This window comes from Castor canadensis, chromosome 8, assembly GCF_047511655.1.
Source record: "Castor canadensis chromosome 8, mCasCan1.hap1v2, whole genome shotgun sequence".
NCBI classification, from domain to species: domain Eukaryota; kingdom Metazoa; phylum Chordata; class Mammalia; order Rodentia; family Castoridae; genus Castor; species Castor canadensis.
Genome location: NC_133393.1, coordinates 141,314,077 through 141,458,255, shown reverse-complemented (window position 1 = coordinate 141,458,255; position 144,179 = coordinate 141,314,077). Strand labels below are relative to the sequence as shown.

General features: G+C 40.3%; 2 protein-coding genes across 15 annotated transcripts; one reads left to right on the top strand and one right to left on the bottom strand.

The window, feature by feature from the left end:
- Window positions 1-29,259: 29,259 nt before the first annotated feature.
- Window positions 29,260-79,997, top strand: Appl2 (adaptor protein, phosphotyrosine interacting with PH domain and leucine zipper 2). Of its 8 annotated transcripts, XM_074084289.1 has the most exons (24): window positions 29,263-29,492; window positions 36,962-37,060; window positions 48,012-48,071; window positions 48,701-48,772; window positions 53,103-53,190; window positions 56,132-56,173; window positions 56,309-56,367; window positions 56,974-57,126; window positions 57,269-57,415; window positions 61,117-61,199; window positions 64,571-64,729; window positions 66,197-66,385; window positions 67,667-67,709; window positions 67,799-67,855; window positions 67,935-68,023; window positions 72,132-72,290; window positions 72,439-72,491; window positions 73,879-74,053; window positions 76,132-76,168; window positions 76,379-76,519; window positions 77,275-77,322; window positions 78,138-78,188; window positions 78,885-78,999; window positions 79,098-79,997. In XM_074084289.1, exons 1-24 carry the CDS (start codon window positions 29,439-29,441, stop codon window positions 79,193-79,195), a joined length of 2,271 nt encoding a protein of 756 aa, XP_073940390.1. In that variant the 5' UTR covers window positions 29,263-29,438; the 3' UTR covers window positions 79,196-79,997. The 8 variants fall into 8 exon arrangements, with proteins under 8 accessions (XP_073940385.1, XP_073940390.1, XP_073940384.1 ...); XM_074084284.1 differs by lacking the exon at window positions 36,962-37,060 and having other exon boundaries at window positions 29,260-29,492; XM_074084283.1 differs by lacking the exon at window positions 78,138-78,188.
- Window positions 79,998-83,066: 3,069 nt separating this feature from the next.
- On the bottom strand, window positions 83,067-140,121 carry Washc4 (WASH complex subunit 4). 7 transcript variants are annotated; one of them, XM_020162372.2, is made up of 33 exons: window positions 139,964-140,121; window positions 136,857-136,996; window positions 134,308-134,361; window positions 134,151-134,216; window positions 133,386-133,431; window positions 132,864-132,931; window positions 128,595-128,677; window positions 126,866-126,908; window positions 126,329-126,432; window positions 125,617-125,737; window positions 124,214-124,337; window positions 123,992-124,119; window positions 122,962-123,122; window positions 120,116-120,242; window positions 116,486-116,611; window positions 113,903-114,010; window positions 113,300-113,446; window positions 113,093-113,172; window positions 109,594-109,699; window positions 108,907-109,023; window positions 106,796-106,964; window positions 106,244-106,398; window positions 104,362-104,436; window positions 103,963-104,067; window positions 100,718-100,852; window positions 98,681-98,789; window positions 94,097-94,163; window positions 93,574-93,660; window positions 90,405-90,552; window positions 88,666-88,762; window positions 87,862-88,058; window positions 87,470-87,569; window positions 83,067-85,292 (listed from the first exon to the last, which is right to left on the bottom strand). In XM_020162372.2, the coding sequence occupies exons 1-33, from the start codon at window positions 140,022-140,024 to the stop codon at window positions 85,240-85,242; spliced, it is 3,507 nt and encodes a 1,168-aa protein (XP_020017961.1). In that variant the 5' UTR covers window positions 140,025-140,121; the 3' UTR covers window positions 83,067-85,239. The 7 variants fall into 7 exon arrangements, with proteins under 7 accessions (XP_020017961.1, XP_073940381.1, XP_073940382.1 ...); XM_074084280.1 differs by lacking the exon at window positions 134,308-134,361; XM_074084281.1 differs by lacking the exons at window positions 128,595-128,677; window positions 139,964-140,121 and having other exon boundaries at window positions 136,857-136,873.
- Between the last annotated feature and the right edge of the window lie 4,058 nt (window positions 140,122-144,179).

Here is a 144,179-nt window from a genome sequence, read left to right as displayed (position 1 = left end):
AAAATAAGTAGATCCCCCCTCTAGACTTTAGGGAAATCTATAGTTCCCTAAATTTGCTTGTAAAAATGGCAAAATATTTATTCAAATGCTACATATGTTTGTAAAGAGGTCTTATTAACTCTCATCAAATTCCCAAGTGCATCAAAGTGTGTCCATGACACACACAAGTTTGGCTCACTGATCAGAGTGGTCCACTTCCATAGGTGGGATGTGACCACAGCAGCCCTGAGGCAGGGCAGGTGTGTTGCATGGTGGTGTAAGAAAAATGATCTTTTCTATCAAAAGATCATTTTACCCTCTTATGTTACTTAAAAATTCCTCAGTTTGCCATCTTAGGTGACTTGCATGACTTTAGGTGACTTGCATGTCTAAAGGATCCTTGCTTCTTCTTCCAGATTCCTGTATGACTCCATTGCCCCCCAAACTGAATGCCCTAACCCATCCCCCAAGCCTTTTAGCCAATCAGGAACGACTGTGACCTTTGACCTAGGCAAATCCCAGGTGAGGAGCAGGTACAACTGCACCCTCTTGATCAAGAGAAACTTGCTTGTCAAGATTTTCTGTCTCTGTGTGTCTGTTTTCGGCACCGGAGAGATATTAAGTTCACCAGTGGGAATCATTCTTTCAGTTGCAGGAGAAACTTCACTAGTGCTGAAAGAAAATTTCAGGCAGTGGGCAGAGATGAGAACATGGTCCAGACTCCAGAAAGAGGCTGGCAGGTTCCAACCACACAAATCATGATCAAGCTCTGCCAGTCAGGCCAGACACACAGTGTAGATGGGAGTGCAATGCTAGACTTGCTAGTTCCAGAAGTATCCAGTCACTCAGACTCAATGAATACTCATCTTCAGAAGCAACAGAAATTCCCATGTGCTCTGCTTGGACACGGGACAGTTCACATACAATCATGAGCTCAGCTCCTACATCAATATTCATCCTGCCTGATTCAATCACATTAACTTATTCAACATGCTTTCACTGATGAATAGATAGGGAACAAACATTTTATTGATATGCTCTGGCAGAGCTGTTAGATATTGCAGTAATAAAATAAAATTCCGAAAAATGGTCAAAGACATGTGTTCTACCTTAAACTGATGACACTGTGGGTTGGTATTTTTAATCTCTTCTGGGAATCATGCAGCGCCAGCTAAAAAGGAATTTCAAGGTATTACAGAATGTTTTTCTCTTCATCTATAATTCCTTGTACAGCAAGTGCTAGATTAGTACTTGGCCCATTATCATTTGGCCCTTGTTACTTCAGCATGTCCCCGATTTAAAATGGTACAATGTTTTAGCCTTGTTTTTGTAAAGACCCATTCCTGATCCAAGTACAATGAAACCACATAGAACCAATAGGAACACATTGGTCTCCACAAGAGAAGAGGAAGGAAATGACCTTGAATTAGGAAAAAAGCATCTGAAACAACTGTCCTTGGGCTGCTGCCACTCCCCGTTTGTTTTTCCCCTCATACCCATCAGAAGATTGTGAAGGTTCCCTTTTATTTTACAATACCAGCAGCCTCATACTACATTTTCAGAGCCTTGTCACTTTATTTTTCTTTGCTCCACACAGGCAATAAATTCAGCATTTTCTGAGCACCTATTGCATGCAAGACATAGCAGAGATGGTACAGATGAATAATAAAAACACATCTTCACCCTGGCAGAGCTGGAGTGTGTAGGGGAGGTAGAGTGACAAAGATTCACTCCAGAGTTGGGGGTGAATTCTTGTGAATTCTTGTAGGGAGGCTCCACGTAGAAGGGATTGGTGGGAGAGAAGTGGCCATGTAAAATTGCCAGTGGTTCTGTAATTAGAAACATAAGTCATCCTGGTGCAAATCATCCCTGTCCTGGGGAGAATGATGCCAGTGGCTCTGCTTAGTGGTTTAATGAAAGGCACGTGGAACCTGTTGTCCCGAGGGACTGTGTAACAGGACTCTGGGCTGACAAAGTCCACCCTTTGGAGGATCAAGGGTATGAAAACTAGTTCAATACTTTTTATTCTGGGGGGGGGATGCCTCTGGGGTTTGAACTCAGGGCCTCAGGCTTGGTAGGCAGGTGCTCTACCACTTGAGCCACTCTGCCAGCCCTCAATTCAAGAATACTTTTTAAAATAGGGTTTAATCATGACTCTGATACAAATATGGAAGATGAACATTTGGCAAAGATTTTACTTTAATTTATGAGAGAACCAGTAAAATGTTGCAATCAGCTCAAAGGAGAATTCATAAAGCCACTTTCTTACGTGCTTAATCATGATGCTGAAATGAGTTTACAAATAGATGCAAAACTGGCGTTTTTTTTTCCAGTGAGGAGGAGGGATCGAGTGTCCTTACAGCCAACATAATTTGCATTGACATTCCGATCAATTGTCTACAAATCACAAAGTTCTAAAATCAGTCTAAGACAATGAAAGGCACAGAGGCCTACAGAACCAGATAGCTCAGGAACATTTGCTGCCTAACATCTGTGTTTCCACAGATACCCAGTATCCTTTGTTTCACTTTAAAGTCTTAGAAAAATTTTCCATACAAACCTCTTTGGTACACTGACATTGCCCTCATTGCATCCTGCTGAGAGAGAAAGTCCAAAAGTAAGTTCCCATAGAGGAACTTGCTACCAGGGAGGGGGGCATAAGCTCAACCCCAGCATCCAGAGGACTGGTCCTGGCAAGTGCCCAGCAGTTCCTCTGCTCCCACATCAGTGACACGGCAGAAGTGTGCAGGCGGGTGACAAGAGTATGTGACTGTAATCCCAGGATCCACAGTGTTGGAGGCCAAGCAAAGGAGTTGTGCAGTCCCGGCCAGCAGGGTGCCACTACAGCATGGACTCAGACCAGAGGCTGTACTCCATGGGTGTTCCCTGGGGGTTACGACCAGCTGAAAACTGAATCCTTACATGGCTGGTTAGCTTTTCTAGCTCTCCAGCTTTCTGGAGTTTTTGGAAGTAGTCCCTGGAGTCTGAGTTTTCAGAGAAGGTAGGAGTCTGGGAAGAAGCTTTGACATTGAAAGAGCAGGTAGACAATTGCAGTTGGCAATTTAGACAAAAGTTTGAAGAGAGTGGTCATTCAAGAAGCCACGTTGTGAATGGCTGAGGAATGAGTGGGGGGTTGAAAAATGAAGGAAGGAAATAATAACAGCAAAACAATAATAACAATAATACAGCAGATAACCTTCCCTCTACTTAAAGCATTGGGACTGGTATTGTCTGGTTCATTGAAAAATTTAACGACAGCATGGAATCATAAAAAAACTTCACAAAGAACATTTAGCATTATTTGAACTTAAAAACACAATTGTATGAGCAGTCACCAATTAATAATAGCCAAAGCCTTTTATTTGAATATCAGTCTATGATTAGAGTTCTGTATCATATTTCTTGAATAAGACATTCATGAACCATTTTGTGTGCAAAATCCTTCTGGAGTTGCTACCATTTTCCCCAATCTTCTACACTAGTTCTGTTGATATGTAATTTTGTAGCAATCATACAGAAACAACTCCTTTTTCACACTTGTAGGTCATTGGTTTAGTATTATTTAGTTATGTGATCCTAATAGCAGGCACAGCAGGAATAAATGGGCTTGGGGCTAATTGCAGTTCAAAAGGTAGAAACAAGGCACAGATACTCAGCTCACCATAGGCAAGACACAGGTGTCTGTAATTAGCTCATTTCCTGTTGCTATAATGAAATACTTGAGACTGGGTACTTATAAAGAAAAAAAACTTATTTAGCTCAAGCTTTGAAGACTGGAAGTCCAAAAGCATGGCACTGGCTCTGGTGACGGATCCCTTGGCCGAAAAGCCTCATGGGGCGGGGGGGGGGGACCGACATCATAGTAGAGAGGGAGAGATCACATCACAGGACAGGAAGCTAGAGAGAGATCAGGGCATGGCTAGGCTTGTTCTTTTACAAAAACCCTCTTCTGAGAATTAACTAAAGGAATCCCATGAGACTATGTTAATCTCTTCCAAGGGCACACCTCTAATTAGCTAAGGACCTCCCAACCAGGCCCCTCCTCTTAAAGGTCCCATCACCTCTCAACACCAGTACACTGAGGACCAAGTTTGTAACACATGAACTCTTGGGGGTTCAGTCAGACCATATCAAACCATAGTGGTGTCTGAATCTTTTAAGAGGGACTGGGGAGGGGGAGTAATCAGATGGACGGGTGATATAGGAAGTAGTTCAGAGCTTCTTGCCACAGACAACACTGTTTGCATTCTTATCTGGGCTAATCAGCCAGGCATTACTTCAGCCTTATCTCATTCCATCTTCTCAGCAGCCATCCAAGTAAACACTCTTATTATCTTCATTTCAGAAATAAGAAAATAGAAGCTGAAAGAGGTTAAAGTCATTCCTCCAGGGACACACCAAGTAAATAGCAATAACAAAATTTAAACACAGAATGTCTTATTCCAAAGTTGGTGTTTTTAAGTCCTATACAAAATTTCTTTTGAGAATTTTGGGAGTGGATACTAGTAGAGGTGAGATTTATATCTATATACATACATGCATGCAAACGTATCTGTGTGTGCGTGTGTGGGCACCCATGCAATTCCCCTTCATTCCTTCATTATCCTTCTGACTCACTACAAATGACTAGTTCATTCCCAGTCTAGAAATACATCTCCCATTTAAGCCTAAAGGAAGACATTCATGCACAAAACACAAGCATTTTAGCCAGAGAACTCCTTTTCAAATGAAATCTTAGCTAGAATTATAGAATTGTAGCTGTTTAGTGAATGTGGTGGTGCATGCCTGTAATCTCAGCTACTTGGGAGGTGGAAGGAGGAAGATCTTGGTCTGTGGCTGACCCTGGCAATGTGTGAGACTCTATATAATAAATAAATAAATGAACTAAAAGCCCAGTGCCAGTGGCTCAAGCCTGTAATTCTAGATACTTGAGAGTCAGGGATCAGGAGGATCATGATTCAAAACCAGCCCCAGGCAAGTCATTTGTGAGACCCTATCTTGAAAAAACTCAACAGAAAAAGGGCTGGTGGAGTGGCTCAAGTGGTAGGGTACCTGCGTAGCAAGCATAGGGCGCTGAGTTCAAACTTCAGTTCCACCAATAAAAATATATTATATTTGCTTAGTTTGAAGGTGGTGCAGGGAGGACCTGAGGAGCACAGAGTGACAATTCCTGCCAGAACAACACTTATCTGACAAGTCCTCAGATTTATAGCATATGATGATCTTGACAAAGCAGAGAAAAGAATTTTGGCAAACCTAGAGATTTTTGAAAACTCTGTCAAATGTTGTCACATAGCATGAGATTCCATCAAAGTGACAGTTTGCGCATCCTGCCAACTTTGCTAATTCCTTAAAACAATCATAACACTCATTACTCTGAATGAAAAAAATGTAGCAGGATGGTTTAGCTTCCTCACTCTCAACAATTACAGGGCATATAAAATAGAAGGCACATTTGGAACCAATTTAACTAGGGCAACAGTTTCAAAATGACTTTATCAGAAAATAGAGAAGGGAGGGCATTTAGAGAGCTCAGGTCTGGCTTTCAACCCACTACAGAAGCAGCAGTAACTCAGATGTTTAAGACTAGACTATTTTAAGCAGTAAATCAACAAAATTACCACCATCACCACCACCATCATATTTTTATTGTTATAACCAGCAGCAAATCTGCTTTGAGCACTGAGCCCGTGTTAGACACTGCACAAAGTGTGCTATGTTCATCAATTCATTTCATCACCACTGTGGCCCAGTGAAGAAGAGGCTGATGGTATCTCTAAGAGATGAAGTGACCTGCTCAAGGTCACACAGCAGGTAAGTGGTAAAGCTGGGCCCAGACCTCAAGTAGATCTGTCTCCAATGTTTTTCAGTCGCCACTGAGGCTTGTGAGTGAACTCTGAAATGTGAGGACTCCTCATGACCCCAGCTGAGACTTCCATGCACCCTGGAGTTTGGCCTCCCATCCTCTTGCTAAATGGAAGAGAACGTGTGTGGAACTTGTACAAGTCTGGAATTCATAACACCTTATTATGTAGTTCAAGGACCTTGAGCGGAGTCTGTCCTTCCTTCTCTCAGTCCTTCTGAGTAAGGAGAGAAGAAAAGACAGGCACAGAAGAGTGAGTGACTTTCCAGGGTCACACAGGGAATCTCACTATAGCAAATGTCTCTGAGATAAACCAGACGGTTCCCTGCTAGGATGGCCCAGTGGCTCCACCAGTAAAGGCTGGGTCCTGATCCTACTTCAACTCTGTAATGAGAGAAGGAGAACTTCAAAAACATGATGCAAATGGCTAACATTGGTTGAGGTTTTACTATGTGCTTTCTGTGAATTATATCATTCATAACCTCACCAAAACAGGTACTTTCAGAAGTAGGAACCATTATTACACCCGTGCTAAAAAAGAAAAAAAATGGAGGCTCAGCATGGGTAAGAAACTTGCTGAAGATAACACAGCTAGCTAGAGGCAGAATCAGGATTTGAATCTTGTTTGTCTTATTATTAATTCATGCTCTTAACCAGTCTCAAATCAGCCATGTCCTGTGTACAAAAGGACGATGTTCCAATTTGTTTGCTTAGAACTGAAGCGTGTTTTCTCTTAGAAACAATTTCTAATTGGTAGGGCTCCCAGATCAACCCCCAAAGGCCCATTGATGCCTTTGTGTTGCTGAAATTCCACCCATTTGCAGGAAAAAATAATAGGAACAAGATGTTTCAATGATAGTAATGAAAGTAAATACAAAAATAAGTACAATGGATAAAGAACATTTTTAAACCCTAAATATATAGGCTGTCAATTTCAGCACCAAACAAGATAAAGATAAAATATAAAAGATAAAAATGTATATATATATCTAGGTTGAAGGACTCCAAGTTTCCTAGAAGAGCTAAGGAAGGTAAATTTCTCCTACCCACTTTTTTTTTACAGGTAATTACTGCTGGCCATTTGTTATGAATTTCCACTTCTTGATCCAACAGCAGCACGAATCATACACTCATCAAAAAAGATAAAAGCTGTTTTGTTTTGTTTTTCAGTTTTGTATGGAAGAAGAGTGATGTGATACAAAAGAAAATGCAGGAAATGTGGAACCTAACAGACAGGAATTAAAAGTCAAAGCTATGATAAATAGAGAAGCAATTAAGCTAAGTCCACGTTAGCAGGGAGTAAATGAGTAGAAGTGGAAAGTTTATGGGGGTGGAGGTCATTTCTCTCAACATAACAGGGTGTGTGACCTGAGTATCACACTGAGGAGAAGAGGCTGAGCTGACTCTGGTTATTCTATGTTGTATAGAAGAGCCATGTTAAGGCTGTGCCTGTCCTTGACTCATTCCATTTTATAAAGCAATAGCTTTGACCTAAGCTACTCCATTTTGAGTATAAAGACCCAAACAGAGTAACTCTAGATCTTGTTTATACAAGTAACCAACAGCACAAACTGATAAATAACTTACTTGTGCCAGTGGCTCACATCTGTAATCCTAGCTACTTGAGAGGCTGAGACTGGGAGGATTGCAGTTTGAAGTCAGTCTAGAAAATAGTTTGGGAGACTCCATCTCCAAAATAACAAGAGCAAAATGGACTGGGGATATGGCTCAAGCAATAGAGCCCCTGCATTCCAAGAATGAAGCCTTGAGTTCAAACCCCAGTCCTACCAAAAAAAATTACATCTGTAAATAAATAAAATAATATCAGAAACACCAGACACATGCTGCAACCTCTTTAACCCTGTCTTTGTTATCCTATAACCTATATATACATCATTGTGATCTGAGACTTAATATTAGTAATTACGATTGGAATAAAAGAACCTGTGTTGCCAATGGCTCGTGGCTATCAAGTGAACTCAGTAGTACTTGGCAAATTAAAGCCAACAAAATTGGCATAGCTTGTGGATTTATTGCTATTCAATAAATTTTGGCATTGCAGAAAGACACAAGCCTGTTCATCAGTGTTTGTAACATGGCTCACTTATGGCACACATGTAGCAATTTGTGGACTTGAGAGTGACTAAGTAAAAAGGGCTAAAATAAAGATAAGTTAAAATGTATCATGAAAGGACTGCCATGTAGCTCTGTGGGAGAGAACTTCACCAATGATGTGTGAGGCCCTGGGTTCCATCCCTAGCACCAGAAAAAAAATGTATCATGGGAAACAAAAAATTAAATCTGGCCTGCTGTAGCAGTGCATGCCTATAATCCCAGCCAACTGGGAGGCATACATCAGTTTGAGACCAGCCTAAGCTAAAGATTAGTGAGACTCCCCCCACCATCTCAACCAACAAGCCAGGAGTGGTGGTATAAGCCTGTGGTCCCACCTCTGGTGGGAGGATTGTGGTTTGAGGCCAGCCCCAGGGAAAAAGCATGAGACCCTACTTGAAAAATAACTAAAACCAAAAAGGGTTGGAGGTTTGGTCAATGGTACTACACATGCCTAGCAACTGCAAGGCCAGGAGGTCAAGCCTACTAAAACCAATCAATCAATCAAGCTAAGTTAAGAGAAAGCAGCATGTATAAAATCAACTCTGGTTCTAGACTTAAAAAAACATTACTTTATGAACAAAATAAGAATAGTAATGAAGGCCAGAGAGGCCCACTGCTACCTTTCCAAGACAGTCCTAGCTGCCTCAGGCCACAGGAGTATAGGGTAGAAGGAGACTGAAAAAATGAGACAGTATATTTTCTGGTTCTGGCTCAGTGTGATCTTACCTCAATCCAGAAAGCAAAATCTTGGTCTTTTGTTTAAAAATACACAGAAGATATTATTACAAATACTGTCTCAAGAATAATTACCAGGAAATGACAAAATTTTGAAGACTCAACAACTGCCCATTTAATTGAGTATCTTACATTCTTTTAATGTGTACTCTTGCCAAGTGGGCCTTCAAGAATGTCAGCTGGGAGAATGAGTGGCTTTAAATCCAAGTAAAGTCATCAATCGTGACCATCAAAACCATCAAATGTACCTATGTTGAGTCCTTTTGTTCATACAAAACAAAATGTTTTTAAATGTGGTAGGCCTTTTCTCAGCATGCCAATACTGTATAATAAAAAATAAAGAAAACTGTAGAATTTCAATGTCTTTTGTATGAAAAGTAATTTTAAAAAGGTATTTTATTTCCCATTTTGAAAAAGAAGCTCACAAGTAAACCAACAGCTTACGTTTGATTCCTTTTAAGGGTTTTGCAAGACAATGAAGATTTTCTCTTCTGACAATATTTTTCTTTCTGCAAAAGAGCTATTGTATGGGGGAAGATTTATTATTTTAGCACCTGCCTGACCCATGGCCACAAAAATGAGAAGAGAACAAGGTGCATCCTTTCCAGTGTCTTGAGGTAAACGGTTGCCTTGGAAACCTGCTACACTTCCCGTTCCCTCTTCTCAGTGGTTGGGGAGGATGGTCACCCTCCCACTAGTTGAAAATCTTGACTTGTGTCTTGCTTACAGGATTGACCACAGGCCAGGACAGAGCCAGGAAGAATCTGCCAGGCCACCACTGTTCTCTTGTGGGTTACTTCTTTAAAAGTTGCTTAAAGCTCTGGCATCACAAGCTAGATGTCATCTCAATAATGGGCCAATGGTGTGACATCCATATGGGTTGTTATCTCTCTGCATGGCCTTGCTAAAACTATGTTCAGTAAGAGGGCAGTCTGCTGGCCTCATGATTCCAAGAATTTCCTCTCTCTCTCTCTCTCTCTCTCTCTCTCTCTCTCTCTGTGTGTGTGTGTGTGTGTGTGTGTACAGGGCCATAGACTCACAGTATGTGTGGCAGAGACACATAGGAAGGTTCAACAGGTGAGTAAGATGATGCAGTTTACAGTTTTTAAAGTTTCCATTCCCTTGTTTCACTGCTTAGCAGAAGGTGTCACCAATTGGTCAGTAGAGACCTTTCCAGCCATGTTGGCTTATGTAGTGATTCTTCACAGACAGGGACCTGTCACTTTGTTCTTTGGATTCCCAGGAGGGTAGGAGACCTATCTATGCTTGCTCTCAGAGCCTTGGAGAACCCAGAGTGGATGGCAACATTGTCAGTCAGCTGTGGACCAGGTTGGATTCTGTCTGACCTGTGTACCCATCAGTGTGTGAAGGGGTTCCTGGCACTCAGCAGAGCCCCAAAGAGATCCCTGTGCCCCAGGAACATCGCCTCTAAGGCATCTGCATGAGGACAAAGCCTCCACATACAGAAGGCATCTCCAGGAAGATGTTAAGTCTGCATGAAGTGGTTACAGCAATCACAGAGTGTTGGGAACCATGAGCCACAATCTGACAAGGTCGTTGTGGCTTAGCAGGATCCTGACAAGGTCAGGGACTGCAGGTGCACCACATCTCTCACTGGAGTTCTGAGGGAACATGGAGTGGCTCCCTTTGTCTGGAGAAAAGAAACATTAACCTGAAGGTATTTGTTTATGAAAGGTCAGGAACAGGGCACATGCCCTTGGCAACCAGGCCCAGGTTTTGTGTATGTGAAACTAGGTGAACTAGGTGAAAACAGGAGGTTCCAGGTTTCATTTATGAAACCTAGGAGATTGGAGCAAGAACATTGTTTTCAGGTGGAGGGCATTGTTTCCCAGGCATAGAAACTTCCTTGCATTGTATAACTTCCTACTTTGCACTGCTTATAAGCCTGATGCAAAAATAAAAAATTTGCCAGTTTGGTCATCAGCCTGCTGGCCCTCTTGATATGTGTCTTGTCTGTTCATTCCTTCCCTGAGCTCTTTTGGGTCAAGGACCTCTGTGATCCCGGCAAGTGGTGCCTGAACAGGGATCCAGACAGAGGCCTAAGGTAAGGAAGGCTCCGGAGGTGCACGCATATGTTTTAGTTCAGTTTCAGGCTACAGAGCAACATCGAGAGAAATGGGGCAACAAGAAAGTGGAGAGTGGGCTCTCTTTACAGAAATTTTGTGTTCAATGTTGAGTGGTTGAGGATGTAAAGTGTCTAAAAGTCAGCTTGAAAGTTCTTTGTCTTATGTCCAAGAGTGCACTCAAAATTAATATAATAGTTTTGTGTTTCATTGTGTAAGTTTTTTATATGTCTGTGATATGAAGACAAAAAATCTAATAGCTATTATAACAGTCTTATTAACAACTGAGACTGACTCAAAACACTATTCCTAAAATTGACTCTTACTTCAGCTATCAGTCCACCCAAAATGAGTCCTAAAATAACAGAATGGGACACTTCTCAATCTACTTCTAAAAGTTTTTTAAAAATAAATCAATGTACTTATCAATGTACTTGTGGCCACTTAGTTAATTTTTACATGTTCTTAAGCTCTTGAATCTATGTACGCTTAAATTGACACTTATGGCATGCCTAATTTAAAACTTTTTTACATATGCATATATTTAAACATCTTTAGGATGATTCTTAGTATAGAATTAATGTAAAGAAATACAAGACTTCTGTTCTCTTCTCTCCTCCACCTCTTTTGCTGTTACTTTTAAGAAAAACCAGTTTTTTAAAGGTTATGTCATCAGGTCTAACTAAATTATAGGCATTATTTTATGGACAGTACCTTAGTCTGTTTCATTTTGTCATAAGTAATTTACATTCAATTCCCTTATAATTAGATCTATTAACAAATGGTGTCTTTACAGGTTACTTATTGTATAAAAACAAGTTAAAATTGCCTTTCTATATGGGTCTAAATAATAAAAATAGGGCTAATTGGAAAAATAATTTTATTTAAATTTAAATTTAAAATTCTTATGAAAGTTACAGCCCTCATCTTTGTGGACAAGCCCTAGCCAGAGACTTCTTAGATTGGCACTACCCAGAGGCCACTCTTCTTCATGACGTACTTCTGTGCAGAGCCACAGAGCCCCTCATCTGCAGGGCGACTGAGTCTCTTTTATAATTTCTGGCCTCCCGGGGATACAGAATCTCTAAGAAAAAAGCTCAACTCCACAGGTCACTTACCTAGGTGTGGTCTTAAAGGAACAGGCTCACTCCCTGAGTTGTGAGCAAATCCACCCAATCCTCCATTTCCCACTCCCCCATACCATAAAGCAGCTTAGAGCTTTCTTGGGAGTTACAGGATTGTACAGAATTTAGATCCCTAGATATGCAGCCCTTGCCAGACCATTTTTTTATGCTCCTGCTAATACTCCTATTTGGCCCTTGTATAATAAATGCTCTCTCCAGATTCATATCTCAACAGGTCCAATGGATCAAATTCCAGCTCTTAGTCAAGGAGTACTCACCTCTGCCTACACATGAGCCCTCCATCCCCTTCTGCCAGGGGCCCCTGGAGACTACATGGGTCAACCCCTGAGACAAGTACTCCCTCCTTTATCCCCCCATCACATCACTCCACTGTCAGCATGAAGCAGCTAGATGAGTCATCGCCCCTCTCCCCAACAGCAATTGGGTGCTTGTCTCAGAGCAGGGATTTCTTGGGCCTGGAGACCTAAGGCTGATGAATGGGTAGCCCATCCCCCCTGGAGAGCCATATCATTCCTGCATCCTGAGGAGCTATAGGCCTGCATTCCTGCACCCTGAGAGGGAGTTATAAACTGAATTTCTGCATCCTAAAGAAAGATACAGGGTCTGATCTGCCACAGGGCTGATGAGCAAAATGCTCTGTAGATTGTTTCCCTTCCCCCAATAAAGGTTCAAACCAAACCAGTTCACCTGAGAAAGCCCACAAATCCACAGCCAGTGAGTAAAACCCACCTAACTCAGAGCTGGGACATCCATAAAAACCCCAGCCTTCACCTGAGCAGGCAGCTACCTACCAATTTCCAGGCTCCACTGCTCTTTTCTAGCTGTAGACTTTCCTTTCTCTCTTATAAGTCCTACTTCATATATATAAAAGAGGGGAAAAAATAGGCATCATTAAGGTGTCATGCATCTTTCCAATGGATATGTGTTACCTCTAAACCTTACAATGATTCTCATTGGGATTGGGAGCACATGAAACATCATCTACAGGGAGTTTGGTCCCATACAGGTTTAAGCATAGACTTGATGGCTTTGCATAAAGAAATCTTGGATATCCAAAATAGCAAATTGTCCATTATCTGCCCAGGGGAAGTAGCAAATAGAGTACTAAATGCATTACAAGGATTTAATCCCTTTAACATTTTCAGACACTCTTTCTCAATATTGATGGGGACCATTATTCTCTTGCTCATTGTGTTCTATTTGTTCCCAGTCTTCTAAAGATTTGGAATGTCCCAGATCTTCCAGCTCAGAGTGGAGCTCCACCATGTCCACTTAAAATACAAGAAAGGGGGAGATGTTGGGAGCCATGAGCTGCAATCTGACAAGGTCGTTGTGGCTTAGCAGGATCCTGACAAGGTCAGGGACTGCAGGTGCACCACATCTCTCACTGGAGTTCTGAGGGAACATGGAGTGGCTCCCTTTGTCTGGAGAAAAGAAACATTAACCTGAAGGTATTTGTTTATGAAAGGTCAGGAACAGGGCACATGCCCTTGGCAACCAGGCCCGGGTTTTGTGTATGTGAAACCAGGTGAAAACAGGAGGTTCCAGGTTTCATTTATGAAACCTAGGAGATTGGAGCAAGAACATTGTTTTCAGGTGGAGGGCATTGTTTCCCAGGCATAGAAACTTCCTTGCATTGTATAACTTCCTACTTTGTACTGCTTATAAGCCTGATGCAAAAATAAAAAATTTGCCAGTTTGGTCATCAGCCTGCTGGCCCTCTTGATATGTGTCTTGTCTGTTCATTCCTTCCCTGAGCTCTTTTGGGTCAAGGACCTCTGCGATCCTGGCAATGGAGATTTCAGAGATGAATGTCAGGTGCTCAGCAAAATTTATTAAATGAACAAATGACAAATTACCCAGCTCCCCGTCCCCCACACACTTCACACCTGAGAGAACCAAAGCTTGGGAGGCTCCAGAGTTTGCCTTAAGTCACAAATTTAGAACATGCAATGCTGAATGTCAAACAAGAGCCATCAGCTTCCATAAGTGGACTCTCCACTTCAGAACACATCATCCTCAAGAACACTCACACCTGGGAGCATGGTGCTTCCCCAGCAAGTTCAAATCCAGTACTATCAAGCAGACAAAAAACCCAAAAGCTTTCAGGAATCATTTGCAACAAACACACATATCTTGTTGGGCAATTTGATGCAATAATGATGATAGCACTCTGCAGCCACTATGTGCTAGGTGATCTGTAGACCCTCTCAACCACCTCATGAGCTAGGTGTTCTCATTATCTGCATTTTGCAGTGAGACCACACAGTCACAGAGTAGGTGAGTAACTTAATCAAAGCCATACAGCTAGAAAGAAGCATTGGCAGTATTCAAACCCAGGATCTTCATGTTTCATGCAAGGCAGCCCCTCATACTACCTGAGTCAGCCATCTTACAACCTCTTATACCAGAAAGCAAGGCAGGGCTCAAGAGAAGAACCTCCCAGATTGATGGGGTCTTCAAAATCAAAACCAAAAGTTTCCAGGGTACAAAATCAAAAAAGAGAGAGAGAGAGAGAGAGACAGAAACTGTATCTGACTTCTGAAATGAGAGCTCTTCACTCAAAAATACAAAAGTGAGAGGAAATTAAACCAAAAGTAAAAAGATGGAGAAAAAGCATTAAGCCATCTAGAACCCAATCCCACTGGGCAACAAGAAGTTTTACAAGTCAAAGATATTTATTGCCTGTGGAACTTTTATGGCCTCTCCCTGCAATAATGAAGAGATATTGTTTCAAAATGAACCACTCAAGTTCATTAGCATTTTAAAAAGAGAAAACCTCTCCACGGTGTTGCAAAGCCACTTAAGTGTGACTTTTGCATAATTTTATTTTACAGTTGTGAGTAGCACGCTTTAAAGAATGGACCTTGCTTCTTTCCCATGCCCAGAGTGCATCCACTCCATCACAACGCTCCATCACAACCTCAGGAGGGGAATATCACAAACTCAGCAGTGCTTCAGTGGTTGACTGGCTAGGTTTTAGCATACTGAAGTTACTCTGTGTTCTTATAGAAAGGAATGTCTTCACATTACGTTGAATCTAGTGTTGACATGTTTTTGTAATTTTGCTGTCAGTGCCATTTAAACTGTCATCTAGGAGCCAGGTACAATGGTGCGCACCCGTAATCCCAGATACTCAGTAGGAGGATTGTGGTCAGAGAGGCCAGCCTGTGAATAGTTAGCACAAGACCCTATTTGAAAAACAAAGTAAATGCAAAGGGCTGTGGCTAAAGAGAAAGAGCACCTCCTAGCATGCATAAGACCCTGAGTTCAAACCTCTGTACCACCAGCCCCCCCCCTCGTTCCCTCTCCCCAAAAAAACCAGTTGTCTAGCAGCACAATGAAAGCCTAATCAACACACTAGTGACTCAACTCTTCCATTTTCTCAGGCAGTACACGTGAACTTAGATTAGAAGGTATGTACGCTGCTGCAAGGTAGAAAACAAAGTAATTTTATACTTTTCGTGCTGCCGTGTAGAACATGACCGCGTGTGCCCATGAAAAAGAGCTGGGTAGCTAAGGAAACCAACCTCTCCCACCAGGGAGAATGTCTGAGTTCCTTCCACAATGACAGCGTGGGATTTTGAAACCACTTTACTCTCATTCCCTGCTGTGACAATGACCTAGGTGGGGTCAGTTTTACTGCCATCAGTAATGCTTTTCTCCAGGAGGAGCCTGGTTACTGTCAATGAGGGTTTTTTTTTAATCATTTGAGGACAAACGTTATATCACGCATATTCGGCTAATTGCACAGTCCGATATTTTTAATTTGTTTCTAAAAGAGACCCCCCACACACATTATGCTAGATTTGTTCTTCAGCACAAGAAAGTACCCAGTATTTCAGAGGAAAAACTTGAACTTGGTGTAACTCTAGCCACATTGCATCTTCGAAACTAAGGGAAAAGCTTAGTGTTGTATTCTTTTTTTCCGGGATGCTTGGGTGCACAGAAGTGGGGGGAGCAAAGGACTTTCCCTCTCCACTTCTCCCCAGTTCTTTGCCTGAACCCACTCAATAGAGTCAAGAGTCTCTTGCCAATAGCTGGGAATCCCCAGCAATGGATTCTTGGCTTGTATCTGTTCTTCATCCACCAAAGATCCCCTGTACAACAGAAGTTGTTCTTCAGCCAAGATGCCCCACAATTGACGAATGGATTAAGAAAATGTGGTATCTATACACAATGGAATTTTATGCAGCCATGAAGAAGAACAAAATGTTATCATTCGCTGGTAAATGGATGGAATTGGAGAACATCATTCTGAGTGAGGTTAGCCTGGCCCAAAAGACCAAAAATCGTATGTTCTCACTCACATGTGGACATTAGATCAAGGGCAAACACAACAAGGGGATTGGACTTTGAGCACAGGATAAAAGCGAGAGCACACAAGGGAGGGGTGAGGATAGGTAAGACACCTAAAAAATTAGCTAGCATTTGTTGCCCTTAACGCAGAGAAACTAAAGCAGATACCTTAAAAGCAACTGAGGCCAATAGGAAAAGGGGATCAGGAACTAGAGAAAAGGTGAGATCAAAAAGAATTAATCTAGAAGGTAACACCCACGCACAGGAAATCAATGTGAGTCAATGCCCTGTATAGCTATCCTTAACCAGCAAAAACCCTTGTTCCTTCCTATTATTGCTTATACTCTCTCTACAACAAAATTAGAAATAAGGGCAAAATAGTTTCTGCCGGGTATTGAGGGGGTGGGGGGGAGAGGGAGGGGGCGGAGTGGGTGGTAAGGGAGGGGGTGGGGGCAGGGGGGAGAAATGACCCAAGCCTTGTATGCACGTATGAATAAAAAAAAAAAAGTTGTTCTGGCTGGGCATGGTAAAGCATGACTGTAATCCCAATGACTCAGGAAGCAGAGATGGTAGAATTGCAGTCGGAGGCCAGACCCAGGCAAAAACATAAGACCCTATCTCAAAAACTAAAGCAAAAGAGGTTGGCAAAGTGGCTCGGGTGGGAGAGTATTTGCCTAGTAAACACAAGGCCTTGAGTTAAATTCCAGTATGGCCCGCTCCATCCCCCCAAAATAACACCAAAAATAAAAAGTTGTTCTCCACGAGGCCTTCAGACACCATCCCCTGTGGACCATCCCTGCACGCACGCCCAGGAGCGCTTGGGACCCTCTTCACGGCACACAAAGCACCATTTCCGTTTGGAGAGGGACTGGTAGTTATTTGTCTTTGTGTGTCCAATATCTACATCTGCTGATGGTGTCAGGATGCTGAGGGTAGTGCCAGACCCTACTGTTACTGATTAAAAGGAAGATAAGCAGGCACAGTGCTGCATGCCTGTAATCCCAGCTCCTGGGGAGGTGGAGGCAGGAGGATTGAAAGTTCAAGACCAGCATGGGCAAAAGGTAATGTGAGACTTTGTCTCAAAAACAAAATTAAAGAAAAACAAAAGGGCTGGGGTGTAGCTCTAGCTCAAGTGTTGCACACAGTCTTGGGTTCAATTCTCAGAATCATAAAAATAAAAAAATTAAAAAGAATAGAACGAGGTTTCAGGAACCGCACTGGCTTTCCCTGACTGCAATCATTTCATGAGAAGATGTAGATGGATTTGTATGGCAACATTCATTTTTCCTTTCCTCTACTTAATAAAACTTATGGTTTGGGCTGGGCATGTGGCAATGTAGAATAAAGATCAAATTCCACTGGGCATAGCTGGCTTGCTCTGTAATCCTAGCTACTCGGGAGGCTGAGATCAGGAGGATCAAGAATTAAGGCCAGCCCAGGCAAAATAGTTCACAAGACCCTAGCTCCAAAATAACCAGAGCAAAATGGACTGGAGGTGTGGTGCCTCAGGTTCCTGCTTTGCAGCCCTGAGTTCAAACCCCTCAGTTCCAACAAAAGAAAGAAAGATAGCTAGAAAGAAAGAAAGAAAGATAGAAAAAAATCAAATTCCTTTGCCTTCTTTGCAGCTATGTGACTTAGTTCTGGCCAATGGGATATAACTGGGTATTGTGTGGCTTAGTGGTAAAGTACTTTCCTAGTATGTGTAAGATCATGGAAAAAAGAAGGAAGGAAGGAAGGTGGGGAGAGGGAGGGAGGAAGGAAGAAGACTTCAGTGAGCTGACAAATAGCATTTACTATCTCTTCTTGGCTTCTTTATACTTTTGACTGCCTGGAGTATAGATCCAATGGCTGGAGCTCAGCAGCCCTCTTTGGCCTGCAGAAGCTAAATATGGTGGAGCATCATGATAAAGTAGAAATCCCTGAAGATGTCATGGAGAAAAGTTACCATGTCAACCCTAAACTCCCAATTCTGGAGTTGGGGTGGGGAACTTTGTTACTCACAGCTCAACCAAATCCTAATACTGTATTGGGCTTTTCTGCATCCCAGTGAAAGTGTTTTGTAATATTTTGTACATAAAGAAAAAAAAAAACCCTTCCCTCAAAGGTTCAGATGAGTCATATTTGGAATCTATAATCTAGAAAATTAAATATGTTAATATTGCCTGTCCTCCTCCCCTTTTGCCGTACTGTATGCTGATATGAAACAATCCTTCCCATGCATTTAATTTAATTCTTATTTTTTAATTAAGCATGTGTCATCCTCACTTTATTTTTTTTTGGTGGTACTGGAATTTGAACTCAGGGCCTTATGCTTGCTATGCAGGCACTCTAGCACTTGAGCCATGACCCCAGCCCTGTTTTGCTGTAGTTATTTTCCAAGTAGGGTCTCATAGTTTTGCCTGGGCTGGCCTCAGACCACAATCCTCCTACCCATGGCCTCCACGTAGCTGGGATGATAGGAGCACACCACCACGCTTGGCTTATTGGTTGACATGAGGTCTTGATAACTTTTCCCCTAGGCTGGCCTGGAACCTCAATCCTCCAGAGCTTTCCCTGCCAACTAGCTAGGATTATGGGTGTGAGCCACCACACCAACCCTTCATCATCACTTAAAAAACCACTTTTATTAGTATATGAAAGCTATACAGGGGGTGTTACTGTGACATTTCCACATATGCATATATTGTACCTGGGTTTGGTTCATTCCCGTCATTATTCTCCCTCCTACCCCATTCCTCTTCTTAAGGTGACTTTGACAGATCTCCACATTCCATATTCATAAATGTATAGAAAGTACATCAGCCATATTCACCTTCCTTTACCCTCTTCATTGACCCTCCTGCGCTCCTCCTGTCCTTCACTGTCGTCTTTGCTGTTGACACGCTAAACACACAGCCGGTGATGATCAATTGGTCCAAGGTTGACTCCTTTCCTAGCCCCTGGGGAGGAGCACAGGGAAGCCTTCCTCTCCTGCCACAGAGCTTTACTTGCAGATCCCCTGAGAACTGATGCTGTGGCCAGGTCCCTGGCACGGTGACACTGAGCCCCCCTGAAGAGGGTACTCTGACGGGCTGACCTCTCTGTAAAAAGCCAGTGGCTGAAGAAACTCACTTCTTGAGTTGGCTTGGGGAGAAGAGTAGGTGAGGAGTGAGGGTGGGGTTGAAAGGAGTCTCCTAGCCCAAGCAGAGCTGGGTAGGTTGCCCGCAGCCAAAATGACCTTGGCCTTGACTTTGGAGTCGGTCACAATGACACAGGCACACAGAAATCATACAGCCAGTGTCAGATTTGAAGAATGGAGAGTGAAACACCCAAAATTCATATTTAACATGACAGGCATTTGTGAAAATGATCTCTGCATTCCACTCTGATCTTAAAGATGACCTTCCAGTCACACAGAGGAGCAATGAATTCCGTCGTCTATGGCACACACACTCATCCATTCAACATCAGTGTGGAGACGCACAGTAAACAGATGGCGGCCTGCCCAGCACACGGACACCGACCTGCAAACCTGAAGTGAGCCACAGGGAGGGACGCAGAGGGCTGCGTGGAGCTCAGATGAGAAGCATCCCACTTTGGGGTCAGGGACAATTTCCAAGGTGATGTGTCAGGGGTTTGAGGGATGACTGTGACATTTCTCAAAGCAGACAAAAGGGAAGTAGTTCATGCCAGTTAACAGAAAAGAAAAAAAAGCCCTTTGTACTGGTCTCAACGGAGCTCCAGAGTTGACACTAGCCACATGGGAGTCTCAACTCAGGCGCATAAAAACAGCCTTGACACATCAAGAATAGAACTAGTTCTGTCTGTCTAATCTGTTTAATAAGGCCAAGAAAAACAAAGACATTTTTCCTCCCAAGATTTTCTGACCTTCCTCAAAAACGTTTTTGAATAACAAATTGACAATTGAACCATAAGGGAAAATACCCTATTCCTAAAAACACTAGCTCAAAGAAATCTGTTCACAAGAAAGTCCTCCATGACACATTTTAATTGTTCCCTGGCACAGCAGGGCCAGGACATGTCTTTCTAACTATCAGACATGGATTCAGTAATCTAGTATCCCAGGAAGCAAGATCTGGTAGGCTCACATTTTGGGAGTACAGAGGCCATGCAGGGTGATGGGCAAAACATATTGCATTAGAGCCCAAATATCTGGTTCAAACCCCAATTCCACCTCCACAGTATCTATGTGAGCCTCTGTTTCATAATGTACATGATAATAACAACAACACATATCTTGCAGAGCTGTTGACATCAATTATTTGGTATAGAGCATGTACCAGAACAATTAAAATAGACTAGGCCTTTACTTATGGCCATTATCACTATAGGTGATTGCTGCCTGGTCTGCTCCTCGTAGCCCAAGCATCCCAAAGTGCTGTGTTTGATGGCACAGTTGGTATGGAACAATTTTCAAGGAGAGATGGACAAGCCCATCAGCCTTATTTAAGTTTCAGTGACCTTTCTTTTGAGTAGAGTGACCCAATATGCTATGACTAAGGACCGAGTCCTCCAGTAGACGTCTGTGTCATGATTTCACAGCACTTCACACAGGAACAGGAAGTCCAGGAAGACCTGCTCGTGGATTGGGAATGAGACCCAGTGACCCCCTCTGGTTGCCAGTCTGTCCAAGATCACTGGAATCATTACAAGAGCTACATCCAGTGAGTGGTCGAGGCGGTGGACATGATCACTTCTGCCTTTCACATACCCTGAAGGGATCCAAATCATTCAACAGTGCCCAGCACTTAACAAAGGGCCTAGTGCACTAGCTACCACCTGTAAACCCAGCTACCAGGAGGGCAGATGGGAGGATCATAATTCAAGAGCAGCCTGGGCAAAGTTTACAAGGAGACCCTGTCTCAAAAATAAGTTAGGTGAGGGGATCCATGTCTATAATCTCTGCTACATAGAAGTCATAGGTAGTGGGGTCACGGTCCAAGGCTGGCCCTGGGCAAAATGTATGAGACCCTCTCTGAAAAAGAACAAAAGCAATAAGGGGTGGAGGTGTGGCTCAAACTGAAGAGTACCTGTCTAGCAAGCCCAAGGCCCTGAGTTCAGATCCCAGTACCCTCTCATGATTAATTAGGACCCTTATACAACTTCTTCACTTAGAACACTTCTACAACTCTATCCTTGAGAGCATAAGTAGTTTCTAAAATGACTTTGCTTCTCTCAGCCACGTTAAACTTGAAAACATGGCATCCCAGCTGAGAGAACCTTGGGAAGAGTATGCCAGGTGTGAGCAAGGGTGCTTTCTCTTTAAAGGAGCCTTGGCCATAGGCTTCACTATTGAAGGGCCCTGTAAAGACGAGAGGGCAGAGGGTTGATGGGGTGAGGGTGGAGAAGGAAGTGACACGTCACCAAAACCCCAAGCATTGAACAACAATTCTCTTTTCTCCAGGTAGCCTGAGCTAAGCTCTGTCACCAACTGCATTCCAACCTGTAGTTAAGACGACAAGGAGAAATGGCAGGTGTGACAAGGAAATAAACCTAAGTTTGTGAGCGAATTGGTCAGGTGAGGAGAAGAGATCCAATGGGGCAGTCTTAGGGAATCCGTCTGGGAGAGTGCAGTGACAAGTCCTGGGGCAGCAGCTGGTGCAGGGGCCGAGGGGCTGACACCATGGCATTCCATGAGGTCTCTGCAGTGGTTGCAGCATCAAGCTTCAATCTCCTGCCACCTGAGAATGGAGCAGAGAAAGACAACCCCGAGCAGAAGGTGGAAACCAAGTCTTAAAATATGCATGACTCGATTCAGTTACCTGTGGAAGGCACAGTGAGAAGCAAAGTGACATTTACGGAGAAGCAGCTAGAAAGCAAGTTCCTACCAGGAAGGGACCCTGGCTGTCTTGCTGTCCACTGTGTTCCAGCTCCTGACATCAGTCGTGGCCTGCAGTAGACACTTGGGAAACAGTCACTGGAGGAAAGCCCTGGCATGGCACAGGTCTCATTCCAAGGTGGCCACTAGGTCACCGTCTTGGAAAGACTCAGTGAATGAGTACCTACTGTGTGCTGGTGCTTGTGGCTGCATACCACTGCTGAGTACTTCATTGAGCAAGCTGTCATTTACCAGGCTGGACCCTAGGAATTCAGAAAGAACGGAAACATTCCCTGTCTTCCAGGAACTTATGTTTATGAGGGACAGACAACAAGCAATGGCGATGCAATGTGTGATGGTCACGGGGTGCATTGGAGGGCAGGAAACACAGGGGAGAAGTGTCACAGTCTTTGTGAGACAGTGAAGGCAGGCTTGAAGAAGGAGGCAGCCCTCCAACAACAGAGACTGGGAATGAACAGAGAACAGGGTGAGGGAGAAATGCAAACAGCTCATGTTTGCCAGAACAAAAACTTCCATAGGGCAAAGAAGGTTGGAGAATGGATGGAGAAAAGAAAGAAGCTGGGTGTGGTGGTGCATGCCTGTAATCCCTATGCTACTTGAAAGGTGGAGGTAGGAGGATCAAGGTTCAAGCCAGCTCAGGCAAAAGTTAGTGAGACCCTATCTTAAAAACAAGCTAGGCTGGGCACCTGTGGCTCACACATGTAATCCTAGCTACTCAGGAAGGCAGAGATCAAGAGGACTACACTTCGAAGCCAGCCCAGGCAAATAGTTCAAGAAACCCTATCTCAAAAATACCTGACACAAAAAAAAGGGCTGGTGGAATGGCTCAAATGGTAGGGCACCTGAGTTCAACCCACAGCAATGCCAAAAAAAAAAAAAAAGTTGCTGGCAGCAGAGGGTCCAGTTGCTAATTTTGCAGAAGTTCAAAGGCACTGACCTTGTGATTGAAACATTATTTTCCTGAACTTTGTCTTGTTTTATGAGTTCAAATGGAAAGTAAAGTTTTACTTCCCAGCAAGAGTCCCAAGAAGGTGATAAAAACGGAGCCAGAGGCCTCGGGACTTGAGAACGAGGTTCCCTAAACTTTTCCCAGTCTCGCTTCTTTTTTACTACTTTTACCATCTTTATCATTTACCTTTTTCCTTCCATTTCATTAAATATATTCTAAAGAGAATCTCTCCTGACTGACACACTGGCCCCAAATGTTATTCCCTCCTTTTTTTTCCCCAATAAGTGAACTCTTAGTTTTTTATATTAATTTTAGGGGTTTTTTAAGCTATAATTCACTTCTCATAAAATTAACCTCTTTGAAGTGTACAATTCTTTGATTGTCAGTTGACTCACAGGTTGAGAAACCTCACCAATATTTAATTCCAGAACATGTCATTACCCCCAAAAGAAACCCAGCTCCCTCTGCCCCATTCAGCTCCCCACAAGGACCTTTTTCCTTCCCAGTCCTGTGTCTTTGCTTCTTCTGGACGCAGCTGGAGTCATACTCTGTGCACACTCCTGGGTCTGACTTTCTCTCAGCAAGGTTCCATCCACACTGTGGCACATGGAAGTGGTTGTTCCTGCCAGTGTCAAGCCGTATACCGATGTCTGGGTATACCATAATATCCTATCTCGCTTATGTATGGACATTGATGGACATTTAGGGTGTTGTTTTGGCTATTATGAATAATGCTGCTACAAACATTCAAATTTTTGTGCGGATGGATGTTTTCAATTCTCTTGGGTCTACACTGGAAGGGATTTGTTGAATCACATGCTAACTTATGTTTAACTTTTTGAGGAGCTGACAAACTATTTTCTACAGTTAGTTGCACTGTTTTATAATCTTGCCAGCAATTGGGACAATACTCGAGTTCACTCAAATACACTGGGTACACTGAGCCTGGAAAAAGACCATCTTTCCAGCCTTCCTTGTAGCTGTGTGGTCATATGACAAAGCTCTGGGTTATGGGATGGGATGTAAGCAGAAGGACTATGTGTGATTTCTCGTGGAAATGCATTCTTTTGCTTTCTCCCATCTGCTAGTTGGAATGTCAGCTTAATGACTGGAAGGCCAGCAGCCATCTTGAGCCATGGAGTGACTAAGGGAAGGGAAGCTGGAGCACAGGATAGAAGGAATCTGTGAGGAACACAGGAGAGGGCCAAGGTGGACGTAGACTGATCACCTCTGGACTTATTTTTTGGCAGTGCTGGGGATAGAGCTCTACCACTTGAGCCACACCCCAGCCTTTTTACTTTTGTTTTGTTTTTGAGATAGGGTCTCACAAACTTTGACCTGGCTGGCCTTGAGATCCTCCTGTCTCTGTCTGCTGAGTAGCAGAGGTCACAGGTATAACCACAACCATGCTGGGTACCTCTCAACTTAAACATGTAATGCTAAAGAAATAAAGCATTTTATTAGCAGTGGTTCCCACCTGTAATCCCAGCTATTTAGGAGGCAGAGACCAGGAGGATCATGGCTCAAGACCAACCTGTACAAAAAGTTAGTAAATCCCATCTCAGCGCAAAAGCTGGGCATGGTAGCTTTTGCCTGTCATCCCAGCTATGAGGGGAACTTAAGTAGAAGGATCTCAGTCCAGGCCGGCTTGTGAATAAACACGAGACCCTATTTGAAAGACAACTAAAGCCAAAAGGGCTTGGGGGCATGGCTCAAGAAGTGGAGCACCTGCCTAGCAAGCCAGAGGGCCCGAGTTCAAACCCTGGTGGTTTAGTCACATAAAGACCTTAAAATTTAGGGACTCACAGTTGAGTCCAGGAAGATGGTCACAAAAGTAAGACACTAGTGCTAATAAAAGCATGCATAAGTCCTGTAGGCCAGTGGAGGAAAGACTATGTTCAGGCAACTTAGAGAGGTGTTTCTTATCCTTCCGGGTTTCTAAACTCCCAAGAGATATTCATGTTTGGGACCTGGGATTAAGAAATCTGCATTCCCAAGAAATCTCAGGAATTCCCAATATCACAAGCTATTCTTTATATGCTTCTCATATCATATGCATTTTATGAAATAGTTTAATAAATGAGAACTAAGTGGAGCAATAGTTATAGATGACAGTTCCCTTTGTGACCCTAGGAACCCTGGTTCCTGCCAGTGGCCATCACTGGATGGCGTGTGAATGGTGTGGCTTTACTTCCTCCTGGCAGGACACCTGTATCACTATGCTATCCTCTTGTTGACCTTGCCACTGTAAGCACTCATTTTCCTATGAAAATTTGTTACTTCTTGGAACATTGCTCAAAAACCCTAATAGTCACTGTACTTGCTGTGGTAATGGCTTGTCATTAGCAGCAGACAGGGTCACAAATGCACGTGGCAACAGCTCCCAGCAGGACCTACTGATGGGACGGTGACTGCCTTCCTTCCACACGCTCAGTTCTGCTTCTCAGAAGGATATGATGACCTTGGCCCGAGATTCCTCTACCAGGCACCCCGAGGATCCTGCCCATGGTCCCCATGAGAACACTCACGTCCTCCTTGCCTGCTGTCCTTGGATCAGAAGCTCCTTGGCAGGCAGGAGGCCTTTGTCTCTTTCACAGCATTAAACATCCAGGGCCCAGCTCCATGCTTGGACAAGGTGCATGCTGCATGAACGTGTGTTGAATTGAGTTTCCTTGTTCACAGGAGGGAATTTAAGCAGAGCTTCAGAAGATGTAAGTAAGAGGCTCCTGGGGATGGACCTCAATGAGGAGTCTGCAAAGGTACTGAGAAGGGAAACGGTGCATTTTCAAGGATCATGATGAACTTTGGGCTGCAGGTGGGCAGAAGGTCATGGTAGGCAGGGCATGGTGATACATGTCTATAATCCCAGCACCTGGGAGGCTGTGGTAGGAGGTTCACCAGTTCAAAGCCAGCCTGGGCTACATGTCCAGGTCCTGTTTCAAAACAAATAAAAAGGTCATAGCGAAGATGACAGCAACAACATTCATCAGGGATTGGATCACACAGGGGGACGTGTGCCCTGCTGAGCAAGACAGACTTCATGTTGTAGGAATCCCGGACCACTGGAGGAAACTGTGAGGGGGGACAGACCACCTCGTGTGAATTCCCCATCTGAACTGAGTAAGGTCTCAGTTTCCCTGTCTTTAAACTAGAGATTATAACAGCAAATAACTAATGAGATTCTGAGTGAAATTTTAGGAGACAACAGTCTTGGTTCATTCCAGCTTCCATAACAGAACACTGTAGACCTGGGAATTTATTGACAATAGAAATTTTAGAATTTCTCTCTCACAGCACTGGTGGCTGGGAAGCCCAAGATCCAGGCTGTAGCAGATTTTGTTTTTCTGCTCCATAGATGGCGCCTTCTGCCTATGAACTCACATGGAAGAAAGGCAAAGGGACAAGCAGGCTCCTTCAAGTCCTTTCATAGAGACACTAGCCCCATTCCTGAGAGCTCTGCCCTCACCTTAGGAGGTGACCTTATTACTCCCTAATGACCCCACCTCTTCATATTGCTGCATTGAGGATTAAATTCCAAGGAGTGAATTTTGGAGGAACAGACATCCAAATAGTAGCGTTGACGCAGGTGAAATAATGCCTATGGTGACAGCTCAATAAGCATCTCTTTGTTATTATGCCATTATTATCACCCAAGGGTTTTTTTTTATTCATATGTGCATACAAGGCTTGGGTCATTTCTCCCCCTTGCCTGCACCACCCAAGGGTTTTTAACAGCAGAGTGGCAAGCCCATATTTGCATGCTGGGTGACAGTCACAAGATGAACACTCAAAAATGGAGAAAGTCTCCCCCTCCTTGTCCCCGCTTTCACTGACCTCTACAGTGGTGTCTCAGACACCAACCCTTCTCAGAGACTGCAGCGAAGCAAATCAAAGGAAAATACAGTTGGTGAAAACACAGCCTGAGTCACAGGATCTTAGGAGAGGGACAGGAACAATCATTTACGTGACTGCTATTTGAAAAACATTTATTGTGCATTGAACCCAATGTGTAAGCCTGGGAGAGAGGAGAGGAGGGCATGGTCAAACAGATGTGACTTCCAATGGAGCAGTCTTCCTTCTTTTGAGTGTGCTCCTGACACCTGGCTCTGTCACATCATTTGTTGGTGCCTCAGCTGCAGCATCTGTAAAGTGGGAACACTAATCCTTATGCCTCACCTGCCTGTGCCCCAAGATGGCTGACTATCTTATCCCTTCTCCTCTGTCCTCAGATGTCGTTACTTAGAGCTGATGGCCTGGCTTCCTATCTTACTGGGAAAAATAAAAGCCACCAGAAAAGAATTCATCCTCCTTCATTTAATCTAACAAACTATTGTCACATGCATCACTGAGAATGTACTGTCCCTGCTTCTAAGGCCATCCCCTCACTGGAGACTTGGGTCTGACTCCCTTTTGTCTACTCAAGGACTTTTTGGTTTTGCAATTGCCACTTCCCTCTCCCTCATGGTCAATTCTCCCCCACTCTGCTGGCTCATTCTCACTAGTATACAAAGAATCTAAGAAAAAATGGTCTCCTGACCCTGGGGCCTCCCAGGTTCTGTCATTGCAGAATGACAAGGTCCAGATTCATACAGGATGCACAGAGTGGCGCCTCTGGGGACAGCTTGTGATGGGTGTTCTCATTCTCACGTCACAGAGAAGTAAAACAAGGCTCAGAAGGGTTAAACAATACACTCGAAGGCTGCAGTGCCTCCGAGCTCAAAACAAGCAAGCAGTCCAGAAATTTCAGCATCTCTTCACTTACTTCTCTTTCACTCATTCCCTTGACTGAGAAACTTCTTCAAAGAATTGGTTTATTTGTCTTCCCTCCACTGCTCTTGGACAAACACTATTTTGCTTTCCAGTGAAATTGTTCTTGTCCAAGTTCACCAGTGACCTTCCTATTAGCAAAGCCAAAGTCTAATCCCCAGTCCTTATTCTTACTTGGTCTCTTAGGTGCTTTGACATTGTGGAACGATTCTCTCTCAGACACTTTACCCAATTGGCTTTTAGGATAACATTGCTTCTAACTTGCCTATTTACAAGGCTTCTAGGATGGTGCATTAGTGTATTGAGTTTCTTCCTGCCTCAGTGGCTGTAGGAGCTTGTGCATATGGTTCAGTCTTCTAAACTCTCCTCTTTCCTGTCTGGATACAGTCTCTAAGAAATCTCATCTGATGGTTTAAATGCCATATGCATGCCGGTGAACTCCTAGATTTATACCTTCAGCCCTCTCCTTCAAACTCCAGAATGGTATCCAACTACCCATGCAGCACCTCCACGGAAGTCTGAAAGGCATCTGGATGCACTGCCAAACAGAAGGTTGCTGCGACCACCACCCAGATCTTCCCTGGGGTTTCCCAGCTCAGTAAGTCACAGGGCCATTTCCCATCTGCTCTCTCTATTTCTCTCATACCTTACATCCAGCAGCCTGTCAGATCTACTTTTAGAACAGATTTCAGCTACTTCTCATCACTTCTACACTATCCTAGACCTTGACCCAGACCTCACAATCTTGCTTGAATGATTGCCATAGCTTCCTTAATTCAAAACGATGTCACGTTCCCTGTACCAGTATTCCCTCACCCCTTTCCTTTTTTCTCTTCTTCACCTATTTGGTATATCCTAACAAAATCATTTCATTCTCTGGGGTCCATTTTCTCATTTTTCAATGACCACCTGGACTAGATTATCTACCTCTCCAATTCTGAAATTATTACAAAATTCTCCAAAATGACGACATATAACAAACCAGGAAGATAAGACCTAATGATATGGCCAAATCAAAGAGCTGTGCTTTCCAAAACGGTTGTTTCTGAATATCACAGGTGATTCATAGGTATCCACTTTTTTCCTTGACGTAGGTGACCCCTTTGCCCTCAGAGCTGTTTTAGCAAAATTGGTGTGACAAGTGAAGGGTTGTCCTTTGCAACTGAAAAGGGAGCAAGTGACAGCAGCAAAATCTGTTCACTCTTATCTCCTTCCTCTCAAAGGTTTTCTGCATAATTGCAAGTAGATAAAACCTTATCTTTCCACCTTCGAGTTCCCCTTCTGAGGCTTTATATATGCATTGCTGATACAGGCATTGGGAAAACTGACCTTAACCGCGGAACCTAACACTCTGAGTCCGCGCAGCAGCGGGGCTGGCCTGTGGGGGTCCAGGAGTGGGAGCGGGCGGAAGCGTGGCCGCCACACTTCCGGTGGCCGGCCAGGAGCTCGCCACACTTCCTGTTGATCTGGCTTGGCCGGGGGCAGGGCAGGGCTGGGAGTAGGAGGGACCCGCGGGCAGGCGGCGGCCACTGGCGGGGCGTGTGCTCGTGCGGCTGCAGTGGGCGCGGAGCGTCGGCTGAGTCGCCTGAGCTCGGAGCGCCCTCGACTGTGGTGCCTCCCGCCCCACGTCCTTCCGTCACCCTCGGCCCCGCCGCGTCGCACCATGCCTGCCGTGGACAAGCTCCTGCTGGAGGAAGCGTTGCAGGACAGCCCCCAGGTACCTCCTGGGCTCGGGCCCCAGACCTGGGGTTGAGCCCCGGGACCCAGGCGCGAGTGCCCAGCGCCCCTTGGGAGGGGGCGGACCGGACCCCGCGTCCCCAGCCGGAGTCAGCGTGTCAACCTCCTCTCCCCCCGCCCACTGCCCCGGACAGATACCTTAACCCTTTTGTGCCTTTGTGTTGTCCTCTGTCAAGTCGGGGTGATAACAACTGTGCGCGCCTCTTAGGGTCGTTAGGAGAATTAAAGAAGTATTAGCAGACGAGATCAGGTAGAGTCAGGCGTCGGTTGCTTTATTACTCCTGCTCCCGGTGTGAGGAGACCTGGTGGACCTGAGGGTCAGAATGGAAAGCGGAGAGCCTGGGTCCTTTTCCCGCAGCCCGGGCCTCTCTTTGGCACTGTTTTCCATTTGTAAAGAGAAAATTGCAACACCTGCCCCACTTGTGATACGGGGAACTTCATTAGCACCCTGGAGAGGTAGGTTAATTTGGGGTGAAAGCCGGTGTGTGAATCTAGCAGAGGAGTACAGAATGACGTTAGTTCATCATTCAGCACATTTTCCCCAGGGGATCTTGGGTTCTCTTTTGCTTAATATACTCGCCCCTCTCACCTCTTTTCTTGGTTCTGTACTCCTGGCTTATTTAAATAAGTGTCCTTATTCCCTAGAGTCTCAACTCTTGGTAAATTAGAGTAAGATTAAGCTGTTTCACAGTTTTCCCCCTCTTTTGGGGTCCCCTTTTTTCCTTTGAATGAATTCCACTTCCCAGGATGATTCTTCCATAGACTTAACCACTCGGCATGTTCCCTTTCAGGATAAGTCAGAAGGGTTCTGTGTGCCTTGTGTCCTGTCTTGTGCTTCTTTCTTTTTCTTTCTTTCCTTTTTTTTTTTTCCTGGGAGGAGGGGGAGACTGGGGTTTGAACTCAGGGTTTTGAGCTTGCAAAGCAGGTGCTCTACCCCTTGAGCCACACTTCCAGCCCATTTTGTGCTGATTATTTTGGAGGTAGGGTCTCTGGAACTATTTGCTGGGTCTGGCCTCCAACCATGATCCTCCCAATCTCAGCCTCTTAAGTAGTAGGATTACAGGTGTGAGCCACTAGCACCCAGTTTGTGCTCATTTCTTTGTGATCCATGTTTAAGCAAGGAACTGTGAGCAAGCTAGGGTTTTTATTTATTTTTTTGCAAACTGGCCTCCACCTAACTAACTTTTCAAAGGTCTCTTTATATGGCTCTAGACTTCTGGTGTTTTAATCAGGCCAAAGTTTGTGGTAGAAGTGATTTCACTCATCCTCACATCTGTTGTGTGGGATCTGAACATATTGTGAAATCCGTAACACTCATTAGTGACCAGGATTTCCATATGCTCTGTAGTTGGGGTACAGAGGTACAAAATACATTGCTTTCCTAGCCTAACCTGGTAATGTGCGAGCCAGGTGAAGAGGTTGTACTGACTCTCCGTGTTGTCCTCACTGAAGGTTTTGCATCTCACATAGATGAATAGACTCTATTCTGAGTGGCCTAAAGGATTTGTTCAGTGACAAGGGACGAGTAAGGAGACCAGCAAATGAATTAGGAGACCTCGGGTGCAGTTCTGGCTCTAACACTAACTTATCATGTGATTTGGGCAAGTCACTTAATCCCCATCCTGTGGCTGGCTCAGTTTTCTCATCTGCGGAATCTCTACAGAATGAGAGCCATGGAGCAGATTATCTTCAAGGTGCTTCAGGGAAGCTTTAAATTGAGCTTGTGCATGGAAAAAGTTTAGCGGCATTGTCATTCCTATTTAATGTTCCTTTTAACGGCAGACATTTATTTGTCATTTGTTGAGACTTGGCTGTCCCCTCCAGGGGTTCTCTATGTGGTTGCTGTACAGATTAGAAGCTGGCTTCAAGAAGGTCTTTAATAATCGGCAGAGCATGTTTCTCATTGCCTCCTGCAACTTTACTGCAAGCAGACCCATAGGTTTGGACCTGGAGTGAACCTAATCCGGTTCTTCCCTTGTATGTGAAAAAATAAAAACATTAGTAAATGCCTGCTTACATCATGCATTTTATGTGCCAGGCAGTGTTCTAAATGCTTTACATGTATTAAGTCACTTAATGTTCCCAAAAGTCTTGTAAGGTAGGTCCTTTATTAAAATGACCAAGGGGGAGAGAAGCTGAATGACTTGCCCACGATTATACACTCTAAGGTGACAGAGTCAGGATTGGATCCTAGGCAACATGTATGTAAGGGGGATAATTGCTTAAGTTAGCACAGTAGCCTAGCACCTGATTTTTCTGTCATTGGTGACCAAAATGTTTCAATAGAAGGAAAAGATCCTATGAAACGGTCTGTTTGTTTTCTCTAGTTTTATGTAAAAGAGCTATCAGAGTTGCTTAAGTAACCTGGTTGCACAGGACTAATTAAATGGACACAAAAGCTTTTGTATTTGAACTTGAGCGACCCAAGAAGAGCTGAATGGAAGTTGACCTTGAGCACAGCTATACACTTCCTCCCTTTAGTGTGCAGTGCTGCACGTCATTGTAGGACTTGCCTATGTGCGTGCACGTGTATGTTTTCTTCTTATCTCTGATACATGAGAAGCAGAGTGTTTTAGGGGTGTAGAGATTCCCGCCCCCCCTCCCCACTGTTCGTGAACCTCTGCCCCTGGGCCCTGCTAGCTAGCTGCTGGGAATGTGACCAGAAACAAGATAAGCGGGTTTGCCCTTGACTGGCTCAGTCTGTTCCAGGGACAGGTAAGTAATGTAGCCATCCAGTGCAGTGTGAAGACCCCTAGGGTAGATAGGGACACAAATTCAGCTTTGAGCTCCAGCCACGCATCCTCCTTAGGGGCCTGTTCTCTTATCCTGTATGTTGTACACTTTTGAGATGAAGATGAAGCACTGTTGTTTGCTTTTTTGGGGTGTTTTGTTTTTTTCTTTGTTTCTTTCACAGTTAGCATAACGGGACCGGAGAAATGAAAAACTTAGTTCTGAGATGGAGCAGTGAGTGGCCCAGCTGGGAATAGCCCTCTTCAACCAAATCAGGCCTTCCTTTATGCAAGTGAGATGCCTCAAAACAATCTGGGAACCAGGTGCCAGTGACTCATGCCTGTAATCCTAGCTACTCAGGAGGAAGAGATAAGGAGGATCACGGTTCAAAGCCATCCTGGGCAAATAGTTCGTGAGACCCTATCTCAAAAAAAACCCTTCACAAGAAAAGGGCTGGCAAAATGTAGGCCCTGAGTTCGAGCCTCAGTACCACAAAAAAAAAAACATAACCTGGGTGGTTTTGTGTGACTTCATTGTGGAGGGGTTTTGTCCCATAGCTCTGTTTGTTTATAACACATTTTTCCTTTCACTTGACTTGGTTCTGCTAAATCATTTCTCTTCCTCTACCAAATTATGGGTTAAGAACTTCTTCTAATCTTAACTTAAAAATAATCAATGCTATTACTAGTTGGACCACTGCACAATGACATGCTATGGAGAGTGTGTAAGACTATTGATTGGGTAACCCCAGTTTGTTTAAGGTGAAAGAGTGACATGGAGTTGAGGCTCTATCCATAGAGTGCTTAGTGTTTTTTCTCTGGCCATGGATGGTCCTATGAGTGTGGGGTAGTAGAGAAATCATGGGATTCAAATCCTGAATTTGCCACTGTTACCTTTGACAGGTTATTTAACCTCTCTGAGCTTGTGTTTGGACGTGTGTGAGATGAGAATAAAAGTAGTTACTCAATTGAGTTGTTATGAAGAATAAATAACATATGTATAATAGCTCCATGCCTGCATGCCATAGTAACTCCATAAATGAGTGCTGCAGATGTTACACACCAGTGTCTTTTCTTTGTAGAATTTTGAGCAACTGGTGTGCTTTTATCTCCTTCCTTCTTTATGTCTTGGAATACTCTATTGGGGAAGTAGTATCAAAATTGTATGTTTTAAACTTATGTTTTAAGACAAAAAAGAAAGAAAGAAAGAACCCAAAACTCTCATGGTGTTCTCTGGCAGATGTCATAGATGAGAGGATGACAGTAGGATGATCAGAGAATCCACCTCCACTCAGCACTTGTCCTGGGCCTGCACCACAGAGCATGCTGGCTACTGAGACCCACCCTGCTAGTGAGGAGGCAGCCCCTGCAGTGGACCTGTGTTTACATCCTGGCCCTGCTGCTCCCCAGCAGTGGGAGGTGAAACAAGTATCTTACCTTTAGTGAGCCTCATAGCTGTAAAATGTGGTTAATGTAACTAGTATCTGCTTACAAAATTGTTAGATTAGATGAAGTGACAAATGTTTAGTGTCTAGCACAGTGTCTGGCACGTGAAGGTACAGGAGTGGTAGTTTACTTCCTTCTGCCACCTTTATGGAGGGCTTTTCATCCTACCACTCCCCTTCCAGTCTATTTTATTTGTAACAGTACTAAAAGCAATGAATAGGGTTCAGCAAATGGACATCAACATTATTTTAAAAATGAAGTAACTGTAATCCAGTTGTATCACTTCTCCTGCCCTGAAGCATGTTAATTATAAGAAAGATATTAAAATCATCATAAATGTTGATAGGATCCTTCTGCATTGAGCACCAGGAACACAGAAAGGTTCTCCACTGTCGATGATATTTCTAGGTAAGAGTGTGGTGTAGTGTTGAAATGGGGTCATATCCATAAGCACTTGCTGCCCTGTACATAAGAAGCAATCAAAGTTTATTATAATCTTCACAATCCACATCATTCCATCGCTGTGTGTTAGACATTGATAGGCACTTCACATGCATTCATTATCTCATTAACTCAGCAAATTAGTGTCAGAGCCCAAATGTGGACTCAGGACTGACTTGATCACCAGGTAACCCCGGATCCCTTGGCACTCTAAACCCCTGAAGAATGTGAAGTTGCTTCTCATCACCCTTGACTCTCAGTTCCAAGCACAGCATTTCAGCAGAGACTGCCTGAGGCCAGGGATGCAGGCACAGATGAACAGCTGTTGAAGGCCAGGCTACCTAGTGTGTGTTCTGAGAATTTAAAAAATTTTTTTAGTGGTTTTGGGGCTTGAACTCGGGGCTTGGTGCTTGCAAGGCAGGTGTTCTACGACTTGAGCCGTACCTTCAGTCCAGTTTTTAGCTCTGGTTATTTTGGAAGTGGGGTCTCATGAACTAGTTTCTCGGTCTGGCCTTGAACTGCAGTCTTCTGAATCTCAGCCTCCCAGGCAGCTAAGATTACAGGCATGACCCACTAGTGCCCAGCTCTGAGAACATTTTTAAACAGTAGTTTGTTTTTCTCATAAAAAGTATACTTTAAAGAGATGTCATATAGAATTCTAAATCAGCATTTTTACCTACTGGTTGTCATCCACTAGTGGATTATGAAATCCAGTGGTCACAATCATGGCTTTTGTATACAACTGGAGTAGAATAGAATAGGAAAAAGTGTGTATGCATTCTATTGATAAATATTGTTTGGCAAAAATTTTGTACAGGTTCTGGTGCAAAATGTATGTTATACTGTGGAGTTTAATTTTAGAAAGTTTGAAGAAGTAACACAAACTATACACTGTATGAGCTCTGTGGTCTTTTGTGCTCACTGAGAGCTGTTTAAAAATGGTTTTGTCATTGCCTTGAGGTTCTCCCTTGCTGAGGGTTAGTACCGAAGAGAGTCCATGGGTGATGGAGCGTGTGTTCTTAGCCTGGAAGACGCAGGCAAAGCAGGGTAACCACATGCTGCTGTGATGTGCGTGAGTTTGCAGAGCAAAGTCCAGGGTAGAGCTGATGGTAAGGGCTATGATCACAACGCCTATGTTTCTGCTCCAGTTTACTGGGGGTACTTGGGGCCCAGGGATGCTGGATGCAGCTGCAGATCAGGCCCTGAGGGGCAGGAGGCAGCATAACAGGGACTCTAGTCCCTGGGGTGGGGCAGCGCTATGGTGGCTCAGGCCCTATCAGGTGGGGCGCAATAGCAGTAAGGCCCTGGGATTGGCAGGATCCAGTGGCAACTCTTTTCTAACCTCTTAGCTAGAAAAAAATTTAAATTCATTTTCAGGAAATAATGAGCTATAATGAATTGCTCTTTGTAAAGCATTTTAGTGTGACCTCATTAAGGATACTTCTGTAATTTATGCTTCATCCCTTGCCTGATGGGTTATTTTCTGAACCAGAGATCCCATTATTGCTAATGTAGTATTTAAAATTCCCACTGTCCAGGCACTTTCATGAAAGTCCCACAAGTAGATGTATTGCTCATGTGACTCCTTGACCTTGCCACATATTCATACACTATGCAGGATATCAATACGCCTTTAGTGCTTAGTGTGTGTCTGGTGCTATACACAGAAATGACAGGAAATACTTCCAGTGAATGCTATTGCTCAGCTGTTCTCAGAGCACCAAGTTGGCTATCTTCCTGAGAGAAGTGAGCTGACATTCTGGTTGCTGTTTGAGTTTTGTGTCCAGAACTTCTACCAGTGGGCGGTGGGATATGTGTGTGAAGTTCTTGGGCACAAGTTGGTTGGATAAAATATGACCCAGAAACCCCATAAAAATTGACTATACTATGTTAAAAGGAAAGGATGACACATTCTGCATGACTGCCATGATTACAGAGAAGCAGGCAGCTGATCAGAACAGAATGATTGCATGCCAGCAGTGCTAGTAACCACACCCAGTGCACAGACCTGTCTGGCCTTGGATTCCCTTTATAGATTTGAAAGCAGAGGCCAGCCTTTTGAACAATTTTTTTTTTTTTTTTACTGGATGGCCTTTACTGGTACAAAGGTTGTTGAAGTCAGGGCATATGATGGCCGTTCAGTTCTTAATCTTTTTTTTTTTCCTCTCCATGCTGGTGATCAAACATGCTCTACCACTGGGTCACATCGCCAGCCCCAGTCTTTTGGGGGGGCATTTGAACTCAGAGCCTCATACTTCTCATGCTAGCTAGGTAGATGGTCAACTGCTTAAGCCATGTCTCCAGCCCTTTAAAGCTATTTTTTTTTCCTGGGGTTTGAACTTGGGGCCTTGCACTTGCTAGGCAGGTAATCTATCACTTGAGCCACCTGCCACCCAGCTCCATTCTTTTTTTTGGCACTGGGGCTTGAACTCAGAATCTACACCTTAAGCCACTCCACCAGCCCTTTTTTGTGATGGATGATAGATTTTTTTTTTTTAAAGATAGGGTGTTGCGAACTATTTGCCAAGGCTGGCTTTGAAACTACTGAGTAGCTAGGATTACAGGTATGAGCCACCGACGGCTGGCTCCCATTCTTAATCTTTTAAAAATTGACTTTTCTTCTCTGACCCTGATCCATTACACTCATCTTGCCCCTGCACTGTAGTGAAAGGGAGTTCTCAGTTCCAGTTCCAGTTCCAGGAATCACCGCATACTGGTATCATAGACGAAAGAGTAAACCTGAGAACCTCCAAGCCCCTTCCCTTTCCATTCCAGTTTGTGTGTGTGACTTCAACACCAAGGATTAGGACTAACCCCTTTTCTTTTCCTGCAGACCCGCTCCTTACTGAGTGTGTTTGAGGAGGATGCTGGCACTCTCACGGACTACACCAATCAGCTGCTGCAGGCCATGCAGCGTGTGTATGGAGCACAGGTACACCACTGCCCCTGCTCTCAGAGAATGGGAGACTGGAGTCAGGAGAAACCTCACTTAAAAATTTGAAATAAAATCAGAATTGTCTTTATCACTTCCCTTCTCCTCAAAAACTAAGGATAATTTTTGTTGTTTTGCAAAGAGTAATTTTCCTATAACGAGAACCAGTAGAGAGGGACCACATAGCTGCTTTTATTTTTTATTTTTTAATTCAACCTCAAAGGGAAACATTAGAGTCTCCTCTTTCCACTGTGAGTGGATTTAGTATCTTTTTTGGGGGGGGGGGTTCAGGGGTACAGGGGTTTGAACTCAGGGCCTTCACCTTGGGGCACTCCACCAGCCCAGTTTTTTGTGATGGGTTTTTCGAGATAGGGTCTGTTAAACTATTTGCCCAGGTTGGCTTTGAACTGCAATCCTCCTGATCGCTGCCTCCTGAGTAGCTAGGATTACAGGAGTGAGCCACCAGTGCCCGGCAGATTAGTGTCTTGAGAACTGCTCTTTGTCTTTGACATAAATGGGCAGTCTTGGATGTCAGTGTGGGAGGGTACAGATGTTTTTTCAAGGGCTTCCTGTGAAAAGACTGAGTCACAGTTCTGGAACTGTGGAGTGGCTTCTTTGTTTGAGGAACAAATATCTCCAGCTTGCAAACCCTTGGAAAATAAATTGCTGAGTAGCAAAGGCAAAGCTTTTTAAGACCAAGAAGTGCCATGTCTGTCATTTTCAAAGGGAATATTTATGAGTCACTTAAAAATAATTATGTTACACACCAAAATATTATGGTACTAATATTGATAATTTTCACTATTGATTCCTTGCCAACTTTAACCTTTATGTGTTAGTTTCTTGTTCTCATTGATTTCTAAAGATTTAAGTACCATATTTAGTAGTACATAGTGCTCACTAATTATGTAGAGTCATTATCACAGAACTCTAATACTGATTATTGCTCACTGTCTTGTTAGTCAGCCATTCATCCATGGGAAGAAGTCTCAGTCCTTGCCATTGGGGAGCTTGCAGTTAGGGTTGGGAAACAGATGATTACCAGCAAGTGCTGGAGGAGGAGGGTCTCCTCACCCAGGGGAATTGCATTTGTGTGTTAGTCAGTTTTCTGTCACTGAGGCAAAATACCTTAGAAAATCAACTTAAAAGGAAGAATGGTTTATTTTGCTCACAGTTTCAGTTTTCAGTCCATGGTCACTTGACCATTGCCTTGGACCTGTGGTAAGACAGTATATTGTGGTAGTGAGGAGTGTGTTGTAGAGGACGGTGCCCACTTCTTGGTGGCCAGGAAAAAAAAGAGAGAGAGAAAGGGATAAGAGTCCCAATAACCCCCTTAAGCATGCCCCCAATGACCTAACTTCCTTCTACCAGGCTCCACTTCTTCAAGGTTCCATTACCTCCCAGTAGTGCAACTGGTGACTAGGCCTTTAGCATGTGGGCCTTTGGGGGCCATTTCAGATTCAAACCACAGTAACTGGACACCCAGAAAGAGGGTGGTTGTGAGTACTTCATTGCTTCTAGGCAGTTTCAGGGCCTTCTGGACAGGTTATTTCATTTAGATTCCCTAGCTACCTGTGAGGTGGGCGTTGTTGTTATTCTCACGACATTGATCAGGAGACTAAGGTCTTGGATAGTGAGTAACTTGCCCAGATCTACCCAGCTAATGCACGAGAGCAAGTGGGTTGAAGCTGCAGCTCAAACTCTTCACTTTACCCGTGGGGTGGAGGCCCACGGATAAACTAGGGTAAACTAGGGAAGAGGCAACAGAAATGGAATGAAGTGAATGGGTGTCGGAGGAATTGAGGCAGAGTGGCTATGGACTGGGTATGAAACAGTCAAGTGAGTGAAGGGTGAATCAAGAACAGTGGGAGAGAATGGGCAATGGGAACAGAGGCATGATTGGGTAGGAGAAATAACTCCTTACATTTTGCATCACAGTAGGAAAACTGTTTGAAAACAATTAATTTAATATTTCAAAATAGCTAGTAGAGAAATTTTTGCATGCTCCCAACACAAAGTAATGATAAATGTCTGAAGTGATGAGTATTTATGAGGTGATGAGATCAAGGCCACTTACCTTGATCTGATCATTATACATTATACACATGTATTGAAATGTCACAGTGTTCCCCATAAATGTGTGCTATGTGTCAATTAAAAATAAAAACAGTTTTAAAGGGGAAGAGTGACACCTAGGCCTTTGACTTGAACAACTGGGCGGGTAGATGATAGAACATGGGAAGAGGAGCAGGGCATGTGTGCCCATGTAAGTGTGCACAAGCATATGGATGTATGTATTTGGCAGGATTGCCCTACATAATTCATTCGCTCTCTCTCTGGTGACATTGAGGATTGAACTCAGGGCCTTGGTTTCTTAGGCAGGCGCTCTACCACTCGAGCCACATCTCAAGTCCTTTTGTTTTTTTAGTTTTTCAGATGGGGTCTTGTGTTATTGCCCAGGTGACCTTGGACCGTAGTACTCCTCCCCCCTCCTCCCGAGTAACGGGGATTATAGGCATGCACCCCATGCATAATACTGGTCATAATTCTCTCTTGAAACCAAGTTTCAAGGTGTCCATAGGTCATCAAAGTGAGGAGAGCGCTCCTGTTGAAAGTTGATCGAAGAGTTCAGGGGTAGAGATCTAAACAAACTGCAGTGTTGTGCCAGTGTGACTTACTAATTAGAAGCAGTTTTAATTTCCAAAAGAATTGTATGTTCATTTGTGATTTTGCTTGCAGGTTTATTAAGATGTTCAGAATTTGGGAACATGAGTACTTTATCAGTTTTCAGTTTGAAGCTCTGATTATTTGTATTGTATGCTTTTGTATTTTTTTCCTAAAAATTCCAAATTTAAGAAAATAGACACTTTTGACTGGATGTGTATATGAATTTGCTTGCTTCTCTGTAATTTCATAGTTGTCATTAAGTGATTTGGCTTCTATTTTGAAAGCTTGAAAACCCCAAGACTTAAAGGACTGTGTGTCTGTTACTCCCTAGAGTTTCTGTTTTGCTTCCCTGTCTGTCAGAACCATTTAGTTGAAACACTCTCTTACACATTTTTTTTCCTTTGAGCCGATAAAATACATTTTGCCAAACTTAAGTAGGTCTTGCATTACAGGAGGCTGGGACCCGGCTTTAATTCACAGCACATGATCACCACGTGGATTCTTCTCTGGCCAGAAACTTCCTGCCTGGTGTTTGGCAGCAGAGGCTGTGAAACCGTTGGTCAGTGTGGTGCTGTGCGCTCAGCGACAGTCTGACAGTGCGTGACTTGCCGCATCCAGAGTGGTAGGGGCAGGGCCAGCTGGGCTTTGGGTCTATTTGAAAGCTTGCAGGTTGTGTTGTAATTCTTTTTAATTTAAAAAAGGCAATTTTTCTGAATCTTCTTTGACCCATTTGCTTTGATATATGTATATTTTTAAGATAGTAATGCTTCTTGCTGTTTTCATCCAACTCTTTTCCCTGAGTTGTGTTTTCTTGGTTTTATATCATGTTATTCCTTAAATACCTTATGCTTAGACATTCTAAATTACAGTTTTATAAGTTCATTTTAAAAAACAGGCACTTAAGCCGTTTGTGGTGGTACATGCCTGTAATCCCAGAACTCATGAGACTGAGGCAGGAGGATCAGTATAGTCTGGGCTACATAGTGAGTTCAAAGCCAACTGGGGCTACACAGTGAGACCCTGTCTCAATAAACAAAACAAAATAAAACAACAACAAAAAGCAGACACTTAGCAAGGCTTAATTTTTCATTATTATATTTTAAGAACCAGGTTTATGCTACAGAGAAATGTTTAGCAAAGGTATTTTAGTCAGGCTACATGGTGGATTTCTGGATTGTGATATTGTTGATGTCCTTCTGCCCTTAATTTTAGAAAGGAAAATCGAGAAAAATGGGATAATGTTCTGAGAGCAGTTTTCCTTATTGTGGTTGGTTCCAGGGGAATTTTAAGTTTGTTTATTTGGCCTAAGCTCTGGAGTGAAGCTGCTGGCTGTCAGTGATTTTCAGCATGGTCAGCAGCAGTCACTGGAGCCACATCTCCTCTCAGCTGTTACATATGCCTTTGCACACGGTGGGAACGAAGTCCTCCACTGTGGATCATTTGAAGGATGGAAGCTGTGGACATTTCAGTGCATTAACAAAGCAGAGACTGGTCACCTAGAAAGTGCCACTGTTTTTCAAATTACTGGCTAAATGAGTTTAAAACTTCACTGGTGTCTGAATAGGCAGACATAAGCAGTTCAGTTTGCACAAATTCTGCATTCAGTGCATTTGATACAATACTTGTTTTGAGTCTGCATATCTGCCATAATTTTGATTTTTCCTAAAAAGGTTTAACCTGTTTTTAATCTTTTAAAATAGATTTATTAGGCCTTTACAATGAAATTTGCTTCATACCTCTTCTCCTCACAGCTGTTGAGCTAAGAGATCAGGGCCAAGTGGATGAGGTTTCTGACCATGGGCAGGAAGGGTGGCTGCCCCTGGAGGAATAAAACCTAGCAATTCTTGTAACCTGTCTTTCCTCTCCAATGGATGACAAGCCTCTGGGGTTGTTGTCTTTCATCTGGATGGAATGTTTTGTTTTGTTTTGCTTTTTTTTTTTTTTTTTTGATGGTACTAGGGTTTGAACTCAGGGCTTCCCGCTTGCTAGGCAGGTGCTCTTCTGCTTGAACCATAGCTACACCCCTTTTTGCTCCAGTTATTTTGAAAATAGGGTCTTGCTTTTTGCCCAGGCCAACCCGGACTGTGATCCTTTTATTTCACACTTCCTGTGGTCACTGGGATGACAGATAGGTGTCACCACACCCAGCTTTTTCCCCATTGGGATGGTATCTCACAATTTTTTTTTTTTTTTTTTTTGGCCAAGCTAGCCTGGAACCAGGATCCTCCTGATCTCAGCCTCAGAAGTAGCTTGGATTACAGGCACGAGCCACCAGTGCCCAGCTAAGGTGGAATTTGTGAAGTGAGAACTGTGGTTAAGACTTGTTCACTTCCCTGAGGAAAGCAGTTTACTCCAGCATGGTCACACCTCTACAGCCCGTCTTAACCAAGCCTGATGGAGTACAGAGCTACTGAACCCATGGCTGATCTTAAAGTCAAGGTCCTAAAAGCCCAAATTGGAGGTGGAAATAGTGTATTCCAAAATTGGGGCAAAGACAGTGGGGAGAACTAATAATTCCAAGGGACAATATGCAGAAATTTGGTATAATAAAGTAAAAATTATTTCCTTAAATGATATATGCACACATGTGTGCATGTGTGTGTTGTATAATACATATATTTTATATATCTAATACATATGTAGTACATAAATCAAGCTAAACAAGTTAATGCATCTGCTGGGAAACAAAATGAGAATAGTGGCATCCAGGGAGCAAGCTTGTGAGAGGAGCTGGAGAAGCCTCCGGGAGGCAGATGGAGTTGTAATGAGAACAGAGCCGTCATCTATTAGACACAGGGGAGTGACACACACTAAGTAGGCATCCTAGCGTCAGGCATCCACTTGTGCTATCTCATTTAGCTTTCAGAACAGAGGCGTGGGATTATTATAGTTTGTGTTTTCAGATGAGGAAATGAAGATGCAGGGAGCTTGTGGAGCTTGCCTAAAGCCATGCAGCTGATGAGCACCAGAACCAGTGCTTGAATTCAGGTCTTTGACTGCAAAGCCTGTCCTCACTCTAGAGCATGATGCTGTGCCCTGTCACACACTGGTCTCCAAATGGCAGCAGAGACTAGGGAGGCAGGAGCTTTCAGAGGTTCTTGTCAGTATAGAAGAACAAGCCCTGTGTTTCAGCCTAACAGCTGAGGAGCTGCTAGAGGTGGGATCCAGTTCCTGTTCCTGTCCCTGTGTAACTTGTTTCCTTAATGCTTTTCCAAATTGTTTTAATCAGTGCATTTTAGCAGCTCTGACAAACAGTCAAACTGAGGTTTATTTATGTGCTGGAGACTGAGAGGAAATATATAGCTTAAGGTCTGAGGGAATGGGACCTGAGTGGTCTTTGGAAACAACTTTACAGTCCTGTCTTCCTGTGCTTGGCTGACCTGTGGTCTACAGCTTCCCTTTGTACTGGCTCTGAAGACCTTTATAATGGTGAGACTGTTCTGGGCAAGGGTCACTCTTTTAGCTACAGGGTTGAGGATATAACCTTGGTATGAATTCCAGTCTTGACTTGGCCACTTGCTGTGTGACCTTGGGCAACTCAAGTCACTCCATTGCCTGAGTGCTCTTATCCACTAAACCAGACCGTGCAATACCCACCCCATAGGGACGCAGTGAGGGTTAGTAGAGCTAATGCCTGGGAAGTGCTCAGATCATTCCCTGGCGCAGTGTTAAGAGACATTTTGCTAAGTCCTGTAGTAGTAACTGGTCTCCAGGCCACATGCCTCAGGGCCAGCCTAGTGCATAGCCACTTTTCTACCCTTGGTTCCTGCGCAGCACGGTCTGCTCACAGAGCCCCCTTGACACCATCCTCCTTTAGTGGCCATGACAGGCCCTCTCCTGGCTCTCCTCCTAGCTTATGCTCATTGTTCTTGGTTGTTCTCCTCTGTTGCCCTTATGCTGTCTGCCCCTGATTCCTGCCCAAATTCCTATGGAAATCCTTCTCCAGTTGGTTTCTATTTGACCCTAGGCAAGATGGCTTTAGTGGCAGCCTGGCTGTTCCTGAATCTGATTCTAGGGGTCTCTTTCTGAACTGTTCATCTTTATTCCAAATGACTTTTGCCTATTGTCACAGTAGGTTGTTCTGTTACAGGTCTGTCTTTGGGAAGATACCTACCCCTTCAATTCTCCCTCCATGCTGCAGGTACATTGGTCCTGTCAAAGCATCTCCCTTCTCCTCCCTTTCATAAGATGCTTCTGTGGCAAAGGGTAAAACCCCTCAGCAGGTGTGTGTCTGCTGTTCAGAATGTGCCAGGCCTCCATCTGCACTGGGCTCTGTTAGGACTCCCCATTAGCCCCTTGTCCTGGTGCATGCCCTTCCTGGCCTTGGAGTCTGACTTTTAGTCTGAGGAGACCTCTGACAGAGAGTCCATAAAGGTACAAGGAATCCCATCAGGACACTGTAAGTACTCTGACCCAGCGTGCACAAGGCATGGGGCACAGAGGGGAAGGGTACTTTGGCCAGATAGGAAGAGGAGGAGGGAGTGAACAAAAGCTGTCAGAGTAACTGCCGCTGCCTCCTAAAACCACCCAGTGACCACCCCCTCCCCCATCTGCCTCAGGGCCCCTGTGAGTGGCACTCTTGAGCCCCAACTCTGGAGTTCAAACCAGGACGAAGGTGACTTTCAGTTACTTGGCTTTAGGCCACATCTCTGGCCACATACTTGGTACAGACTGTAGCAGATGGTGACACTGTGACTTTGACTCCCAGTGAATTTCCTCCACCCTATTCCCAACCTCTCCATTCATGACCAGCATGAATAGCACTGCCCTGGCAACAGTCACGGAAGACCCTTTAACTTAGGAGTGCTGTCAGCAAGCCCTATCTCAGCTTGTCTTATGGGTTTGCTTTTTATTTTTATTTTTTTATTTTTTTATTTTTTTGCATTGCTTGGGCTCAAACCCAAGGCCTTGCACATGTAGGCAAGTACTCTTACTACTGAGCCACCCCCATCTCAGCTCCAGTTTACCTTGTTCAAGGATTCTTATGGTGGCCCAACAGCTGTTCCAGGGTCTGAAAAGTGTTATGGAGCTGGAGGTGTAGCTCAGTGGTAGTGTCTGCTTAGTACGTATGAGACCATGGTTCTTTCCCCAGCATTGCAAAACAAAACCAAAAGCTTGTTACTCTATTTAAGATTCTAAATGTTAGGCCACCTCTTTTTCTGGGCTGCAGTGTGAGATTATGCTCATATCTATAGGTCCTCCAAGGCCTGCCCACCTGAGTACTAACTGGGTAATATTTTGGACTTTAGATTGCAATAGCACAGTGTTAGGAACTTGGGCTGTAGATTGAGAGTCTGATGGACCGGCTTTGGGTCTTTGCCTTGGCAGTTACTACTAGTGTGACTTTTAGTAAGTTGCATGTTTGTCCTTTCTAAACCTCAGCATAAGAACAGTACCTACCTCCCAGGTTCATTGTAAGGAGTAAATGTGATAATGTGGGAAAAACACTTCACGACAATGTCAGGTCCTCAGAAAAGACTCAGAGGTTAGTATCATTGGCTACTAGTTGACATTGTTACTAATTCTCACTCTTCCTGAGCTCCTGTTTTGTAAGCATTGTTGAGATACTCTTGCACCCTCTCTCCCAAGGTGTGGGTTCATGAGCTGGTATGGTAAGGCATTTCATGAAACCTTTGTGCATTGTGGATTGAGCACGTGTAAGATTAAAGTTGAGAAGACCTCACATAATAGGCTTTGTTCTGGGTTATTCGTAAGTGTGGTTAGTTCTCAGAGAACTCATACTGGTCAGGCAGCTCCTTAGTTATTTGGCTTTTGCAGCCTAAAATGTCACATGTATGAAACACACAGCTTTTCCACAAGGTATATTTAGTAGTGACCTGCAGGGCCAGTTGTACACACCCATTGTGAAGCAGCTGCTGTGTGTTGTATGTTGTGCCCCGTCCTCCCTCCCGGCTGCAGTGGAGTTGTGTGGGTGGCACATGAGGGCCACACCCTCAGTGCTGGGTGTGGTCTGATGCCAGCAGCTCCCAGAGAGGCTTTTCCATTCTATTCAGATCACTTGCCAGTAAGCAGGAGAGAATTTGGGTCCTGTAGTCCCTGCTTAGTTTGAAGGCCTGGAAGGTGGCTGTCATATTTGTTGACTGGTCTGTGAAGGATGCATATATGGCAGGGCAATATTTTAGAGTTGGTTAAAACAAAGAAAACAATATATTGGAAGAGTAGAAAGTGTTCCTGGGACCTGAACTATTGCAGCTTAATGGAAAGCCTCCCAAGGAGAGTGCAGCAAGAGAGAGGGCTTTTAAGTCATTTAGGACCTAAAGGTGGATCAGCAATCTACCACCCTTGGGCTGGCCTCTTATTTTATAAATAAAGTTCTATTGGGAAAAAGCCATACCCATTCATTTCTGATGTGGTTATGGCTTCTTTTGGGCTTGCAGAAGCAGAACCGAGTAGGTGTAACAGAGGCCATAAGGTTCACAAGCCAAAACTGTTTACTGTCTGGCCCTTTACAGAAATCACGTGGACCCCAGTGTAAAGCATAGGTCTTGTCCTCTCTTACATTTTAGGAGGACTTAGGATCTGATAAAGTCGAGTCTGAGAATTAGAGGAGGAGCAAGGGACTTTCTGATACAGCAGGATGGGGTGAGAGCTTTGGTCTGGGCACACTGACCTGGAAAACACACTGCTAAAGGTGACCAGTGGGAAGTGCTTCCCTGGCCAGTTGCTTCTCCCTCCAGTCTGTGTTTTATTGCCCCAGTTGTGATGCTTCCCTGGACAGGTAGGAATTATGTTTCCCTCACACTGTGACTGCAGGTATTGTTTTAAGTTGGACTTTAAATGACTCTTCCAACCTACATACATTCATCCATCAAACTTGTTGAGTGCCTATTCCTGTGTAAGTGAAGGTCAGAGTGGATGTGGACTTGTCCACTTGCTGCCTCCCTAGCTGTGGGCTGCCAGCTCTGGGCAGGTCTGAAGGGGGACACACCAGTAGGATGCCAGAGCCAGAGACCTACATTTGACCTTCTGAGGAGAGGGAGAGAGCCACATTTCATGTTTGGTTCATGCTGCTCCCCAGAGCAGGGAATAGCTTGCCAGTTGTCTGCAGAAAAGGCCCCAAAGTGGGATTTGGCTCAGAGTCCTGCCACAAAAAGTGAAACAAGCTCCTGTAGAGCTCAGGGCATCTTTAAATGAACAGCAGCCCCCCAACCCCCCCCCCCCAAAAGTAAGTAAATACCAAGGCCACAAGGGCTGGCCAGGCCTCCCCTCACCATGCTAGTCAGACCATACTCTGGCCATCTTAGGAGGAAGCCCTGCATCCAAAGAACTGCTTGAATGAGCTTGAGAAACAGGAGATTGTTCTTAGGCTGTTGCATCACACTGGGAGGAAACAGCTGTGTGGGCAGAGAGGAATAAACACGAGGAGAGGAAGACAGGCAGCACCACAGCCCTTGAAGGGCAGTGTTTTCCTCAGGATTTCTGGGACTTGGGTTCCTCTGTGTTTCTGTCACATCTGGCAGAACTGGCCTGGCACTGTAGGTCAGTAGCACCTGATGGGTCCTAGTGCTGCTTTGCTCCCACGCACCTCCAGGAAGGTCTACACCTGGCCCTGCCTGTGGGGCTTGCCTCCCCCTGCTTCTGTGCTCCACACCCCTTACTGTGGGCCTGGCTGTGCTTTGTACTCTTCTGACAGACTGTACTCTGCTTCTGTGTGTTGGTCCCTCCTCTGCAAAGCTTCTTCTCTGCCAGTTGCTAGGCTTTGCACAGGGTCTGCTCAGACATCTCCTTAGATACTCGCTAGCACCTCCTGGATGCTCCATGCCTCCCAGGGCATGCAGGAAGTTTCCTTTGCAGTTCTCGGCCTGCATGTCACCACTTTTTTGATGTCTCCTTCCCCAGTAAATCCATGAGGACAGGGACTGTGTCTTTGCTGAATGTTTGGCACACAGTAATTGCTTACTACATTTGTTTACAGATTGAATGTTCAGAAGGAAAAGTAATTTGTAAAGGTTTTTTGCTTTGTTTTGTTTTTAACAGCAAGCTTTAACCTTTTGATTTGTCTTAGTCTTATTTTCATTTGTTTTTGGGTTTTTTTGATACAGGTTCTCACCATATAGCCCAGACTGGCCCCATGATCCTCCTTTGTCAGTCTCTGGAGTGCTGGGATTACAGCCATGTACTACCATGCTGGCATTGGTCTTATTTTCTGAATGTCTTCAGAAAGTATTTCATCACTTCATAGGCATACATTATTTTTTAAGGAACGCTTTGAGATGGCCCCTCTGTATTGGCAAATCTACTTGCTTTTCTCTTTTCTCTACAGAATGAAATGTGCCTGGCCACCCAACAGCTTTCCAAGCAACTGCTGGCATATGAAAAACAGGTAACTTGACAGTTATGTAACACACAGTGCTGTGCTCAGGACTCTTTGAGTAGAAGCTCAGTGGCTACTTTTAAAGGAGTTCTCCAAAGGCATCCTTTAGGGAGCTTCCTTCCCTCCCTCCCTTCCTCCCTCTTTCCCTCCTTGCCTCTCTTCCTTCTACCCTCTCTCTTTCCTTTCTTTCTTCTTCCTTTCCTTCCTTCTTTCCTTCCCTCCACCCCCCTTTTTTCTGTTTTTTTTCTTTCACCTTGTCCTTTTCTTTCCTTCCCTCTGATAAATTCTAACTGGTGATTATCCCACCGTCCTTATGGAGGTGTTCTAAGGAGCCTGCAGAACTAATCAACTGCCCTTAAAGGTTCCGAGTCTCCAGGGAGGACAAGTGAATCAATACTACTTGTTCCAGGAAATAAGCCCTCAAATAAAGATATCATTGTGTACAAACAGAAGGGCCTGGAAGGACTTGCCAGCTGGAGGGGCAGTTGAGTACAGACCAGGCAGGACTTGAGAGAGCTCCAGTTTTCCTGGTGGGTTAGACACTTTGACAGGGATATGGTGGTGAGGTTGTGTGGGTGATCACTAGTGCTGATTTCCACCTTTAGTTAACACCTGGTTCTTTTATTTTTTGGTCTTAGAATTTTGCTCTTGGCAAAGGTGATGAAGAAGTAATTTCTACGCTCCACTATTTTTCTAAAGTGGTGGATGAGGTAAGATAGCAACATGGGAAATTTTTACCGATTCTTTTTGAGGTTTCTTTCATCCTTATTTTAGTCCACTCTCCACTTTAAAATATCTGCTTAAATATTTGAGAAGATAGCTCAACTTGATGATCTTCCAGGTTCGTCCATGATGGAGGTTGCACACGATTGTTTGTCGATGGTCGGGAAGGAAAGGCATTGATATGCATGAACAGTATTTCAAAAGGATGGCTAAAAACTTGGTTCCTAAGGAGGGCAGATGTAACAGGTTACCATAAATAGGGACTTCAAATCAAAGGAATTTATTCTCTTACCTTCTGGAGGCCAAGGGCCTACAGGGTCATGCTCCCCTCCCCCAAGGGCTCAGCAGGGGTTCTTCCTTGCCTCTTCCACCTTTGGGTGGCTTTCTGCCTTAGCTCTTGGCTGCATCACTCCAGTCTCTGACTTCACATGGCCTCCCTGCCACCCATGGTTTTCCTCTTTGTATCTTCTCGTAAGGACAGGGCCCACCTGAAAAATTCAGGATGATCTCACTTTATGACCCTTCATTCCATAGTTGGACATGCTTTTTGGGAGGTTCACAGTTCACCTGTTACAAAGGGTTTCATACAGTTGTTCTTGTAGCTATACTTGGAATATTTGCAAAAACCCGTATTGTTGTAGGAAATATACAATCCAATTGTAAAACTCCTAAGAGCTCAAGTACTACTACTGATGGTGGAGCAGAACTCTCATACAATTAGGTAGGTATGAACAGTTCCACTTTCAAGAAGTTACAATAGAATATCATGATAGAGCAAGCAAAAAGAATGTGCAGGTGACATTTAACTGCCCAGTCATTGATCTGCAGGAGATACTGGATGCAAAGATTCATATAAAATTGTCTGGATTGCATTTTTGTTCCTTCAGCATTCTGTTATTCGTTCAACAATGTCTGACCACCTGTGATTTAGCAGACTGTTTTAGCACTGAGGATGTAACGGTGAACAAGTCATACAGTGCTTATTGAGCTTTGTCCTTTGTCTGACTGAATAGTAGGAAAAAAGACAAAACTATTTTCTCCTACTGTATTCTCCTCAGCACACTTCTTGTCACCATTCTGATTACTAGTTTAACTCAATTCTGATAGCATCTATCTGGAGAAAGCCTCAGATCCCTCAAGTTAAGGACTCAGTCCTGCAAGACTGCCTGACTTCAGATGCCAGTTGCCAATCCAGGCTTCCAGTTCCTCTGACTGCTCAATTGGAGGTTCCCACGACCCCTTCCTGGTGTTTAGTCACTTGCCAGAATGACTCACAACTCAGGGGCACACTTAACACTTGCCAGTTTACGATAAGGGATATTACAAAGGATACAGATGACCAGCCAGGTGAAGTGAGTGATATGGCAAGGCCTGGAGAGGAGCGCGGGGCTTCCCTGTCTCTGTGGGCATGCCACCCTCCAGACTGTCCATGTGGTCAGCAGCCTAAAGCCCCTGTGGACCCTGTGGTTCATGGGTTTATGGAGGCTGAGTCCTGTAGTGTGGTGGATTATTAACTCAATCTCAGCCCCTCTCCTCTTCCTGGAGGATGTGGTAGGGCCAAGAGCTCCAAGCTCCTAACTGGCTTGATCTTTCTAGTAACCAGTCCCCATCCTGGAGCCCACCAAGATCTACCTTATCAGGACAAAAGACACTTCTCACCCAGGACATTCTGAGGTGGTATGACCACTGTGCCAGGAACTGAAGTTAAAGACCAAATGTTAGAGCAAATGACACTCCTTGCATTACACCCATATCGGGAAATTGCAAGGGTCTTGAGAGTTCTGTGTCAGGAAATGGGGCAGGGGCCATATATGCATTTTTTTATTGTATCATCCTCACTGTTATGGCTCTTTAAAATTTGTGTTGAAATGGACGTAGGATGAGGAGAAGACATAATTACAGAGAGCAAGAAGGGCTTTTTGGAAGGCAGGGAGAATTTTTGTTGATCAGCAGCCGGTGAATAACCTAGACTGCAGCAGCAGACAGTTCCCACTGAAGGCATGTGTGTGGCTGAGTAGAAGAGAGTTGCTAAGTAACTGTGGCTGGTTGTCAATCCCCGTAATGAAGCTTTCCAGTTTGAAATATTTACTCAACAACCATGTTTTTCTGGGCAGCAATGGTGGTTCTCTGGGTGGGGAATGAATCATTTTCAAGGGATGGAAGTGTGATTTTATAGACAACCCAGGAGGTTGGCACTGTTGAGGCGTTTCACACAAGCCTCTCCATGGATTGGCCTCAGAGAAAGCTACAGTTAGCCAGAGGGGGTCTATATCTGAGAGGCCAGGAGCTGTTGAAGTCATTTCCTCTACCTGGGTCTCAATCAGGTTGAAAAAGCTTCAAGACAAGTAATTTGACTCTGAAATCAAAGAATAATCAAGCAAGTAGCGATTTTCATGGCTTATATTTAATAGGCTGACTTGGTATGGAATCTTCCTTGTAAGTCTAAACAGAGGTTCCCACACATGGTGACTGCCCCCAAAAGCAGAGTTTCTAGATCACTTCCATGGAGTGTCCTTGAGACAGGAAGCCATTGTCCTTAGAGCTGCCACTGGGCACATGCTAAGCACACATGGGTCAGGCAATCTGTGCTGAATGGTTTCTTTTTCTGTTACTGCCTTTTCCTCATTGTAGCCATGCAAGGAAGGTGGTGCTATAGCTACTTTCTGTGTGAGGATCCTGAAACACCAAAACAAGAGATGGCCTGTGCTCTTCCACTGTCCTCAGCAAAGGCACTGTGGTTAGATATGACTACATCTCAAGAGCCTCACAGAAAAATGACACAGATCCCTGGATGCTTAGGATGGAAATGACCAGATAGGAAGTTTGCCATTCCTTATGTGTATGACCATTGGAAAGTGACTTGCTCTGATGCATTTTGGTTTCTTGACCCGTACACAGCTTCATGTCTACCAGAGCAGTGAGCACAGCCAAGCATATACTATGCATATTTGTCCATGTTCATTCAGTTAATTGGTAGTGAAAAATGATAGATTTCTTTTTCTTTCTTTCTTTTTTTTTTCTCTTGTGGCAGTATTAGTTTGAACTCAGGGCCTCAGGCTTGCTAGGCAGGCCCTCTCCCACTTGAGGCATAACCCCAGCCCTGTAAATTTCTTACTTAAGTCATTCCAGAAGGACACCGAACACCTTTTGTCCTGATGGCATGTACAGCATGGATGACTTCATGTATTCCCAGCAGAAGAAAGCTTCCTGCTTCATGCTTCGGGGTTGAGATAGGGAGAATATTGACAGCTTGCCCAAGGGCTGCTCCCCTGCCAAGCAAATGGCTGACCTTTGGTATCTTTAAGCTTCTCATAGCCACCTCTGCAGCCACAGCCCTGAAAGCAGGCCTGTGGGGGATGCGTGTGAGTTTCTGCTGTCACTGCCAAAGTGACTGTGGGTGATTTCCCCTTAGTCACCCTGCAGGAATCCCCAAACATCCTCCAGGCATCTGCAAGGCTGTGGCCCAGGGAAAAGCCCGTCCACCAAGCTCGTTGCGGGCTATGGTGCTGGACGCTTGCAGTTTGGGCAGCATTGTGGGCATAAAGGACGAACTGCAAGTCCCAGGTTGTGGAGTGAAAAGGGCATGAATTTCCCATCCAACAGCCCGTTCCTGTTCCAGCTACACTGTTTACTTGCTCTCTGGAGTTGAGAGTTATTTGCCTGTCTGTAAAATGGGGATAATATGTAACATCTAATTCACAGGAGGGTGAGAACAGAGCTCTGAAAAGCATGTAAGCTGGTACACAAAAAGTGCCCCCAAACGGTAGCCCTGGTGCTGACAATCTTTACTTCTCCTGGATCATTTACAAAGGCAGGATTTAGTAAGCCCTTGAGGTAGAGGGCTAGTTAAAATTATCTGCTGGGAACAGTCACATTCAAATAGTCATCTACTTAGAATGTCTACGCTGTGAGATCCGGCTGGCCCGTTTCACAAGAAGCTGCCTTTCCCACAGCTGCTGGGCCAGTTGGCTCCCAGCAGGCAGGTTTTTCTGTGTGTACAGCCGGCAGCAGCTTGGTGAGGTGGCAAGCTGTGGTGAGCACTGCCAGCAAACACAGCATCCGGCTCTCCCAGTGGATATGGCCAGAGTAAGAGCACAGAGGCAGAGCTGCACAGAGAACAGAGAGTAACTGGGCCAGTGCCCAGTCACGGATCTAGGACTATCTTTTTTACCGCTTTATGAGTGTATTTATTTGTTAAGGAAGTCGAACTTACCTGTTTAACCACACAGAAGCATTCAGTGTGATCCCTTGGTGAAATGAGACCATGTCAGTAATAATGTGTATTATTTTCTTCAAGAGATTTCTTCTTTCTTTCAGCTTAATGTTCTTCACACAGAACTGGCTAAACAGTTAGCAGACACCATGGTTCTACCTATTATACAATTTCGGGAAAAGGATCTCACAGGTAAAGTAACTGAGTTTATGCAGTTATCTTCAAAATATTGTTTAATTGACTTAATGTTAATTTCTGCATTAGTTTTTTAAACGTATGGTCATTAAAAAAACGCCTTTCTTTTTTGAGCACTAACTCCTTACCATGTTTCTGGCTTACCTAAAGGAAGTCACAGGCAAATAAAACAGGCATGGAAAGAGACCACTGTAATGGCACATGATGAGGGCTGCAAGACAGATGGACAAGGAATAGAAAGAGGGACAGAAAGGTGTGATAGCCTCTCAGGCCTCTGGGGCTCAGAAGGCTTCTTGAACATAATGATCTCCAGGCTGGGTTTTGAGAAATGTGTAATATTGAACCACGGTCAGTGATGCTGAGGCGTGTATTATGTGGGACTGCGTAAAGGCTCGCTGTGTTTGAGGAACTACAAATGCTTTGGAATGTCAGACGGGGATCTTGGAGAGAAAAGAACCTGGCAGGACCCCCCTTTCTTGGCACTGGGCTCTGGGGTGCAGCTGTGAAGGTGCAGGCAGTGACTGCATTCCCAAGGCTCACACTCATGAGTGAGGGATCTGACAGCTTAGAGAATATGCATGGCCTTTTGGGCTCATTTTGTTCTCTTCAGCTAAAATGCAATTCTAGGGTAAGTATGTATGTGTTAGAAATCAAAGTTGTCAAAGGTGAGTATGAAAAAGAATTAACAATCCTGAAAAAACTTAGTTGATGTTAGAACAGGGAATCCAGGTTTTCTAGTTCGATTTGCTCTTTATTATTTAATTGAAAGTATTTATTACTTAGAGGGTCAAGAATTATATTTGAAGAATCCTCCAAAAATTCCTGACAAAGAAAAGTCTGTAAGTAGGGGAAGATCTGTTTGAAAAGATCCTCTTCAAAGACAGAAACTTAAGTTGGGTGCCTGTAATCCTAGCTATTCAGGAGGCAGAGATCAGGAGGATCATGGTTCGAAGCCAGCCCAGGAAAATTGTTCCCAGTACTCTATCTCAAAAATATCCAACACAAAAGGGCTGGCGAAGTGGCTCAAGTGCTAGACCGCCTGCCTAGCAAACATGAGGCCCTGAGTTCAGTACTGCCCCCCCCAAAATAGAACCTTAAAATTTTCTATTTCTAGGCAGAAAAGATGCAGTAAATCTAAGGATGAATATTAAAGATGGAGTTTTTCTCTCTTGCTTTGAGATCCCCAGACAGTATGTCATTGGATGCTGGGGGCAGTGATGGAGCTGTTGAAAGCTCTCTCCCCACCCTAGGCCAGTGTGTCTGCCCTAGAACTTGATAAGTACAAAGTAACAAGTAAGATGGCAGTTGGCTTATCCCCAGGGAGCCCTTCACCCGTCACTGTGAAGGCTGTCAGGGTTCTTGCTCATCTCAAACAGCATGTGGAGCCCAAATCTGTTGAAGGCAGTCTCGTGCTGATTATCCAGCCCCAAATGAAAGCCTCATTAAGTGCTTTTCTCAGAAGGTTTCTATTAGGAATGTGGCATCATCCTAATCATTAGGAGGCATCATTTGAAAAGCAAAACCCAAGCCTGTTTAAAAGAAAATCGTCATCCCCTAAATCCTTTGTTGTTAGATTTATGTCTGTCTGGTGCATGGGTGGCCTTTGTGAATCCAGCAGGACCCAGCATGTGGGTGAGCATTTGACCAAAATGGTGACTCTTTTTAAAAGGAGAATAAAACTGCTCATTAGTAGTAAACATGCTTTCTTAGTATCTGAAAAAACCTCATCAAACTATCCTTTTCTGTGACCCAGAGACATGAATTTGAAGTGCTTGACCAGGTTCACACTTGAGTCAACATCAGAACCAAGTTAGAATCTGGTGTCCTGTCTGCTTAGACAGGTGATGTTTCATCTTATATTTTACTGCCTGTTCATTTCACCCCACCCCCATGCAAGTACAGAATCTGAATAAAGAGAACACAAGTGCTGGTAAGGTAAAAATAAATAAATAAACCTAAAACTCTGCTCCAGCAGAAAGCAAAATAAAAGATAAGAGGAGCAGGGCAGCACGCAGCCCAATGTCAGGAAGAGTGAGAATAATGGGCACAGAAGTTTAAAAGCTGAGGCAGTTTGGACGCAAACTGAGAAGCAGCATAGTTGTGACATGCTTTGATGTGTTCGAATGATAGAAAGTATTTTAGGTATCTTTTTTTTTGTACTAGGGTTTGAACTTAGGGCCTCACACTTGCTAGGCAGGTGTTCTACTACTCGAGCCACTCCTCCAGCCCTCTATCTCTGCATTAAGTGTTTAGCCTTAGACAGCCATTGCTTTCAGTAGCCTTCTTGTTGTTTTGGTCTTTGATTTGTTGAGCCACCTTTGTGTGTGATGTGTGTGGCCTCTGTGAGGTCATGGCAGGCAAAGCATGTACAGTTGTCTTTTCAGGAGCGCAGAGCTCTATTTGTCAGGTTTTATTTTCCTTTGCTCTAAGATGCTCTCTTTTCTCTTATTGCAGTACAGTGTACCAGCTTGCATCAGTTTTTCACTAACGCAAAGCACTCTGTATACCTTTGTTCATTGGTGCTCTAATAAGTCAGATGTTAAAATGGCAACAACAGGAAACTTCTAGGTTCTGGTATAGTCCTGACTATATTCTGATGAAAAATGTCTCAAGACACTTAACTTTGGGCTGAAGAATGAGAACTTAAATATATCTCCAGGGCTTCATGACAAGTACATGACACCAGTGTCTACCCACATCCCCAGAGTGCCTTCTCCCCCATAGAACCTGAGCCCTGTCTGGGGAGGAAGGGCTGCAAAGGCAGGCAAGGGCACTGCGGCCACAAGCTCCAGTGAGACCAGAATCACAGCCTCTGGCCCAGGGCCTGTGAAAACTGAGGGGGTGCAGGCAAAGCATGTGCGTCTTCTCAGGAGCGCAGAGCTTAGTTGTCAGGTTTTCTTTTCATTTGCTCTAAGATGCTCTCTTTTCTCTTGTTCAGAAGTAAGCACTTTAAAGGATCTTTTTGGACTCGCCAGCAATGGTAGGCATCCTTTCTATTCTTAGTGTGTGGGTTTGGCAGTGTGTATGGGTTTCATTTGTGTGTGGGAGAAGATGAAGAATGAAAGTTCTTACCTTTCAACCTATTTGGATGCTTGAAATGTCTTTTTATTTGCAGAGCATGACCTCTCAATGGCAAAATATAGCAGGCTTCCTAAAAAAAAAGAGAATGAAAAGGTAAGCTCTTTTGTGTCTTCTTCTTGTGAGCTTGTAGCATTAAGGGTGTCTTGATGGATTTTTTTTTTTCCTATACCTTGCCTTTAAAATGATTTGTATCTCATCTCAGTGGAGTAGACCTCCACTCCTATATTCTAACTTTTCCATCTGGATTATTAAACACCAACTAGAAGCACTGTAAAATTCTAATCCACCTGGTGCTCTGTCAGGTCATCTGACTCATACATCCTTGGGTCACTTGACTTCCTTGCTCAGGTTTTAACTCTTGAGTGTTTAGCCTCTGCTTTCTAGGTGTTTCACTCCTGTGGATAATATTAAATAGCTTCATGCATATAAATTTTTACTTCTATTAGATGATTTCCTTGGGCCAAATAACTTTCTTGGACTGTAGTCATGAATGATCCAAAATGCCTGTGATTTTCAGTGTCTGCCCCCACATCATTTCCTAAAAGGTTGTAGTACTGTGCACTGCTAAAGGAAGGTATTGGCTTCACCTCATGGAGCCTTACAAGTACTAAGATGCTGTTACTTTGGGTTTTTGTTTGTTTTTTATGCATTGGTGGTACTGGGCTTGAATCATGCCTTAACCCTTTTTGCTCTCATTAGTTTGGAGATAGGGTTTCGATTTTTGCTGGGGCTGGTCTGGACCAAGATTCTTCTGTTTTATGCTTCCTACAACTGCCAGGATTTTCTGTTGAGATTTGGTCTCCCAAACTTTTGTTCAGCCTGGCCTTGAACTTTGATCCTCCTGATATTTTTGTAAGTTGACGTGGAATCTTATCTCTGTGTTACTGCATTTGTCACAAAATGGTTGTAACAAACAAGCAAATGTTTTAAAGTTGCATGCTCTTGTGGAATTATCATACTCAGTAGGCAACTTGAAGTTTTCCCTTTTAATCAGGTGAAGACCGAAGTTGGGAAAGAGGTGGCAGCTGCACGGCGGAAACAACACCTGTCGTCCCTTCAGTACTACTGCGCCCTCAATGGGCTGCAGTACCGAAAGCGGATGGCCATGATGGAGCCCATGATAGGCTTTGCCCGTGGACAGGTAGGCGAGCCCTTCTCCTGAGGAGAAAACCTGAGACAGCATTTAGGAGAAACTGAGCATCTTCTAGAAAGAAACAGATGCACATCCTCCCTGGGCACTTCGGGAATTGAGCACTTTGGAGAGCTTCCACAAGGCTGAATTTTCTTTAGCTGGACTTGTGGGCCATGTGTTCAGGAAATGATGGCTTCCTCCCAAGCTTCCCTTTAGGAAGAGCCTCGTCTCTATCCAAATGAAAGCCAGGCCTGGTCCAATTTTTCCCAGCAGCAACTTCCTGCTCAGGGTAGGATTGCTGGCTCAGAACCAGGCCTATGCATGGTCCTTTCTTCTCTGCATGTTCAGGGTCTTCTCAGATGATTGGTCCCTGAGGTCACTGCCAGTGTCTTAACAGCAGGTATGAGGAGGTGCTGCAGAGAATCTATTTGGCTCCTTCCCTCCTGCTTAATAGGCTACTGAATATTGTCTTAAGGGATGCTCCATTCTAAGCATGGGGATTTGACTGTTAAGGCATGTGACAAGAGTGTCAGGGATAAGCATGAGGGTGCCAGGCTGGCAGTACCACCCTGCCCTGCTTTATAGCCCCATTGTGCTGACTCTAAAACCGGACATGAGCTGGGTGCCGGTGGTTCATGCCTGTAATCCTAGCTACTCAGGAGACAGAGATCAGGAGGATCATGGTTCAAAGCCAGCCCAGGCAAATAGTTCACAAGACCCTATTTCGAAAAACCCTTCACAAAAATAGGGCTGGTGGAGTGGCTCAGGGTGAAGGCCCTGAGTTCAAACCCCAATACCATTTAAAAAAAAAACAAACCTGATACCAGTTTTGGTATCAGGAATCTTCTCTCATTTGACAACCTAGGAATAAAAAGAGATGCAAGGAAGAAAAATATTAATAAGAATGAAATTACCAACTTTAAATTCCTATATAAGATCATCTTTTACTTTTCTAACACATTTGAACTACATGTCCAAATGTACATACATACCTATTTCAGAAGAGATACAGTGTCATTTTCAGGTTGGGTAAAGGGGAGTAAGAGAATCTTCATCAAGCTTAGCTGTCTGTCTTCTTAATATGGTTGTTATATTGGTAAATGGGGACTAGAATCAGTTTATGCCTGCAGAGATAATATTTAAATAAAGCAGTATAATCTTTCTGTGTCATCTGAGTAAAGCTGGATTAATCCAGAAACACGAACTGTCCAGCTGAGGGCTTAAGCACTGGCAAATCCTTGAGAGCCATCCAGCGTCCTTGCGATGGGCACTGTGATAACTCAGTTGCCCTCCCTTCTCTTTCAGTTAGGTATTGTACCCTGGGCCTGTAAATGTCCTAGCTTTGTCAGCGAATGCTACTCTCTGTTCTCTTTAATTAACCTCTCCTATCATCTGTGCCCTCCCTGAACAGACAGTCCCTGTCTTTGGGGGCAGTAAGCCCTGTTCAGTTACAGACCCCGCTCCAGGGAGGGTGCCAGAGTTAGTGTCTCAGAAAGACCAATGGGTTGATGCTGTGGAACTCAGTTGTTGGAGGAGGGTCCTCACCAGGCCTGAAGCGTGGTTTGAAGCCAGCTCTTCCACTCTCATGGTCAAGGACTGCACCACTTCTTCTCACCTGGGCTTTTAAAATGAGGGCTCCAGCCACAGGAGATAAGACTGTGGGTGTCTCCTGGGTGTAGGAAGACACAGCAGAGCAAGCATGCCATTACTGCTGGGTGGCAGAAGCATCCGTTTCAAGGACTGAGGAAGGCACATTTTACTTTTCATCTAAAAAGTATCCAGATTTCAAAACACAAAACCAATTAGTCCCTTTCCCTACTGAATTTTTAAAATTCTAATGAAAACTAGTCCTCTTAGGTGAGTTAGCTGTCTTAACACACCAGTCTTTTGGTGACTCAGAAGCATCTGCTCTCCTGCCACAACAGCCCTTGGAAATCAATGTTTGTGGTGCCTCGCCTTTGTTAGCCAATGGTGGTGTGACCACTGCACTCCTGCTATCCTTAGGCTTTTTGGTGGAGACTGAGTCAGGCTTAGCTCCACCCGCTTTTGTGGGGGTGTACTGACTACTTCGTAGCTTCTCTGGTCCACAGAACACAGGTTTGCAATTAAGTCATGATTCAGTCCTTATGCCTGCAAACTGAGGTTTTGCAATCTGTGTACAGGCTTAGAGCACATAAAAATGACTTCTCACATAGTATCGACAGGGTAGGAACTAGGCACTGTGCCTGTGGAAGTCAGTGTCTTTTCTTCCCTCCATTCATCAGATGTTTTTAGGATTATGAGTTCCCTCCCTGGGGGAGCTTACAGAGTGACAGCTCCAACGGAGGCCAGGCAGGAGGAGGAGGATGCTGAGCCTTTAGAATGCAGTGCTCACGTAAAGGATACATGATACTAACTGATAAGTACCATCTTGATATTTGACATTGTGGGCGTGAAAATGGCATTTACAGTGTTGATCTGTGTGTGATTCAGAGATCATGGGCCAAAACATCCCCTGCATAAGGATAATCATGGTCATTTTCCCAGAGTGTCTGGGGAGCAGAAGGAGCATTACAGAATGCTTCCGATGATACCTACCAGGCCTCCTCAGGGCTCAGTGTGGATCTCTGGATCAGATGAAAGAATGCCCATGCTGAATGGTTCTCTTTCTTCATGACACTTGTAACTGTTACCTCCTCATCATAAGGCATGTCAAATGGAACAGTTCATACCTAATGTCCAGATTTTTAAAACTACTAGCCATAAAGAATGGCAAGTTGAGCTTTTCAGGATGGGTCATTGCAGATGTTAAAAATGCCCAGAGTGTTCTCCTAACCTGTACCCTGCCCTTCAGGGTATGTCAGGGCACCCAGACCTTCTGGAAGTGAGTATTACGCTGGAGTCACAGAAGGAAGAATTCCATTAGTACAAAAAGCAGGCAACTGCAGTTTGATTTTTACACTGCACCATCTTCAGGTCTCCTGGAGGCCCTCTCCCTGGGTAGAGAAAGCATCCATAACAGAACATTTGGAAAGAGGGGGCCTCATCCGTGTTGAGTAGCTACACAGTGCCAGGGCCCACCACGTCTTTTATGTACATAATGCCCTCTAATTTAATGTCATAGTTGGAAGAGACCTGTAAGGGACATTAGCCGAGCTCCCTCTGCAGCATCGCATCCAGGTCATCACAATCCACCTATCTGCCTGCGTCCATAGCTGTGCCCATAGCTCAGTGAGTGGACTTGGGCAGATGGTGGCCTTCAGGGCCAGGTGAACAGCTTGTGCTGGCTACACGTGCTTCCCAGGTTCCTGCTGGTGCTGAGCATCTGCTACGTGGCACACTTCCACTTTGTGCCAGAGACAGAAAGGTGAATGAGACCTCAAGAAGCTTACTATTTAGAATTCACAGAAGAAAAAAGCTGCTATTGATAATTTAAAAAATTATCAGTTGTAATTATTGGAAGAACTTGGTATATACCAGGCACTTACCTCACATTTTTCCCGATTGCACCCTTTCAGCAAGATTGCCAGGTTCCCTTTCTCCACTCAGGTCTTGGGGAGTCACTCACCCGTGTGGAAGAGGAAACAGAGAGATGCTGCCAGAGCTGCCACTGAAGGGGGCTGACAGCCCAAGTCAGCTGCTCCCCCACCCCCACACTGTCCTCTCCTGTTTAAAGACTTACTGATCACTTTCCCAGGCGATTTTCAGAATATTGTAATTATATCTTTCAGATTAACTTTTTTAAGAAGGGAGCAGAGATGTTTTCCAAAAGTATGGACAGCTTTTTATCCTCTGTTGCAGACATGGTTCAAAGGTAATGCTGCTCTCAGTGTTTGGTTTGTGTGCCTTTTGCATTTCCAGTCATCAATGTCATAGGTGGGGGTGGGCTCCACCTGCGGAGGGTTCACACAGTTCCTGTCCATGCTGTGAGCTCTGAGAGACAGCACACTAACTTAGCAGCCAGTACTTGTGAATGTTTGTGGCATGGAGATGAATAGTAAGGGTTTCTGCAGTTCCTGACTTGCATGGAGCCCAGGGGCCTCCCCATTGAGTGGAAAGGCTAAGCAAGATGAAAATGTCCACAGGGTGCTTCCTCTGGTCAGGATCTCCTTTGCTAATGGTCAAGTTTCACATGTTATAAGCTTGAATCTAGTTTAGATATGCTTTTTCCCTCTGAGCTAATGGGATTAGCAGCGAGAATTGCTCCAACTTTTCAGGAAACTCTGGCTGCCACATGAATTTATAATAGATAAAGGAGGCATGAAGCCTTTTTTGAATTACTTTAACAAACTTTAAAAAAGTGCTTGTTTTTTGGTGGGACTAAGGTTTGAACTCAGGGTTTCGCTCTTGCAGAGCAGGCAGTCTACCACATGAGCTACACCTCCAGTCCAGTTTGCTGTGGTTATTTTGGAGATGTGGGTTGCAGGAACTTTCTGCCTGGACTGGCCATGAATCACAATCCTCCTGATCTCAGCCTCCCAAGTAGCTAGAATTATAGGTGTGAGCCACTGGTGCCCAGCTGCAAGTGCGTACTCATTTAAAAAACTCCAGCATCACTCTCCTCAGATGTCCCATCCTCACTAGATAGTAGGCTATTGCCTCTTTCCTCAGCTGCTTCTATGTGAGCTCTGAGGTAGCATGTGGGTCCCCAGACTTCAGGCTCGTATTACCCCAGCAAAGGTGAGTAGCTCCTTGAGTACTTGTCATGATTTCTGGATATGGAAATACATGTGTGCATCATACATATGCACATGTAGTTGAAAAATAAAATGGAAGTGAGCATGAAGTTTTATTTCATGTGGGAAAATGAAGAGAAAGTTACTCGTTTTCCTTAAGATGTTACATTTCAAAATAGCTTTCAAAAGCCAAGCAGTGGGATTCCTTTAGGCAAAAGTTACCTGAAAGGTTCTGAAAATTGAGGCAGATCCCCTAGAGGTGGCTGCAGTGAGTGATGCACGTTAGGTTTATGGTCACGCCAGAAAGCACCTGGTGAAATCTGATTGCAGTTTCTAGCCTTTTGATTATTAGCCCCTGGAATGTGAGGAGAAAGTGGAAGAAGAGCCTGATAAATTGTCACTGTGTATCTGTACCCTTTCTGCCTGTCTTCAGTCTCTTCCTCATCCTACGTTGGTTCTCAGAACCCCATGGCTTTCCATGTTTCTTGAACACCATCCTTGCCTCAAACTTTTCATGTAGTAGGATCATCTTACTGATGGGTGCAGGACACCCATGCCATGCGTTGGAGGTGCTGTGGTTATTCTTACTGCAGTTCCGGGCTCCTCTGTCTTCCCTCCATGTCAGTGTTCCCACAGCTAATCCAACGGGAGCATGCCCTGGGCACTGAGCTCAGAGCCTGCACCCTGACAAGGTGTACTTATCTTGGTCACAGGCAGCAGGCAGAGTTCCCAGACTGAACCTTGAAGCACTTGAGTCCCCTACTTCAACTAGTAAAGTATGTTGGCCTAAAGAAATCTAATTTTTCTGTGACTTCCTGGTGAGTAGGGAATTACCACCAGGTGGTTTTGCAGCCACGTCACCTGCACTGGCAGCCAGCCCAACTGAGAGGCCTCTAGCAGTGTCTGGTGGTGGCTTTAAAGCTTTGCCGCCCATAAGGAGGAGACAGTACCAGGTGCTCTGCTGTTCTTGGAACCCAGCTGAATCTAGACAGGGCAGCATGGTGTCCAACCACCCTGCAGAGTGGGTTTTTTTTTTTTTTCAGTCCCTCCCCTCACAGTGATATATTTCTGGCTTTTTATCTTGGATTCTTATACTGTGTGTGTTGTGCCTTTTGTTTGTTTTTTCTTTAATTAGCCCTCTTGGAAAAGGGACAACTGAAAGCAGTTGCTTTTCTACCACATTACTTCAGATCCTGGGAGCTTTGGATTAACTCCCAAGTTTTTCAGCGTGAGTCTGTATGGGGTGGGGAGAGCAGAAAAGCTCCTAAAGTCATCCTGTAATTGTGTGTAAGATGTCACACGGGTGCATGGGTGTATTTCAGGGGAGACAACCCACCTTTCGTCAGATTCCTTGAGTGGTTTACCTTAGAAGCTGAAGAGCCTCAGTGGGGCTGTTTACTCTTGGCTGCCTATTTAGCTTTTTCCTTCCCTCCATTCTCTCAGTGACTAGCAGGATGAGCAGTGAGATTTGTTCTCCAGCTGCCAGGTCTAAGGTTTCCAGTGATGGAGTCTCTAGTCATCCATTGAAATGTCAGAAAAACCACAATTAGCCTAGATGGTGTGCTTACATCGATCAAGCCATACTAAACTAGAGAAGGTGGAATGTACTTAGCCATGGAAGAGAGAATGTCCCAAGGCACTTCCTCTGAGAAGCACTGGGCTCGCTGGTCCCCTAGTTACCACTCATTTCGGTGTCCATAATCCTAGCCTCCTTTAACACAGGTGGGGAAGTGGAGCACTGCCTCTCCAGTTAGTGTTCTCAGATGGGTGGACCACATTGGGCTGTTACGATCAGCACTTTATAACCCACACCTGTCACCACTGGTGGGGAGCCTGGTGATTCCTTCCCTTGTTGGCAAAAAGAGCAGCTAGCTACTGTTTCTGGCAAAAGCTGCCAAGTTTTCCATGCCTCAGCACAAGCACACCCAAGCCAGGGGCTACTGTACCAGAGCCTGGACTTCAGCTCACTTACCCTTCTGGAGGCAGCCCTTGGCCAGCTAGCCTGTGTGGTCTAGGGGCAGTTTGTGATGATCATAGGAAGAGCACTGCCTGTGACTTTGTTGCTGCACCTTAGTTCTTCTCAGCCATCTTTCTGTCTCTAGTTGCTGTCTCTGCCACCCCTGCTCAAACCAAGAGTTGGCCATGCTGTTCCATTCCTTCCCATGTGGGACATTCATAGCTGCCTATACATGCACCCCATGAGGATGGGCTCACCAAAGCTTCTCTTAAAAGCTGCGCCCACAGTTCTGCACATACCTCTTTGCTAGCATATAGTTCAGTGGTGCTCCTTGTGTTTCCTAAAACAGTAGTCTTATAGACACTTTTGGTACTACAGAATCCAGTCCCTGTGCTCTCTAGCTTGTGGGGCCTGAGTTAGAGGGTGTAGAATTATGACTAAATGGGAGGCTGGCGGCTCCATCTGTAAGGCACGGTTGTGAAGGTCCTGCCACCTGCTTCTTAGTAGCACTAGCTAGTGACAAGTGATTGACCTAATACACTCTGTCTCAAGCATTCAGGTGGAACTGGAAGCCGAAGCAGATAAGATGCGGGTGTCCCAGCAAGAATTGCTTTCTGTTGATGAATCTGTTTATACTCCAGACGTTGATGTGGCTGCACCACAGGTCAACAGGAACCTCATCCAGAAGGCTGGTTACCTGAATCTCAGAAAGTGAGAATGCCAGTGCCTGCATCTTTCTGAACTCTGTTTTTCTCAGGCCATCTCTCAAGTGGCCAGTACGGCCTGAGGAGGTGGTGGGTGACACTGGGGAAGAGTTACAACTACAGTGTCCCTCCAACCTGGAGCACAGGAAACCCCTGGGCTTATGTCCCAGACTGCACTGAGAGATGGGGCTAACAGTAGTTGTGAGCAAAAACCCAGTGCCGTAGACTCCTGGATACTGCAGGCTACCCATTGCTTGTTACCACTGCCATTTGTGGCTAGACCACTGTTAACTGTTGTCAGCCTGGATCATTGAGAATTGTTAGCCCTGGGCCCCCAACCGACTGGCAGTGAGAGCACTGCAGAGTCCCACATTGAGGCAAGGATCAGGGCCAGGAAGCTTTTTGTCATCATTCAGATGACATCATTCAGATGGACTTTAAATGTCCATCCAAATGACAGGGATGGTCAGTTCTCAGGGTGTGTGTGAAGAGCACTGGCCTTGGTGTCAGACAACCCAGTTGGCTGAGCCTTGATGTCTGCATCTGAGGCTGCACCTTCATAAAGTTGTTGCAAGGGTTGAGTGCAGGCATTTCTAGTAGGTGGGAAACCCTTACATGTTAGCTTTAGCCATTTAGAAATTACTGGGCAGACACCCAGTGCCCACTCTCACACATAGTTGCTACTCAGTAAATTTACTGAATAGGAATGTGTTTAATAACTTACTCCCAAAACCCCAGTGGGGGATATCCTAAGAGTTATTGCCAGCTCTGTTCTGCAGGTTTGGAGATCATAAACTTAATGTCCCTGTTGGTTCTGCAAGGGTGAAAACCCTCACAAAGTTCTGGTATTATTTGCCAAGGAACTATTATTTTCCTTTTATAAGAACCCACAAATAAAAAACCTTCAGCTAGAGAAAAACTCAGGCTGGCAAGAGCCACCAGGATCATGGAGGGTGCGCTGTGGGCCGAGGTGACCTTAGTGACTGACTATATTCACACCAGTTCAGCTCCATGTCCACGATTTTCAGAGTTTTCAGTTCCTAACTGTGACAGACCAATTCTAATTACGGATAGCAGGTTGGCAGCCAAGTATACTGCACTAGGGGTAGCTGTATCCTGCCCATATATCTGGAGTTAGTTCGAGGACTGGCATTTCCCATGGGAGTGGAGCCCACTGTCTCCCTGGTCATTGAAGCTAAACTGTATCTCTTCTGCCGCTTTTTCACTTTTGAGTGATTTTCAAAGCAGTTTTGCTTTAATATAAAGACATTATTTCTGGCTGGCAGAGTGGCTCAAGCAGTTAGAGTACCTCCCTAGCAAGTGTGAGGCCATGAGTTCAAACCCCAGTACCACAAAAATAAAGGACAATGACATTATTTCTAATATACCCCTAGTACTGTGAACAGGCAGCACAGCCTGGAGGTGCCACTTGTGTTTCCTGGTACTGATGGGCTTTTGCATACAATTCCTACAGCAAGACTGGGCTGGTCACCACCACCTGGGAGAGACTCTACTTCTTCACCCAAGGCGGGAACCTCATGTGTCAGCCCAGAGGAGCTGTGGCTGGAGGTCTCATCCAGGACCTGGACAACTGCTCAGTGATGGCGGTGGATTGTGAGGACCGGCGATACTGCTTCCAGATCACCACTCCTAATGGAAAATCGTATGCTGCACAGGTTTTATTTGGGAGGAGAATAAATGTAGTGACTGCCCCTGCTGAGGGCTTCTAGCTCATTCCTACTCGTCGACCCTCCCTGGGAGCAAGGCCTCATTCTGGGTCTTGTAGAGCTTTCGAGAGAATGATTTTGTGTTCTCTGTGACACATAATACATAATAGATCCCCCCTCCTTTATTTAGGGAGTCCTGTGAGGATCTGTCTTTGCCTTTTGAGGGGAAAGGACCTGCTTCTATGAAACAGCAGTAGAAGGAGATATTTATCAGCATAGTTTCTGAGAGAGAAGGCTGGGGATACTCCTTGTATGTCCTAAACAAGCGTTTGTTCATGTGGTGGGGCGGGGCTGAGAACAGGTAAGGAAGGCTGCTTAAAGAAGTCTGTTTCAGCCGAAACAGGTGGTGTGAACAGCTGTATCATTTTTTACCATGCAGTCCCCACATATCCAGAGGACCCAGGGGCCTCAGAGACATCATACTTTAAACATGGTGGCCTTGAAGTCCTTCACAGCAGATGCCATCCCCGTAGATTCCCTCTCACTTGGAGCAGTGGTTTTCAAACTGTGCTCCAAGGAGTTCAGGGTCCATGAAACTCCTTCACACTGCCTGCCTGCAGTGTGAAGTGTGTGTGTGGCGGGGGGGACAGGGGGTTGTCTCTTTCCAGATTGGCAGAGCAGCTTTAGACATCATCCTTCCTCTGCTGATAGGCAGTGAGCTTGGATCTTAGTCATGGTCAGGTGCAGTTACTTCACCCTCGTCTCATCAGCTATAGAGCAAGAATGAGACCTGTGCTCCCCCACCTGCCACAGATAAGAGGAACAAAGGAACTAAGAGAGGCTGAGTCACTTTCAAGAGTTACACGTGGGGCAGTGTTACTGTTAACCTCATTCCCTGCCCTCCATATGCAGATTTGCAGTTCTTAGAAATTAGTGCCAAATCCTGTGTTGGGCATGGTTGAAGAAGCAGCTGGACCAGAGTCCTAGTTATCTTGGGTCATTTAAGAAGTGGGCCAACAAGATGGTCCCTGGAGGCTTAGACCAGAAGACCTTAGTCCATCTTGGTCATTTTAGAGATGAGAAAGCTGAGGCCCAGAGAAAGCAAATGTTTGTGCAAGATTATGTAGTATATTAGCAGTAGAGCCAGACCCAGGACCCCTTCCCCTTTGTTTTTTCCATCCCATCAAGCTGCCTCCTGGTGCTGAGTTCACTTGAAGTAGAACGTTCTTCCGTCCCTGAGATCTGGGAGGCACTGACTTGGATGCATTTTGTTTCAGGGGAATAATCCTCCAGGCAGAGAGCAGAAAAGAAAATGAAGAGGTAAAGCTTTATCTGTTTCATGTCTGGCCTAGTATAGTGGGTGACTCTGGGATTCAGTGTTTTGTTTTTTTTTCCTAATATTCCTACAGTGGATATGTGCAATTCACAACATCTCCAGGCAGATCTACCTGACTGACAACCCAGAGGTAATTAGCAGCTGCCTGTACCTGCACTCAGAGGTAGGCATCCCCCTCCTGAACTGAGTGTGTCTCCTGTGGCTTGTAGGCAGTCGCCATCAAGTTGAATCAGCCAGCTCTCCAGGCGGTGACCCCCATTACAAGTTTTGGAAAGAAACAAGAAACCTCCTGTCCCAGGTAACTAAAGGGCCAAGGAAACTAGCTTTTGTAGCATCAAACTATATAGTAGGAATTTGACATGAGTTGTCACTTGAGTCTCACTCTCAGGCACGTGAGCCCTGTTTAACAGAAGCAGTAACTGTGGCCTGGAAAGGGTAAAGATTTTACCCACATTCACACCACAGGTGAGCACTGTCTGATTTCGGCATCCCTATTCATTTCCACTGGCCCAGCTCCTGCATGCAGGGGCTGCCAATGAGGAGCTCTCCCCACATGTTCTGTCAACATCAACAAAGTACTAACCACAGTCCCCTTCTGTGTCCATGTTACTGCCTGGGCTTTCTCTGCATACATGTGCATTTATTTTGTATTTTCACATATACATTTTTAGTATTACTACCTTTTCATAGTAGTTTCTTTAATAACCGTATTATCCCGTCATTCATTATTACCAGCCACTGAGGTTCGCTTTTCTCCCCTTTTTGTTTGCTGTTGCCATTAATAGTGAGCATGCTGCTGGGACTTATTCTGGGAATCCCCCCTTTTGTCTTAGTGGGGGGGTTTCCATGTGGTAAGAGTAGGGTGTTGTGTGTGGCATTTGTTGTGCTAATGAAAGCATGGCATCAAAGGGCAAATTAAAATTACAGTGCATTTGTGTCCAGCTTTTAGTGGCATAGTAGAAAGAACTCCTTCAAATGTTCAACAAATACCATCTAATGGCCCAGAGGAAGTCGCTGGAAAGCTCAGTGGTTACATAGCTTCCTTGGGCTCGTGCATCTAGCATTGGGTGGGTACCTGAGAAGGAATGGTGGTAGGAAGTGAGGCCAGAAAATAAGTTGAGTTCAACTGTGAAAGAGTTCAGTGCCCTGCTCAGGAGTTACAGGCAGTGGAGCAGAACTGAAGGTCCTGAGAAAAGGGGTGACAATCAGAACCAGAACCAGGGGTGAGAGGGGAAAAGAAGAGTAGGAGACTCAACACAGTGTTGCTGTAGTGTTAATTGTAACATAGACCATAAGAACCTGAACAGGGAAGGAGACAAGTTTGAGAAACAAATAGTTCAGTGCTATTATTAAGGATTTAAGCTTACACAGGTAGCATGCTTGCTAAATGTAACTTTAAGGATAGCACCGTATGAAAGTAACTGGAAATAACATCCAGTCAATGGTTAATCTGTTAGCCTTCTGTTTGTAAAACTACAGAAATGATGGTGGTAGCTGGGTATCGTGATACATGTCTGTATACCCTGCATACAGGATGCTATACAGGGAGAGCCTGTCCAAAAAACCAAGGACCAGGGATGCAGTTCAGTAGTGAAGCACTTGTATAGTATGTGCAAGACCCTGGGTTGAGTCCCCCGTGCTGTGGGGTAAGACACTGGTGAGCACCACTGCGAGAGCCCTAGATTGAGGTGGACACATGGGCTCTAACAGTAGCTTTGCCTTGTACAGTTACACGTCCTTGAGTAAGCTGGCCCTCTAGCTTTCTGAACCCTCATCTCCTCACAGAGAAATGAGAAACTATGGCCTCCAAGGGCTCTTCCTGCCCTAAGGTATCAGCTCTCTAGGGTGCTTAGTAAGTCAAAGGTATGAGTTTCTTTTTAAGATACAGCTTGCAGTACAGATTAATCAGTAACTGATTCTTCTCCCCTAATCTAGAATAGACTCACATTCTTAGAACACTACAGGAGGAACACAGAAGAATCCCCGGGGCAGGGAGTGGGGTTGGGAGATGACTCTAGCCAGCCAACTGAATGAAACCAAAGATCAAAAGGATGACAGAAGTGGCTGCCAGATGGCCCCAGTACTGTGTGGACGGTAGGAGTGGGTATCTTTCTTAGGGTCAGCTGATTAAGAAGAAAGAAAGGTTTTGATGATGGTAGGGGAAAACAGCAGAGATTTGGTTCTTGGGAACAAAGTCATTTACTTCTCAGCAAGTATGTGTGGCCTTCTCTCACGTGGTAATTATTATATACTTGCTGTTTATCCAGCTATTGAACAGATACTTGTTAAGTACCCACTGTGTGCCTGGACTAGGTAAAAGAGCACCATGTTGTTAGTGACTGGGTGCTGTTGTGGAGAGTACAGAGGAGACTGAGGCAGGAGATATTCAACAAGAAGCAGCTGCTCTTGCTGAGAGCAGAGGCAGTTCATTCCTGGCAGTAGTTTTGGTGACATGGTAGGAAAGAGCTTAGCTTAGTATTTATTATTTGAGGAACTGAAAGCAGACCAGGATAATTGGACAGTGATAGGCAGAGGGATGACATGGAACAAGACAAGGTTGGTAGGTTGCAAAGGAGCTTGGGCAGCTGTTGGGGGAAGGGGAAGTTTTAAGAGGCATATGGGAAATGACACTACATTTTCCAGTTGACTCTGAGTGCTCTGGAGTGCACAGAAGAGTAGGTTTTCAGTGAGGAAGGCGGAGCAGCAGCCTCAGTAAAGATGATGGCTTAGGCCAGGGTTGTGGCAGAGTTGAAAATAGCTGGATTTGGATTTATTTTGGAGGTGAAGCCTATGGACCATGTGATACACAAGATTGGAGTGGAACAAGTTTGCCACGTCAAAGTTAACTCCAATCTGAATTCAGCTCCTTTACTTCATTCCTGGTAGTAAAGGAATGAAGAACTGGCCTTGGAGCATGTTAGGACCGAGAGGACTGTGAATCTTCCCAGTGAATTGTCTAGCCGTCACCTGGGGATTCTGGTGCCTCAGCCAGGAGTTTGTTAGCATGAGGGAGCAGTAGAAATCATCCAGGGTAGAGAGAGGAGAGCAAAGCCTTCAACAGAATCCCGAAGAGCACCTGGAGCAGAGACGCATCACCACGAAGGGTGGGGGAGCGGGGCACAGCACAAACAGAAGTCCATTAGGACAACACATACCCAGTGTCCATCAGAGCCAGGGACATGGAGAGCACAGGTGGTACTTATATCGTGTCACTTCTGTTCAGTCTTCAGTGGCTCTCTATATCAGTCGTGTCAGTGTGTAGGTTTTCAGTGACCTGGTCCCACTGTGTCTTGACTGGGTTGTTTCCCCTTGGATCCTCTGGGGAGCCAAAATCTTGACTTTCTAAGCTTCTCTTCACATTTGTTTCCAGTGCATACCATTTACTAAGCCATAGTCCTTACAGAAGCTGACAGCAGGAGGGACTCCACCATTATACCCAGGCAGTCAAGAGACCTGTTTCCTTGTCCTTTTGCAACAGAGTTTAAACTAAGTGGCCGGTAAGGGTTCTCCTTGCAGTGACTGACTCAAGCCCACATAGTATGTTTTTGTTCACATTCCATTCGCTATGGCTATCTGTCAGATGGTGCTAAAGTTTCATATACTTTTCAGGTATTGACACATTTGATAAAGAGGAAAATACTAACAAAAATATCAGATTAAACAGAAAGCTGGGGGACTAAACAACGAAAGAAAGTACTATGGTACTCCGCCCTCCAAGGAGTTTACACTGCAGCTAGGAAGGTTTTTAAAAGGTGCAGCTCCCTTCCAGCACTCTTGCTAGACGAGATGACCCCGTGGTACAGGATTACTACTGTGCACACAGCATGCCATCTTCGTGAGCACTGACTGAGCAGCAGCGTGCAGGACTAACCTCAGGAGGTGCCCCAGTTGTCTTTGTGACTTACTGAGAACAATCAGAAAAAGGGACAAAGGTTCAGAGTGTTGTAGGGGACAATGTGGAGACAACGAAGGAACAGCGTGAGGTGTGTGCAGTGTAGCTCCTGTGGGGAGTGCGGTAGGGAGTGGAAAGGAGGGTTTTCAGGATATTAGAACCACACTGTGATTAAATGCCGGTCAAGATGTTTTGCACCAAGTAATAAATATGACTTCCCTATAGCGCCACCCTCAAAATCTGTCTCAGAGAGAGAGGTACAAAGAGGGGATTAAGTGTACAATGTAACAAGTAGTCCAATGTTCAGCTCAGAATGCTGAGCAACAGAGACAGCTATAGGGGGAAACCTAAAGATTTTTAGCTGAGGACATGAATGAAGTTTTAGGAAGATTTACTTTTAGAGTGGATTGAGGGACTGACTGAAGTTTCCCCTGTATTCCTAGTTATAAAAGTCACATCAGCATTAAACAAATGGCTACTTGTATTTGACATTTTCCCCTATTTTATACTCCAGCCAGAACCCGAAAAATTCAGAGACAGAAAATGACAAGATTGTTCCCAAATCAACAGTCAGTATTCCTGAAACAGAAGAACTGATCGCACCTGGAACACCTATTCAATTTGATATTGTTCTTCCTGCTACAGAGTTCCTTGATCAGAACAGAGGCAGCAGGTATGCTCGAAGGGCAGTTATTGCTGAGAGAAGTCAAAGTAGATTTGGCACCTTTTATGTCCCCACCCACCAAAGCCCAATGCCATGCTGACTTAGAGTTCAAGTGCTAAGCATCCCTTTGACTGCTGACCTTTGGCTGTTCTCCTAGGCGTACCAACCCTTTTGGTGAAACTGAGGATGAGTCATTTCCTGAAGCAGAAGGTAAGCTAGATTGGTGTGTTCTTTTCCCTGTACAAAATGACTAAGGGCCATAGAAATAAGATATGAAAGCATATTCTAGAAAGCTGTAATTTGGAATGTAAATTTAAACTATGACCCATCAGTTAGTTATTCTCTGAAAATTTAGTAGGAGACATGCAGTGAGGGCACACTGGGGGGGAAGATTTTATAAACTTTTTTAGCATTAACCACACCCCATACCCTTTTGGAGCTCCTGCATAGAAATGTTGCCAAATATGAATCAGCTATCATGTTTCTATAAAACAGATTTAGAGAGTAAAAATGTTCCCATTAGTGTAGTCTTTGTGACTTTGTGAAAATATGCTATTTCATTTTTAAAAATCAAAAATAAATGATACTTAAATTCTCCAAATTCAGATTTTTGTTGATTTATATTTTTATAATATACTTAACATACCAGGGGAGGTGACCAGACTACTCAACTGAGCAGATTCCCAGCCAAAGCAATTGAGTAATTAGAAATGCTAACAAGATCTCTAATAATACAGGTTCATGTTGGGAAGGTAAAAATGTCATTGGACTGAATTCCTCTGCTTATTTAATTTTAAAAGTACTATTTAAGGGGGCTAGTGGAGTAGCTCGAGGTAGAGCACCTACCTAGCAAGCATGAGACTCTGAGTTCAAACCCTGGTACCACCACCCCCCAAAAAAAAAAATTAAGAATTTGCATTCCTTATAGCTTTAGGCAAAAAGCTTTTTGTTTTAATGACATTAACAATCTCTGGCTCTCTCTTATCTAGCTGACTTTTCACAACAGTCTCTACTGTGTGTCTTCAAGTCCATAGCAAAAACTTTCCTATTTAGCTGGGCACAGTGGTGCACAACTGTAACCTCAGCATTTGAGATGCTGAGGCAGGAGGATCATGAATTCCATCCCAGCCTGGGCTACACAGTTAAGACCCTGTCTCAAAAATTCTCTCAAATAAGACTCTATTGTGAGAGTAACAACTTATGATGTATTTACCTAATACCTTTTTTAAACTTTTAAGTTATTTTTAGGGACAAATGAGGAAATGCATTAGCATGTAAATTAATTGTTTTAAAAAGTCTGGCGGAAATGCTCTTGTGATTTATTCTAGAAGGAGGTTCATCTGGCACCACCAGCTCACTATCTCATTTTATAGATGGAAGAAAAGAGGAGCCTTTTTAGTCTGTAGAAATAATTCCACACAAAACTGACAAACACAGATAATAGGAGATTCCAAGCTTTGGCAATACTGGGCTTCTAACAGCTATGCTGAGAACCTTTGGTACAAAGATCTTCGTAGGCCATCCAACCTGAGGTTGAGCGTCTGACACTCAGCAGCAGAGAACCCAGTGGCCCTGAGCAGAACGTGCTCTCTTGCAGATTCTCTTCTGCAGCAGATGTTTATAGTTCGGTTTTTGGGATCAATGGCCGTGAAGACAGACAGCACAACTGAGGTGATTTACGAAGCCATGAGACAAGTACTGGCTGCTCGGGCTATTCACAACATCTTCCGTATGACAGAATCCCATCTGATGGTCACCAGTCAAACTCTGAGGTACATTCAGTTTCCTTCACAGACTCTCTTATGCTCCCTCTGATTCCCCTTTCAGAAGGCATATTCACCCATCTGGAATGTTAGTGCTAGAATATTTGAATGGATTAAATGAAGATGCTACTCATTTACCCCTACCATTTTTTACACTTGCATTTTATATGGTATACAGAATAGAAGATGTTCCCTTAAAGACAAGAACTGGCCAAGAGTAGTGGTACATGCCTACAGTCCCAGAACTTGGGAGACTGTGGCAAGAGAACCAAAGTTGAAGGCCAGCCTGGGCTGCAGAGTGAGACCTATCTCCAAAAAGGAAAAAACTGACATCTTTGAAATTCACTCCCTTAGATAAGTGCTTGAGACTTCAAAATATGTGTATATACATAATGCTGTATCTTGGAGATGGGAGCTGTGTTTAAACACAACATCATATATGTTGCCTATCTATATCCTAAAGGTAATGGTACATAATATTCTTAATAATTTGTTCAGGAAAAAAGTCATGGTGTGGAATTTTGTACTTGTGGCATCATGTCAGCAGCACATTTTGCATTTTCAGATTAGGGATGCTCAAACTGTACTGTGTTCATGGAGATGCTTATTCTCTGTCATAAATCAGAGGGTTTTTTTCCATTTGAGAAAGGACATGAATCTGCCTAAAATAAATAGACCACCACAGAAAACAAGATTAACTTTGTGAAGAGGATAAAAACTATGAGGCTAGATGTACCACAAAAAAAAAAAAAAAAAAAAAAAAAAAAAAAGATCACCTGCCTAAGATGCTAGGTAATGTGAGCCATGGTTTGGGGTTTCAGGTAGTAAGATCTGTGTGAGCCACAGGCAGCAAAACTAGTTGGCATTGATATCCCAAATGTGAAACAGCTAATGATTTTTTACATTAATTACATATACAACTGGTAATATTTTAGAAGAATGCTGGAAACACTTATGTGGAAGACTCACATTGTATTTCTATGCTATAAGGCCAGAATGGCTCAATTTATTCCTGGCACTTCTTAGTTGTGCCACCTTGGACAAGTGATTTTAGCTCTGCATAATGGCTCAACTTTAGCTATTTTAAAGTAACTGTAGCCATCCTCATAGTGTTGCCATGAGGAATGTAATGCACTTCAAATACTTAGTACCGCACATGGAAAGTGCAAAACAAATATGAGCTTCAAAAAAGTTAACTCAGATTATTAGCAAAAATTCTCATTTAGTTTCTTTCATTCTCTAAATCTGCCCTTTTTTGTTATGAACCTTATTCCTGAGACTTGGGCTATTTATGAATAAAACCTTATTTTTTAAAGAACATTTTTTCCAACTGTGTCTTTTATAGAAATTGGCTCTTGTTCTTACAATCCAAATAGTCTCTGTACGTTGCTTATTTTAGACATCTCATATAAATGTAATTATAACCATTTTTAAGCAATAGATTTTTGCTTTCACCTATAAAATTTATAGTAATTCCATAATTTAAATACATGATACTGTAAGTTAATTACTTTAACACAAATGGCAGTATATAGTGGGAACTTACACATTTAAGATAGCAATAAATTCTCTAGTGCAGTTTCTAAGATACATCAACCTTATTAGTTGCTTAAAATGTTTAAATACAATGTAGAAAGGCTTCTTAAACGTTACTCCTCTCACATCCACACTGATAGTTTTGTGAAAACCCCTTCGCTTTTCCTATCCTACTGCACCCTTTTCTTTTTTAAAAAGTTAAATTTAGAGTAAGTCAATCAGATACTTCAGGGGAATTAAAGTAGCCAATGAATGTTTGTTGGAAAGAAAGCTGTACAGAATATGAGCCGTCCATACTACACATAAGAACTTTTTGGATAAATGCCAAATACTATGAAATGAATTCTATTTACTATATAATGTGAGCTTTAACTGCACAGGTTCAACAAAGGTGGGAACCATGGTACACAGTCACCTAGAACTGCCTCACCTCTCCCCGGCCTTTTCATTTGTGAGGTACTTGCATGATTTCATAATGAGCTTCTCCAAGCTCTTGTAAGACTAGAAGTTTACCCAACATTTGTAACATAACCCATCTCTTAAAATTTCAGGTTGATAGATCCACAGACTCAAGTGTCCAGAGCCAGTGTAAGTATCTCCTACTTCTTAATGTTTGTGGTGACTTCTTAGATCACTTTTGTATGCACTGTAAACACAACCTAAGCATTTAATAATCTGCGTATTACTATCACTAATACATTCTTTTTCTCCACTTTTCCATAGAGAATAACCTTGTCTGTGTTTTAATTCCAGTTATTTTGTGATCATTCAATCTATTTCTTCTCCCCCCTCCCCAAGTTTGAACTTAACAGTGTCACACAGTTCGCTGCTCATCAGGAAAACAAGAGGCTGGTTGGCTTTGTCATTCGTGTTCCCGAGTCCACAGGAGAGGAGTCTTTAAGCACATACATTTTTGAAAGCAACTCAGAAGGCGAAAAGGTCTTGTTTTTTTCCTAAGATTCCGTAACATCTTAGTCTAAACAAGTCCATTTTTAATGTTTTTTTGCACTGCCTTCTGGATAGCTACTTGATTATTCTGAAGGCCCACGGAAAGAAGACTGCATTTAAGTATTTCCATGGAAAAATACATACTAACTAAAACAGAGTGAATGAGTAATATTGCTTTAATAGCAAGATTTAACTGTTTAGAAAGGATATATGAAATGTTAAAAGCAGTTAAAAAAATGTTAAAAAAGCTACAGCTACAAGAGAGAATAGTCTCAGAGAGCCAACTGAGTAAGAAGGTGTGAGTAAAGTACACTTAAACTGTTCCTTTGTTTAATACAAAAAAACACCACATCCATTTTTTAGAACTCATCAGTTAATCAATCCTGGACTGGACTAGGAGTGTGGCTCAAGCTAAAGCTTTCAATTCAATCCCATGTACCATTAAATAAATAAATAAATACTGTTCTTTCATTCAGTGTCTGTTTGCCACTGTATATATGAACATGTAGTGGGCAATTAACTTAGTTCTCACTTACCTGGAATACTTTGAGTATGGCATAAATTAGTAACAGGAGGTCAGGACAGTTGGCACTGGGCCTCAAGGAGCCAGTCTTGTGCAGCAAAGTCCTTTCTGCCCACGGGGATGTGAACAGACAGTGGCCTTATTATAGTCTCCATGTCACATTTTTCTGGTACTTTTATCCTTTCCTACCTTTGCCAATCACTACTTTTCTTGTCTTTTACAGATATGTTATGCTATTAATTTGGGAAAAGAAATCATTGAGGTTCAAAAGGTAAGGTGCATTTGAGTAGTGGCTTAACAATTACTCAAATTCACATACTAACACTTTCTCAAAAAGAAAGGTGAAGCTCACTATACAGTGTGGCCATATTTGAGATTTCCTTTAAGCATTCTAACAACCAGACATCTGTGATCGGCCAATGCCACATTCATTGGTAACACATGTGCACTTCTTAATAAACACCACTGCTGTGGCTCTTCTTGGTTAACATTCTTGCTTGCATACTAGTTGGCTAGATTTCTTCTTTCCTATTAAGATATTAAAACTTGAGTACCTATCACATACTACAAGGCCTCATCCCTCAGAGGATGATCACAGGCCCAGCAACACTGGCAGACATCGCCTGGGAACTTATGAGAAATAACACTGAGACCTCCCTATCCTTCAGTGGCTTAGTCTCTCATTCATCCAATTTTTGAAAGCATAATTTGTGTAAGAACAACCCTGGGCGCCTGCCCAGCAAGCATGAAGCCCTGAGTTCGAAGCCCTGAGTTCAAACCCCAGTACCAAAAAAAAAAAAACAACCCTGGAATTAGAATTGTGAATAAGGTATGTCCCCTTCCCCAGAGGGCTTCTAGTTTAGGAGTCTGTTACAACTTCCTGCAATATGGAAGTGATAAAAATCTGCATTATTTAATATGTACACTGAATGTGCCTAATGTCACTGAGGAGCTGAGTTTTAAACTTTAAACAGTTACATGTAGGCATTACATGCCTCGTTTGTGCATTCAGTCTTATCAGGGAGGGAATGATGAATAGTGTACCTGAAATAATGGCAAATGGCTTTTTGTTTTGTTTCTACATAGGGTCTCACTAACTTTGCCTGGGTTGACCTCAAACTCACAATCCTATTACAGGTGTGTGCCACCATGTCCAGCTTCCAAGTTAGAATTTAATGGTATAGACAGGAGGTCAGCACATTTTTGTTTAGGCGTCTCATCTATCCTAACGACTCAACTTGGCCACGGGTAGTATTGAAACAAATGGTCATGGCTGTGCTCCAGCACAGCTTTATTTATAAAACAAGTGGTAAGCTAAGTGGCCATAGCTTACCAAACTCATGGTATAGACTAAACAAGAAAGGGGTTTAAAGATATAGCAGACAAAAGTTTTATGAAGAAAGTTCCTTTATGAACTCTTTGGTTGGATGATTGTAAATTTGCTACAAAAATGATATTTGGATTGGTTGCCTGTGGCTCACATCTGTAATTCTAGCTGCTCAGGAGGCAGAGATCAGGAGGCTGCAGTTCAAGGCCAGCTCTGGCAAACAGTTCACAAGACCCTGCTTCAAAAATACCCCATACAAAAAAGGGCTCTTGGAGTGGCTGCCTAATAGGCGTGAGGCCCTGAGTGCAAATCCCAGTGCCACCAAAAATATTTTTTCAAAAGATATTTGGACTGAGAGGAAAAATATACCCTTGAGTTTTTTCAGAAAAGCAAGGAGTCAGCTGAAAGTTTAGATCACAGAACATTGAAAGCAAGCCAGGGGGTGGGGGGTATAAGTGCATCTTAAGCTTTTTCTTTTTTTTCCTCTTAAACTCTTCTAACTTCAGGATCCAGAAGCACTGGCTCAACTAATGCAGTCTATACCACTAACCAATGATGGAAAGTATGTACTGTTAAGTGATCAACCAGATGACAATGACGGAAGCCCAAGTGAAAATAGAGGTGCAGAATCTGAAGCATAACTCACTTGGGCCTGTGGGGAAGAGCACACAGGAAGGAGAGCTACCTCCTTAAGGGTTTTCAACTTCTCTGATGCACAGGAACACTGACCTGGTTTCAGAATGCTGAGCGTCTGTGGAACGTACCCCTCGATGCCTTGCTACCGAGACTTGGGAGGGAAACAGTAAGAAATGGGTGACAACATTCCTACCCATCTACAAGTGTTATTTTAGGTGTTTGTGGTAAGTCCTTTCCTTAGACTGCATTGTTCAGTGTTCAGAACAAAAGCTATGGAACTACATTGTTCACTTTGTTTGGATGTCACCTCTTCAGTTTCCAATACCCTTTTTTAAAAATGGCAAAAGCCTAGGTTTATACTTTGATAAATACTAAGTATTTCTTATTAATATAATCTATTTTTATATTTTACTTAATGAATTTTAAGTGCCTACCATTCTGAAAAGCATGTATTCAAAATCCAGCTGTCTCATAATTAACTGGATCTTGTAGCATTACCATGTGCATAGGACAGCACACTAGTAGAGGTACAGATCTAGTTTTGGTAACTGTTACAGATACCATGCAATAAAAAAGACTAGCAGGTGAACACCACAAAAGATATTTAACTTTACAACAGAACCATACTGAACCATCATTCATTCAAAAGTTTAAGGTACTCTGAACTGTTTTTAGTGGCTATTTCCTGTGGACAGGGTGCAACTCTACTACTTCCTGTTTCTTCTGAGCCAGAACCTCCTCAAGGAAGGGACCAATTAATTTTAAAACTCACTTGAAGCACAGCTGGCTATAGGGCTTGGTATGAAGTTATTTCCACCCTGATTATTTCTGGTTCCTGGAGTCTCAGCCCACTCTTCGATTCCCTCCTAATTATGAAATAAGAATAAAGATCATGAATTGGTACAGTTTGTTTATTGTAACCAAGTTAAACAAGCTCTTTTTCTTTGTAATAATAACCTAGCAATAAAAATTATCACTCTGTATTTTTGTTTGTTGTGGTTATTTTTCACAACATCCCAGGAAGAAAAGTAAAGTCAGTTCTCTAGCTTTCACAGTTAATTTCCATTAAACCAGGGCACAGTGAAATCATAGCAGAGGAAACAACACTGTCAAAAATGCCTCTATTCAATGAGTACAATATTTTAATTCTAATTAAATAACTTTTTTGAAAATTACTCATTTATTCACATATGCATACATTGTTTAGGTCATTTCTCCCCCCCTGCCCCCTCCCCTACCTGCAATTAAATAACTTTTGCAACCCAAAAGTAGATTAACCTCACAGGACAATGCCATGAGAGGCAAGGTGAGCTGATTTAAACTAGTTTGAGATTGTACACTGTAAAATTAGTTCAGTGTTTGCTAATGCCTTACATATTTGCCTAGCTAGCCTCACTCACTGTATTAGATCAGTTAAGTCCTCTGACATGCTGTAAGAGCCAACAGTTTCTTACCACTTTTTTCACTACAGGAGTCTCTAGGGTGGAGAAACTCAAGTCCTGAGTAGCTACTAGGTTGAAAACCAAACCACTATTAGGACTGTGTGACTCTTAATAAGACAAAGTAAGTGTATCATAAGCAAAGCATAAGAAGACAGTTCCTTAAAATTACCTTCATCAAAAACATCAGAGAATGAAAGCACGCAAGACCAAATATCCAGAATAAAAACTTCTACGATTATGTTAATTTTTAAAGATATATAATGAAAGCACTTCATAGATTACAAAGTGTTCATAAACAGAAGTATGCTCGATCAGTAATCTCATACAGTAATCAGGAAGTGCACCTTAAAAGCACCCTAAGACATTTTAGATTGTCCAGACTGCAAAAATTCACCTGTTGACAGGAATGAAGCAACTAGGAATCTCACCTACTGCTAAGATGAGAGAACAATTTGGCATAGTCAACTTGGAAGTGCACCTGTCCTACACCTTGCAGTTTCTACATGTGTTCCAGGACATGTCCGAAAACAATTACAGCAGCATTGCTTACAGTATCCTAAATGTGAAAACCCAAATGCCACCAAGAGGAGAAGAGATAAAACGTCTGCATTCAGACAGGATATTAGAGAAGTAAAACTAAACCATCACCACGTATCAACATGGATGAACTTCAAGTAATACTAAATTAAAGCCATAAAAGATTCAATTAAATTCAGTAAACATGCAAAACACCATGTTATTTAGGAAAACAAATTGTAAAAGCATGGGACTAGTTTCTACTGAACCCCTCACAGAAGTTCCCTGGGGGAAGAGGAAACTTCCTTTTTGAGACCATCTCACTATGTAGCCCCTACCATAAATATTACTGTAAATACTGTAACTAAAATTTGTAGTGTGTTTCTTTTTCTTTGGTCTTATGAGACTGTCTCACCATGTAGCCCAAGCTGTCAGCAAATTCATGCTCATAAATTCTGCCTCGGCTCCACCAAGTGCTAGGATTACAGTTGTGTACCACAATACCCAGCTTCATGGTATTGTTTCTTAGTAAATACAGTGCTTTATACATAATTAACTGAATCCTCAGAAACCTATAAACTAAATACTATTTTTATCATTCCATGTTCTGCCTGAGGAAATGAAGCAGAGGGTAAACAACCTGCTCATGGGCAAAAAAAAGTCAGAACTCATATCACTGTGGCTAGAGCCTATGTTTTCTAGCCAATGTGTGCCATGTACATGAGACTGGTGATGAATTGATCACCAAATGTTTAAGCTTTGAAGATTATTCTGATATTCAGCAGCTGTATCAAGGCAATCCTTAATGCCTGGTTACCTTTCCTATAGATCCTACAAAGATTAATATTAATTTTATATAGACAGGTGCTTCTGAGTACAGAAGTTTTAATTCACCCATCATGATACAGCATTACTAAAGAATGACTCACTACGCAGAGACCTTACATATATATAAATGTACTTAGTCATTAAAGATGATCCCAGAATTATGACATCAGACATGTTATCAACTGAAAGATAAATTTCATCTATATTCCTGAGTATATCTCCAATAATGGAAACTAGAGGTATCAGGTAAACTAAGTGGTAAAGAAGAGCCAAGTTACCAAAATAGAGAAAAATGTTTTTATACACTATATTTACCTTTATATAAACTGAACTTTAACCTTACTATCTCCATCTTGAAGGTTCCTGCACAGTCTTACTTAATTTCTATAGAAAAACTACAGCATTAAAACTTCCTAAGTAAAGGAATGTCTAAAAGGTCTACAGCATGCAGCTATAATGAGAATTGTATACCAAAATTATCAAAGCTGACTGGAAGTCCACTGTTTTACATTTAGCAAACCCAACATAAAGAATGGCATGATGTCTGCAATGGTATCTCACCCTCCGCTCTTCAGAAATTTACTACCTAAGAAGAAGAAAGGGCAGCAAGCAGGCATTTCTCCAGCACAATGTTTAACAAGCTTGTATCTCTTGCATCCAGTAGAACATTTAAAAGGCTCTTGAGCTAGGAATGGTGGTGCACATCTAGGGATCAAGAGTTTGAGGCTGGCCTGGGCTATGAAGCAAGACCCTGTCTTAAAACAAAAAACTTACTACTATTTCAGTTCAACTCATGTTTGTAAATGGGACAATAATTACTTCGAACATATCAACTATGCATACATAGGATCCCTTCCCAAGATTAGGATTTAAAGGAACTTCATGTTGGTTCTTTCTATTTGAAAGTATCAATCTATGCAGAGATCAGGAATGTATAAAGGAAAGAAAAGTTCTTCACACAGGATACACAGAAAAGACCCAATCCCAATTTTATACTTATCATTTTTTTGCCTATGTGCATGTAACATTTTTTAAAATTATATTTAGCATTTATAATGTCTCTTATTTTTATGTGGTGCTGGGGATTGAACCCACAGCCTTGTACATTCTGGGAAAGCACAGTACCACTGAGCTACAGCCCCTGTCTAGAATGCAACATTTTTATTCTAAATATTTTTTAAACATAAGGGTATCTCAAAAAAGTTACTATTAAGAACTACTGGTTTAAGACGTTCAATTCTGAACATAAACAATCCAGAGGAAGGAAAAATTTGAAATTATATTTATTAATGTTTTTATACATATTGTATTCTCTTAGAATGGGGGGGAGGGGAACCTCCACTCAAGTGAGGTAACAAACTTGCCATCTTTTACAAAATCAGACTAGAACAATGTTATGGTTAGTCCTTAATTCCTGAGAATTTGAACACTGGTAAGTTTTCTGTGACCTTACAACAAATGCTCACATTAATTTTTAAATTATAGTATGTCTGAAAAATATTAACATTAATGTTAGCAAGGAAAATCATCACCCAAATGTATACATTAACTCAGTTATGAGTACACTGAAGCCCTGTTGCTCTGCAATTTAATACCATTTAAATACTTATTTCAGAAGTTGTATTACAAATATATGAACTTATTTTATCCAGACTGCAGTGACATAATTTTCAACTCAAGGTAAAAAAATGACCTGTCACTTTCTTCTCAATTGTAGGTACCCAGCGAGTCAGCATGTGAACTTTAATATTGATGAAAGAATTGATTTTTACGTGTGGGGATAGTGAACAAAGAGCATGTGACTCTTTATTCACAGTTTCCTTCCTATTAAGTCAGAAAAGAAAAACAGAGAAAACAATACTGTGGCTATGAAATAGTGACTAATTTGATATAATCAAATCCAGTATCAATATAAACATTTATAATAATGAAAATATAAATTATTAATTATGCAGCATGCTTTAGGGCCATTTCTACAGTTAGTATGAATTACAAATATTAAATGCCTTTAATGCATCTAATGTCCATAATTCTATAAGCCATGTTTACATAATAAACAAAGAAACATTTCCAACATATTCTGTTTCTTCTGATTTTTAGCAATGAAAGTATTTACCTAGGCTGGGAAAGTTACTCTGACCCTGACCCTAACCAATGAGTACATACAGGGCACTGTATATGCATCCCAAAATCTGGAATCAAGAAATAATGTTAGAATTCTAACAATGTTAGAATTACTTGCAGAATTTATTCAAAGAAATAGTTAGCAGGCAAACACAATAGAAAAACCCAACATTTCCCAAAATGTTTGTACTACATTAAAAGTTTTAAGTTTTTCTTCTCATTGTAAAGGCATCACTTTACTGTATTTTTTAAAAGGCCATGATTAATCCACTCAACTATTAACTAACATACCTTTACAAAAATAAAGCTAGTAGGCTGCTGGGAACTAAATTTACTCAAAATCTTTCTAAAACTTTTTAAATTACTGATTTATTAGTTTTATTCTCACAGTGGTAAAATTTTTAAAGCCTGCCACAGTGCAATTGTTATTTTACTCTTGTATCTTAAATTATACTTGATACAAAGAAAAAGTCTGCCCAAACCATCACCAAGATTTCAATTTAACTTAACGTAGAAGAAACCTGAGTTTGGGTGCAGAAGTAATTTAATTTCTTCTGATATCAGAGTGCCTTCAAACCAAAGTGAAGCTTCAAGCAGGACTCTATGGCTTTATGTGAGTTTTTTTTTTTTTGAATATTAAGTAAATCTTACATTTAAAGCAGTTGTTGGAGGTTAAATGTTCCCAAAGCAATGTAAACTAGTTATAAAATGTCTCATCAAAGACATTAGCAGCTCTTGTGAGTCACATGAAATTAATAATGCATGAAGGGTCATCAGTTACACTGTACACAAAGGGTACATAACATACTGTGCCTCACCTCTAGTTTCAAGGACATTTTTATATATTCTTTCCACAAGCATATTAACATGTATGCCTCACAAATTTCAGGCTCAAATCCTTTTTTTAAGATGTATTTACTGGATGTATATATGCACTGAATTTCCAATGACAAGATAAATATGGATCAAATGCCTATGCAAATACAAATTACAAACACTCATATAGATTACCAAGGTGACAGTTTAGGAATCTGGATTTGCCCTTCTAAAACCTCATGTCAAATAACTGTTCCTAGGTACATCTTCTACCTAAAATCCAGGGAAAATTCCAGTTTTAAAATCTTTCTCTCTCCTCTTTTGAAAAGTAGAGCCTTTAGAAACAGAATAGGTTTAACTTTAGAAAACTGCCTTAAAGAGTTGCAACATGTAAATTTCTTCCAGAGATGAGACCCAGGAAACAACTCATCAACAGCTTCTAACGTCCACTCCATTGGCAAAGTATTCACACAGTTCTGATGATTTCATACCACCAGTATCATTTCACAACAGGATCAGCAGACAGGTCTCCATTGCTTGTTTTAGTTTCTTCTAGAAGCATGAGTGAAAATAACAATGAACATTCATATTCATTTAAAAAATGAATTAAAAGTAAAACCTAAGAAGAGCTATACTGCTAAATTTTAAACTAAGTAAAGGTTTCATCAATCAAGTATTTCTCTAACATCACAAATAATACCTAGGCTAAATACTGTGAAAGTTTTAACTGGTTCTCAATGGGAATGTGGAGCTGAAGAAATTAAAAACTGCATCTGGGATAGGGCTTCACACTGTATGAGTGTCCTCCTGTGGAATCTTGACACCCCTATGGAAGTAAGGCAGGCTCCCCAGTTCTTCCACATGACCCAAGAAATCATCACTGTGTATTACCCTGTTAGAAACACGGCTGCAAACTCACACACCAAGATTTTCCAGAACAAATAACTTCCCATTTATATTTACAATTCATTTTTAACAGCAACTTTGAACTCAGGACCTTGTGCTCACTAGTCAGGCACTTTGTCACTTGGGCTATGTCCCTAACCCTTTTTGATTTAGGTATTTTTGGAAAAGGGTCTTGTATTTACACCCAGGCTGGCCAGGACTGTGATCCTCCTATTTAGGCTTCCAACTTAGCTGGGATGACAGGTGCACACCACCACACGCAGCTCTTATTAGTTGAGATGGGGATGGAAGGTGTCTCGAAAACATTTTGCCTAGGGCTGGCCTCAAACTGTGATCCTTCCATCTTTTACTTCCAATTAGCTAAGATTACAGGTGTGAGCCACAACACCTGGCTTAATGCACTTTTTATTATGTGCGAATAGAATGAATTCCTGACATATGCAAAATTAACGGATAAAAGCTATTTAGCTAATGTATTAAACAACTCTGAGCAATCTTGAACTAAACTACAGTTTTAAACAGAAGAATGATCTGGACATGTAAGTGATATACACAACCAGAGCAAAGCAAGGAATCCCACTGCCATGAGAATGAAGGACTGTTTTTCTTAATGCTTGCCACTTGCAGAGTTTTCCTAGTCACCTGCACTGAAGACCAGGTTCTGACCTCACAAAATGCAGCGCAAAACCTAAACAATGAGTTTCTTCACAATTTAGATTACATGGACTCAAATGGATTAGTAATTTTTCCTGAATATGAACCTAAAATGTAATATATACAAATTTTCATTTAACAAATACTAAGTATTTTCCAAGTAACAACCTGAAACAATTTTTCAAACACATCCTTATTACTCAGTCCAGTTTCTAAACATACCTAGATAAGTTCCTAATAAATAAGCAATGTTAGTAATAGTCAATGAAGCAATGTACCCAAATCAGTCACCTCTGTTCACTGTTAGAAAGAAAGCGGGGGGGAGGGGCATTTTAAAATCTGACACAAAATAAGCTTAATAAAAACATGCTATTTATGAAATGTATTTGTATCTTTATAAAAAAAATTCATGAAATACAGTAAGAAAAAGAGATGAACATAAAAACTGTAAAGATCAACTTGTTCCTATACCTCCTTATGACCTTCCAAACAAAGAAAAATGTATGTTACGTAATTTCCATCAGAGAACAAGGAAAACACTGTTCCTAAGTGTCAAGACTGAGGGAGATTTATCACGATTACATATAAAACACAGGAAACACTGAGCAATCTTTTACACGCTGAAGTATATTAGTACTTTCCATTGTCCTGCAAAGAATACTGTGGACATAATCCTTTCTTCAGTGATTCTTAGAGTCACTGCACACTGATTCTCCAGAATCTAGCTATGGAGGACAGGACACTGTTGACTGTAACCCTAAATAGCTCTGTAACTGACTGCAAACCTCTCTGATCACCACTCCCATCAGTTAATGTCTAATCAGCAGCAGTTCTGTCTGCAGGAACATTCAGCAATCCTCCCCTAATCTGTTCCTTCTAATCTGCCATAGATTGAACAGTAGAAGAAACAAATGGAACTTTTCAAATTTTATTTAAGTTACAAAAGGAAACTGAGTAAGAGCTTAAATGGTTACCAGAGAGTGAAATGAACTATATAAATTTCTTTTCAATTTCACACGATCCATTAATGGGCTTTTGCTTTTTAAAAGACTTGTTTCTAGATGTATTATTTTCCAAAGAATACAGTAGCTAGAAACCCAACCAGGAACATCAGTGGCTACTGCTGAAGAGAGGCTTACTATTCTTGCCACATTAAGCCATTTACTTACCTTCCTTCTCTTTCTTTTCTTGGTTCTCTTCAGCTGCAGTCTTGTCTGCTCTGAAGAAAATTCTTGCACTGCTCAATGAGAAGTACAGCAATTCAAATTCCTGTGTGAATAAATTTCAAACGAGATGGAAAAATATTCATAGCAAAATATCAAAAATATTTATACTTTGCTCTTATTATTTTTAAAAGTTCTAATGGGAGTCATAAATACAGAAACTGAACCAACCCACCCATTTTTAAGACTGAATGGCTTCCAAGTACCATTTTAAGACATATTCTTTTTATCACTATCTCACTTGCTGAAATGCAAGTTTCTATATGACTCTAGTTTTCAGATATCAAATGCAATGAATATCAAAAAGCCAAAGGAGATTTGACTCTTTATTCATCTACCTGTAGATAGACATCCAGTCGCTTCTGAGTAAGATTCATGGTTTGTAGCAGTTTTTCATCTTGACTAGTTGACTGCACATTCTGTTGCTTAGCAACTGTTCTTATCTCCTTTATGTATTTCTCTCTAACAGACTGAAACCAGTGAAGTGAATCAAACTCCTGGTACTGATCCAAAAGTTTTAAGATGTAAGCCACACCTAAAGGCATCAGCAAAACCGAAGTTAAATTAATGTGAGTACAGAAGTTGTATTCTACTCCTTTACCAATAACTCCTAGCCATAAGCTAAACATTTTTTAATTAATCCTCTTCCAGATCACATTTTGCAGTATGAACAAGTTTAGAAAAATGGCTAATTTCTTCCTTTAAAAAGACATAAAAGTACAAAGAACTAAAGAAAAAAACAAAAGGAAAATTAATAAATAATATGACCTGGAAAATCATATGGCTGTTACTGTTAGAGAATAAAAACTTCCACTGCTAAACTGGTAATAAGAAAGATACAGGGAAACCTGGGAAAAACAAAATGCTGAAACTATAAAACCACAACAAAAACAAAGCATAAATCATAGGTCAAACTAGATACATTGACTAGCAACACCAAGAGGCTACCATTTAATGACAGTCATAGATGATGGAAAACAAGTTATTTTCCATCAGATTGACCCATTTAAAAAGTAACAGTAAATACTGCTCATGAAAAAAACCTATGAAGAACACATAAACTGATTTTCAAGCAAATGTTTCTAAGAACCCATTTTAAGGTAAACATAAAATTGACGGGGAAACAGTTTCATTAGGCTTACCCATGGCAAAACCATCATCAGTAAAGGCAGCTCCAATCTTATTTTTTTTATTCAGTTTCTCCTTGCAACTAATGGAATGCTCTACAAAGTTGAGGGTCTAAAAAGGGATATAAAGACATCAGAAAAACCGTGCTAATAAAACCCTCATTTCGTAAATTATAAATAGAATTTCTTCTAGGTTCCTGTTATTTTGATCTGAAACATCATTTGCCTCAGATAGTCTTTTTGTTTAAAAAAAAAAGAGTCCCTTAGTGAGGAAACAAATCTATAGAAGTGTCTCTTAATGGCTCTTCTATCCAAATCCCTTAAATAAAAATACTTCTCAATCACTACTTAACCCTAGCACAGTCCTTGTAAATGGTTCATTATAAAATATTATGCACATTTTAGAGATGAGAACACTGAGCCTTGGGAGATTTATGATCCTACCCAAAGTCATATACTCAGTGAACACAGGAGGCAAAAAACAGACCCACTTTTCCTGGAAGCATAGTACTCATCACATGCAGGGCAGCCATTCTGCCTACTTAATTCATTCTAAAACACTGCTTATCATGTTCTTCATTAAAATGGATTAGCAGTCATCTGGCTGAATGTTGAAGTCCTCAAAACAGTACTTCTCTTGAAAATTCAGGTATTCTAAAACACCTTATCTAATCAAATTATTTCTTCAACAAAAAAAAATTTGCTTAAGCTTACTATATACATGGCATTAAGAACTTAAGATAAAAATGACTGCCACCTAGAGTTCTCACTGGAACTACTGGTAATGACAGAAAGGTGTATCTGACTGCCCAATCACAGAAAGCCACTAGCCTCATGTAGCCACTGAGCTCTTGAAATAAGGCTAATGTAACTGACGAACTGAATTATTTTATAAAATTTTAATTAATTTAAATTTAAATAACCACATATGGATACACACAGACAACACAGCTCTATAGGAGTACAGAGAGCATGGTTTAAAAAATAAGCGTGATACAGTGGGATAAATATTATAACAGCCTACAATGGAAATAGAAGTTTCAATTTTATCACCTGTGAAATTTGTCAATCATGTATCTGTGCAATCTCTTATCAAATGTGGTTTACATCTTTCTTGGATAGCTCATTTCTGCTTATCTTTTTTCTGGAATTAGACTATAAACTTAAGCACACAAAGAATAGCCTGTATGTCTTTGAAGTGCTCTTCATCCACTTTGTAACATAATCCTATAAAACTTCCAGACTCTTCCTAAGCTCACCACTGGCTTCACTGCTGCCTACTATGACCTGAGGAAATACCCTCCAGATTAAAGAAATGTGGTAAGAGCTCACCTCAAGTTAACTACAGTATTACCAAATGAGACAGGCTCACATCTTAAGAGATGTATTTTTCTAAAAACCTTCATAATATAACAGTTAAAGTTCATCTACATTAAGCACTTAAAGTGCTTATGTGGTATAATTCCACCCAAAGGATGAATGCTATACATATAATGGCATGCACTCAAGTAATTTAAAAAATACTGGGATTTCTCTAGCAGTTATTAACAAATAAGAATGCAGCTTAACTATAAACCTTTTTAAGCATAGCTAATAAGTAAAAATTCTAGGTCACATTCACTAAGACCACATTTAGTTTTATATGTAATCAGAAAGTACTTACAGTCTATGTACATCTCATGCCTCAAGGAAATTGGATCTACTTATTAACACAGTTTTTAAAAAAGTTCATTTCAAGTTCTGAAAATACTCACTAGAGGAGGAACAATGATATAGAAATTTCGGAGATGTATATTCTTTGGCCTTCGAAATTCTGGAGCAAAAACATCTACAAGCATTTTGAAATATTCTGTGCCTTCAGCAGAATTCCGTGTATGATCACTGAGGACTGAATCCAAGTGCCTAAGAAACAATGTACGTATGTATGTATACATATATATACACACACACACACACAAATACGTATTTCTTGGTTCCTTTTTCAAAAGTAGTGTGTCTTTTTTAAAAAAAAAATCCATCACTTACGAAGTTAGATAAGTGTACCCCAAAGCAGGAAATATCATAAAACTTCTATGTAAATTTCCTTGGAGTTCAGAATGAACTCATTTTCCTTATGGGTAGAAACAACTTCTCCCCACACTAAGTCCAGTAAAACCCCATCTCTTAAGTTGCTTCTGCATCATTATAAATCTCTCCACTAGAGCTTCTTTCACATCTCCTCACCTCAACTTAAACCTGGCCTTCTTCAAGAACTTAGCTTCTCTTCCAACCTTTGCAACATGAGGTGTTTTTGCCCCTGTAATCCTCATGTATAGCTACTACCACTTTCAAATTGATATTCCTCCAGTAACAGAAGAAGGTAGAAATCTCTCACATGATCCAACTACAGATACTCTTCAGCCTATAATGGGGTTCTATCCTGATAAACCCACTGTAAACTGAAAATAAAGTAACAAAAAGAATGCATTGAATACACCTAAACCACCCAGCACAATAGCTTAGCAACACAGTATGCTGCAGAATATCTGTTGTTTCCCCTCGTGACAGCAGGGATAAACAGGAGCTGCTATTTGCAGCCACTGCCAGTTATCACAAGAGGATCACAGTACACACTGTTTGCCTGGAAAAGGATCCAAATTCAAAATCTGAAGTATGGTTTCTATTGAACGCCTATCGTTTTCACACCATCATAAAGCTGAAAGTAAAGCCCAAAACTGTTAAGTTGAGCCACTATAAATCATGAGTGGTCTGTATATTCATTAACTCTTTCCTGAGAGCAGTTATCTACTAATATTTCAGCCACTGCCCTAATTTATTATCTTGCACTAGGGTGCCTCCTCCATTGTCTGTATGGATAATCTATCTATTATCAGGACCCTACAACTTCTTGGCTTCACCATCCATCAACCATCCATTTCCTTACACAAATCTGGACCCTGCAGGGATCAGTTGGTTTCACCTCAGAGTTCTTAAGAGACAATATTCCTTTCTCTTACTTCCTTGGACTACACCAATATATTTTTTTAAATGGTCACCAATTTTGGAGAAAATGGTATTGTTTAACAAGAGATAAAGGTCCAATCTTCTTTCTTTGATATATGAACTATTTTAGCCATTTTCAGGTATAAATTTTCAAATGACTCATAAACTGTACCTGTCTTATGTAATTTGGCAAACACCTATAAGCCACACAGCAGGGTATTCCAGAGCAAAACTGTTGTATTGAGGTCTACTCTCATTAAAATGTGTACACTCACATACAGACTTTCCAATATTTTTTTTTTAATTTCAAGCCTGTCAAAGAGTTAAAATACAGTGTAACAAATACCTATATACCCTTATAAACTACGTTCACCACTTGTTAAGTTTGCCGTGCTTCTTTCCTCTATCTTCTGGAACATTTCAAGGTTGTAGACCTCATATCACTTAGCACATAAACACTTCATTGAGCATGAACTCTACTAAGACATTTCTCAACAAAGCCACAGTACATTATTACCCAACACTACAACACAGGGATTGGATGGGCAACAGAACTAATATATATAACCCATTGTAATCTCCCCCATCACTCCCCAAATGTCCTTTACAAGATACCTCTTTCTTTATATAGGACATGAATAAGGACCACCTCATTACATTTAGTTATCAGGTAGGTCTCTTTATGCTCCTAATCTAGAACAGTCTCCTTTTTTGTCTTTCATGACATTTGCCATTTTTTAAGAGGCCAGATTTTATAAAATATCCCACATTCTCCATTTTCTCAGATTGCTTCCTCATAAATTCAGAGTAAACGTTTCTGGCAAGAATATGAACTAGGTACCTGCCATTACATTTGCATGAGGAGGCCACATAACACTGGTCCCATTCCTGGTGATGCTACGTTTGATCAGCTGGTAAAGGTGGGAGACGTCTCTCTATTGCTGATTGTTTTCCCATTTGTCATTAATAAGCAATTTTGTGGGATTTTTTTTTTTAAATGAATCTTCTGGTTCTCTAAAAACTTTTCACCCAATGTTAAAATATTATACTGGTGGTTGAAAAATGGTGAGTTTTTCCCTATAAATCTTCTAATCTCTTCTATGTTAGCTGGCATTCTTCTGTAAAAAGAACTTTCATTATCTTCCTCCAACCTTTCTTATACTATAGCATGTGTATTTTTTAATTCAGTGCATTATAACCTATTCTTACCATTATTCTTTTTGACATTCAAACTGTCGGCACTTTGTCCAGGGCCCCTTCATGCCCAATGCAATAAATTTTGTTGTCACTGTTACAAAGAAAACCCAGAGCTTTCTGTACATATTCCTAACAATTCTGTATATCTTTCTCGGCTTAAAGTTATGTTATAAAATCACTACTGATCCACATCCAGAGACTTGCACTATCTAATAATATAGCCATTAGCTATTTCAAATAAACTAAACTAAAATTTAAGATTGACTGCCTCAGTCCCATTCGCTGTACTTCAAGTGTTCAACAGTCATCCATATGCACTGGACAGTGCTGCTCTAGGTGACATGAAAGGAAGGACTAGCATTCCGGAAGAGTGCTGATAAACAGAAACATCTCAAAAGTAAAAAGAAATGGGACATTTTAAAAATGAGGTATTTAGCATTCTTTCACTTATACTGAATCCTCAAAATTAGCTGTCTGGACCAGCCACATTTTAAGTGCTTAAGAGTAATGTGTGACTGGTGGCTAGCATACTGGCAGCGTGTTCTAGAAGATCCCTCTTTAGTGAAGCTGGAAAGATCTTGGGATAATGTATTCTTCTTAAAAAAACAATTCTCATATGCTGAGACCATAATTTGTGTAACAAAAATACTGGCATATAAATTATATATTACCCTCTGTTTCTCTTTAATATATTATATACATACTTTTAAACTTCCAAATTTAGATCATTCCAAAACAGATTACCTTGCTGCTTTCAAAGTTTCTTCTGCAAGACCTTCTTCTTTTACTAGTTCTTCAAAATTTACAATATCTTCAAGATCAGGAACAAATCTACATTAAGAATTTGGGAAGGGATTTATTGGGGCAAGTAAAATACAAGTGACTGACAAAGATATGAAGTGGTACTGCAGAACTCAAAATTCCAACTACAAATTTGGAAAGAACTTAGCATTTCAGTGCATTGTTAGTATCGCCACTTTAATTCCAAATCAAATTTCAGATATGGTCACATTTTAAACCTTAAAATCATGTAATCTTTAGATCCATTCAGAAGGCATACTGATAAATTAACTATAATATTAGGAGAAATGAAGATAAAAGTCTTAAAATTGAGAAAAATCTAAATAGTAGGATTAATGGCTTTTGCTCATATTTTACCTCAAAATATATTAACAAAAACACCTTCTCTACAACATTATGTGTGAGATTTAAGTAACATAACATTTAAATGCAATAATCAAGGCAAAAATGATGTGTGCATCCTTACCTAATGGCATTGCTGCTGCAGTGAAGACCACCAGATCTTATCATTCGTACATAGCCCATAGCATTGCCTTTAAAACCACACAAAAAACACAGGTATTTATATAAATAACTCTAAATAACCAAGAACACATTTACATACATTAGTTAATATAAGATTTTTGTACCTAAGTACCAAAATATTCTGCTATATTTTACTTTAGTTCTTGTTCCATAAAAAGTACAACAGTTACATATTTCTCACTTAAAATAGAACGTTATATACAAGTACATTAAATATTTTAAAATACATGTAATTCTTTCCATTGGCAAATTCATAAAATGCTATTTTTAATGACCATTTTTAAATTACAGTATCAATAACTTCTCCATTCTTACACTAACAGCCTCCCCCCACTCCTTCCCTTCTCTACCACCCACCCCCACAGAGAAGCTGGCTGTGGTGGTGCATGCCTATAATTCTCTGTCACTCAGGCAACAGAGAAAAGAGGATATCATGGTTCTAGGCCAGTCCAGATACCCACATACCCCCACACACACACCAAAAAAAAAAAAAGGAAAAAAAATTAGCAAGATTCTATCAAAAACCAAACACGCAGGGCATGGTGAGTCCCATCTGTAATCCCAGGTACTTGGAAAACAGAGGTAGGAGGATTACTGTCTAAGGCTGGCCAGGGCAAAAGCATGATACTTTAAAGACAAACTGTAGCAAAAAAGGGGCTGGAAACATGGCATAAGTGGTAGAAGGCTTGCCTACAAAGTGAAGGCCCTGAGTTCAAACCCCAGTACCACCTGCCCCCTCCCCCCAAAGAAAGCTCTTATTTGATGTCTTCTAAATCTATACCCCCAGCCTGAACTTCTCTGGACTCTTAAGCTATTCTTATCCAGGGCTCACATCTGCATACATATCTAAGAAGAATTTTAATGTGTCCAAGTCAAACTCAAGATTTCTAGGCTCAATTGTATTTCCTAGCTCAAGACACTGAAGTTCTATCCTTTCAGTTGCTCAAGCCAAATGCCTTGCAGTCATTCCCTGACTCCTTTCTTCCCCTCACTTTATATCCAGTTAGTGGGCAAGTTACACTGCCTCTGCCTTGAAAATGTAGCCCCCTTTCCACCATCTTCACAGATCCCACACTATTCCAAACTAGTCTATCTGGTGTAGACCACTGCAACATGCACCAGCTTTCTGATTTCCCCACTTTCACCTTTAGCATCTTGCCCACACCTCACAATCTCACAATCTTTTATCTACTTACCCCTCAACTTCTATCAGCAAGTGATTCTTTAAAATGAAGTTGGGGCACCTCATGCCTTTCCTGAAAGCTCTACAATGGCTATCTCAGAATGAAACCCCTTCTTTAATGGGGTCAACACAGCCCTGCATGATCTTGCCCTGGATGCTGTTCCCGTAAGGTGCCCTACCAGAAAGGTCTCCATTAACTATTCCAGCCTCTGAACAGTCCTCAAAAATGCTGAACAGACCCAGGGCTTTTGCACTTCCTTTTGCCTCTGACTAGTATATTCTTTGCCTAGCTATGTACAAGGCATATTTCCCGTTATTTAGGTCCCTGCTCAAATGTTGCCTCCTGAAAGGTGCATAGCACAGCATGACCCGTTACATCTTATCCAGTACTTATCACTGACATGTATCTTTTTGTTTGTGTGTGTGTCCCTCAACTAGAATGTAAGATTCATGAGTATAACATCTGACTTCTTCACTGCACCATCCCTAGAACCAACATGTCCTGGTGCACAGGAATGCAATACACAATTGAACTGCATTGCAATTACCTGGGAGAAAGAACAGATAAAAAGGTAAGAAGTTAAAAACATTTCAAAACGATTACCGTACAATATGTTTTGATGTTAATGCTACAAATCAGGTTATCACTGAATCTATTTTAAGGCTTATTCCAATTATTTTTTAACATGCATCTTAGAAAAATTAAGTATTTAGTTTGAATATCTGCCTCTGAACTATCAGATCAATACTGGCTGATTAAAATGTGAAAGGCTACAGAGAACAGTGATTAACAGCAAAAGCACTGAAGCCAGACAACCCAGGTTCAAATCCAGACTCTGCCACTTGTTAGCTGTGAGACCTAGGTTATGTAATCTCTTTATGTATCAGTCTTCTTATCTGTTACATTAAGTTCTAGAAGGGCAGAGACACTGTTTACTGTGCACCTAGAAAAATGTGCTGTCCTAAATACTATGAGATGAGTGAATGAGAATAATTCTGTAGAGTGTTGTGGTAAATTAAAACACACAAGGCCAGGTATGATGATACACATCTATAATCCCAAGTATTCCAGAGATGGAGAAAGAAGGATCACACTCCAGGCAAAAAGCACAAGATGCTATCTGAAAAACAACAAAAGCCAAAGAACTGGGAGTGTGGTTTAAGTGGCAGAGTGTTTGCCTAATAAGTATAAGGCCCGGAGTTCAATCTCCAGTAAAAAAGACACATGCCAAACCCACCCAAAAAAAGATAAAGCTAAGGAACTAAGTAAACATTCAATAAAGTTAACAGTTATTTCCACACACAGATTACTGTCAAAATAACTTCTCATTTTGCTCTCAGCTCTTTACTCCTTTTCTGAAGATAGTCAAGAAACTCAAAGGCATATTACAGTGTTTTATAAGCAGAAAAAAAAAGAATTTGTTTTGTTTTGACAACAATGGGGATTGAACTCAGGGCCTTAAGCACTCCACCACTTGAGCCACTTCTCCAACTCTTTTTACTTTTAGGTTATTTTTCAGATACAGTCTCACATATTGTGCCAGCTGGCATTAATGACCTTGGAGTGTGATTCTCCTTCCTCTCTGCCTCTAGTATAGCTGGGATTACAAGTGTATCATTATGTCTAGCTTTGTTTGTCAAGATGCAGTCTTGTTAACTTTTTGGTCAGGCTGGTCTCAAACTGTGATCCTTCCAATCTCTGCTTTCCAAAGAACTTGTATTTTTAAAGAAGAAAATAAAAAGAAAAATGCTGCAATAAAGTGAAAAAAATTCTGGCAATAACCCAGGTGACATTACCATGTACATAAATTTCAACAGGCATGTATACTGACGTGCACTGGGGGGAAAACTATCTAGCATCTTAAAGCCCAAGACTTAACAAGTGTTATTTCTTAGGATAAATAATACTTTTAAAAACATTTTAAAATGCAGTAAATAACAACACAGGCAGTATTCACAAGAGGCAAAAACTCCTAATGGTGTATGAAAAAGTTAAAGCAATACTGTTCTAAATGAAAGCTCTTAATCTGAGATTCCCCAGACCCTAACTTTAAGTACCTAGACTCCTGTACATTATGTACTCAATAGTATGTGCATGAGCATATGAGCACTAGTTCTGGGGACAATAAACCCAGAATTTTCATCAGATCCTCAAAAAAATTTAAGAACTACTGCTCCAGAAGTTTGCTATCTAATTATCAAATGTTTCTTTGAAGAAAACAGTACTCATTTGGCAATCTTACATTAAGATAAATTTACAAAGGTAAGATTCTCTAAGCTCTTGTACGAAAATTAAAAAACAGAAACACCTAATATGCAAACCAAATAATCTATGAAATGTAAGCTGACATTCAGTGTCCCCGCTCCAGAACAGAATGCTTCTAACATCTTTCCCATCAGTCAATTCAAAGCCTCCTAAGAACTAAGACTTCTGCATCCCCAGCCCTAGCAGAGTATCTGCCATAACTGAGCTTAGTACATGTTTGATAAATAAATGAATGCATCTCAGGAGGTATAATTTTCTCAAAATATAGCCAATAAGATTTTACTGTTTAACAATTAGTAACAGTTTATATTATAAATTGTTTAAGTTTATATCAATTAATATAAACTGTGAAGAATATCTACTGGACTTTCAGCTACAGCTAAATAACCTTGGTGCAATAACAACATTTTTGATTTCTCTGAATTTCTCTTTCTGCACATTTAGAGTTATGTTTACATGCCGATCTCAGAGTTATTCTGAGGACATTAACAGAGCAAATAAGTATAAGATCTTGTTAATTCATCTATGATTATTTTAAAGTGTAGTTTGTGCTTTTAAACATACTATATTTTGAAAGACAAGTTCTACTTGTAAAACAAAAGGACAATCTACATGTACAAGTATAAAATGGTATAGCACCAAAAAAAAATCACCTCACTTAGTATTTTATCTTTGGCTAAGTCAAAATTTATCAATTTAAATTACTAACTTTTCAAGTAAATATTTTATACCATCACATTTAGGCTACACCATGAAAGAACCTATTTTAAAAGTCCAAAATAATCCCTACAACAGAGTAGGTACCCAGTAAGCATGGCTGACTATGAATTGTGAATATGAACCTTGAGATGAGTTACTTATTAAATATGTTTCTAATCTGACTGAACAAATTTCCTTTATCTTATATTGGTCTACAGCCTATGAGTTATTTCTGCAGCCACAGTCTTGGTTAACAAATGCCCTCACAGAATAAAGTTAATGAGGCAATCACGTGGAAAGCTGTTTACTAGCATGACTATTTAGTACATGCAGCTCTGAAATTTGTACTTCACTTCCCCACTTTTATAATAACTTACCAATTTGGCTGATGAGTTGCCTGAACTGATCAAGGTAGCTCTGTCCTTCTGGTGTGATTCCAAGTTTTCTGATGCCTCGATTGAATTTTTCTGCTCTATCAAAAGGATACTAGAGAAAGAGTTTTAAAACTATCTTTAGACCTCTGAAGCATAAAATGCCTACCAAATTAACCATGTCAATACCACTTTAATTTTGTATTCCATTATTCTTAAAAAAAAAAAAAAGCTGTGCACCAGTGGCTCATCACCTGTAATCCTAGCTACTCAGGAGACAGAGACCAGGAGAATCACAGTTCAAGAACAGCCCAGGAAAAAAAGTTAGTAAGCCCTCATCTCAACCAAGTAAATAAAAAAAAAAGGTATGATAGCATACACCTATCATCCCAGCTACTTGAAAACATAAATAGCAGGACTGTGGTCCAGGCAAGGAAGTATAGTATAAACACAACATCCTATTTGAAAAAAAAAACAAGAGGGACTGGGGACGTTGCTCCAGTGGTAAAGCAGCTGCCTAACAAGTGTGAGACCCTCAGTCCAAACTTCGTACTGCCAAAAAATATCCCTCAAGTCTAATGACAAAAAGAAATCTGTGCAACAAAAACTACCGACAGGCAAGGTCAGTATTCTTTTTTCTTTTCGATATTAGCTACAGGTAATAATCAATGCCACTAAACTTAAATTCCCTGCCACCACTATTAGTGCCCTAACATCTAACTATCCTATGAGACTGTAAGGGAACTAATTCCTCCTAGAAACATTTGTTCACTTACATTTGGCTAAGTTTCTGTGGACTTGGTCAGGGTCTTATAAGCACATCTCGTCCCAGTGAACACACATCAGCTGGGTTAAAATTTCTTGTTGCCATCATCAATTTTAAAAATAGACTAAGACTTAGATAAGACTTTAGGAAATCATTCATTTTGTAACAATAACAAAAGGAAGCAATTCTCACAGAATAGCCTATTTATCTCTGGATATTACTAATTTCCCTTCCAATAAAAACAAGATGGCTAATACATTTTTCTACTAAAAATTGTAACCTGTAATTTTACTAGATTGCTTTACTATAAAGTACTATTTGCTGCTCTAACAATGAAAAGAAATATCAACAAGACAGCTAGGACTACCTGAATCTTAGGAGGGCAATTAAAAATAGTTCTGTATTTGGCAAATCAAATATAGGACCCACCTAAGTCTGTTGGTTCTCTAGCCACACAGCTACACTACATGCCTCTACACAAGGAACCTCTTGTAATTAAACAGGCTCTTCATTTCGCTCTGGGAAAAACAGCATGGATGGCAAAAAGAAACAAAAAGCAGTCCTATAAATTATTGCTGGAAATGTCAATTGTGCAGTATTTCTGGAGTGCCGGGCTTTTTGTGCCATAAATTATAAATATTCATTCTTTATCCTAGAAAATTCCTTCACTAGTTTTTCTTTCCTATCAGTTTCTAAATACACAGAGATATATGTGTCAGGATGGTACCTACAGCACTGTCTGTAACAGTGACAAATGAGTAAAAACTAAAATATCTATCAACAGAAGAGGGTAAATAGGTTATGGCATGTACCTATGTTATCAACTCTCAAAGCGAATGAGGCGATCTATATGCACTCAAATGTGATGAGCACACTGCACACAGTATAGAGAATTTTACTCCACTTTCCCCATCAAAAAGCAAGATAAATACATGTTTATTGTGAAGCTACACTGTCAATACCAACTGCCTCAAAAAAAATGAAACTGGAAGAAAAGAAAATGAAGAAGGATGGTTATGCAGTTTACGTGGTTTGTATGTTTTCAAAATGAAATGTTTTGTATTATTTTAAAATACAGTAAACCTTGTTTATACTTAGTAAGCCTAAAGAGAATGCAAAGTAGGAAATTATAAGGGAAAGCATAAGGAGCTTGGAGGCCAGATCTAAGTGACATGTGAAAAATAACTAAGAAACCTAAAACACTGAATGTTAGCATATATATTTGCCATGTATTTAATAAATGATTTGAAAGTAGCTTAAAAGAATATGTAGCATACCTTATGGTCATTTTGGTCCTTGATTTCCCTGAAAAACCGAATATCTTTAATCAATCTGGATTTGATATGTTCATCATACATAAATTGGCTAAATATATAGAATTTCTTTTTCAAAAACTGGTAGGTGAAATTAACCTATAAAATTAAAATTCAAAAATTGAAAAAAGTTAATATAAAAATTAATTTCAAATCAATGTTACGGAATAATAGTGACCCAAAAAGTACTATTTCCAAAGTTCAATTCATACTGGATCTGAAATATTTAAACCGAAGTTTTTATTGCTTAAGTTTACAGAACTTTCTATAGGCTCCTTGAGTATTTTTACTAAGAAAGGGAACAAAAGAAAAAAAACTGGAGTATTCTCATGATAGAATGAAAGCTGTAGTGGGAACACAAAACGAGACTAAGACCTAGTTTTGAGCCATTTAAGCCACAGTCAGAAGTTTCTGTGTTCCTCCAACAGTAAAACCACAGCAGACCCTTGCTATCTGTGGCTACCTGGTTCCAAGGAGACCACCGTTGAGAAAAAACCACGCATGCTCAGGAAGCACAGATGTCAGTGCTGTACTGTGGATGCCTGGCTCATTTTTTCCTGTATCACTGCCCCACTTTCTCTATGTCAGTGCTGTACTGTGGATGCTTGGCTCATTTTTTCCTGTATCACTGCCCCACTTTCTCTAAAGACTTGCCACCTTTCAGCAAAATCTAAAACTTTCATTTTATCACTTAAATTAAGCACATTAACTTTTACCTTGCCTTGGGTGCACCATTTTCCTTTTGGTAGAGATATTTTCACAAAATTAAAGGCAAGAAAATACTCAGCAAATCACAAAATGATTTAAACACAACTGATGATTATATGGGACTGACAGAGCTCTTCTACATCAAATTAACTGCATAATGTATGAATGGGAATTTAACATTTTTTCAAAATTTCTTTTGATTTTTTTATTTACTATTTCTTCAATCACACTTTCTCAAACCCATGTAATAAATCTGCAAATAAGGTGGGCTTACTATACTTATTACTAGGGTCAGGAGCAGTGGATGATCACTGTAATTCCAGGTACTTGGGAGGTGGAGATTTAGAGGATCATGGCTGGAAATCAGCCCCAGCAAAAAGTTAGCAAGACCTCCATCTCAACAAACAAGCCAGACATGGGGGTGCATTCCTGTAATCAAAGCTACGCAGGAGGATAGGTAGGAGGATCACGGAAAGAGGCTGGCCCCCACAAAAAGCATTAGACCCTATGTGAAAAACAAAATATTAAAAAAGGGCTGCACCCTGGCTAAAGTGGTAGAGCACTAGACTAGCAAACACAAGGTCCTAAATTCAAACCCTAGTTAGGCCAAAAAAAAAAAAGATTACTATTCCTAATCTGCATAGCCAAAATGCTAGTGAAGTAAAATACTATTCCTAATCTGCATAGCCAAAATGCTAGTGAAGTAAGAAACATGGTATTCTTTGAATTTTCCTGAAGGAAGATAACAAACAACAAATTACTTATCTATAACTATTTTTGAACACCTTTTACACACAAGTCAACATGCCTGTTACCATGCTAGAGATGGTTTTTGTCTTCATGAAGTTTATATTCTAGCATGGGTGACAAGACATTTTAAATAAGTATTACTAAATAATTGAATCTGCTGGCATGGTGGTGCACACATGAAATCCCAAATCCCAGCTACTTGTGAGGCAGAGGCAGAAAGATGGCCACTTCCAGGCCAGTTTGGGCAAAATCAGCAAGACCCTGTCTCAAAAGTAAACAAACAAACAAACGATAAAAATTAAAAATCCAAAAGGACTGGGGGTATGGCTCAAGTGATTTAGCACTTGCCTAGCAAGACCCTGGTTGCAATCCCCAGTACTGCCTTAAGGAAAAGAAAATCTCATTGGCAGTAATGAAGAAGTGGGCGTGCTGTGAGAATGAATAATAAAAGACCTGACCCAGATTCCTAAAATCACTGGAAAGTGAGATCTGAGCTGAGACTAAAGTAAAATAACATGAAAATTCTAACACACAAGTGAAGCACTACACTCATTTCTATCCCCACTACTCTCTGGTAGTACTCATTACTAATTTTGGTAAACGTATGTACGTTTTACTGTCTTCATTCACTCAGTTATAGAAATGGTGCTTTTGCAGACCTTACCTCATGGTTTAAACACTGCACTCTCCTTGCTCTTTTTTCCATTCCTTTTTCTCTGTCTCCTCTCCAACCTTCTCTCTATCCTTCCCATTCTTAATAGTAAGTCTTCCACTCTCTAATTCTCATCTTTTTGTGCTCACCTTATCAATAGACACACTCTTACATTCACTAGTGTGAACATCCCTCTATTACCATGAGCATGTTTTCCTCACCCTAGCACCTAGCACAGTGCCTGTGACATATAAAATTCACTAACATTTATTACTTGAATGCTTAATAGATGATGGAAGTCAAGAACAGTTTGTCCAAAGTTTGTTTATTCTCAAAGGTTCAGATGTGATCTCCACATGGATGATTCCTTATTCTAAATTTAAAACTGAGACTTACCTAGATCTCATTTCCACATTGGTAACCTCTACAAGAGAGCTCTAATTCTACCACTCATCAACTCAAATACTGCAAAGCCTCCCCCACTGCATACTTTTAGAATGATTCCATCTTAACTTTCTAGTCTTGTCCATCTTCCCTCACTCCAAATCTGTGTAGTATTTTACTATTTAAGCATTCTCACTGTTCTGCATGGAGAAACTAACTGCACTTTGAGGGGAGACAGCATATAAGCTCTTGTGATTTCCTCAAGTGACTGAATGCCCATTTCTAAGATTCAAATATTTTCAGCAAATTCCTATTTATATGAGTATCAAATAACTAGTATTCCCTCCCCAAAAAGGTTATAAAAGACATTAAATAAACAGCTATTAATGATTCGTTTCCAAAAGTAATTTTCAGACGGTATTAGAGAAACACACACACACACACACACACACACAGGTTGATACCCCCAAATCTCCAATGCTATTTGTAATGATGATCGTGAGATGGTAAAGTATCTTACAGTGCCTTCTGTATCACAGCTCATGACATCGACCTAAGTTTACCGCTAGGTATTTTTAAGTATACTACCATGAAAAAAATGGAAATTCAGGTATAATATAAACATGTAGCACACTATTCTATAAGAAAATTATCTTCCAAACTACTACATTAGACCAGAATCTATTACCCATCCAACCTCCCAAAAGATGCTTACTGTTGTATTCATGATTCCCGTGCCATGTGTTCGAATTGAATTAGCAATATGCCGAATATTAATAGTATTCAAATGCTTATTATTGCTTGTTCGTTCAATAAAAATCTGTAATGAAACAAATTTATGCTCAGTAAGAACACAACCCATAGCAAACACTGATCAGAGAGTTATCCAAAGAAAATTTTAGAATCTGTTTCATTAAAGATAATTTAACTGAAAAGCCATTCAAGAAGGCAGTATAACCAAACAGCAGCAAGGGAATAATCAAGATCTCTAAACAATTACTTTTGCTTTGTATATTTTACTAATTTTTACTCTTGAGAATCAATTCCTTGCCCCTTGGTCTTCCCACTATATAGTCACCCACATATTTAAAAAAAATTTCTAAAACCCACTCACCTGATTATTGAGATTATAGAGGTATCGAGACACAAATATGTGAATGTTTCTCATAATTTCCAAAACATCAAGGCCCTACAACACAATCCACACAGTTTTATAGTTTAAGATGATCAGATAAGCTTGCATCAATATAGTTAGTAGCTTATTGGTTATGTAAGTTCCCTAATATCTTGCAGTTATTATAAAGAGCTATATACTTGTACAAGCAGTACTATCTCCTTGAGGAAGTCTGACTGCTTATTATTTATCCCTCTACATGAACAGAACAATTACACTTAAATAATCAAAGATCCACAACCCACCAACCTTGGGACTATCTGCTTTGTCCTCCCAAGAATCTTCTCTACATTTTTGTACAAAGTAAGCTAATGGACAGATTTTAAAGGTAGTCAAAGGATATGCTGCAATATTTACAAAACACATACTACTTTTCAGATACTATACAAGATTTCTTCAATGTAATTCTCAAAAAGAAATGAGGCATTATTCTAAATTCTAGAGAAATTAGAAATTGAAGCTAAGGAGTTCTCTGGGGTCACACCACTAGGAAAAGACAGAACCCTGGGATTTTCAGAAAGTCTAATTCCACAATTTTTTTTTCAGTACTGAGATTCTGAATCTGAACTTCAGCTCACGCTTGTTAAGCAAGTGCTCTACCACCTGAACCACTCCATCAGCCCTTTTTTAGTTAGGTTATTTTTCAAGATAGGGTCTCATGAACTACTTGCCAGGGCTAACTTCGAACCACAATCCTTCTGATCTCTGCCTCCTAAATAGCTAGGACTACAGGCACTCTCCACGGATGCCTGGCTAATCCCACATCTTTATGCTTCTTTTGATACAAGAGCAGCCCACTTTTAATACACAAGTTCTCCATCAGGATTCCTTCATCTTTCAGATCCTACTCTAACACCTAATGGTGTATTATGTGCATACACCACAGCTTATCTAACTAGCACCCAAAGTGGCATCAAAATACGTTAAGCTTCTACTGTATCTTTTATCGTGTTCTAATTGCTTTTACACAGTTTTTCTCCCACTAAACTGTAAGCATATGAGCTGAAACTGTTTCTATTTTCTTTTTGAATCCCTAAATATAGTTAAGTGTCCAGCACTAATACATATAAATATTAGATGTATAAATAAATGAATGAAAGGATACTAGAAATGAAGCTTATATGCAATAAAGAAAAAATTCTTAAATTTTAGAAATGAATGTTTTTTGATAAGTATTATCTAGATTATCACAGAACGAATTCCATGCAATTACCTGATTACATAAACCATTGCATTCATGAAATATTACCATTCTGAAAATAAGCTATTTAGCAAAATCAAATGCTTCTTTGCACTCCTTGTTTTAAGAATAATTTGAAATAATATAAAGTTAACTGTTTTACTTAATATTGAGTATTTTTCCTAAGATATTAAAGTTTATATACTATGCCCAAGTTTAAAATCCTTAAGTGTGACCTTGGCTGAATTCCTTATAATTCTACAGAGGTCACCTTACTACTCTAGTATGTTTCTACAAGTTTTGTATGTATATATACATATTTCAAATGCTTAACAAACTGCATCCAGGAATCCTACGTGGCAAATTCTTTCATGAAGACTGTAAGTGGCATTTAATATTTTGCTCTTCCCAAATATGAGTTTTTCCCCCCTTTGGTGGTACTAGGGCTTGAACTTAGGGCCTTACACCTGCTAGGCAGGTACTCTACCACATAAGCCACTCTGCCGGCTCAAGTATGAGGTTTTGTATAGCAAATTATTTTCTATTTTAAAAAAAAGCTAAATAAAGTAAAAAGAAAAAATGTTTCCTAAAGAAACAATACTATACTATAGTCAGACTGTATCAGAAACATTTTATACATACCTGTTCCAAAGTTTGACTAGGAAGATGTGCCTCTGTCATAACCAGTCCATAACGCTGAGTAGCCAAGTTTCTCATTTCACTGTAAGTGGCCCAGTCATGAAGAGCTACTGTTGTGAGGTTGTAGAAAGTCTTATCTAAGTAGTGAGTAACATAAGCTACAAAAAAACCCGAAAACTTTTAGATTCTGGAAATGGTAGAAAGAAATGAAAATAAAAAGGAAAACCCACCATCTGACTTTGAACATAAAACTTCTTCCTTTAAAATAAGGTGCTAGTTCCAGCACGTGGAAGGCTGTGGCAAGAGTATATTTAAAAAAAAAAAAAAAAAAGAAAAGGTGCAAGAAAATAGGAAATAAAAATGAGTAAAGAAATAAAAAGGAATTAAATAAAATGAACACACACACAAATGGTAGCAAGATTTTGTTTTATTAATAGTTAGAGATTTATAGGATATGTACAACTCTAAGAAGGAAAGCATATTGTTAGAACCTTTGTAAATGCCACCCCGTACCCCTACCTAGCAACCCCCCAAAAAAAAAAGCAGAACACTCACCTCGAATGTCAATGAAGCGATTGAAAAACCGAATTGGATTCAGAGAGAAAAAGAGGGCCAGGTCTTTCATGCCAACTTTGAAAGGGTTTCGGTCATCCAGCTTTAAATGAGTATGCACAGAAAGTCGCAGATCCTTCTCTATTTCTTTGCACAACTTGTCCAGCAAACGCTATTCACAAAAGAACTGAGTTTTTCAAAATGATATTCCAATTGTATTATCTCCCTATATGTTTATGCTATGACCTTAAAAGAGTTTTACAATCAAGCCAGGCACAGTGGAGCACATCTGTAATCCCACTACTGAGGAAGAGGCGGGAGGAAGATCCCAAATTTAAGCTCAGCCTGGCAAAGTTATTGCCCATCACAAAAACACAGTAAAACCAACAACAAGAACAACAAAGAAAGTGCTGGGGGCATAGCTCAAGAGGTAGAACAACCCTCTTAGCATGTGCATAGTCCTGAGTTCCACAAGGCCCCAGTAGAGCCAAAAATAAAATTATAATCAGTGCATTAATGAAAAAACTACAAACTGGTCCCTTGGTTTAAGACTAAAAACTCAAAGGTAAAATCTTTACTTTAATTGGGAAAGTGAAACTGCTCTGCTCTCCATTTTAAAACAATGCCTTCTGAGGGCAGGGAGCAGTTACATAAATACCAAGATTTTATTTTCATTAATACTTTAAATTCCCTTAAAAAGAAAACTGAAAGCTAATGGCCAATGTCCTCACTACAAGGACTATGAATATGCAACACAAAGCATAAAATTTATGGGAATTAGCAACAGAAGAGGAAAGGTCCTGCACATGTACAATAAAGAAAAGTTTCCTTGTAATCATAATTGAAAGTCACAAAATTCACTGTAATGGAAGTACTCATCTTTTCTGGTCTGCCACAGCTCTGTATCAGACATGTACTTTATTTTCTAAATAAGAATAGTTAACGAGAATGAATATAGACTTTTAAATTTTAAGAAGAGGATTAAGGAGGTAGAAAGGAAAAAAATGGCAGGAATGAACCAATTTGGGATACAATACACGTATACACATAAATGTAATAGTGAAACTCTGTATACATATATTAAACCAACAAAAATGTCTTTTTTCAAAAAAGGAGGACAGAAAGGTAAAAAACACAGGTCCTGTCTAGGGGTTGATGCCAGTGGGGGTGGAGGGGGGATGTAAGGAAAGGGTGAAGGAGGGTGAATATGGTGGACGTATTATGTACTCATGTATAAAAATGGAAAAATGAGACCCGTGGAAACTATTTTAAAGAATAGACTTGGGGGGATAAAGGAGAATGATGGAGGGTTTGAATTTAACCAAGATATATTGTAAGAACTTTAAATGTCACAATGTACCCACAGTACAACAATAATATGATAATAAAAATGTAAGAATACTTATAGGTTAGGGACACAGCTCAATGGTAGAGTGCTTTCCTAACATGTGCAAGGCTCTGAGTTCACTAACCCACCACTGTCAAAAAGAAAGAATACTTAATATAAGAAAGCACTTAATATAAGAAATTATGTAAAGTTTTTCATAATTTCTTCAAACCTAAACAGGTTTATATTATGAAGTTTGCTTATTTTTAATTCCTTTCTCCTAACAAAAATATCACTAGATGGAAATTTCATTTTGAAGAGATCAGTGTTCATTATAAACACAGGGAGGGGAACATTACACTGCTTTCAAATTATTTGTTACACAAGCCTTTTAAATATATAGCCTTTTCTCTTAGGAGCACCCATAGGAAATTCAATAAAATATCAAAATAGTTTTGCTTCCTTAACTGTACAATCAGCAGCACGACCCAACATTTAAACCCATTTTGTACATGCATCCTATTAATAAACAGAAATTTAAACCCAAAATATACTATTTATTAAACTAAGAATTTCCAAAAAAATTTTTTCTTAAAAAAAAATCAGTAATTATATATTAATTTAGTATAATAGCAATACTGTAATTAAAAATAGCTCCTTGGCTCTACATAGTGATTCAGAAATAACTTTTGACTCAATGGAAGTCTGATTAAATCCAAGACTTTTTTTCCAAACACTGCCTTCCAAAACATTGTTTTAGACTTGTCAATCTCAAATAGTACCTTACCTCATTTAAAATTTCCATAATTTCCTTATCATAGCAATCCAGAAGTAGCTCATACGACTCTAAATGTCTTGCATGCATCATAGCAGGTACACAGTCCCGTAAAGCACTGAACATGTACTACAAAGAAAATTAAAATGCAGAAAAGTTTACAAAACCCAGAAACATAATATAAACAACATTACAAATCTATGCAGATAGATCAATCAGCCTTGACTTTTCCACAACTGTCTTATTTTCCTGAAAAGAATTTAAACCATGTAATTTAACTAAGCACATTCATTTATCCTTTGTATCTTATGCTTTCAAATACGCATTTCCATCAAGAAACAGATTTGAGGGGTATGGCATGGCTCAAGTAGCACACTTGCTTATCAAGTGCAAAGCCCTGAGTTCAATCCTCAATATAGCAAAAAAAAAAGAAAGAAAGAAATTTGAATAGCTGACAAATAAATGTCAGACTATTCTGACAAAAACTAAAATGAAATGAGAATGGACAGTAATGTGTGGGGAGAGGTTAAATATATTAAAATTAAATATTAATATAAATTTAACTACAGACTGTATAAACACTTATTGGATGTGCATAATGTTCAAAACAACATTAGCTGTCAACTTTTTAATGTTTTCTTAAATGACGTATTTTAAAACTAAAAAGGTGACTAAAAATGGTGTTTATTCTTTACTTACATGTAATCTGGCTGCATCAACAGCATTTTCATATACATCATCTAAATAAATTGGGAAGACAGCTCGATGCCAGTATAAAAAACAGCAGTCACACTGTGTTTGGATTCTACAATAAAAGGTAGTAAATAATTAGTGGCATCAAAACAAAAGTATCGCAAAACAATACCAAAGAATGCCTTCATGTGTTATAAGGGTAAGAGGTCTGTCTTACTCATTTTGGATTCCCTGTATCACTTTACCCAACATTAGTACAGAAAAGTCACAAAACAAATACTTTTCAAATTGAGCAAAAGTTACAAAATACTCCAATTCTTCACACTGTCAGAATTCTGCATATGCTTTCATTCTAAAGATTCCTGAAAAACATGTTTAGGTGTGAATATGAATTGTTCCCATAGGCTCATGTGTCCCTAGCTGGTGGCACTATTTTGGGAAGTTCTGGAAACTTTAAGAGGTGGGGCCTACATGTGTGACAGGAACTTTAACTGCTTTTGCTGAAAACCATTGACTCCTTACTTACTTGGGCCCATAAATTAACTAAAAGCTTGATATTCCTGCCTTTTTTGTTACCCGTCTTTGCTCATGGAGCCAAGCAACCACTGTCTGTCTCTGAAACTATGAATCTTTCCTCCCGTAAGTTGTTTGTCAAGTATTTTGCCCAAGTGAAGCAAAAGTAACTAACAAAGAAAAACTGACATCAGAGAAATGAGTTCATTGGCCTGACTACGTGATTAAAGTCTTTGCAAACTGATTCATGGGAAAGTTTTGGAAGAGGATGGAGATGCAGACTAGAGAAGTTCCAAAATGAAGTAAGCAGAGCTTAATGAGTGATTCTAGAGGATGCACAGGACAGAACGTCAATATGAATGGGGACAATGAAAGCCCATAATGTTTCAGGTACAAATGAGGACTCTACTGGGAACTGTACTACAGGCTATTCAAATATGTTACATTCTAGCAAAGAATTTGTCCACATTTTGTCCATGTGCTGATATAGTGAGTGAGGTAAAATAAGCAAACGAAAAACAAAGTAATGGACTAATAAATTTGGCAGAGGAAATTTCAACACAGCATAGCATTCAGACTGTGGCATGATTATTGCTATCTGCTTTTAGCTGTGTGTTTGTAGTGAAAATTGGGAGCAAAAAGTAGAGCAGAGACTTGAAAATCCTGCACATTTGTCACAAAAGCCAGTGTAAATCTGGGGATAAGGAAGGCATGGTTTCTGAAGAGATGAGAACTATTATTAAAAAGCCAAGCACTTTGCATTCAGAAAATAGAAAAGATGGCTTGAGGGCATTTCAGGAATTGACCAAATTCCACCCACTGCAAGCTCAAGGGTATGAAAGAGCAAATTCATTTGAAAGTCTTCCCCTAGAGAAGAGAATGCCTGCTGTGTGCCCTTCTCTCACAGGACTGCCAAGATGTTTTTCTAGGAATCTCAGCCACCAAGGAACATAGAGATCACTGTGATCAAGGTCCAAGGGCACCTGGATACTGCTGAAGCTGGAAGAAGACCTTAGTGATGTCCACATGATGGGTTTTGCAGGCACACAGAATGCAAGTGTTACGGGGACATGGAGGCTTCTACCCAGATAACAAAGTAAAGACTGAGATGTCAGACAATATGTGACAAGGTCAGTATCTCTGGAGGAGGCCCCTGAAGAGGGGAATACATGAAGCTGCGAGGGTGAAGCCTAACCTGCAATCGATACCCCAGGGTGTTGGAGATGCCAGGAATGTGTTAGGTCTACTAAGGAAAGGCCACAAGGAATAAGTGAAGCCAGCCTAGAAGAGAGGCCCTGTGGGCTGTAAATAGCAAGACTACTGGGGTAGGCTTACTCAAGCCTATTGGAACGCACATCATGACACCACATGCTCCAGAGGCCAGACATGGAGCTATGGGATTTAATGTTTGTCGTGCTGGGTTTCAGTCTTGCTTTGGTCCCATTCCTCCTTTCCATGACCCTATTCCTCCCTCTTGGAATGAGAATGCTTATTCTGTTCCATTGTAAGAGTACTAAGAGACTACCTTGAGTAGTCAGAAATGTAAAGACTTTGGTATCTTGGAAACAGACTGAATGCATTTTGCATCATGACACAACCTTGGACGTTTGGGGGTCTGTGGCAGAATGTTATGGCTTGACTATTAAATGCACCCCATAGGCTTATGTGTTGAAGGCCTGGTCCCCAGCTAGTAGCACTACTTTGGGAAATTCTGGAAACTTAGGAAGTAGAACCTAGTTCAAATTAGTAAGTCACTGGAGGTGTATCTTTGAAAGTGATACCAAGTTCTCAGTTCCTTCCTTACTCTCTGCTTCCTGTCCACTATCAATTGAAGAAACTTCTCCACCACACACCCCTACCATCATGATGTTCACCATGGTGTTTTGCCCACACACAGGGGCCCAGCAACCATGGTCTGAGCCCTTCAAAACTGTGAGCCAAAATAAATCTTTCCTCATTTAAGTTGTCTCAGTCAGTGATGTTTCAGTCCCAGCAATGATAAAACTAGTACACAACACATTTAGCCTTTAAATAAATTTATTTTCAGTATTATTTGATCTGACTAAACTTTTACTCGCATCACATTCTCATTTTACCTGTCTCCAAGTCAGACAGCAAACTGACAAAAAAGAAAAACAAAAAACCTGTCACATATAATCTATAATCTTTGACACCAAATAACTATTTCATACCTTACAGGGTAACAAAATGATCATTAAGTATCTTAGACGAGGAAGGTTCACTATATCTTACAAGAATGGAAAATTCAACAGCACTAACTACAAAATGTCAGCTTCTCAGAACAACAAAGAAAATTATACGCATTAAACAGAAAATGTACTGTAACCATAATTCAGCTGTAAATCAAAATTCAGAAGACTCATTTTCCCTTCAAGAAACCTCCTGCTTCCTCAATAAAAAGGAAACAATAAAGTCACAAGTACCTGAAAAAATAAGGCTTCAAAAAACTAATTCTATTTAGTGATTGGCTACTGACAACGCAATTTAATTCCTATCTTTAAATAAAATCACAGAACACTATGAATCATGGATCTCTAAGTATGACAAACAGTTGAAGCCTTATTATAAAGCAGCAGATTTAAAAATCCAGCAATGACACTAATAATCCCTTTTGGTTTGTGGCAGTACTGGGGTTTGAACTCAGTGTCCCATGCTTGCTAGGCAGGCCTCTACCACTTGAGCCATTCCACCAGCCCAACACCTAATAATCATGATATACACTAGAGTCTCCCAAATTCTCTGAGGTTACATTGTTTTTCCTGTGAATTCTTCTGGAAGCTGCAAGCTTCCTATAGAAGCAAAGCTAAGTAAGTCTGATCCCCAGTCTGTCTCACTTTAGTCACACTGAAGATGTTACAGAGAGGAACTAATGTTCTATCCGGGTTTTATTCCTTCTCTCACTAGGCTAAAAAGACAACTGATTCTCGTATTAGCCCTATCTTTTGAGTATTATTACAAATGCCAGTCTTACCGTTCTCTAAGTTCACTGATAAGATCCAGTTTTTTCATGACTACTTGAAGAGGAAAGAGTTCTTCATCTTTAAATGTTTTCTATCAAGAGGAGGGAAAAAGACAGAATATGTAGTTAAAATAAAGACAGGTTTCTTGAGTCAGTAACAAAAGAACTGTGAAATCTCCAAAATTAACTTTATTCCCTAAGTAACAGCATCATTCTTACCATTTGTGTGCCAACACTTAGTGCCAAAGAAACAATAAGTCGTCGTTGCTTTGTACTTGGTCCATTTAGAGTGTTTTCAGCCAACACTAGAGCAGAGAGCACATCAAGACGCTGTTCACTGTATTTTTTGTCTGAAATTACTCTTTTCTTAAAGATAAAAGAGGAAACCATTAGTTTTGCTTCTGAGGTAATAAAAGTCTCAGGAGAAAAACTTCTCAATATCTTTTCCATGATTCTAGTTAAGAGAGCATGAACAATTACCTTCCCTGTTTTGTACTTTACTTTTATAACATTGTATCTTAGCACTGTCAAGAACAGCAAGCACATTAGGCATACTTTAAGAATGCTATTAATTTAATAAGAAATCACTTCCAAATACTATACATCCATTTCAAAAGTGCATACAATGTCATTTAATGGGAGGTGTATTAAACTCTGCAATTTCAGAGTAAAGATAACTCTGAAAACTGTAAAATACTATGGAGATAAATGACCAGGTATGTTATGTTTGAAGAAATAGAATACATACACTAAATCAGAAATCACATATAAAACAAAAGAATAAAAAACACAATTTTGCTAAATACATCATAATTTGCATACCTTAGCTACAGAAATAGAATTAAGAGCCTGATGTTGAAGGTGCTGTGTTATATGTGAAACTGAATCAGCCACAACCATGCTTCTCCGGTAGAACATATGCTCTATTGCCTAAAAAGAACCAAATTTTGTGAAAATCAACATGAAACTTTTGAACAAAATAGGAGGGCATCTCTGACTGCAGGCATGGGAAGGAGTTTGTAAATAAAAAACGAAAAACACCAGAAAGGATAAAATTAGAAAATTCACATTAAAATTAAGAACTTCTATTTATCAAAAGCCAATATAAAGAAAATATGAAGGTAAACCAAAGTATGGTATGTGCCAAATACAAGCAGTTAGTATTCAGAATATATAAAGACTCCAAATGACCTTTTTTTTTTAAAGTATACAATCCTGTAGGAAACTGAAGAAAGATATGAACAGATTTTTCTCAAAAGAAGAAACACAGCCAATAAATAAAAATATTCAACCATCATTAACAATTACTGGTAGAGCATTAAAAACTCACAATCAAAACCAATTATACCCACTAATTTACAAAACGAACAAACAAGTCACCTGAAGCCTACAGCACAGGTTTAGCATGCCTAAATCAAAAATCAAAAACCTGAAATGATCCAAAATCCAAAACTTTAAGTATCAACATGATACCACAGTGGAAAATTCCACACATAAAAAGTTACAGTAAAATGCAGGCACATAAAAAATACTGTACAAAAAATGACCTCTAAGATGTATATATAAGGTGAAATGTAAATGAATTTCACATTTAGACATAGGTCCCATTCCCAAGATAACTCATTACATATGTGCAAATATTCCAAAATCAAAAAAGAGAAATTTGAAACACTTCTGGTCTGAAGCACTTTCAGCAAGTCTATACTGGTGCTGGCCAGCTGGAGAACAATGGGAAGTATACTACACTGTGAGAAGCATGTAAACTGATTCACTACTTGGGAAAATAATTTGCATCATCTTGAAAAGCTGAACACATGTAACATGTAACCCAGTGACCTCTTGGAAGTATATAATATATTAGTAGTAAGTATACACTAACAGAAAAACTCCCACACAAGTATTCTAAGAAATATACAAGAATGGAAATACTGTTTATAATAGCAAAAACTGGAAACAATCCCACAGGTAAGCCACCCAGCAATGAAAATGACCATAGTACAGCTACCCACCCCAACATGGATACACTATAGTATAAAATGTTGAGTTAAAAAAAAAAAAGGAAGTCAAAGAATACATAAAATATTACTCCACTAATATAAACTTGTAAACTACATAACGATGAATGGTTTATGGATTGATTTATATATGGTAAACTAGTAAGAAAAACAAAGGAATGATATGCATAAAATTCAGGATATTGATTTCCTCTGTGGGGGTAGATGGAATGCAATGTAGGAGGGATACACAAGGGGTTTTGAAATACTGGGATAGCATTTAAGTGTTATTATTTGAAAACTATGCTTTTATATATGTCTACACCTATATATATGCACACCTCTGTATATAGTTCACTAAAAAATGTAACTGATACTAGGTAACATACCTTAGAGAGAAAAAAAGGCCTGGAAATCCAAAGGTACAATCTCAAAAGAAAACAAAAATCTTCCTTTTCCTAAACAAATCTAAAGTCCCTGACTAACAGAAACTTACCAGCAAATCTTAATTGAAATTTTTACATAAGATCAACTGGAGCCACATGCCAGTGGCTCATGCCTGTAATCCTAGCTACCCAGGAGATAGAGATCAGGAGGATCGTGGTTCCAGGCCAGCTCAGGCAAAATAGCTTGTAAGACCCTCTCTTGAAAATACCCAAAACAAAAAAGGACAGAGTGGCTCAAGTGGTAAAACACCTGCCAGCAAGTGTGAGGCCCTAAGTTCAAACCCAGTACTGCCAAAAAAAAAGATCAACAGGGACAGGGACTCTCTGACCCACAAGGAGTTGGTTTCTTTTTCTTAACAGTATGTATGCTTTGAAACATTTTACCACATTCCCATAAGTGCACTATGATTTTGATTCATTTGCCCGCTTCTGTAAGTCATCTTCTGTTCAAGAAGACATTCTCTGAGTTATAATCAGCTTCATGTTAACTAACCTCATATGCACTATTGTTTTTTTAAACTTATATGCTTTACAAACTTCCATAAATAAAACTTTAATTGATGCCATTTTTTCCATTATCCTTTTCTTTCTCACTTCATTAACTTTTAATGAAGTTTAAACAGACAGTCCCATCTTACTGTTTTTCACTTTCAGTATTAGAAAAATTATATGATAGTCAATTCTTTATAAAATAGGCATTGAGTTAGATCATTCTGCCCAACTTCAGGCTAATGTTAGAATTCTGGGCACATTTAAATTGGGTTAGGCTGAACTATGAGGTTGTTGGTACATAACCTCACCATAAGTCAAGGAGCATCTGTACTGGCCATTCATGATGCTTTTTCAGAAACTTCTTTCAGTTGAGAAATACTTACATTTCTTACAAGTTTTTGTTCTCTTGCAATCATAAAGTCAAATCCAGGCATTTCTCAATCATGATGGCAGGTAAAGTAACAAAGACCTACCTTGAGCAGTTCAATGAGCCTGCACAATGCCTTCACTGAGTTCTTGGTCATTGGCTTTTGCATGGACATGTAGAGATTCATTGTGGTTTTAATAATGGTACCAATGCTGTATGCATATAGGAAACCCTACAAAAGAAACATTGAGAATAATCACAAGTATAAAATTCATTTCTTTAAGACCTCATTCTCTGTGTAATAAGTTATTCCTCAACTTGCCAATAACTAATGTTTCTTATACTACCTGCCAAAGAAGAGAATAAAAACTCCTATCTGTTACCACTTAGGGTAATAGCTGAGGTTCTAAAAAGCTAGGAATGAAAAGAAGAATGAGGAGAAATTGCTGCTTTGCGACCAATGCAGATACACAAAGTCAATTTCCTCTTTCCTCTTTACCTAGACCAATCCCCACAGTCCATCTGCTATCTTGTCTCTGCTAATCAGGCCTTCACTCCTCCCAGCCCACTGAGAACAGTTTCTCTCCTTCCCTTCTATTCATAAAGGAAACATACATCTTGTGAGGTTTTTTCTTTATAAAAATATTTAATGCTACTAAACTCAGGAAAGCAGTAAATAAGGATATTACCTCTCATATAGTTCTTCATTTAAACACAAAAAGGACACTCAGAAACACAAAAATAATGCTAGAGATTATCTGGGTTTGTAAAGGTCCAAAAAATTGTACCATTTAAAGATGAACCTAAAATATACCACTGTAGAAATATCCAGGGAGGCAGGGCAGAACTTCAACACTAGTGCTGTCATCCTTTTTTTCCTGCCCTACCCTATGTGAGAAAGCACTCTTTCAGCAACCACTATGCCTCACTAAAGAAGTAATACTTAACACTGTAAGAAGTAGGAGTGACTCTGAACCAGTAATAGCTTTGTGGTGGAAACGTGCTAAATTAAGAGAATTAGGAAACAAAACAGAGGACAGCATCCTCAGAAAATTGACAATTAAGATCAAAGCATGGGACATGCATGCAGAAAGAATCACAAGTCTTATCTTGTCAGCTAAATGGCCATCACCTCACATCCTGCCCAGTGCAGTTCTGGGAAAAGCTACAAAGCTTGATATAAGGAAGAGCAAAAGTCAGCCACTAAGGCAGGCAGGAAAGAGGGCCTCCTTTTTTTGATGAGGGGCCTGAAGTACAGAATTCCTAGGCCCATACCACACCATTCATCATTAATCTGTGAACTGGACATACATGACACATTACTTTAAAATCTAAACAGGGGCAAAGATGTCTCGGTCTGTTACTATTAATGACAGAATAAACAATGTGAACTACCCTTCTGCTGAGAACATCTAGAAAAGCTGGGCATCCCAGTTCTAAAATCCCTTAGAAAGCATCAAAGATCTATCAGGAAAATATGGAAACAGGAGGCCAAGATCTGGTAGAAGACAGAAACCCAGAGCTTTGAGCCTGGCATTTAGAGTTGCTTTCTCTAGAGCATCTATCTTAGAGGCTTTTGTTAAAGGCAGAAGCCAAACATATTTTCCAACAATGGTTTACAGGGATGAGGACAGCAACAGGAGTCCATGGCCCATCAAAGAGAGCACAGGGTTCTAGTAAACTACCTAGGTTCTGTGTTGAGATTATAAAAGATAAAAGATTACCTCCCTCCCCCCAAAAAATTAAGGATGAATTGGAAAAAAGAAACTATCACAGGATTGAAGTGCTTCTTCAAAGTCATCTCATAACTGGGTTGAAGTGATCTGGGTTGCTACTTGTCCTAGACTAATTGTGCTAGACTGAGTTCCTAATCTGTCTTAAACAGCACATTAGACACAGATGAAGACAGAACTAGAAGAGAGAGACAAGAACAGAAATGGTGCTCTTCAGTGGCTGAGACTTTTACATAAATTTAAGAAGCTGCAAAAACACAAAACCACACTTTCAGACATCATAGTAACATTGCTAAAATCCAAAATCTAAATCTTACAAATAATTAAAGATATGTCATTATTTAAAAAGCAACAAACCAACAGCTGATTTCTTAACAAAAATGAAGGAAACCAAGAAAAAGTAAAATACTTTTAAAACCTAGCTGAAAAAAATCTAACCAACCTAGAATTCTAATGCAGCAAAACTGTTTAAGACCTATTCAGACCAAAAACTGTGATAATTCATCAATAGTTAACTTCCATTAGATGAAATACTAGCAGATATTCCCACAAGCAGAAGGATGAAACAAAGAGATTCAGGAAAGATGAAATGCAACAGAATGGACAAATACAAGAGTCAATCTAAATAAACACTGACTATAAACAACAGTAATAATATTTGCAAAGTTTAAAATATAGAGAAAATCAAAGTTCACAAGAGCAGCAAAAAAGGTGAGAGGAAGACAAACAAAACTGAAGTGGTTAAGAGCCTTACACTGTCTGGAAACAGGTAAAACTGCCAAATTACATTAGAGTTGAACCAATAATTATGCATCTTAAAATCTCCAGATTAACAAGAAAAAAGAATAACAAGGTAATACAGAATTAAGAAACTAACAGAGAAAGGGGAAAATAAAATGATAAAAGTAACTGAATAGGGAGCAAGAGAGTTAAAAGAAGACAGAAAATTCAGACAAATAGAAATCTAGTCAGATGGTAATTTTAAATTAAATATATCAGTCATGACAAACATAAGAGACACATTAAAAAGTCAGAAATGCTACAAGTTATAAGGGGTCAAAAAAATATACCATGTTGACATTAACTAAAAGAAAATGGCACAGCTATATTACTATCACACACAAGGGACAAAACGCATTGCTTAGGGCAGGGAACATTGAAGAAGGGGGCGCTGAAGAAGGGGGTGCTGAAGAAGACAGTGCTGAAGATTGAACCCCAGGCCTGTGCATGCTGAGCACAGGGTCTATCTATCACTGCCCCCACAGAGATATTTCTTAATGATAAAAGGTTCAATTCACTAGAAAGAAAGACACAATTCTAAATATCATGTACTTTGTCTCAAAGTATATTAAAACCAAAGCTGAGCACAGGCCAGGCCTTTATAAATTTCAAAATGCTAAAAATATTTTATTACTGTTATAAATCACATAAGAAAAAGATAATTAGAAAATCCTTATATATTTGAAAATTAGGAAATGTCTTTAAGACTCTCCAAAGATCAAAGAAGTCACAATAAAAATTTTAAAATATTTTGAACTAAATGATAATGAAAATATAATACATCAAAACTTATGGGATACAACTAAAAAGTCATACTTTAAAGATAATACAAAGCTTCAAATAGGAGCCCGGCACTGTAATCCTAGCTATTCAGGAGGCAGAGATTAGGAGGATCATGGTTGGAAGCCAGCCTGGGCAAATAGTTTGCAAGACCCTATCTCGAAAAAACCCAACACACAAAACTCCACCTGGGCTGGTGGAGTGGCTCAAAGTATAGGCCCTGAGTTCAAGCCCCAGCACCACAAAACAAAACAAAACAAAAAAAGCTTCAAATGGGTATGTTAGAAAACCTAGTAAGTCACACAGATCGAAACATAACCAAATCAATGTCCTAAGAACATATCCTTTCCCGGGTTTTTTCATGCATAACTGCTATAAATTAAATTAACAACAACAACAAAAAAAATCACCCCAAAATATTCTAAGTAAGAAGCAATAAGTACCTGTATAAAAACACTGCATCTGTTGGTAAGGTCTTCAGCAAATTTATCCATTCTCTGCTCTTTAGATAAAATAGACTCCATTTTCATCATCCATGAGCTCACAAAGACATAGTAAGATTGCACATCTCTAACAAAGGAAAACATTGGGGTTACTCAACACAGTAAAGAAAATTTACTTCCATTTTTTTCATACTGATTAGAATAAAGTATTTCCGTACAGCAGTCATTTCACCTTTCTGATTTTCAAAATATAGCATATATACATATATGACTTACTCATTCAACAAATATTTCCTGAGTGCTTGTAAAGGGCAGGCACTATTTCTAGTACTGAAAACAAACAGATGAAAATCCCTGCCTCCATGAAGCTTGATTCTAGAAAGCAGAGTTGTGTAATACAGAAATCAAAAATTAAGCAGGGCATAATGGTGCACATCTGTAATCCCAGTGATTGGAAGCATAAAGTAGGAGAATCACAAGTTCCAGGCCAGCCTGGACTACACAGTGAGTTCCAGGCCAGCCTGGGATACATATCAAGACCCTGTGTCAAAAAAAACAAAAAACCCAAGCAAACGAAAAAAGAAATAAAAAATTTAAATCTTAAGATACTTAAAAGATGCCAGTTAATACACGCTATGGGAAAAAAATTAAATAAGGAATAGGGACTGAGGTAGGAGTACAGTTTTAAATACAGTGATCAAAGTAGGTTCACAGCATGGGTAATTTTGAGCCAAGATTTGAATCAGATGAATGAGTATCTGACGCAAACATGAGAGAAGAGAATGTAAGGTAAGTGAATAACCAAAGCAAACATCCTAAAACATTTAAAATGCATCTGACGTGTTTAGGTAGTAACAAAAAAGGCAGTATGACCAGAGTATGGCAAGCAAGAATGAGAACATATTTTGGGGGCGGGGGTGGGGGCAGAACTGGAATTTGAACTCAGGGCTTTGTACTTGCTAGGCAGGTGTCCTACTGCTTGAGCCACACCTCCAATCCCAGGAATGAAAACAGAGGTGGCCCACACCTGTCATCCCAACTAAACAGCAGAACTGTGATCTAGGCCAGCCCGGGCAAAAATCACAAGCCCCTATCTGAAAAATAACCTAAAGCAAAAAGGGATAGGGGCGAACTCAAGTAGCAGAGTGGTGGAGCATTTCCAAAGCAAGCCCAAAGCCCTGAGTTCAAACCCCAGTACCATTTTTCAAAAAAATTCAATGAAACTACCAACTCCCTTGACCTAGAAAGGTCCACAACCTGGATGCAACATTTATTAATGTGTGCATTTTTAACAACTGCATCACACTTTCAGAGTACTTATACACTTAATACCCACATCTTTTTTTAACATAGCACCACTAAACCTGTTCTCTGTCTCTCCATCTAAAATTTACCTCTTTGATCTAAATCTAAACCTTGTCTTTATCCCTCCACTCTGTCTTAACACGTACTTTAGAATGCCTGTATCTCCGCCATGATAGACCTGCCTGAATTGGTTATCTTTGTCCACTGACTTTAGTCACAGGTCATGACGATACCAAGATGCTTTAGGGGATCTCTTACCTTACAGATATACTTCTCATCCCCTCCCCACCCTGTGGATCAGTGGCCCGATTTCATCACCTGGATCAACAGAAAGTTGCTAATAAGCATTATTTACCCATATCACAAATAAAATGTGGAACCAACACAGAGCCAGTAAGAGCCCTGTGTTATTTCACTTAAAATCTTCATCCAGGTTAGCATGTGGTTCTAGCAGTGTACACAAATAAGAATATGCAATAAATTTTTGAAGCTGGGTGATGGGAACATGGGGCTCTTTACACTATTTTCTTTTTTGTGCACATTTAAAATTTTACATAATAAACAAAAAATAAAGATCTAAATGTCAAAAGAAGGGTCTTTTTTTTTTTAATTTATAAAGAAAAGAGATTTATTAAGCTCCCAGTTTTGAAGGTTCGAGGGCCTGTATCTGGTGATGGCCTTTTTGCTGGGAGAATCCAAAGGTAAGAGACAGAAAGTACGTCCACATAAGTACAACCTCTGGTCTTTCCCTCTTCTCATTTTTTTTTTAATTTTTTTTTTTTTATTCATATGTGCATACAATGCTTGGGTCATCTTTTAGAAAGGACTAAGATACAAGGAGAAGCTACATTAGGAACAATTAATTATCCCTTTCAAACTTCAGCTGTTTGAATTTTTTAAATATATGCATACATTATTTTCAAAAAAAGGGGAGGGGAGGGCCGGGCGCTGGTGGCTCACGCCTGTAATCCCAGCTACTCAGGAGGCTGATATCAGCAGGATCGTGGTTCGAAGCCAGCACACACAAATAGTTCTCAAGACCCTATCTCAAAAAAACCCTTCACAAAAAAAGTCTGGTGGAGTGGCTCAAGGTGTAGGCCCTAAGTTCAAGCCCCAATACCACAAGAAAAAAAAAAAAAAAAAGGGTGGAGGGGGAGGGACATGAAAAGAGCATCATATTAAAGTCAACTCCTCCAGAACTCATCATGGACACTGAGTGTTAGTAACGTCATCAACTGACATACCTTAAATGAACAGGAGACTTCACTTCACTTAAAATAAAAAATATTTAATATACCTGCTAAAAAAAAACTGTGTGTGTGTGTGTGTGTGTGTGTCCAAAAGTACAACTTGCCTGCATCTTAAACTAACTTAAAGCCTAAAACATTAAGGAAAAAACAGTTTCTATAAAAACAAGTCTTCCAGAGACTGCCCAACCTTTCTCTGGCAATGAGTTAGTAAATTTGATCTTATAATTTAAATGCTTTCAGTATAAAGTATCTTAAGAAGTATTTTCATTAACAGTTGCTTATAAAACCTACTTGGTAAGTGACTGAGCTTTCTGCTGTAGGAAAGTATCCCTGTGTATTTTAATGGCTTGAAGACTTTTTCTGTCTAGAAGTTTGGCAGCTGCTGGTATTTTATGGATCAAAAAATTATCAGGAAACCAGATAATATTAGCAGTTAGAGTAATGGCAGGTACCTGAAATAATATAAGAGGAAAAAAAAATTAACGTAGGCAGAAAAATAAACTTATTAATAGTTCTACAGTGCACATGGAAGACAATTCATTCCAAGTAATAATAATCACAAAAAAACCTCATTAATATGCTATGAAGCAAGTAACTTACATGGCATACGGTGAAAGCATTTCGGTATCTAATGTTGAGCACAACAATTTTATTGCTGCCTAAATATTAACACACACACACACAATACACACTCATGGACTGCAGAAAGTTGAAACCTAATATTCTTATTTTCATTCTACGCCAGTGAAAAAACTAAAAAGAAAAAGTAACTGGGTCCTCATGGTCCCCATCATTTGATGTTACTACTCACAAACTAAATTTTCAATTTTGAAATCAGGGGTCATATGATGGAAATAGCAAAGATGTAGAAAATTTTTTTTCTACATCAACAGTAAGAATGAATGGTAAGAGGAAGAAAAATTAAAATCAGAAAAAAAGGAAAAATATAGCAGTACAGAAAGTTAAATATGTAAGAAAAAAAATCTGAAGAATATCCACCAACATACACATCCATATGAAATGAAATTATACAGCATTTTCATTTACTATGTTACTTATTTCTAGAATGCTTGAAACTTAAATAAAAATGAACATTATCAATTTTTTGGGGGGGAGACATTATTGGGTTTTGAACTCAGAGTGTCACACTAGGCAGGGACTCAACTACTTGAGCCACTCTACCAGCCCACCAAATTACTTTTGTAAATAATTATTTACTTACTTATTTTAAAAAACATTTAAAAACACATTTTAAATATCTCGTTTTATCAAAAATCTTTTAAATCTACTCAAAGTGAAAAATAAAATTTCCAAGTCTTACCTTCTTACAAATGTCCAATAAAGACTTATAAAACTTCTTATCAACAGTTCTAAAAATTTGAAAGTGCAATACAAAGAGTCCACAAATTCCAACATATTTGTCTCTTTGATCAATTTCAGAAGGTTCTCCTTATAAAGCAGTAAGATGAAAGCACAAATTAAATTATGCTTTTAAGAAAATGCAAATTTTATGAACAAAAACTAAACATGCAATTTACATTACCAAGTTTGGCTTCTACATTTGCAAAAATTGAACGAATACTATGTGCAAATTCTTCAGCAAAAGTGCTATTTTTTGACACAGATACTCCTCCATTTAGAGAATCAAACTGTTGTTCTATACAGGCCTAGACAGGAAACATTTAAAGAGAAATCAAGACTATAAATAATAAGCTATGAAGCATTTAGATATAGTGTGCAATAACCTTTTACAGTCATTTTAATTTTACTAAAACTGAAGCTGATTAATCTAATATCTAAATCCTTTTGATAGGAAAATGTGTATGTACCAGTTATGTGAAAGTAAAAAAATAAAATAACCCCAAGTATCTAATTCTGTATGAAAAGATACAAAGAGCGATGCTCAGAGATGTATACAAAACATTTCTGATGATGCATTGGAAAGTATGGTTTTTATTTCACTTTGCACTTAAGAGTACAGTTTGTTAGCCAGGCACATGGTGTCTCACGCCTGTAATCCTAGCTACTCAGCAGGCAGAGATCAGGAGGATCGCAGTTTGAAGCCAGCCCAGGCAAATAGTTCGCAAGACACTACCTCGAAAAACCCATCACAAAAATAGGGCTGGTGGAGAGACTCAAGGTAAAGGCCCCAAGTTCAAGCCCCAGTACAGGAAAAAAAAAAACCTGTTTGTGTTTTCTGCTTATAATTACTTTTCTACTACTTTATTGCAGCACGTGTAAAAATGTCTTCTGAAAAAATAACCAAATGATGGTTAAACTGATGAAAACAGGGTAGAGACAAATTGGATAAAATTGTAATTATAGAAAATATAAACTAAAACTATCCCTGAAGCAGATGTAAAATGAAATATGATAGAGATACTGGTGAACACTACCCAAGGCAGCACTATCCAACAGAACTGGGAATGACAAAATGCTCTGCTTCTGTGCTAAGATGGTTAAACCAAGAACTGTTTGGCTATAAGCAATTGAAATGTACTATATAACTAAGGAAGTGGGGTTTGTTCTTTTTTTTAATTTAATTTGACTTTAGTCAATTTGGATTGAGAAGTTACCCTACTGTACAGGTTCAAATTAAACACCCTGACCATAAGAAGAGTAAATCAGACTTTTTAAAGGTTGTAGTGCAAACCTAAATCTAGAAGCTAATAATACTTAATACAAATGCTTTAATTTAGATCTTAAGTTTTATTCTTTTACATTTTTTAAAAACCCTTACCTCAAGTACAACCAATACACTTTCAACTTTTTTTTGCTATTTGATACTGAGATAGTTATATTTTAATACAATGATAATGATTTTAAGCCAAAGTACTTTTTTAAAGAAAAAAATCAGCAATATACTATGAAAGTGTCCTACTATAATTCTGAGCTGGGTCAGTTCATATGAACCCATCTTTAACAGCCTGATACAGCTCTACTCACCTGGAATATCATTCCATCAAGTAACTGCCCTTCTAACTTTAGCAAGAACTTTTCAAATGGCTTTAGTTTTTCTTCCTGAATTCCAAATTTTGAAGGGTTGTGATGGACAGATTTCAGTAACCTTGTGGAAGATCAGGAGACAGATCTTATAGCTAGCTAATAAAGTCTTTAAAAAAATATTTTCCCAGAAACCAAAATTTTATATTACTCTTATTTGGATCTACACATTTGAAAATTCAACACGTTAATATATTAGTATTAATAATATATTTAATTTTCTTGTGCTTCTTTGTATCATCTTAAGTTCAGAGGCCTAGTGCTATAAACATACCAGACATTCAATAAGTATTTATAAACTGAACAAAATTAAACTTCTATAGCATCTAATAAAAAGAAACCAAGCTCAGGACAAAAATTTTTACTTGAGTAAATCTCAATGAAAAAATAAATCTGACCCAAGGTAAGCAAATTAACATTCTACTACACTTTAACAATTAGGGTGCTTTATATATCATACTCTCAAACAAACCCATCTGAAATCAAAGAATGGTGTTAACTTCGTAAAACTATTTGACAGGAACTCCTTCTCGATACAGATCTCCAGTTCTCTTATAGGATCTGCATGATTTATTATGTTTATTTGTTTACTTTTTTACTAATACATTAACCATACAAAATAGGAGACTATTTTAAAATATTTGAGTTAGTGTACCTTTTGTACATAGTCCAGTGGTCTTTCAGTGTGACATGATTATCAATAATTTCATCCAGGGTAAGCAAAACTGTTAGCAGTTCTCCCAAGTGCTCATACATAGTCTGTCAAAAAACCTTTAATGATTATCATTTAGTCACTAGTTAGAAGTTAAGTCTCATGTGGATTTTTAAAGTAAAAACCATTTGAGTTAATCACTGACTTAGTTAAAGCAGGGGGTAAATCAGTTTACTAACCTACAAATTTGATCCTCAAAAGGCATTATTAGCCTTAAACAGAAAACACTTTGTTCAATATGTCTTCCTTAATTGTTACACTGAAGATTTGCTTCACTAACCAAAGAGACTACTTGGAGAATGATGTGCACTGCGCCACTACTAGGAAAAACTAAGAGTTACACTGACAGTTATGCCTCGTCAACTAGACAAACAAAAAAGAATATAAAAAAAAAATCCTCTAAGAGTTTAATTGTACTTTCCAATCATATAAATTCCAAAGAAAAATACAGTTTTATAGGTCAAGTTAAATTACTGTTACCTGAAAATGAACTCCGGTTGTCTCTATAATCTTGGGTGCAATCCTATAATAAAATATCACCCAAGTTAAAAAAAAATCCTTTTTGTCATATATTTATGTTTATTAAAGTCAGTCACTATAATTTAAGAGATCTAAGAAATTACAATATTCCACTATTCCAAAAAAGGAACCAACTTATGCAGAGTCTGGGCTATCATTGCCTATACCCCACTCACAGGCAAGACATGACAACATGTGGCCCATGAATAACCTTAGCCATATAACCCTAAAGGATGCACCCTGAGATGGAGGTAGAAAAATAAAGTTCACATTCATCTTTCTGAACTATCAGAATTTCTCAATTAACCAACAACAATCTTTTTATCCTATCCAAGTTGGCATATGGAAACTAGTCCTCCCTTCAGTCAAGTCTAAGTCTGCCTACTAAAAACAAAGCGTACTTCTCAGATTATACCAGAGTGGAAAGCCACAAAAAGTTCAAGTTTATTTCCTTCCTAAATTTCCAGCAAAAATTTAAGATTTAACTAGTACTTGTACATCAAAGTACATACAGAAACCATTTCATCTGAAAATATGCATTTGAAAATTCAACTAAATTTCATCCTTCTAAGGCAGAGGTGGGGAAGACGCTCAGAATTACACACCAGGTATTCTGGGGGTGAAGAACCTATGCTGTCATTCCCTCTTGCCATGAGAATAGCTTCAGTGAAAAGCCAAAACAATAATCATCTGAGGAGGACTACATGAGAATGAGAAATGGTAAACATAGTTTACCCACTTATAGAGGGAAGATAAAAAATGGTTTAGTAAGAACAATAATAAATGGACTGGTGACCAAAACAGCAGTCTCTGAGTCACTATGGAATCTTAGCAAATAAATCATCTGGGCCTCAGTTATCTCTTCATAGCATTAAAAGTCCTAGTCATATACCTAAATAAAGTTATTACAAGGATACAACTCATACTTATGCCCAGGCTGGCCTGGAGAGAGATCCTATTTATACTTCCGATTTAGCTGGGATGACAGGTGAACACTACCATACCCAGTTATTCCTTGAGATGGGGGCCAGGGGGGGTCTCACAAACTTTTTGCATGGCTAGCCTCAAACCTCAATCTTCAAATTATTTGCCTCTCATGTAGGATTACAGGCATGAGCCGCTGCACCCAATGTGGAAAATATTTTAAGTATAAAGAATTAATTGATTGTTAGACATTATTTTATGGTAGTAAGATTAGCAAGAGCTTTATGAAAATGTGATCCTTGCTTTTTTCTTAATTTAGGGTAAGTGATCTCTAAACTTGGAAGACCTTTAGAACTATACATTTTTTTCAATGTAGACTTATTCCCTAACTCTACCCCCAAGATTTCATATTTTAAGAAGAGTCTCATGTGCCTAAAGAGCTATAGAACCATTACCATAGTCACAAAAGAAAGAGAACACAGAATATGAACTAATTCCATAATAGGTTTCTTTCTGTGTGATCAAATTTTTTTAAAGAGTTTTCTGTGAACATTATCATTTAGATAATGAGTTCATGCACTATGGTAGACATTGTGCCTTATGAATCTACGTAACATATATATCTAATAGTATTTAGGACATCACAAGTGTTCAAAGAATACTAAATGAGTAAGTGAACAAAAAACTCTTTCAGATCATTAGTTTTTGGAAAAACATTTCCTGCATCTCCATTATAAAAAGCAAAAATATTTCTAAAATTCATTACTTGTTACTGATATACAGGGCAGCCAACTGATGGACTACATTCATCACCACTTCATAGCACCTCGTAACAAAACAAGAGAGTTCCTGAAATGACAAGTATATGTTATACAGTAAGTTTTTAAATGTCACCATTTTTTGCTGAATTTTATGGTAACAAATCTAACAAAAACAAAATAGTTTCCCAGTGAAATCTCTATTAAACCAGCAGCCAGACAACTTAAACATCTCTCAAGCGATAATTTAACTCACCTCCTGCATCCCAGGGTCATTCTTACCTCTGCTACCACTGAATTTTTTTATTTTAGTTACTCATACAGCTCCTGAATGACAGGTACTAACTCATTCCTTCTTTGAATATCCACTGCCTAGGATGGTGGCTAAACTCAAATGCTTGTCAATAAACCTCTAGCCTATTAAATGAGTCAATGAATGAACATTTAAATGAAGGGTTCAGAAGCTGCCAGTTTGGAAAGGATGAGGATGAAAGAAAGTGATCGTCAAAAGTCACTCTGAAATCACTTCAAACATTTATTACCTTTAATCGCATCGTTAGCAGGCTTGGCACACAGCAAGTGAAATATCAATTTTCCCAGGGATGTCTGACATTAAATAATTCAGTTCCAGATCTTCTGAAAAATTGTTTTTAGAAGCTCTCAACTTTTAAACCTTTAGAAACAGTTTGTATCTAAAATATTTAACACCTAATTAAATTTATAGCTATTCTAAATTTTAAGCTCTATGAGACAGAAATTTCTATTTTTATGTGCTATTGTATCTCTAGCACCAAGAACAGACTTTTTTGTTGTTGTTTGGGTTTAAGTGTGTGTGTGGTGCTGGGGTTTGAACTCAGGATCTCAAACTTTACTAAACAGGTGTTCTACCACTTGAGCCACACCCTCTTTTTTGCTTTATTTTTCAGGTATGATGTTCCATTTCTGCCCAAGGCCAACCTCAGACCATGATCCTTCTATCTATCTCCTCCCAGGTAGCTGAGGCCACAGGTACCCAGCTTACTGATTAAAAGGTTCTTACTAACTTTTTACCCTAGCTGGCCTCAAACATAATCCTCCCAATCTCTATCTCCAAAACAGCTGGGATTACAGATGTGAGCCATGCTGCCAGGTACCAGCAACAGTTTTTAACATAAACCAGGCTCACCACATGCATTTGTTGAACATCTTAAAATGAAACTTTTGTGCAGTTATCAGTAGATCTAAAAACAATTTAAAGTTTTTGAAAATAAAGTAATTTTTATTTTAGACAGGGCCTTGCTATACAGTCTAGGCTGGCCTTTTTTTTTTTTTTTTTTTTTTTGCTGTACTGGGGTTTGACCTCAGGGGCTGCACCTTGAGCCACTCTACCAGTCCTTCTGGGATGGGTTTTTTTCAAGATAGGGTCTCACAAACTATTTGCCATGGTGGCCTTGAACCTCGATCCTCCTGATCTCTGCCTCCTGACTAACTAGAATTACAGGCATGAGATACCAGGACCTAGCCGGGCGGGCCTTCAATTCCTAATACTCCTACCTCTACTTCCCGAGTGCTGGGGTTATAGGCATGTGCCACCACGCCCAACTAAATAATGCAACTTAATTTTACTTAAACAGCTCTTGTATTACATTTGTTATTAAACTTTTAAATGTTAACTGAAAGCAGAGAGAAGAATAGAAAATGCAGGGCAAATAGAAAGCACAAAATACAAAGTAGAAACAAGTCCAGATATACAGACAGACTTTATAAGGGATAAACAGAATAAGTTAACCAATTAAAACACTGTTAGATGACATAAAAAGGCAAAATCCAGCCATTCATTATGAGCTTAACAACAGAGATACATTCTGAGAATCACTGTTAGTCAGTTTAGTTGTTGCACAGACTCAGAGTATACTAACACAAATCAATATGGCTATGATGTTGCTAAGCAATATATAATCTTATGGGAACACTGTTGTAAATAAGGTCCACTGTTGACCAAAATGTTGTTATACAGTACATGGTTATACATGCAGTTTTAAAGAAATGCAACTAAAACATAATGACAATAAAATGTTACAAGAATGGAAAAAAGATAAACTTTTCAATGTCAAATAAAACAGAGCAATGGCAGCAATATTATTACCAGGCAAAAGACTATATTGGCATTGTAACAGTTTATAATTCCACGGGCTGAATATCCCTCATCTGCAATGCTTGGCACCAGAAATGTTTCAAGTACCTGAACTTTTCAGATTTGGAACTATTTGCATACACATAATGAGATTATCTGGAGCATGGGACTCAAGTCTAAATACAAAATTCATTTATGTTTCATGTAATATCTTATATACAAAGCCTGAAAATCATTTTATGCAGTATTTTTATCACTGTAGGGTGTGGAATTTTCCACTTGTGATGTCATGTCAGTGTTCAAAAGGTTTCAGATTTTGGATTTTCAGATACTTAACCTATATTGTAAAATATGTTTACATAATTATCATAGTTTTTGCTACAAAAACAAAAAACTTGAGTGGCAGTGAGATGATACACATGCTAATTTGCTTCACTAGAATAACCCTTTTACAGTATGTATTCAATAGCATCATGTTGTATACCTTAAATGTATACAACGATATTTACTTTTCTAAAAAAAAGAAAGGGGGGGATTTAACATAGAGAACCAGAACAAATCAGTGAGGTTATCCACAGAAAGCAGATACCACCTCTATATCCAGGCAACTAAAGAGAAATGGTTGCTAGAACCTGGGAGCCTGGAAAAAAATAGCATCATGATGGTCATGACATAACGATGAAAGATTCAATTTATAAGGACTCATTAACAATTCTCAACTTGTATGCATCAAAGTGTCATCAAAATAAGTGCAAAATCTGATAAAACTAAGAAGAGAAACGGATTCTGCAACCTACATTTCTTAGACACCATACTATCCAATACACTTTTGTCAGGTCCTGCCAACAGCAGACTGGAAGGCATTTTTTGCTGTTTTTATCAAGATAATCTGAAGAGTTCACCTCAACAATGGCAGTTTGCACCAGTATCTAACTTCTTTCAGCATTCCAAAAACAACTGCAAATTCCTCTCTGAGGTACCAGCAATAGCCAGACAGAGCCACATCCTCAGAAGTAGGAGCAACAATTCCATAAGGCTATTTCTCCAAGCTCTAAAATTCTAGCAGGAGCAACCATTTCCCTTTGGTTTCCTGGAATGTGAAGGTGATATCTGCTTTCTTTGAATAATCTGTTTTGTTCTTTTGATCCTCTAATTCCCGTGGAACAAATTCTCCTTATTAAATCCCCCTTAAAAAAAAATTGCTGCATATATTTAAGGTATACAACATGTTATGGAGCACATATAGGTAAGTAAGAATACCCTGGTGAAGCAAATTAACATGTCCATCATCTCACATTAGTTATTCTTTTTTTGTTGTTGCTTTTATGGCAAAAGCAGCTAAAACCTGCTCATTAGGCTTGAATCCCATACATGGGACAATTTTATTACCTATTCTCCTCATGGTGTACATGAGATAGCTAGAATGCTAAATCCTGCATATACGCCACTTTGTATCCTCTGACCTACATCTTCTGAACTACCTTGGGTGATTTGTTTTCTAGACAGGACTTTGAGTAATATATAGCATATTATCAACAAAATGCTCCCAATAAGGTCAAGAAGACTTCCAAAAAGGTAGTGACAATACAAAAGATTTGAATAATGTCAGCACACTCGAATTTGTTCCCAACAAGGTATATAGGTATTTTTTTCCTCATCTCCAATTTTTGCTTTTTTCACATTGTATATGCATTGCTATCCAGAAGTTATTTCATGCCTTTGATAAAATTAAGCCCCAAGACCTGAAATCACTAAAACTTTCCATTGATGAAAAGCATTTATTTCCAAATGGAAACATTCTGCTATAATTATCAAGTGCTGTTGCTTTTTACAATCTCATCAGGGCTCAATACTTTCCATTTTCAACTTTTCCTGACACAATTTATCTTTCTCCAGCTGGTAAGAAGTTCAAATTCTTTCAAAAGGCATGGGGATAAACTGTCCATAAATAAAGTTATACAAAGAAACTAATCTTAATACCTTAGTCCCCTAAAAATGCTTAGAAATCTTTCAGGAGTTATTTCCTAACCTATAATCCAATACTTAATAATTCTCTATTCAGAGTACACATCTTTAGCTTTTGAAGGTTTCAGGACTTTTTTAAGTATGTGTAGGTTATGCAACTTTTTAAAGAAAAGGGCAAAAGAAAGTAGAAATCAGTCACCTGTAAAAATGAAATAAATCTCCCCATTTGAATTTGGCAATCACCTTCCACCATGCTGGACTCTGTAGCTTTAAGACAACATGAAAAATTGTATTTTAATTTTTTAATCTGAACTCAACACCAAAAAAAGAAAAAAAGCTATTATTTTCATTAGGACATCTACTAATTTGCTTATTACTGAAAACTCAGAATTCTTACATCAAAGGGAAAAACCAATCACTACACATAATTAAAAGCAATAACCTGCTGTACTACTTAATGAAGCTGAGGAAAATGTTCATCTAGTTACAGTATTTTATAACTTATAAAAATATCACCAGTTTTAGAAATTTGCTACTGCTTCATCACTCAATTGTTTTCACCTAGTGAGCCAAACAAACCAACAAAAAAAATGAACGCTTATTTTCTCACACTCATACATTTTAAAATCCCATTAGGTCTACAATTGTCTGTTAACTTTTTGTTCATTTCTGTTTCATAGAAAGTACCACCACATTTCAATTTTGAAATTTTAATACTTACTTCCTTCTCCATAAAACAAGAGACCATTGTAAAATTTAGTTTCAGCCTGTTTTAAAAAAATTAAAATAATTTTAAAGATTGCTGTTTTCAAATTCCTATGCTCTCAATTCTCTCTATTTAATAACAGAAAACTACATCATTCACGTCAATTTATTTAAATTCTAAAAACTGCTTATAAGTAAATTCAGTTTACTTATAGAGTAACAGATATTACAATACTCAAAGCTGTCCTGATTCCTTTAGCTTTTACTTTGTCTTATATGACCACCTTACCCACGTCCTCTTACTAGCTCACAGTCGTGAACCACAGTGTCAAAGAGGGTAGAGAAGAAGATGACATTTATGAACTTCTACCAGAATTTAGTGGCTCTTTGGTAAGGAAACAAAACTAAATTCATATTAAAGGTTCAAAGCGTTTAAAAAATCAGTTCCAGTTAGCTAGCAGTATGCAGATAGATACGAGCTATTCTGCTCAGTAAGATGTTCAGCAAGTAACACCCTCTTGAAGCCTAGATCTCTTTATCTGTTCCTTGTCTACCTCCCTGAGGTGTTACAGTAGTAACACTGCTAGCATGGTGCAGGCACATTGTAAGTACTCAATAAATGGTATTATTACTATTAGTACTCATTATTGGTATCATTAGCATACTATTACTTTAATTCAGTCAATGTTCAATACTTATTGCATGTTGCACATATATAAGCATATGTTTGCTTTTAAATGATCTGTTTTTAAAATTTTAAGATAAGAATACAAATAATTACCTCATATTTTAACTTTTTGATTTCACAACAAAGTGCAGCATAAACGGTGATGACTTTGTTTAAGACCTAGTTTCATGAGTGAAAAGATAAAACAGAAAAAAGTAAATTATAATAGTAAGAGAATTTTTAATGCATTTTTAGGTTTATGATTTCATACCTTGTTTTCAGTCTTTATGAGTTCCAAAAGAGAAGACTGTTCATAAGGCAAAAGCTAGAGAAATAAAGGAAAAGAACATTTCAATTTGGAGGGGGGAAAAAAAATCACTGAAATTTTAAGTGCACAAATTGAGACAAGCTCTATTTAAACCTGTGTTAAACACAAGTTTTCAGCATTATCACCAAATCAACTATTTTATTCAAAACAGTATCAACAGACAACAAAATAAGAAAAGTAAGCAAGCTCAAGAAGAAATGGCCCAAATCTAGGACAATCACGTTGTGGTGATTCTACTTATGCTCCATCCATAAGGAGGGTGAGTGACCAGGGACAAACATCTGAAACTCATTACCCTCAAAGATGGTCCAGGTTGAGAATGACAACTTCCTAGTGTAAGTCTTCTAACTTACATACTATGATTCTCAGACAAGTGTGGAAGAACAAAAGAGATGACAAATTTGGGTGAGAGTTTTAAAATAATATTAAGCCTATCTAGCCCGCAAGACCATAAAGTCTCAAGCGATTTCAGTTTACAAATTCATAAGCACTCATAAGGCAGTTTAGAGTATGGATAAGGGCACAGGCTCTGGAAAAAATTGTCCAATTTTTATTGATTAACCACTTAAAAACTGTATCACTTATTTGAATAAGTTGGGTGACATTTTTATGCCTACGTTTTCTCATTTGCAATTGGGATGCTATTATACCTCTAGTCTATGGTTGTGGGAATTAAAAGTCCTACAGCCCAATTTAAAAATAAACAAAGGGCCAGGCACATAGGCATGACCTGTAGTCCCAACTACTTGGGAGGCTGAGGCAGGTGAATCATCTGAGCCCAAAAGTTTGAGGCCACCCAGGACAACATAACCAAATCCCACCAGGGGGAAGGGGGGAACAAAAAGGCAAAGGCTCTACACAGACATTTTTCCACAGGCATACAAAAGTCTCATAAGCACATGAAAAGACAATTAACATCAATACCTATGAAGAAACCCAAGTCAAAGCAACAATGAAATATCACTTCACACTCACTGGGATGGCTATAACCAAAAAGACAAATAACAAGTGTTGACAATGATGTAGCCTTCATATATTGCTGGTAGGAATATAAAAGGGTACAACCACACTGGGAAAAAGTCTGGCAGATCCTCAGAAAGTATAGTTACCATATGACCCACTAATTCCACTTCTAGTGCACAGCAAACAGAAATAAAAACATGTCTACATGAAAACTTGTGCCAAAAGTAGAAAAACTTAAATGTCTATCAACAGATGAGTAGGTTAATATGTGATATATCCATTCCACAAAATGAACTATCATTCAGTAATAAAAAGAATAAAGTACTGACATATACTACAATGTATATAAGCCTTGAATACATTATGTAAGTAAAAGAGGCCAGACACAAAAGAACATGTGTTGTATGGCTTCATTTACATGAAATGTCCAGAACAGACAAATTCATAGAGAAATGAAGTAAATTGGTAGTTGCCTAGGGCTGCTGGGTGTTGGTATAGTATAGTATGGGAGCAGAGGATGGATAACCACTAATAGGTACAGGATTTCTTTATTGGGTGGTAAAAATGTTCTATAACTGATAACGGTGATGGTTGTACAATTCTGTGACTATACTAAAAAAGCCACTGAACTGTACAATTTAAATGGGAGAACTGCATAATGTAAGTTATAGCTCAAGAAAGTTCTCATAAGAAAGTTTTGTATGTGTTAGACACCAGTGGCTTACACCTGTAATTCTAGCTACTCAAGAGGCAGAGCTCAGGAGGATTGCAGTTCAAAGCCAGCAAAGGCAAACAGTTCGTGAGACCACATTGTGAAAAAAACCCATCACACACACAAAAAAAAAATTAGGGGGCTGGTGGCATAGCTCAAGGTAACATATCTCTAGGCCCTGAGCTCAAACCCCAGTACCACAAAAAAAAAAAAAAAAAGTTTATATGTGGCTTAGTTAGGATAGTATACATAAGTGCTCAACAGATACTAGTAATTATTTAAGTGGTGACCACTGTTTCAAAGATATAACTAAAATGGAACAAACAGAGTACCCTGATTTATATACACTAAAAAATTACTCCCATTTAAAGAGTCCCAATATCAACACAAGGCAATTTATGATGGAAACATTCATATCTTGAAAAGGATATGAGTTACATGGGCTTATGCATTTGGCAACATTCAATGAGCAGTATCCTTAAAAATGTGTATATTTGAGTGTATGTAAAAACAACCTCAATAAAAAGAAACAAACAAAGCCTGAATGTCCTATCCAGCCCTCTTCATTTTCTTGATGATAAAAAACAAATACTATCTCAAACAGTTGAAGTCTGTGCTATGATACAAACTCAAGGCTTTGGGTTTGTATCATTCTCTCAAAAACACCTGTAAAACACAGAGAAAAAGAAATTGACAATTTCTTCCAAGTTTCTCTTGACTCTTAAGATTTCAAATAAAAACACTTTTTAAAAATGACATATTCAAAATCTCATATGTCCTGAAATATATACATAAATGAAAATAATAAAAATCAAACCTTTAATGCTATAGGATCAAGATTGAAATCCCAAACATCTCCAATTGAATCATCCAACGCATCTTCAATTCTTCGCAACTGAGATGTATATTCCTCAAGAAATTTCCCATAATTCTTAAGCTGAACTTCGGCATGAATTTCTAAATTTAAATTTTAAAACAGTGTAAGTACTAGTAATGAATTACTGAACATTTACTTCAAATAGCTGAAAAGTCACAGCAAAGCATAGTTAATTATTACTTTGAGAAGTCTGAATTTCTTGAAAATAAAGTTCCAAAGTTAAACAATAATTCAGCTTTCAGTTTCCTCCAAAGACACAAACAATTTTAAAAGCTATAGCCCACTTACCCCACAATTTAGGCCTTAACCAGTCTGAATAATGCCTTTGACAATTCTGAGTCCTGTACTACATTTTAGTCACAACGCTGCAAAAAAAAAATTCAAGACCTGACCTGAAGCAGTATTAAAAAACTGTTACAGAAGCAATATTTTAAAATGTTAATTTTAAAATGTTTATTTACTTAATTCCATACACAGTAAACTGCTTAAAAAACACATACTTTTTTTGTGTGTGTTTGAGTTTCAGACTTCATGCTTGCTAGACAGATGCTCTATCTACCACTTGAGCCATACCTCCAGCTCTTTCTGGTTATTTCTGAGATAGTGTCTTTTTTTTTTTTTTTAAACCCAGCCTCACCTGGAACCTTGATCCACAGGATCTCAGCCCCTAGGTAGGTAGGATTACAAGCATAAGCCACACACCTGGCTCCAAATATCTTTAAGTGAAGGTTTTAAAGCTGCTGTGGAGTCTAAACAAAATGTTTTAATTATTTATCACAAGTTGAGAAAAACAGTTTAAAAAAAACTGGTTGGGTACAGAATGTTATGTTGATATCCACAGAATTTACACATTAAGAGTGACTTTAAACTTAGAGTCAATGAAACTAGCTATTTTAAATGCCTATTTATCAAAACTAATAAACATAAATATTCCATCTTATGAGTTCATTCCTTATTCCCCAAAGCAGCAAATTCAACTCCAACTTTCTTGTTGACATATATAACTTTATTCAATCTTAATTTTCCAAAAAAAGAATTATTTTCCTCTTCAAGTTAGTAATGTGAAGCAACTCTAAAAGTGTGATCCGACTCATGCTGTATTAAAGTGTAAAGACCTACCTCCCTATTCACCTTCACTTTACAACGAATGCCCTGAATCCAGTAAATCAATTTGGTTCACTAAGATTCCTATTTTATAGTATTAATATAGGTAATTTTGGAAAAGAATTAGTCTATGATTCAAAGTCCAAAATTTAATGGAAAACAGGCACAGCAAAGAGGTAAGAAGTCTTCTCTTTTCTGCCACAAACATTAAAAAACTGAAGATTCTCAGAACCCCAAGTTGATGTCTGATTCTCAGCTACATGTGCAACAACAAAAGCTTCATTTGACCAGCAAAAGAGTTCTTAAAAACAATGCTAGAAAATTGTGCTAATAAAGCATTAGTCTGGGATTTCACAAGGGAGAGAGAGGGCAACAGAAAACCTGTAATAACACTAAACCTCCTTGCTGATAAGATAATGAATAGTTGTAAAATTGGTAAAAGTTAAAGTGCAAAGATTTGATTTAAAAACTACCTGGTGAGTCTTCAAAACTCCAAAGACCTGCATAACATGCTTATTTCTTTCAGTAGACTGCATTCCTTGTCTTATTTTTGTACTCCCAATAGCAACTAGAGTATAGAAAATGTATCCTGAGTGAATCAGATCATTCAAGCTGAACCATTTTCAAACCCAGTAACATAGCAACTTTTTGAGGGTATCAAAGCCAGGAATCTTTACCCATCATCAAATCACAGATGATGAGGTGCAGTTCACTTTACATTTTTTTAATGCTGCAAAAGAACTAACATCTTAAGGGATATTTTGCGAAAAACTGCAAACCATTCAGCATGCAGGGTAACTTCGAGAGACGAATAAAACCTAATTACATCTAAGTTTGTAGATATTAGTCATTGTAAAATCAAACAAAGCTCAGCTAATTTTTTTTTTAAATGACACTCCAGCTTTTGGGGAAAGTCTGCATACCTGCATATAATACTCCCAAACTGCATGCCCCAGTATCTCCTATTCACTTATCATACAGATCAAAACCACCAAAGATAAGAAACATTGCAACTCTGTATTAATCTCAAGAGGAGTTTCACTAATTAATTTGACCTCTCTACATTTTGCTAAAACAGAATTTGTTAGGTTTCGGGGGACTGACTTCTAAGTTGAAAAATAAAATGACTCTAATTTATGAAACAATTTGAAGATTTTTTTTAAACCTTTGTAGGTTTAAACAACTGCAGGACATCCCTGAAAAATAACACATCACATGAATAAAAGGCTCAGAAAAAGATAAAATGGCATTCCCGTGTTTCTTTTCCCCGCGTGAAGAGCTGTTTCCTCGCTACCTTCTGCGGTTCTAAGACTATGAGCCCAAACTTCCAAAAGTTGGTTTGCGAGAAAAAAAGAGAAACAGGAAACCGAAACAGGAACCGAGACCTGAGCCTCTTGTAGAACCTAACGCCGAGGATCCGGCGAAAACCCGGCGTCTGAGAGCCAGGGGCGGGCTAGGCTTCAGGGGTCCCGGAGGCTTAGGGGTTCCGGGGGGGAGGGGTTCCAGGGCACTGCGGGACTCCCGGGGAGGGGGTGGCTGCAGGGCTCCCGGGGGACTGCGCAAGACCCGGGAGCTGCGAGGCCCCGGGGGATGCGGGGTTCCGGGGGACAGGGGACTCCGGGCCTCCCGGGCGCGCCCCGCCCAACCCCACGCGAGCCCGGGGCTCAGGAAAGTGGACGCCGCTCCTCTGGCGGAGGGGGTGGGGGTAGCGAGGAAGGTCACCGCCGCGCCCGCCGAAACAGACCCAGCCTGACCCGCCACTGCAGGAACCCCGACCACGAAAGTCCTGCTGCAGCGCGCGTCCCTCTCACTCCACGGGGTACAAATGTCCCGACCCGGACGCTGCGCAACACCCGCGACGCAGAGCCCTCCCGTAGGACCGCCGTCAGCGCTGCAGCGGGCCAGGCAGCGGCCACCCGCAGACTCTCTTGACGTTCCCTTACTCTGTGAGCCGTCGTCAACGCGGTCAAACTCCCAGTCCGGGGACAGAGTCTCCACCGCCATCACCCCAGCGCCTCCACAGACACAGCCCCAGCCAACCTGGCCAGCGACGCCGGCCTCACCCCAGCCGCTGCCACGCACGTGACTTCCGGCCCAGGCCCCGCCCCCGCGCGGCCGCCCTGGTCTCCTGGGGCTGCAGGGGCAGATGGGAAAGCGAGTCTTCTGCACCGGCCGACGCTGCGCCGTGGCAGCGGTTCTCGCAAGTGTTCTCGGTCCCCGCTGGGGCCTTGCGGCCAGTCACTACTCTTCTCGCGCTGTGTCAGCGCCTTCAATTTCATCTTGCTGTGTAGAGGCCATTTGTAATGCCTGGGGGAGTTGCTCTCTCAGTGTAAAGTAAAAAGGGCAGAAATGATGGGGTGAGGGCTCGACGGGAAGGTCTGGTGGTACTCCAGGAGGGCCTTGTCCATGGACCAGCTGGTTTGCTGACGTCACCACTGGGGTTCCTGCAGCTGTCCTGCACCTGCCGGTTGTTTTTGAGAGAAAACTACGGGGTGAAAGAAGTGACTTTACGAACCCCCTTGACTGGGAATGTTACTAATACCAACCACTCTCCTCTTGATTTTAAGAAGACTGAGCAAGATTACCTGCCACGTGAATAGGGACTCCAAATTGCACAGTTATACAAACATTTTTTTACAAGAAGGTTTATTGCAGCGTGGTTTGTAAAAGGTACTGATAGGAAACGATCTAAGTGTCCATCAAAAGAAAATAATAACATAAAGATCAATACATACTTATTAGGAATTACTAGAGAACCCTTAAATGAAATATAGCCGGGTCTGGTGGTGCCCCGCTGTATCCCAGCACTCGGGAGGCTGGGAGACAGGAGACACACCTAGGCTCTATAGAGAGAGATCCTGTCCAAAAAAAAGTAAAGTGTTTGCTACTATGAATCAATGTGGCCTTTTTGTTTAATCTCGGGGATTACCTATAACAACTTGCCACAAATTTAGTGGCTTAAAACAGCATATATTGTTTTTTGGTTCTAGATGTCAGAAGTCCAGTTTCAGTTTCAGTGAGCTAAAGTCAAGGTGTCAGTAGGGTTAGTTTCTCCTGGACATTCTCAGGAAGAAACTATATCCTTGCCTTTTTAGCTTCCTTGTGTTACTCACACCTCTTCTGTGACCACACCTCCTGATTCTCCTGCCTTCCAGTTACAAGAAACTTTGTCATTACATTGTGCCCACCAGGATAATTCAGTTTACTCTCCCTATCTCAAAATTCTTAATATCTGCAAAGTCCCTTTAAACATGTGAGGTGACATAGTCTCAGGTTCTAGAGATGAGGACATGCTCATATTTGATAGCTAGTTATTCATTCTCACAGATGGTAAGCTCTGACACCAAGACCACGATTTATTCCCACATTGCACAGTCCCGTATAAATATTTAACACTCAAAATGTTCAAAGTTATTAAAAGCTACAAAATTACCAACCACTATAAATGTAAGGACTTCTTAAAAATTCTGAGTTTATTAAAAAAGTATTTTTCAGGGCTGAGAATGTAGCTCAGTCATAGAGCACTTGCCTAGCATGTGTGAGATCCTGGTTCAATCCCCAGCACCACAAAGAAAATAAATAATTATGTACTTTTCAAATTTGGCTGCCCCAATGACTCAAGTAGCCCCTGTTTTTAATCAACAACTATAAATATAAGAAATCAAGAATTCTGAAGTCTTTTCTGATTGTTGTAATCTCTGGATTTCCCATGGGTCTCTTTTCTGTTGTCTGGTGGTGTTTGGTTTGGTTTGATTCTATTTCTCTTGGTTTTGGTCTTATATCCTGGTATGTGTGATAATTTCTTCAGTGCATTCTGATCATTATGTAGGAAAAATTTTAGAGATAATTTAAGGTCCTGAGTGATGTTCTCTTCCTCAGAGGAGATTTCTACTTTTTCTGGAAGGCCATTAGAAAGGGGGCAGGTTATTCCTTTCTGGGACTGTTCTGATTGGAAGCTGAGTTTCTGTCTTTTGTGACAGCTGGTCTGTTTCTGTATCACTCCATCCTAGCGTGTGACTTTGAAAGGCTGTTTGGCAAGCCTGCCAAACCTCCACTCATCTTCTCAACATCTCAGCTACTGCTTTCTACTCCTAAGCCTTTTAGACAACCAGCTGCCACTTACAAATTAGCAAATGCCTGGAGGTGAAATGTGGTGTCTAATATCAGTCTCATTCCTCTAGACCTCTTCTTCTGAATTTCATTTTCTCAAATTCTTACTGTCCTGGGTCTCCAATACCTTCAAAATGATTTTTAGCAACAAAAGTAAAAATAAACAAATGGGACACTGGGGGCAGGGTGCGGGGAGAAGGGAAGGCAAATTTCAGGAATTCATTCTAAGTAGTGACACATCTTAGACTTAGCAGAGAAAGACTTATAAGTAACAAGTACAAATATATTCAAAGAATTAAGGGATTATTTTCCAGCAATTAGAAGAAAATACTATAGAGGGCTTTCCTCAACATGTGCAATGTCCTGAGTTTAATCTCCAACACTTGCAGAAAACAAAAACAAGCCAAAAAAATGGATTGAGTAAATAGATAAGGTTTATGAAAACAACAAAATTCAAATTACAGAACTGGAAAGTGTACTAACTAAAAATAATGCATTAGATAGGCACAATAGGAGTTAGGATAAGGAAAAAAAGCAGTGAACTTCAAGAGAGGTTAATGAAAATCACACAGTCCAAATCACATAGCCAAAATAACATTAAGTACACCCATATATAAGTACATCATGGAAAAACTTCTAAATACCAAAGATAATTAGAAAATCTTGTAAGCATCAAGAGATAAATTATACATCATTCACATGTATGACAGTATCATTAATACTCTTTCTTGTTTAAAAGTTAATATTCAAGCAATGAAAGGAGAATAAAATTGTCAACCAAAGATTTTATATGCAGCAAAACTTCCTCAAAAATGAAAGTTAAATAAGGATGTTTTCAGAAAATCATTTACTGAGCATGGGGTGTATACTGCAATCCTATAGGAGGCTGACACAAGAGGATCATGGGTTCCAGGCCAGCCTGGGCTGTGAAGTGAAACCTGACTCAAATAATAATAATAATAATAATAATAAAATGAAAAAGGAAACCATTTGTTTCTAGCAGAATTATGCTCTACGAGATACTTGACTGAAGATAGATGATATCAGATGGTAACTTGGATTTATAGAAAGAAATAAAGAGCACTGAAAATACAAAATGTGTGTAAATGCAAGACTTTTTTTCTTTCCTTTTTATATGCCCTTTAAAGATATATGATTATTTAGAGCAAAAATTATTGTTTATAATCTATATAGTAGCATGGCACTTTCTTTAATAATACAAAGAATGAAGACATGGTAAGTGAAAGCATATAGCTACAAGTTTTCTGTATTTTAAAGGTAGACGTAGGAAGATCTCGGTCCATAGCCAGCCCAAGCAAAAGCATGAGACCCTATCTGAGAAATGAATGAAAAGCAAAAGGGATGAAGGCATGGCTCAAGTAGTAGAACATTTGCTTAGCAAAGGGGAGGCCCTCAATTCAATCCCCACTACTGCCAAAAAAAAAGAAAATGAAGTGAAAGATTCGCTGAATGTAATTAACAGAAAGAAAATGTCAGGAAACTTGACAGGACACTAACAGAAGCCATCTAAACTAAAGGGAAAGGAATTTAAAAAAGCTTAATCAGTGACCTTTGAAACTTTGGAACAATATCAACATGCTGTAATGTACATATAATTAGGGACTCAAAAGAGGAAAATATTTAAAGAAACAGTGGTCACAATGTTTGCAAATATGAAGCAAATAAACTCACGTACTGAGAATTTCAATGAATTCCAAACAAGATGAACACACACATGCATACACGCATACAATCACATCATAATAAAATTACTGAAAAAAAAACAGTTATAAAAGAGAAAAGGAAAGGAATTCAGAAAAAAGGAGGCACTATCCATATGAAAGAACAGAGATAAGAATTAGACTTCTCATCAGGAACCGTAGATGACAATATACCAATAATTTCAAAGTGCTAAAAGGGAAACAAAGACAAAAGTCCTCTATCATTCTGTGCATACTTAAAAGTGAAGACGAAGTAGCATTTTTCAAACAAAATATAGCTGAAAGAATTCATCTGTATTTGGCCTGATTATAAAAAATATTAGAATGT

Coding starts and splice junctions, on each gene's coding strand:
- Appl2 (XM_074084289.1), top strand. CDS start 29,439: ATGCCTGCCGTGGACAAGCTCCTGCTGGAGGAAGCGTTGCAGGACAGC. Junction 29,493..36,961: donor CGTTGCAGGACAGCCCCCAG/GTACCTCCTGGG, acceptor CTTTTCCTGCAG/ACCCGCTCCTTACTGAGTGT. Junction 78,189..78,884: donor AACTCACAATCCTATTACAG/GTGTGTGCCACC, acceptor TTCTAACTTCAG/GATCCAGAAGCACTGGCTCA.
- Washc4 (XM_020162372.2), bottom strand. CDS start 140,024: ATGGCGGTGGAGACTCTGTCCCCGGACTGGGAGTTTGACCGCGTTGAC. Junction 134,362..136,856: donor TTGATCCTATAGCATTAAAG/GTTTGATTTTTA, acceptor TTATTTCTCTAG/CTTTTGCCTTATGAACAGTC. Junction 123,123..123,991: donor TATTGGACATTTGTAAGAAG/GTAAGACTTGGA, acceptor ATATTATTTCAG/GTACCTGCCATTACTCTAAC.